This window comes from Camelus ferus, chromosome 19, assembly GCF_009834535.1.
Source record: "Camelus ferus isolate YT-003-E chromosome 19, BCGSAC_Cfer_1.0, whole genome shotgun sequence".
Taxonomy (NCBI): Eukaryota; Metazoa; Chordata; class Mammalia; order Artiodactyla; family Camelidae; genus Camelus; species Camelus ferus.
The window spans coordinates 6,944,502-7,088,680 of NC_045714.1; the positions used below are offsets into that span (position 1 = coordinate 6,944,502).

General features: G+C 43.4%; 2 protein-coding genes and 1 long non-coding RNA gene across 3 annotated transcripts; all 3 read right to left on the reverse strand.

Annotated features, from left to right (window-relative positions):
* Positions 1–20,709: 20,709 nt before the first annotated feature.
* Positions 20,710–50,653, reverse strand: LOC116657844. The gene is made up of 3 exons (XR_004312986.1): positions 50,643–50,653; positions 48,477–48,485; positions 20,710–21,113 (listed from the first exon to the last, which is right to left on the reverse strand). It is a non-coding gene; the product is annotated as an uncharacterized LOC116657844 (long non-coding RNA).
* LOC102521012 (thymosin beta-4-like) lies at positions 20,749–21,306 on the reverse strand. Its single transcript, XM_032461390.1, has one exon. The coding sequence runs from the start codon at positions 21,246–21,248 to the stop codon at positions 21,132–21,134; it is 117 nt and encodes a 38-aa protein (XP_032317281.1). The 5' UTR covers positions 21,249–21,306; the 3' UTR covers positions 20,749–21,131.
* Positions 50,654–50,665: 12 nt separating the features above from the next.
* Positions 50,666–117,916, reverse strand: ZFP64 (ZFP64 zinc finger protein). The gene is given in 12 exon segments (XM_032461389.1): positions 50,666–52,401; positions 55,384–55,405; positions 55,407–55,636; positions 63,121–63,183; positions 63,430–63,579; positions 68,575–68,709; positions 96,017–96,268; positions 99,220–99,282; positions 100,313–100,474; positions 114,136–114,274; positions 114,276–114,376; positions 117,294–117,916. Coding segments are annotated over 12 exon segments (2,073 nt in total). The 5' UTR covers positions 117,340–117,916; the 3' UTR covers positions 50,666–51,691.
* Between the last annotated feature and the right edge of the window lie 26,263 nt (positions 117,917–144,179).

A 144,179-nucleotide genomic window follows, 5' to 3' on the forward strand; every position in this document is an offset into this window, starting at 1 on the left:
CTGATTTATGGGAGCTTATTATATAGAATCGAGGCAACTGCACAGATCTTCTTGGTAGAGAATCACTTCTGTTTCCTTTGCTGGACACAACTCCAAAATGATACTGAATAGCAACATGTAGTGGGACAATGTTGGAAATGATTGTTCTCACCTCCGGCCTCAAATCTTAGATTTCTAAAAGGGTCTGTCAAAGTTGGATGAAAATGAATTTTCCTAAAGTGGAGAGCCCCGTTCACCTCTTGCTTCTCCCATTAACAGCATTTTGCATTCTTTCGCTACTCCCCCTCCTATTTATTAAACATAATGAAGAGAAGATGGAAGTGGAATAAGATGGTTCTCAACCAGTATGTTCTGAGTTTACCAGTGAAAAATAAAAAAAAAAAGTGTCTCATTTAACATATGATTTTTGTCTGGTATGTTCTTTGAAGTTTCTCTAAGCTAATTTATTTTTTTCTGAATATATAGAGAATCTGCTGGTTTTAAGCAATGGATGTCACTCCTGATGCTCTAAATCCCTGACATTAAAACAGGACCAGGGACATAAGACAGTCAAACACAGATACTTTTAATTCCCTCCCAATTTAAAGCATCAAAAATCTGAGTTCCCAAAATAGTAGTAGTATAAATAATGATTATCATTAATATCTTTGAAATGCCGCCTATGTGTCACACATCATTCAAGATACTTTACGTGTAATCATCTCATTTCTTTTCAAAACAACCCTATTGGGTAGGTATTATGGCTATAGAAATGCTAAAGAAAAGGTAATCTAAGCATTGGGCTAACTGGACAGACCAAAACCCTCCCCTTGTAGAAGCTTATAAATACAGATTAACTAATAAGAAAAGTGAATGAACCAAATCCTTTCAAAGAGTGAACAGTGCTGTGAAGACAGTGGGACCCTTTTTCATCTTCAGAGAAACATGTCACATGGTCATAATGCCTAATATCAGACGGTGCTTTTAAAAAAAAATCTGATTTTACTCTTTAATTCTTCCTCCACTCCTGTGAATTATGTATTCTGATCTCTGCTTTCTAAAGTGAGAAAACTAAGGCTCTGTGGGACTGCCCGAGAGTGTCCAGGTGACAAGAGGCAGACCTGAAAACGGTCTCTAGGAGTTTGTGACTATTCCTGCAGTTTATTGTGGAATATTGCAAAGTAATTATTGGAGGCATTCTCTCCCCATCCCTAATGATAGGAAACCAAATAAAGCTACTCCAACCTACCAGGTATAGATAAATTTTGACAAAAAGAAAGAGTCGGTACGTTTCAATCAATCAACAGTATTTGCTGAGTAACTTCTATGTGTTAGTTGCTGGGATTTTACTGTGAACGGGACAGGCACACTTCACAGCCTAGTGGGGAACGTGGATCGCAGAGCTGTGAATAAATACATCCAGAAATAAACGACAGAATGGTACCAACAGCAATGTCTGCGATGAGGTAAAACAGGTACTCGGGTGGGAAACGACTGAGAGGGTGGAGGACAAAGGTGGAGCTTCAGCAATGGTTGCCCAAGAGGGGGCTCTCTGAGGAGGTGGATTCTGAGCCGGAGCCTGAATGGTGAGATGATACAAAAAAACGTGGGGGAAGTGCATTCTGGGAGGGGCTGAGCATGTGCACGGTCCCTGCTGAGGGGACCTGCGTGGCGTGTTCCTGGGTGGCAAGGAGGGAGGTAGGAGCGGGGCAGATGGTGCAGGTCCGTGATCATGGCCACTCTACCGTGTAGAACTCAGAGAGATTCTCAGTCCTTTGGGCAGCTGTGGGAGGGATCGAATCCAAGGAACAAGAATGGTGCTCTCACACATGACTGCAGTGGAAGACCCCAGAGAGGGAGGAATTTGGCGCAAGAGCTGTTTGACTCCCAGGGGTCTCAAAAAGAATCGTTTAGCATTATCTCCCACAGACCCCCTTCTGCAGGACTCCTAGACACATCACCATAGCAGATTCCAGGGGGCTTGAACACTTCATGCAAATTTAAATTTTGGAGGCAGGGCAGAAGTGCTGGTAATGCATTTATCACCTTATTCAGAATTCAGCTTTCAGCTTTTCTTGGCCAAAGGACACCACTTCAGGTGATACAGGTCCTGCTAAAATTGCCATCTCAAATGTTAGAAGAAAGCCAGAAGGGGAAAATCTAAATTTCATGAATCAGAGCCGCTGGGGAGCATTGGAGTATGGTGCTGTGCGGAGGATGGCCTGCTCTTTGATTAAACCCCTGCATGGGGGCTCACCTGCAAATTGGCTCCTTTGGTGACTTCTGAGGAGGGACCCTGGGAAGCTGGGGACCGAGGGAGGACTTTTCCCTGTATCTCCTTTTGTGCCTTTTCAGTCTGGTAATATTAGACTAGACTACCCCATTAAAAAACCCAGAAATGATATAAATACATTTTCTATTCATTTTATCAGTTAAATAGGCTGAACTTTTAACTGGTACATTGTCTCCAAAGTTAATTTAGCTGGTTAATTTTTTTTTTTTAATTTTGAGAATGCTTTTCATTATCATAACACCACTGAATACGTATAGAGCCTTTGCTAAATTCTTTTGTAAAAGCAAAATCTTTCTTAACCAAAAGCAGAATGAATGGCAAATACCACAAAAATCATTTAGTTGATTATATACCAGGTTTAATCTATTAGGTTCTTTAATGGGTGTTTTTGTTGTTATTTAGAGAATTGTATGAAATCTTCATGAAGGCCTCATTGACTTGGAGTGATTTATTTTGGGGGAAACCAGATGTTTGGGATGGCTGATAACGCATGAAAAGCTGCTTTCTTTGCTGTTTGTTTTCTCAGGGTGTTAGGCAATGATGACAAATATTAAGGTACCACCTTACCCCATCCTACTGACAGGCCTGTGACTGATCTTTTTTATCAGCTGGTTGAAAACACACACGGAGAAAGAAAATTAAATAATAAGGCCTAGATGTGTGCATAGTTCAAGAAGTTAATTTAAATTTAGATGGCTAACTTACCCTCTGTGCCTTTACACTTTTTTTAACAAAAACCCCACGTGCCCACACTAAACACACACACACACACACACCCCTGCAGAATGTGTCGGAAGTATTTCTGAAGAACTACCACTGGCTCAGGGAAAAAAAAAAAAAAAAAGCCAGGATGCCTGGGCCGTTTGGTTTGAATAGTACAATTGCTATTTGTATATTTTAAAAATTCCAAATCTTATTGAATTAGAAAAGTGGGCTCCAAAGAAGCTTCAGGAAACAACTGAACCACTTGTGTGGCTAATTTCAGAAATTTAAAGAAAACACAAACCTGAGAATGTCACATGACTTGGTTCTAAGGCACAAAGCAGAAGGGGGATGGCCTCGGTCATTTGCTTGGTTTCTCTCTTCACATAAGATGGTCCTGCCGAATTCCAATTCAATGTGATGACTTCCTGGGAACTGAGCTAGAATCTCCCCAATTCCCAGCGCTGAGGGGTGTCTTAGCCAATGAACAAAGCCCCCAGTCCACCCCTGTGCCTGGAGGTCAGGCTGCCCAGCGCACAACTGAGCCAAGATTCATTTGCCAGTTTCAGGCTTATTTTTGCCCTGGGGCGGGGCGGGGCGGGGCACCCTGGCCCTACGTGAGTTTTCAAACCATGTGTTCCTCACTTTCCAACCCAAGGCGCTGCATCTTTGTCCTCCACCGATAACGAAGTCCTGGGATAACTTCTCTCATTTTACAGCAAACTAAACATGAGTCTATCTTTCAGCATTCAGCGATGGAAGCTTCCAGGTCTTTCTGAACGGCACTTTATTTCTGATTTCTCAGGTCAGAAACAGAAAACTGTTGGCAGATGATCTGACTCGACATAAGGCCAGCTTCGGGCTTTACAGCTCTAGAGGAAAGATTGTAACAAGAAAAAAAGGAAGGGAACCGTGTTCAATGTCTTGTAATAAACGGTAACAGACAAGAACATGTATAACTGAGTCACTTTGCTGTGCACCAGAAACGAACACAACACTGTAAATTAGCTGCACTTCAGTAAGAAAAAAAGATCCTCGTCATCGGAAAAGAAAAAAGGAGTTATTTCGATGCATAATGCAGCACCTCAGGCAGAGGACTGCAGCTGGCAGAGCTCATCGTTTTTTGAACGTGCGCCTCGACACGCGCTGCGGAACATCCCGGGGATAGGTAAGGTTTTCCTCTTTGAGTCTTTTAATGTGAACGGAGGACTTTGACGGCTCCAGCCACGTGGCCGTGGGGTGAGGCTCACTGAGCCCCAGTGCAGGCACTGGGTGGGGGGGGGGGCTGTGTCAACAAGACTAAAAATAGTGGTCAGTTGAAAGATGTAGTTAGTCAGCCCTGAGGGGTTTGCAGAGGGAGGGGGAGGCAATCCCTTGAGCAGGTGACTCCCGCTAATTCATGTATTAATATTATTATTTAAAAATCAACAATAAAGCAAACAGCTTCCTTGCTGTGCCCAGGACGGTTCTAAAGTGCTTTGTAAATATTCGCTGGCTTAGTTCTCATGGTAACTTTTCTTGTCCCCGTTAGAAAAGCGAGGCATGAGACAGATTGTAAACTGGGGGTCCCCAGGCCACCCCCACCCACAGATAGATCTTGTCTGACCTACAAAGAGTTTGACAGGTTGGTAAAATTCACAACAAATTTGAGCTTCTGGCGTTCCTTGAAAACTGGAAAGATTTGGTGACTTTGGGTCTGCATTTCTGCACGGAGAGTGCTGGCGAGAGTCAGACAGACTCAGAGACAGATGGGCCAAGAGACCTGCACACACAGACAGGGCCCTGGATATGGACTGGCTTTCCGGCTACCGGGGCTCCAACCCGGCCTGCTGCCCCCACTCCTGATCTGTGCCTGGGCTCTGAGACAATCAGAGTTGGTGACCCTGGTGTTTCAAGCTATTCAAGTTCATTATGGGGGACAGATCATTCATGGTGGTGGTGGGAAGGGGTTAGGGAAGTTGAGGAAGAAATAAAATATGTGTTGAATGAATGAATGGTGTCTCTGGCCTTGAGCTGATTTTTCTGGGTGGTGAGAGGGATCAAAGGGGAAGGTTTTCATCAGGAGAAGGTACAAGAAACGCCTTAATGTGCTGGTCTGCACTGGGGGCTCTGGAGAGTGGGGCTGCCTGGGTTCAAGTTCCGTCTGAATAAGCATTGTGGTCTCTGGGCTTCAGTGTCCCCATCTGTAAAATGGGACGAAGCAAACCAGTTGCTCCACCAGGGACCTGCATGGACAACATGGTGCAATGCCTGGAACATAATAGGTGTTCAACAAATGTTAGATCTGAAAAGCCCTTTAAAAATGCTCCTTTTATGAAATTCAAATAAAAGTCTGGAGTTTAGCTCATAGTAATGTAATGATGTCAGTTTCTTCACAGTGACAAATGTATCCCCTGTGAGGACAAGCTGGGTGAGGGGTATATGGGAACTCTCTGTACTGTTTCTGCAACTTTTCTTTTAATTAAAATGATTCTGCAATAAAAAGTATATTCATGGGGGGAGGGGATGCTGAAGTGGTAGAGCTCATGCTTAGCAAGCACAGGGTCCTGGCTTCAATCCCTAGTCCTTCCTCTAAAAATAAATAAATAAATAAACCTAACCCCCCACCCCTGAAAGTATATTCAAAAATCACCTTTGTCGGTAAACTGTCTATGTCCCTTTCATCAATGGCAATGCCAGATGTTTACCAAAGTAAAGAAAATCCTCAAACACACCCTCAGCTTTCACACACTGAGGCCATAAAAGCTGCATCTGTGAAATAAATAGTTTCCCAAACGGCTTTTTAAGACAAGTGGCGATTCTGGGAAACAGCCCTTCCCAAAGCACTGGCTGACCCAGCGCCATGATGTGAACAGACAGCGGGGAGCCATGGAGCGGAGAAGTCCCACTTTGAGAAGGCCATCCCGGCCACAACCGAGAGGCGGGATGAAGCCCAGGAGTCAGATGAACAGGTCTGAATCTCAGTCCTGCAGTCACCGCTTGTGTGACCCTGAGCCACATCACTGAAACTCTCTCTGCCTCAGTTTCCTCATCAGTGCGATGGACATGGTGACCGTATTTACTTGGTAGACATCAGACTTAGCAGAGGACCTGACCTATTGAAAACATTCAGTAATACTGCCGAGCATTTCCGCACCCTTTTTTGTCAGTCCAACCATTTATCTTATTGCACCCCAAACCTGAGTCAGAAAGCACGATCTAGGAGAGGTCAGGCTTCAAGTCTCCTTTCATGGCCCAAGTAGGGGCCCTCGCAACGTATTCACATTGCCTGTGTCTAAAATTTGCAAACATAAGATACTTTTACAGTCTTTGTTTTAAAGAGCCCCCCGATTGTAAAGGTTCAGGCCCCACACAGTCTAGATCCGTCCCTGCACGGAGGGCAGGTAGGGCTGTCACAAGCTCCAGAGAAGCAGCATTTTCTCTCTGCACTGGAATTCAGTGGTACCGCCATTCTGGGCTGGACTGGGGGCTCGAACGTCTAACTCCAGATGCCACTCACTTTCTGAGCCCTGTCTCCTCACCTGCAGTCTGGGAATTGGTCAAGATAATATAGAACTGACCCTAGGAGACGCTCCATCGACATTTATTTAAATTTTAAAAGCCATAAATGGCCTTTGTCACAATGGGATTCCACATGGAAAGTATAAACATGGGGTAATTCTTATGCAGCTGTCTTCTTGTTCTTAATCCTGGGCTGAGATACTCATCTTGAGTCCTACCTCCAAGCCTGATTATCTTTAGACTTCGAAAGACAATGCCTCCTAGGACAATAGCTGCTATCTCTTAAGAGGAAGACAAAACAAATGAAAAAAGCCTGGATCCCCAAACAGTGGAATGTGAGCTGGGTAGGGGCAGGGAACCCGACTAGGTGCTCAGTGAGCATCCAAAGGACTGAAACACCGTCGGGTCCAACCCGAGACCACCAGGGTCCTGCTCTTTTTGTCTCTTAGACGCACACCACATGCCTTCCTCACCCAGTGCTGGCTGAAAGTTGAACGTAGGGTCGACCAAAGCTGGTTGTGGAGCTGACACAGGAAACTGATTCAACCCCAGCTCTGCCACTTGCCATCTACATGACTCTGGGCAAGGTCCTTAACATCTCCGGGTCTCAGTTTCTTCATCTGTAAGATGGGGCTACTAGGACCTACCTGATATGAAATTATACATATAAAGCTTTTAGCCAAGTGCTTGGTACACAGTTAGTGCTCAATAAATGTAGCTATCAGTATCAGGCAGCAGTAAACATTTCTTGAATGTTTGGTAGAACTAGCTTGTAAACCTGCTCCTGCCTGGTGCGTGCCTGCGTGTGTGTGCACACGTTAGGAACTGATTCAATTTCTTCAATAGTGTTCAGTCTATTTAAGTCTCTGGATTTTCTTGGTTTGGTTTTATAAGTGATGCTTCTGTAGGAAGTTAACTTTGCCAAGTGCTCACTTTTTTGGGCATGAAATCTTTCACGGTATTCAATTTCAGTTACTATTCTCTTCTGTCTCCATAGTTAAGCCCTTTTTTTTTTTTTATCCCTAGTATTTTTATTTACATGTTCTTTTTTAAAATTACTTGACTCGGTCTAGTTAGCTGTCTTCCTTAGATTATTCATCTTTTCAAAGAACCAGCTTTTGGCTTGGCCAGTTTTTTTTTTTTCTCTCAAAAATCTTTTTTTTTCTGTTTTGTTATTTCAAAAATTATCTTTATTATTACAACCGTCCTGCTTTCTTCAGATTATTCTATTTTTTCCCTTACTTAATAGTTTACACTTGTAAGAAGAATTAAGATGTGGCCGAACCGATAATTCTCACCTCACAGGACTGTTGTGAAAAGTAAAGGACATTATGCATACATAGTGCTTATCAAGATGATGGGTACATAGCAGGTGCTTAATAAATGTCAACTCTCATTACTGGCTTCATGCCTCAGTTTTTACCATCTCTGAAATGGGTCCACAGGAGGATTAAACAAGATAGTGTGTGTAAAGTTCTTGGCTCATGCAGGCCCCCTTGTGATTCATGCCATTCACTGGGTGTACAGTATATCTGTCATTAATTATAACTGTCCTGATTGTGCCTGGAGGGAGCAAGGGCCTTGGCCTCCTCTCCCGGGACTAGCGACAGAATTGGCAGGACCCAGCGCGAAATGAAAGTGTGGTGCCTCTTGTTAAAACTTTATTAAGAATTTCAAGATGACAACAGCAGAGCTTTAAACCAAGCTTGGGGCCCCTTCTGAGCACAGTTGCAGGTCGGACATCCCTGAAGTTGGTCCTGTCCTCTCCCGGGGTCACGTGGGCAGAGAGCTGGTGTTCGGGTCTCGGAGGATGATTTTTCTACAGGACTCTTCCCCTGTCCCTTCTCACGTGTGCCTGCTCCATCCTTCTAACTGATTCCAGGACCTCGGAATTCTTTCTGACCCCTAAGGCTGCTCCTAATGTAATCAGAGGGACACCAGATCCTGAGTCTGCCCCCAAATCAAAGGCCAGGACAAAATCCTGGATAAATTACAGCTGTTCTAAAGAAGTCACCTTTTACCTTGTTCTCCTGTTCCTTATGTTTATCATCATAACTCAGTGAAGCCCACAACATTTGCCATTGATAAACCTGGCCGGGGAAGCCTGCCCGATGGGTTCACAAGGACAATGAGAGCAACTTAAAGTGCCAGGCTCCAGACGAGAGGCCAAAGCTGACTTTTCAATATACAAGGCTGTTTTTTTTTTTTTTTTTTTTTTTTTTTTTTAAAGAATGAGTGGTGATTTACAGAGATGCAGCTCAGAATAACATTTTTTATAAGAAATTTAAGAATTCGTGAGACTCGGTCAGCTTGTTTGCTGTTCGTGAGCAGATGGTTTTGCTCTGAAACGCCAGGATTTCCTCAGCTGCAGACACCGCTCCTGTCTTGCATGAACAGGAACCATGGCCATCCCCACATCAGCCCAAAATACCTTGTACACCAGGTCCCCCACCAGGGGCTTTACAAGGATCATCTCCTTTCGTTCTCCTGACCACCCGGTGGCTACTAAGTTACCCAAGTTCACTTAGGAAGTGGGTGAGTAGGTTTTCAACCTGCCTATTTGACAAACCTATGTTCTTAGTCCCCATCCAATACAGTCACCTGGTCCTATAAGCGTGAATGACAGAAAGAGATAAAGATACAGGAATAACTAACATATGTGTATTCAACGCAAATTGTGCCAAGGCCTTTACACATATCATTACATTTGTACCTCGTTTTGGTTTTGTGAGAGAGATGATGATGATGATTATACCCATTAGACAGATGAGGAAACTAAGGCTTCAGGGAGTTGAGTGCTGAGGGTCACACAGCTGGTGACAGATCTGTAGAAAGGTTGTATCAGCAGTTGTCTAAGCTATCACAAGATACCGCAGGCTGGGTGGCTTAAGTGACAAACGTTTATTTCTCACCGTTCTGGAGGCTGGGCCATCCAAGACCAAGGTGCCAACAGATCCAGTGTCTGGTTTGCAGATGGTGGTGAACAGAGAGAGAGGAAGCAAGTTCCCTAGTGTCTCTTCTTCTTACCAGCGCACTAATTCTATCACAGGGGCCCCACCCTCATGACCTAATGCCTTGTCAAAGGCCCCACCTCCAAAACCCATAATGCTGGGGATTAGGGTTTCTGAACATAACTGTGGGGAGGACACCAACGTGTAGTCCGTAACAGAGGTCGTAATGTCAAAAATCAGAAAAGAGGCATTTGTTTTCTTTGCAGCAGTGGAGAACTGTGCTGCCAACTTTTGAATTTTCATTAACTTTACTTTTTTTTTTTTTTTTTGCTCAGTATGCTTGGCCTTCAGGGCTCCAAACAGTGAGAGGTACAGGAACACGTGAGGCCTCAAGATCCTGAAGACACACACACACACACACACACACACAGGTGGCTTGATGCCAGTGATGAAAGAGTTAACAATCCTCCTGATTGTCAGCCTCAAACATTGCAGAACTAGGCCAGCAACTTTTTCTTTTTTCCAGAAAAGGTTATAAGTAAACACAGTATGCAGTAGATCTGTACTCCTTAATTGTAAGCCGCAGTCAGCATAGAAGGTTGCACAGGCTGCAGGGACAGACATGAGGACTGGTGGCAAGGAAGTTTTCTCTTCTCTGAGGGTAGCTTTTTTTTTTTTTTTTTGGAGAAGATTCAAATCAACTGAAAAGTACAGAAATATAGTATAACAAAAACTTACATTCCCACTGCCCCAAATCACCAAATATAATCATTGTGTTGCAATCTGATATTTTTAAAATAAAAAATAAAACATTACTAATTATATCAAGCCCATTATACCTTTTCACAAGGCCTCCCCAAAAGCTACTGCTGTCATGAAACTGATGCTTCCTTTTAGCCTCTGTTACAATGATTTTAATACTCTTGTATGTATGTGTATATCTATCTGTATCTTTAAATGTTATAAGTTAATTCATACAATGAGTTTCTTGTTCCACTTGCTTTGTGTCTGAGATGTATCATGTTGATACACGTGATTCCTTTCGACCTCAGGGTCCTGTTCTCTCTCATTCTATTTATCCTCGCTCGGATTAGTGCATTCAGGCCGTGTGCAATATTTTGCTCTTCCAGCAGTGCTGTGAGCCTCCTTCTGCCCTTATGACACTGGTTAGTGTGCATTCCTAGGCTGTACGGTGTGGACTTGCACAAGCTCCCAGAGCTGATACGTTGCTCTCCCAAGTATCATGGAGAGATTTACTCCTACTTTTACTGCCTTTGACTTGAGGACTAACAAGTCACTCTTACAATACATCCGAGCATCTCACCCAGCCTGTGGGACCCAGGGGGACCTGGCTGGAGCCCATCTTGGCCTCTGCTCCCCGCTGGGGTCACTCTCTGCCCCTGGAACATGTCAAGCCCTTCCCGGCCCCCAGACCTTGCGCTAACCGGCCCTCCCCGCAGCTGCCCTCCAGAGGCTCGGACGCTCTTCCCGGACCCGAGCTGGCCAAGCCATCGCCACGCGTCGCGGGGGCTGCCCCACACTTGAAATGTGACTGCCATGTCTGAGGAACTGGATCTCTGACTTTACTTCACTTGAATTTAAATTAAAACTTCAAAACTGCTACTTCACTCGGTTATTAGAACACTTTTAAGTACCTTTAGTACAATCTGGGGTATATGACTCTACCTTTTCAACTATAAACTTTGTGAAATCTAGATTTAGATCAAATCTTTCTCATGAAAATTTAGTGTCCAAATTGAGATGTGCTTTTTTTAAAAATAAAATCTGTACCAGACTGCAAAGACTTTGTGTGGAAAAAAAAAAAGTTAAAAAAAATCTCATTTGTTATTTTTTTCACACATTTTTGAAAAGATCATATTTTGAATACACTGGGTTGAGTGAAAATAAAAGATATTATTAAAATTAGTCTCACTTGTTTCTTTTCTACCCTTTTTAATCTGGCTACTAGAAAATTTAACATTACATATGAGGTTAAATATGCCAAAATGTACTATTAAATAAATGTAAAAATAAATAAAATAAGTAATAAAAATAAACTTAAAATAGTTTTAAAAACTAAAACTAAATAAAAATTATAATACAAATGAAATAAAATAGATCAGTAAAATGAAATTTTAAAATGACTATGTAAAGATTAATATAATTAATACATTAAAAGATTTATTAAAATAAAAACAAATTTAAATTAAATAAACCGTAAATAAAATCTTTCCACCCATTTCTTTTTTCCTCTTTCAACTTGGCTACTAGAGAACTCAGCTTGCCTTATATTTTGAGTGGCGAGCTCTGGTCTGTATCTTCCTAAGGCTGGTTTCTTCTAATATTTTTGCTTTAGCATCACCCTCTCAACGAGGCTTTTCCCAACTGTACAAACTTGAGGGTCACCCCTGTACAACACAGTGGCCCCCATCACCCTGCCTTGCCTTGTTCTCATCCCAGCTCTTATGACCACCTGCCATTTTGGGGTGTTTATTTCTTTGTTGCTTTCCTCCACACAGAACATAAATGAGCATCTTCTGAATAGGAGTCTTTGCACTCTTGTTAAGCCATGTGCTCGGTGCTAGAATCGCGCCTGCCTCTTGGGTTATGCTCGTAAGTATTTGTTGGGTCAACTCATCCCCATCATTCCTCAGGAACCTTTCCAATAATTTACAAAACAAACTACACGTTGACACACACCACCCACCCAAGGTCTCGGACTGTGTAACTTGAAATCTAACATCAAGAAGTGACATTTTCTACTTGGGATTCCGAGGGCAATTGGATCTAATGACTTTTTGCCACCCAGCCTTCCTGAGGGGTAGCAACATGGGATGGAGAGAAAGATACAGTTTGGATTTATGCGGGAAGTACATTTGCCTGCAGCTTGATTAAAAATCATGGCTGGAACAACACCCCCATCCCCACCAAAAAAAAAAAAAAAAAAATCAATCAATCATTCCTTTCTTGATGGCTATTTTAAATATTTAGCTGAAATTGTCCTCATCTGGGTGTCAGCTGTTTTCTCTGCAAACACCCGCAGCCCTCCTGCTCACACACAATGCTGGGAGGCTGGAGGCCCAGCTGCAGGACACCTTTTGTGTTTTCAATTTAAAGCTTCTGGGTTGATAGTTCACATTAACATGGAAAGAAATATACAACTTGTGAGTTGGGAAAGCAGTTTTTGCTCATAAAATCCTTTGATAGTTTAGCCATCTGGTCAGAGTGAAGCCCCGCATAAAAGAGGCCCAAATAAGGTTAAAGGGCACACTCTCTCAGGGTCAAGGGGGCCCACCAGAGTTTGCTCTAGCAGAGTCCACTAAAAGGCCGCCTGACAAATTATTGCACATTCCATAGCTTTTTGCGTAAGTATTTGATTACAGTGGACAGGAATGTTGTTGATATTTTCAAACGTGAGGCCCGGAGGAGGGGAGGACGCAGTCCTGTTCATTAACGCTTCTCGGATCGCCCGGTTCCCTGCTCCTGTTAGACGTGCTCTAAGCATTTTATTGAATGGCTCCGCACGGCCTCGGTGCCTTCGGAAGCCTTTTGGATTCGGCAGTGGTGTGAAGTGATAATGTTCCTCCCCCTCGGGGAGAAAAAAGAAACACACTGCCTCCCCCTGCATTGCCAGGACAACCCCTCTGCTAGTTTTTCTTGCTGTTTGGTAATAAAATAGGGAAGGAACCGCAATACGAGGAACTCTGTGCTCTTTCCGGTGTGAATGTCAACAGAACTAAACATATTTATGGCTTTATTTCTCAGAGGGGATCCCAGACAGAAGGGAATTTGAAGTGATTAAGCGTCATTTTCTCTAGAGCTCTGGACAAAAGCAGAGGAAATCACTTGATTTTATGGGGTCTTTGATAACGCAAGTACAGTAAGTAAACACAGGTCTTCGAACGGCCGGAGCACACATCTTGGATTGCTAAAACGTGCCAAGAAGGTATTCCCTTCACTTGAAATTAGGAAGAACAACAGTTTCATCCTGGTAAGAGACACAGCTTTGCAGATCTTTTTCCATAAGACACATTTGGGCGTGCCTGTGTAATTTTTCCAGCTTCCAGAAGCAAAGAGGTGGGCCACGCAGATGGACCAGTCAGTCCAAGAGGAGGTGAGTCTACGAGTTGGGCCCCAAGTCTCCAGCAGAGGGAGGACTGGCTGTGGCGGAAGGTCTGAGTATCAGGAGCCCTACCCCATCTCCAAGTCTCCCTGCAGGTGCCCAGAAAGCCCCTGGGGCCTCTTTACATATATTTTTTGGCGGTAAAATACACATAACGTAAAATTTACCACTTTAGGTGTAAAATGCAGTGGCATTTAGTCCATTCACAAAGCTGTGCAAACAGCAACACAATTTAGTTCCGGAACTTTTTTAGTAACCGAAAAGGAAAGCTCTGTGGCCATGAAGCAGCCCTTCAGGCGTTTGCTTTTTATTTTTTCTTTTATTCTGGGGGGGGGGGTGGTAACTGGGCTTCTATATTTATTTATCTACTTATTTTTAATGGAGGGGCTGGGGATTGAACCCAGGACTGTGTGCCTGCTAGGCATGTGTTCTGCCCCTGAGCTATGCCCTGCCCCCACCAAGGCGTTTTTAAAAATAACAGGTTTGCTCCTGTGGGAACAATACAAGAAGCCCATAAAAGACGGTGGGAAACTGCTCATTGGATCTGTTTATTTACGGTTCTATTTATTTCCTTCATGACAGGATATAAAGTCAGGCATGAAGTAAATAAATACAGAGGCACACACACACACATAGATATTTAGGTAGTTTTATTTGTGTGTGTGTGTGTGTGAGAGACAGAGCGAGGGAATGAGAGAGGGAAAGAATAGATCATGGACCCGAGGACGAGGGAAGAGCCATTTCGCTGTTGCCTGGTCACGTGCAATTTTATGTTCTACTGACAGTGAGGTTCCCGCATGTCATTCCATTCTGGCTATTTGACAACATGTTATATTAAAACATCACCTTAGTAGGCCTCAGCTTCTCAACGTACCAAAAGTTTATGTGAACAACGGGACATAGATACATTAATAAAAGTTAAAAAAAAAAAAAAAGAGAATTAATGGCAACCAACGCATCAGGCTCAGTACGAGTTGCTCACGTGTTTCGTCTCTAACCCAACAGAAGACTCAATTTGCAAAATGAGAGGATGGGTCCATTATCCCATTTTACAGATTAGGATATTGAGGCTCCTGGCAGTGAAGGCACTGCTGAAGGTTATTTAACTAATTAGTGCTGAATCACTGGATCTAAACTCTTAACCATGAAACTCAGTGCCATGAAGAAAGTCAAAGTTTAACAGAAATCATACCCTCCAATGACAAAAAGGAAAATTAGACAGGGGTACTTAACGATACGCACAGGCTGTGTGCCATCTGAGTTCTTGGAAAGTACGGCAGACATCCTTGTTTGCCTCCTGGACAGCCCTTAGCCCCTGATTTAGTGCAGACTAAATGGTACTTACCTTCTGGATTCATCTAAATTAGCAGTTCTCAGTTTTTTTGGATGTCAAGATACCAACTTAGACATGAAAACTAAGAACATTTAAAATATTTGTTTATTACAGTCAGCCCTTGGCATCAGTGAATCCCGCATCAGGGGACACAGAGGGCCGACCAGTACTATGCCATTTTATATAAAGGACTTGAGCATCCACAGGTTTTGGTATCTGTGGGCATCCTAGAACCAATACCCTGTGGATACGGAAGAACTATAATTCCTTTAAAATAATAACCCCATTCCATATTAATAAATATTTTTTTTATGAAATATGAATATTTCCCCAAATTAAAAAAATTTAGTGAGAAGAGTAGCACTCAATCTTTTATATTTTTTGAAAATCTCTTCAGTGTCTGGCTTTAATAGAAGACAGCAGGATTCTCATATCTGCTTTTGCATGATTTGTGCAAATGTCCACACAATGAAAATAGGCAAGGAACTTTTAAGTGTTATCATGAAAACTGTTTTGACTTCACAGCCTCCTGACTCAGAGGATCTCAGAGACCACAGGGATTCCATGGACTATACTCTGAGGACCAGCTGGTTTGTATCAATCAGAGCAATTCTGTCTCCTTTCCACAGTAATACTGTGGAAGAGGTCATGTGACCCAGTTTGGTCAATGAGATGGACCCTCTGGAAAATATTTTCCTCCCTGACAAAAAGAAGGAGCCACAAGAGAAAAAAGCACTGTTGCCCCTACTCCTGTCTCCCTTTGCTGTGTGAGAATATGATACTGGTTGTGATGGCAGCCATTTTGGTACCGTGAGGTAAGAATTTTCTCAGTAAAATGCTGAGAAAGGAGAAAGGAAAATCCTGTGTCCTCGATGGCATCACTGAATCGTTATGTCAAATTGGAGATGCAAGATTTTTGCTTTCTGAGATAATTAAATGTCTTCGTCTAAACCACACTGAGTGACCTTTGGATATAAAAGCATCCTACATGATACAACTCGTTACAGAAATACCAGAGACTAGCAGTAGATTTTAGAAGGTACAGGGTTGGAAACTTAATTTATGATTTTTACCAAATTAAAGTAAGTTACTGCTTGAAAAAAATGCTTTACCAAATGCCAACCTAGGAATGCATGTAAATTCTTCACTCATTCAGTCAAGAAATATTTACTGAGCCCTGAATGAGCTAGCATTAAGTCTTGCTGACAGAAAATCCAAAGTAACAGTGGTTTAAACTAAGAGACAAGTTTGCTGTTCTCAAGTGCACATAGGCAACAGAGCCCCAGCATGGCAGTTCCACAATCATCAGGAACTGAGGCTCTTTCCATCTTGCCATTCTGCTACCTGTTCTCAAACTGTGGTTCCCGCTGTCCACTATGGAAGCATGAGCTCCAGGTACCATGTCAATATTTACCTAGGAGCAAAGAGACCATGCTCCTTCCCTAAGGCCACTACTGGGAAGTTCTATGTGATGCTTTCTCATGTCTCATTGGCTGAGCATAGTCACATGACCACACCTAGCTGCAAGGGAGGCTGGGAAATGTAGTCTTTATTCTGGATATCAATGTGTCCTGCAATTAATCAGGGTTTCTGTTTTTATAGAAGACAAGAGTGGCTAACTGGGGACAAGAGCAGTCTCTGCCACACGTACCTACCACGTGCCATTTGTGAAACACTGTGTACAGTTTATTAAGGCATCAGCTTGTACTAGGAAACAGTACACTATCCTTCACTTAAATATTCATTTACTCAACAACTATTGCTTGAGGGCCTTTGTACAAGCTCTGAGCTATAAGACACTGGTGATAGGAAAACAAAGCAGAAGAAATCATTGCCCAACAAGAAATAGCCTGGTTGGGGAGAGGAATTACGTTCAAGAAGTAAATAAAAAGCCATCATGAATATTTTCTTCATGAGGGAATAATCAAGGGCATGTACAAAATTCTAGCTATACAGAGGCTCACTGTCCTTTTCTATAAACCCATGGAAGATGGAAAGCAACCAAATATCCAGCTATTGTTAAAATCCGTCATGGCTCATAATTAACACCAATGCTGTAAAGCAATAATGACAGTGAGCTTTTGATTACCACTCACTTTACGCCAGATTCTGCACCAGCTCTTTACCCGTGTTAACGAAGGTAAATCCTTAACTAAGGCAACTGAGTTCTATGAGATAGATAATTATTATTCTCCCATTTTACAAATGAGGAAACTGAGGCACAGAAAAATAACTTGTTCCAGGTCACGTAGCACAGTGGGAGTGCTGGGATTTGAACACACAATCCAAGCTCTTCATCACTATTAGTTTGTGCATCGATAAAAAAAATTTTTTTGAGCTCTTATTATGTATAGCAGTGTGTTCTAGGTGCCTGAGATACCTCCTTGTGAAATTTATATCCTAACTGGGGGCAGGGGTTCAGACAATGAATAATAAATATAATAATCAATTAGATCATAAAATGTCGGGGGATTATATATGCTGTGGAAAAAACGAGCAGTATAAGGAGGACCCAGAGGAACTGTCACTGAGGAAGCAACACTTGAGCAAAGATTTGAAGGAGGTCCATAAGGATGGATGCCTGAGCAAGGCTGAGGGTGCGGCCAGTGCGGTCTCCCGGGCACGAGCACATCTGGGATGTTGGAGGAAGCAAGAAGGCCATTGTGTCTGATGCAGAGTGGGTGAGAGGGAGAGTGGGAAAGGCGACCAGATTGTAAGGATGGTTGGGGGTGGGGGACTGGTCATCAGGGCTTCCCAGTTTAACGTGAAAACTTTGATGCCTTGGGGGGTTTGAGTAAAGGAGGGCTGCCACCGAATCCCTCTGGCTGCAGTGTGAAAACTAGACCACAGAGGGCAAGCGTGGCCCCCAGGAGACCAGAGATATTGAACACATAGGAAGACCTTCACATTAGAGTAAGAATTTTCTTAAAGAGCTACACAACCGTATGTACAGACACGGTACTATAGTCACATGAGTGTGACCTCTGGGAAGTGGGTGAAAGGCACACGGGGGCCTCTCTGGGCTCTTTGTCATGTCCTGTGAGTTTACAATTATTTCTTAAAAAAAAAAAGTATGAATAGAAAAAGCGCATTTTATTTAAAAAATGTCTATGCAAAGAAATAACACTGAAATCTTAATCTTAAAAACTAAACACTTCTTTTTTTTCTTGTGTGTACATTTTACAGGTTTTTTGTTTGTTTGTTTTTCAATGTTCACTTACTACTTTTGTAATTTAAAGAAAAAACTTTTATAAAACCATCTAGACTCATCTGAACCTGAGGGATCACAGACAGTAAGGAAAGGAAGTGTGAGGGTGGTTCAGGAAAACAATTCTTTCTACAAAAGCTGACCCGGGGCCAAGAGTAAGTGCTTTGACAGATTTGGAGACTGACCTGACCCAACGATGGCACATTTGAACGTCATCCGATTTATGGCCACGGCTTTAACACGCTGCGTCCAGCCCCCAGTCATCACATGTCATGCTGGCTTTGGAGGAGGCCGTCACCCCCCTGGTGGTTCCATTTGTCACCAGAAACTGACATGTTTGGATAACACACCAGCTCTCACCACGTTGTCCAGCGCTCCTGGGAGCTCTGTCCAGTCCCCCCACCCCGACATCTCTGTAATGACCTGTCCCTGAGTCTGAGGCTCCCTCCAGCATGTGAGCCACTCGAGAGCAGGAAGGAGTACTTGCTGGGCCCATGGTGGGCACTATGATGCCATCTGTCAGAAGAATGTCTTCCACCTTTGCCTGAACAGAAAGTGGCAACTCACTTCTGTTGATTCTGCTTGGTCCCTTAAAGAAGGAATGGCTTTTCAACAATTCCCCTGGAGGGAATAATCAGCATACAAGCTAGCAAATATGAGAGTGAGTGCTGCAGAGTGTCCCGAACAGGTGCCCCTCTGAACCCCAGATGAAGCCTCAACGTGTTATTTAATATTTTTTTCAAAAAACCCCCAAACTCCGGATGTATCATTTTTCCTCTCTCTCTCCCTCCGTCTCTTTTTTATCTAACAAATATATACGGATCATCTTCTGTGTTTGAGAACACATGCCAAGCAGTGTAGTGCAGTGATGAATAAAAAAGACAGGGTCCTTACTCTTAGGAAGCCTGCAGGATAGGGGGCAATCAGACATTGAACAAAGGTGCAGATGAAACAATTTAACTGCCGTGGCAACGAGTGCCAGGACAGAGATGTTCTCAGCACAGCAAGAGGGTACCAGCGTGGCCCTGACTTAGAGGTGAAGAGGATGGAGTGCACAGTGAAGGCTTCCCAGAAGAACTGACTTTTTGTTTTCTTGATAAAAATATTCATACTTATTTCCATATGTAAGTGCCTTGGGATGCTAGGCTAGAAGACATCTGAAAGAAGTCTGACAACTATTCCAACCAATCCAACAGCCAGTAGAGTTGCTTATGGGCAACATACTCTACAAAGTGATGTAATCACGCCCTCATCCTTTAGCCAGCAGGTGTCCATCTGTCAGTGGATGTCCATTTAGGACCCAAGCTATTCCAATCCCCTTTCACAGATCTCCAGGGTTAACAGGAAATGCTGGTATGAGGGGTAGGCTGGGGGAGGGTGTCAGAAAATGGATTTGCAGAGATGAGCTGGGTCCCGATCATTGGACTTTATTCAAGAGACATGGTTAGGGTTTCGTTCTATGTTTTGTTTGTTTGTTTGCTTTTGTTTTTTTAAATTTCTGTTGTGATGAGAATCCTTAGAGGCTTATATTCAGCAAAGGTACATGCTCTGATTTCATTTTAAAAGCTCGCTCTGGCTGTCAGGTGAAGAATAGAGCATGGGAGTCAAGAATGGAAGCAGAGAGCAGTGAGGGGGCTACTGATGTCCCACATGGTACCCTAACACAAGATGGGGAGGACTGAAAGGAACAGATGGGGCTGGGGTGAGGGAGGCCATATGGAAACCAACAGGACCATTTTCTTTCACTTATTTCTTTTATATTTTGTTTGTTCTCATCCAGAACCGTAATCTCTCTGAGCGTCGACTTCCTCAACGGCCAAAGGGAGAGAAGCAAGCCTGTCTCACAGGGATTCTGTGCCCACTGGGATCTTTTCAGCTGCAAGTAACCATGGCTTAAATACTAACAGGACTTTATGATCTCACATAAATTGTCTTGGAGGTAGGTAGTGTCACGTGGGTTTAGTGGCTCAGAAAAGCCACCAGGATTCAAGGTCTCTCCATCCTTTTGCTTTCTCTCCTCTTGCACTGGTTTTCAATCTTCAGACTTGTCACATGGTTGCTAACCGTCATATCCTCACACAGTTCCATGCAAAGATAGGAACATACAAAGTAGTCAGAGTCTCTCTTTCAGTAATGAATCTCCCTGGCCACAGAGATTAGATCCAAGGTGAGCCCATGACCCATCCCAGGCCATTCAGAAAAAGCAAAATGGAATTCTTGTTCAGAACTCCCGACGTAACCCTAAGGAATGACACACTCTCTTAGTGTTGGACTGGAAGCTGGAAGGACTGGAGCTCTTGAGGATCCCGCACATAGAGGCTGCCTAAGAGGAAAGCAAGGCTTGTGGCACAGCATCTGAACACCTGGATGCAGCCACGCCTGAAGCCAGACCAGACACCAGTTGCCTTTTCAGTTATGTAATCCAGTATATTTCCTGTTTTGCTTAAGCCTATGTGAGCTGGGTTTCTGTCACAGTTGAAGGATGCTTTGTAGCTTGCAGTGAGAGTTTTTCCTTAAATTCTAGGGTCTCTAGAGATAAACAAATGTATGAATGTTTCAGTCAACTCAGGCTACAAAAATACTATAGACTGAGTGGCTTAAAAAATAAACAATTGTTTCTTTTTTTTTTTCTTCAGGTTTTGAAACTTTTTATTTGCATATTTAAAAAATTGTGCATTCCAAAAATTAAAATCATTTGAACAACAAAAAAATGGCACTCTGATTAAACTGCATTTTATAGCCTGCAGGACACCTTGGACTACCTTGCATTTCACTCTAGATTTCACTGTCGACCCACCCAGCTTCCTCCTTCACGAACATGCAAGTTCTTTTCCTTCCCTGCCTGCCAGACAGGCAGATGGGAGAGGCAGGTGCGGACTCCGTTGTCAGCAGTTCACCATTTTTGATGTGAAAAGGGGCAGCACAGTCATTTCAACTTGATCCAACCTCTGTGCATCTTACAAAGTTAAACAGCTAAAAGAAGTAAAATAAGAAGGCAATGCTTGTGGAATGTACAGTGCATACTGGCGGCGCACGTCTCATTACGACTTGCCTGATTGCTTCTCCTGTTCAGTTGTTTCTCTGGAAGGCAGTGGATTTTTCTCTTGCGTTTCTGACTTCTTCAATTTCGACTTACCGAATTTCTCAACCTCAGCCATATCGGGTTTGTCAGACGTGGTTGCAGAGGAAGCGGAGCGAGGAGCGAGCGAGCTGAGCCTGGTCTATGCAGTGGCCGCCGCCGAGTCCAAACAATTATTTCTAACAATTATTTCTCAGCCACAGTTCCAGAGGCTGGAAGTTTGAGATCTAGGTACCAGCAGACGTGGGGTCTGGTGAAGACCCGCTTCCTGTTTGCAGATGGCTGTCTGACTTCTGAGAGCATCCTCACATGCTCTCTCTGGACCAGAGCGAGAGGAAGCAAGCTCTCTGGTATCTCTTCTTACTCATCCCATCATGAGGGCTCCACCCTTAGGACCTAATTATCTCCCAAAGGCCCTCGTTCCACACTAGGGGTAGGATTTCAATATATAAATTTTGAGGGAACACAAACATTTGGTCCATGACAATAACTTATCTTAGTAAATCCAAAGACTTCTATAAAAATTAGTTTAAAATAATTTTTAGAAAAATTCTAGAGCAGCTTTTTAATCCAATGTAGAATGCAGAGGAGTCTTTCTTAATTCAGATGGTGTGGGCAGTATTCAGGTAGTCGTTACATTATGCTTTTGAATTTACAAATAGCCATCCTGGCATTGTTGTTACAGAGAAGGAAATGGCAACAAGAAGGTCAATGGTTAAAAACATTCAGTGCAGCCAGACACTGAAATACTATGAAGCTATTTTAAAAAATGTGGTAGGGAGCTTCCTCTAGTATTGATGACATGGGTCATTTTCCAAGATGCAAGAAAAAGCAAATACAGATTCAGGTGTCTAATATCCTGCATTTGTAGCAACAAATAAAAAAAGACAGGATAAAAACATTTGCTTGTGAATGCATAAAAACCTCCAAAAAGAGAAATAAGAGACTAACACGGAGGCTGCCTCGGGGATGGGAAATGGTGGTTGCAGAACAAGAGAAGCAAATGCTTTTTTCCCCCCCTCTCTGGTCTGGGTTAATACAGGGATTTTTATTTTTTTTAACTGAAGTATAGTCAGTTTACAATGTGTCAGTTTCTGGTACACAGCATAATGCGTTAGTTATACATATGCATAATGTGTTTGTTTTCATATTCTTTTTCATTCTAGGTTACTACAAGATATTGAATATAGTTCTCTGTGCTATACAGTAGAAACTTGTTGTGTCTATTTTATATATTGCAGTTAGCAAATCTTGAACTCCCAATTTATCCCTTCCCACTCCCATCCCCCCCATAACTGTAAGATTATTTACTACGTCTGTGAGTTTGTTTCTGTTTTGTAGATAAGTTTATTTGTGTCGGCTTTTTTTTTTTTTTTTTTTTTTTTTAAGATTCCACATATCAGCGATATTGTATGGTATTTCTTTCTCTTTCTGGCTTAGAGAAGCAAATGTCTTTATTGCACATCCCTTTTTACCTTCTGAATATTGAATCCCATGAATGGATTATCTCTTTGAAATAAATAAATCACACGCATGCAAATAACAAAAAAAAAGATAAGCAAAAACTGCAAACATCAAAATAACACAGGATCATCTAAGGTTTGCTGACCCAACAAAATTAAGAAAGAATTGGCGTGGAATCTTGCTAAGACTTCCGAGCAGAATCTACTTAAAGGAACAGAATGTCTTCCACGGATTTCACGTTGACCCTGATGGTCCAGAATCAAATTCTGAGCCCTGCTCTGCGTTTTCCCCCTTGGGTATAAATGACGGACGCATCACATCTCTGCCACTTTCCCTGCGAACCGGTATTCAGTGTTGTTATTCACAATGATTCTTTTTTTAAAAAAAGATTTTTGTGCTGCATATTTGGTAATTACAAGTGGGAAAAGTGAAGGTTATTTAAAATTAATATAATGACAAGTAAGTCCCTATAAGAAAACACACAAGAAAAGTCTTTAAACTCAACGAAGAAAAAAAAAAAAAAGAAAGAAAGAAAAAGAGACTTCTGTCTGGCTCTGTTGAGACTGTAAAAGGCATCTTTTCTTTCTTAGAAATATTAAGCTCCCAACAAGTAGATTAAAAACTTTGCCCTCCATTAAATCCTAAAACAGTGGCAGTGAATGATCCACTTCCCCAGTGTCATATTTCCGGAGGGGACAATGATTATGAATGTCTCTTGGATCTGTATGTTCCATTAAATCCTGTTAGGAAGAATACTTCCAAGCTCCAAGAGACAATTAATATCTTACTGCAATGGCATTCTTGAATAGATGACTGGGATTTTAATTACACTGAAACAGAAAGTAGTACTTTCTAGGGCTGGGTGAAAACACTCTTCGGAAGTTAAGTTGGGGGTCATAAAGATGGGGGATTACTTCAGCTAGTCAGTTGTAACAGGTAAATGGTTGTGCTTTAATTTCCGGGAGTTAGGGCTGGAGAAACAGACGAGGATATTTTAGGAGGAGGGAGAAGAGTCCAGCTGAGGCAAGGGGAGACCTTTATGAATTTTTCCGTGGTTGAGAATTCATAAATAGTAACAGTATTTTTTGTAAGAAGGATACAACTTCAGGAAACATTTCTACAAATTTGTAAGTAACCCACTGGTGTTGTTTACCCAGTGCATTAATCATTGCTATAGGAAATGCAAACACCTCACCAAAAGTTGGAAAGAAAATCTGGAAAACAGTCACCAAATCTTCAAGTGGCTTGCAATATCTTAGTCCAGTGGTTCTTAAGCAGGGACGATCTTGTCCCCCAGGGAACACTTCACACTCTCTTGAAATATTTTTGGTTGTCACAACTTGGGGTACCGCTGGCATCTAACAGGTCAAGAATGCTGCTAAACATCCTGCAACACACAGAACAGCCCCCAACCCCCAACAACAAATTATGCAGCTCAAAAGACCAACAATGCTAGAGCAGAGAAACCAGGTCCAGAGCTTTGTTGAGTTAATGTATTGGAGGGTCTCTTCTCTTGCAACCCAATGTGACATAAATTTAGAATAATTCCCTTTTAGAACGGAGCCTAGCCCTTGACATATCATTTCTTTTGGCGGGTGTGTGTGTGTGTGTGTGTGTGTGTGTGTGTGTGGTGGTGGTGGTGTGGAGGTGGATTATTCGGATCGCAGGAGACTCTACCAATAACTACAAAAACAGTGGCAATCAGTTGGGGAACAAGGAGTATGCCATTTGTTCCCACAATAGAACACCATACACCCCATCACTTAAGAAATAGCTAAAAAGGCATGGAAAATAGAAAGAAGATAGTTTTTTTTTTCCTTTGGCAGAGAGGATGTAGGGAAAATCAGCACACTAGTTGAAAGAGGAAGTTTGGCCTCCTGGTAATCTCTCTAATTGGAGTAGCAGTCTTTAAAAGTCTTGGGTGGAATTCAAGGGGGGTTCTGTGGGCCTCCTTGAAATTAAATGCAGAATAGTTTGTATGTGCAGAGGACTGCAGCTTTCCTCAGATTCTGTGTGGGATCTATCACCCCCAAATGACTAAGAACCATGATTGCAAAGGGTTCCAAATACCACTTGTGGCTAAATGCATTTTCCACCCTATTTTTGAATAAGCCATACTTGTACTTGGTGAAAATAAAGTCAAGCAGATGAAAGGGTGTTGAGCACCAAGACGAGGATGAAGAGGTCCCTCACTCATCTTGGGCACAAAATTGAAAGGGGGGTGTCAAAAAACTTGGTCATCAAGATAAAAACTCTTTTAATGTAATATGCTAAACACAAAATGAATGGAAATGGAAAAATTAATGGAAAGATTCCATGATGAACAAAAATATCAAAACTTTAAATAAAAGCAAGGACAGTATTACTGATTTTTCTTTTTGCCTCGAGCTTCAACACGGCTCAGATGGGCACTGTTACCGACCATGGGTTTTGTAAGCTTCTTGTGTATGCTTCCAAAGAGATCCCACGCAACTGCACGCAAGTATGCAGAGAGTATCCCTGCCAACCTGTACGCTTTTGGTTACACCATGTGCACCGTTGTATATCTTGATTTCTTCATTTACTCTATTTTCAAGACTTTTTCGTATCAGAATGGAGCAGAATATATTACATACATATGTTATAAATATATATTTCATGTGATAATTATGCAAGAAAACCCACTTGCTGTCTTCTCTTTTGAAGTGTCTATCTCACGAACTGCTTTCTGTAATTAAAATTATTTCTCCAAAGCCCCATCTTTTCCTTCAAAATCAATTTCTCTAATACTGGTTGTTTGCCATGTCACAGCATATTAAAAAAAAAAAAATTCCCCAGAGAACTATACTTAATTAGCTCTCTATTTTTAAAAAATGCACGCCTCCTTCCCTCCTTCCCTGAGTCTGGTAACGCATCTAGGGATGGCGGGGTGGACCTGCGAGACTCCCAGGTAAACTGAGCACCCTACGGGGCACGCTGGCCTCCTCAGGTTACTAGTCACTGCTAATTAGTTTAGCGACTATAAACCCTTCAAATTCTCGAATTCCGTTTTCAAAGAAACAAGAGGCTTAAGTCGCCACAGATGTGAATGATGTCACTGCGAGGAACTTCACGAGGTACAGTCGAAAATCATCTGGGGCTGGCAGGGCAACGTAAGCCCGTGGCGTGGCCCTCCGCTAATGCGATTTAGCCAACACAAGAACCATCCAGTGTGTCCCTGCGGGAGCTCGGCGGCTCTCATGCCTCGTGCTGTTTCAGTTTGGGCTTAAGAAAAAAGAAAGTAAAAAATAAAGTTGGAAATACATCTTTTGTTGCAAATGAGACCAGTATGTTACATAGGGTGTTTTCCTCATGCCAGTAAGGGCAGCGATTCAGTAAAACTTATTTTACATAATCCCCTTTATATAATGCTTCTCTGGTCACACATTTGCTATACACAGTAACTCCACAGATATTTATGGAGGGTCCACTTTGTGCCTGGGATGTTTCCAGGACTGATCACGTAGGATGAAGGCAAACAAACAAAAACCAAGCGTTACAAAGTATGTTCTACGGAAAGAAAAGACGATGAGGGCCCATGGGTTTCTCCAACTTTTCTCCTTCCCTGCCTGTGCTCACAAATAATATTTTGCAATGATGGGGCTTTCTTGTGTGGATATGTGCATACGTATATAGATATTCTCAGTAACATCTGTGAGGGGAATAAAAACCTCCCAGATAAGTGATGTTATAAAGATCCCTGTGTATCTTTCATCTCTACAGAGATTAAAATTGCTGACACTTAAACTGTATTCTGCATTTAAAAGAATTCTCTGCCTTTGATGGTGGGTCAGCGTCGTCACATTTATATGAATAAAAATGACAGCGGTGATAATAATCATAGAAACAAAAATGCCCCATTCCTGAGGCCCAGCCGCAAGGCACACACACTATGCGGCATGTTTACAATGTAAAGCACTTAGCCTGGCTCTTGAAACCACACAGCAGCCCCGGGAGGCTGGGTGCGATTCTCCAGGTGGAGACGAGCATGGGATGGGGGTGGGGGGCTGGGGCCTGGAGCAAGGACTTAGCAGCTCCCATCACAGATCTGCTTGGCTCCCAAGCACCGTCCTGCTCTAATACCATCTAAGCGAACAAAGAGCATCCACAGAACCTGTAAATCGACACACAGGAAACGGGGCTGCCATTTGTCAGCGGCTGTATTTTGATGGAGCAAGTGCACTGGAGAAAAGCAAGATTTCCAAGACTGCAGTTCTGTGATCTCACTAGAGGGTGACAGTGGGTGAGTCAGGTCCCCGTGCCTCAGTACGAAATGAGATAAATGTTCAAAACATGGACTCCAAAGGGGTCCTATCCTATGAGGATTAAGCCACACAGTGCAAGTTAAAAAAAAAGAAAAAAAAAAAAAAGGAAACTGTAAAGTGCTTTCAAAATTTTAATTACTATATATTATCTTGGGTTTTTTTGGCAAGATGATCTCACTTTATTTTTTATTGATGTGCATTCATGTAACATGAAATTAACCACTTTAAAGCATATAATTAAGAGGCATTAATTCATTCCTGATGTCATGCAACTACCAAACTATACCATCTTCATGAACATACACATGTTGCACACGACAATGCTGGGCACCTGACAGGCAGCATTGTTCTTTGACCCTTCAGTGATTTAGTGCCCCTCAGGGACCCTAGGCTCTTACAAGAGTCTCCCAACCCCTAGGCGTCTAGCTCACACAGGGTTTCCAGCCTCTTCTCAATCCTGTCATTGAATTTCAAAGCCTTACAATTGCACCTAACAAATTGCTACGGGTGTTTATTCATGGTCTTTGTGATATGTGGCCATTTTCCAAAGCAAGTGAATGTCTGGGTCTCTGACTGGCTACGAAGCCAAAAATAATTCCAGGTAACAAGATAAATTTTTAATTATCACCACACTTGGTTTTAAGGAGTACACAAACTGAAAACAACAGCCCCCACCCCGCCGCCACTTCCTTGTCGGGTCGTTCAGTGGAGGACAGACTCAATGCTTACTGCTGGAAAGTTCTAGAAACATAGAGGGCTCAAAAACATTTAAGACCTTTGCACAGAAATAAGGAAGCCAGTTCAGAGCCCTTTCCATGTCGGATAACTGGAGCTATCATTTCTTTTCCAATGCAAATAAGTTATTTGGGGTCTTATCAGAAAAAATTAAACTAGGTTATCTGCAGCACCGTGCAGGAGGATTACTTTTACAAGTGATGCAGTGATGCATGGGGACCAGCCCTGCTTTGATTTCTAGACAAGTAGTTTTATAGATTCACACATGAAGAGAGGCCCCGGTGATTTTTCTGAAGCCACAAATAAGCCCTGTGTTTGTTTCTTCTGCTGAAATGCTCTGGCTCAGGCTGTGTGTTCGTGATCACACCAAAGCAGCAGCATCCAGTTAAAAGTGGAGGAAAAACAATCTTAACAATGTAAGAATTTCCAAAAGTCTAAACATCCCTGGCCACGCCGCTCCCACAAATGGAAATGGTGTCAGATCTGCATCATAATTGATCCTCCAGATTTCCATCCACAAAAGAAGGATGTGGTCAAACAGAACAAACAACCGAGGAGCCTTTTTGCAAACTTTCCCCTCCCCTCCACCCAGCAAAGTTTAGCAACCAGCATCCATTTCAGCATAATTGCTCAAGATACAATCACAGTGGAGGTTTATGACATGTAACGAAGAGCAGGGGACAAGCAACCTGCACCATTTTTCCTCCTTGAGTTGTGAACTGCTGATAGATATTCACGGTAGAGGTTTTTTTCATAATTCTCTGATTCTTCAAAAGCTAAGCCATTTTGGGAGTCCAGGCTTTTTGCCCCTGCCCCCTACCCTCCAGCCCTAAAATGAGGGGGAAGGGAGAAAGAGTGAAAATGAGGGAGAGTAAGAGAAAAAAGAAAAAAAAATTGATACAGATAAAAGAAATTAAGCGAGCCATAAAGTCTGCTCTTTATTTTAACTGGGTTGTAAGGTCCTGCTGTGCCGCACAAAGTCCAGCTGGGAGAGGGGCCCCTAGCTGGGTGGCTAATTAAAACAATTATAAATACAAAGAAGGTATCAATGGCATTCCAGGACTCAAACCAAGAGATAAAGCATTGAAGATTTAAATTGTCAATAGTCAATCTCTCTTCAGGAGGTTCTGAAGAGGAGTCAGTGTCCCCAGGACCCCCCAGTTCCTCCCTATACTGACTTACTGTTTGGTTACTTGAGACCCTTCCTTCTGTTGGGCTGATAGACATCAAAATATGTCAGCGATGGAATTAAGGGAAATTAATTTATAGGCACAAAGAGACTTCATTTTCCTAGCATGTCAGGATGGCAGATCTGAGTTTAAAAATAAAATCCTGCGTAGGGGAAATCGATATTTTCAACAATCAGAAAACAAAAGAGATCGTGAGACCTTTTGCCCTGATTCAAAGTGACGAAATGAAAGTCAATGTGAAATGTGATTAGAGAGCTTTCAAAAAGTACCGTGGGCAATTTTAGGAATGTTGAAAATGTGGTAAGTGTGCTAGAATACCACTTCGATGCGTGTGTGTGTGTTTTTTTTTTAAATGAGCTGCAGAAATTAAATGTATTAGCCAACAAAAGTGGAAGTCTTTCTTAATTTCTTAGACCGAACTTTTTTTTTCTCCTTTCTGGCTTTTATAGGCTGAACCCTAAAAGGAACACTCAGAAGTAAAATAACCTCGAGTTGCCTAAATTAGTTCTCTGATTGTGGTCAAGATCCTCAAGGTGTGAAACTGAAAGCCACAGGGAGCCTGTTCTCAGGGAAGTGTGGGGCCACTGTGAGTAGTTACAGAGCAGGACAGAGTAAGTGTCAGATGTGGATTGAAGTGCGGGATGAGTGACGTTCCTGATTCCTGCAGATACTGCTCTGCGCACACACCTCGCACCTTCTCAGCCTGTACGTGCTGAGCTAGCTCCCTGCACTTTCAGGAGCCTCGCTGGACTGAGTCCCCCTGAACAGACTGCAAACGTTTCAAGGGGGCGTCCCTCGGGGAGGGTGGTCTGTTGGCTCTCACAAGCTGGGTGTGACCAGTGAGAGCCTGCACTTTGGGGCCGGTCAGCTGGGCTTCGGGAAAAACACCCAAAAGCTCCAATTCTCCAAGGCTCACCCTCAAAAGGAGCAACGCTTCTTTTCATCTTCGAAAGAAAGTGGGGAAGCCAGTTAAGGAGGAAGGCAGTTAAGGTAGAGGAGCGGATAAGGACTCAGTGGGGGTCAGAGCCCTAGAGGCGCCCGCCCCCATCCTCCTCCCCTTCCCTCCCCCTCCTCCTCTTCTTGTGTTGCCTCCAGTTGCAAGAGGATTGAGACTTTCTTTGAGAATACCATTGCCCTCTCACCCTTCGACTTCGTGTTATTTCTTCCATCAAGTAGCTGGAACATAAGTCTCTTTCCTGGTGTCGAAACAGTATCAATAAAAAAGACCGAGAGACTGAATTGGCCCAAAGCATTTGCAACACGTGATGATGATTAGTAAGAAGAAAGATAGGATTTGACCAGAATGACATTTTTTTCCTAAGATAAAAATGTTGCTTTAAAAAAAAAAAAAGTTGCCACCCAAAGCACCTTTGCTGATTTGTGTATTGTTCAGTTATTATGTAACCAGAGTATTAATACAAAGCCCAGAAACTCCTCTAGTTATGAATGTTCAATTCAGAGCTTTTCTTGTGATTTGAACAAAACTCCACGCGAAAGGAAGCAAAGTGTGACAACTCTGCTCAACGCCAACAGAGGGCGGTAGATACTGGGATCTGTCACTTGAGTCTGGCCAAAATTTTTCGGCTAAGGCAAGACAAACTCAGATACACTCAGGCGGTGGGGCAAGTCTTCCAGCAACATTGTGGCCCACGGCCCACATACTGTTTGCCAGGATGCGTACAAGTCATTAAACTAATCTTAAAACATTTCATCTTCCCACTTTGACACACAGACATTCATAATGACAAAAGCAAAACGTACGTGTCAAGCTATTGTCTATGTAGGATTCAAAGTCAGAAAATTATCACAAAGAGAGAATGTCCTTATTTTTGCACACGTCTGGGTGTTCTGTTGACGGCCTGTGATTTTCATGTGAGGAACGAACGTACTTCATAAATCACTATTTATCCCATAGCATTTCTCTTTGTTGCTTCCACTTCAGTAAAATCACAAAATAGGTAGTTACAGTCAAGTTTTTACATAATTTATATTCTACTGACCATAGACTGTAAAATATTTTTGTAAAGAGCCAGATAATAAATGAGGTTTTGTGGTCTACATATGGTCTCTCTCATATATTCTTCTTGGTTTATTTTACAAACCTCTAAAAATATAAAAACCATTCTTAGTTCACAGGATAAACACAGCCCTCAGGCTGTTAGAAATAAAATTCTGTCATTTGTTGATGCCTGGTATTGACAATAATCATCTTAAAGATAAAAAATATCAAGTCCAGCTACATTCAAAATATAAAAAATGTGAAACGTAGTCATTAAAAAATTAAATGTTAAAAATACTTCATGAATGTTTTAAAATATTTTTCTACCAAAACATTCAAAATTATTTAAGATCGAAAGGTAAAATAGATAAGATAATTGAGATCAAGCTTTATATAAAGATTATTTAAATGAAGCTAACATATATGTAGTTAAAAGTATTCATTAAAACCCATTAAATATTTGCTATTAAAAAAAACCTATTTTCAATTCCAGCATTCAGTGTTCATCTAGCTGCCAATGTTGTGACTCTAAGCATGTTACATCAAGACCAATATATAAACAAATTGAAGAATAATATGAATTGTTTAATATCACATGTCCTCTGCTGCCATGTGCAACTGACGCAAATACTGTGCTCTTTGTAGGCACCTCCAGAATAATGAATTGGGACACTGAGAAGCAAGAAAGGGGATGGCTGGTATTGCTGGGGAGACAGGCTATACAAGTATCTGATGAATTTACAGCAGGAGAAGGCTTCGACAGTTAATTCAGTTGTCTTTTCTCTTTCCTAAGTGCTTCCCCTGTTCAAATTCTCCCCGCACTATGGAGCAGTGTCCTCTGATGCTGGCAGCAAGACAACAAACCTTCAAGATGTTCAGAAGCAAGTGCTTCTTGCTTTGCAGAACAGGATCAGAGATGTGAAGTGTTCCCTGTGGCCTGAATGGTGTCAGGCACGAGCGTGGATGTTTAATGCCATGGGTTGCCCGTTGCTCTTCCTACCTGAGTCTAAAGGAAGGACTGCAGGATAGGTTGAACAAACTCAAGTGGGAAGACAAGGGCCACTGACACCAGGTGGCAGAGTCAGAAAGATGCCATGAAGTGGTGGAGATGTAGTGATCTGGGAAGCCCACATTCCTGTCTAAAGAAAACTGTCAAGATTCCGCCCTTACCAGTTATTGACAGGTAGGAAAGTGCACCTGATGGTGCTGGACTGTGTGATTTCTCAAGAGAATGCTAAACTCTGGGGTTTTATATGAAAAAAAAAATGATATTACAAATAATTCAAATTAAAAAAATTAAAAGGTACATTTGGAGGGATCATATCTTTAGGCTAGACTGATTCCCAAAGCCACCATGATCAGCCTTTTGGTCTACCACATGTTCCTGTTTGTGCTCATTTTGAAGCATTTATGATCATTAATTCTTCATTTTGGATAAATATGAAAGCAATGACAGAGTCAAAAGCATGGAAGAGGTATATGGTTAGGTTAGAGAAGAAAGTGAAGGCTATGTTTACACCTGTCTGAACACAAGGGCTACACGTGTTGTTACTTAGACTTAGCAGAACATGGACTCAGCAAGATCCTGTTTACTGTAGTAGAGAAACCTCCATGTGTGGATACGTTAGTCTGTTTCTCTAAGTTTAGATTAATGTTTTAGAGAGCTTTACTGTACTTCAACTAATTTTTAGTAATAGGAGAGTGAGTGGTGAAAAATGTGAGATGAGGGAGTGAAAGGATGAAGTGAGAGATCTATGGGGAGTATTTCCAGAAGGGAGGAAGACTCAGGGTGCGGGGGTCCATCCTGTGGTCCCGGAAGGGCTAGCAGAAGATATTTGGCCTGGGAGTTGGGGAGGGAGAAAGGAAAGGAAATGTATCCAGTTCTGTTTGAGGCATCTTGGGAGCACAGGTGAGAGGCCCATGTCGATGTCAAGAGGTCAGACTCCCAAGTTCAAAACCCAGCTTCAGTTGCTTCTGAAAAGTTGCTTCTCCCTCTGAACTTCTGTTTCATCATATGTAAGAGGGTGATAATTCTTACCTATCTCAGAGGGCTGCTCTGGGCAGTAAAGGAGCTAATCAAAGTTCAGGTCTAGTGCACATTCCTCAGTAAGTGCTCAATAAATGCTGCCTGTTGTTAGCAGGAGAATCCCTGGGATTAGTGAAGGGAACTTGGAAATCATCAGCAGAAGGCAGGCAGCTGAAATCTGAAGACACCACCTTGGAAGGGGGCATATGTATTGGGGAGCATATGGACTTGGGGGAGTAGAGGAAGGAAGTGGAACCCTCAAAGGGGTCAGAGAAGGAACTATTAGGTAGGAGAAAGGCCAAGAAAGGGTTAAGGGTTAAGAATTAAATTGGTTGATTTCCAAGTATTGAACCAACCTTGCATTCCTGAAATAATCCCATTTGGTCATGATGGATAGTGGGAAAGAGACACATTGGTCAGACCTCAATCTCAGGTTCCAGGATCCCTTTCCAGTCTCCAGGGTTCAGGGAGACATGACCTTCTACACCCAAACAACACAACAGCTCCCTGAGACTTGGAAATAAACTAGAGGTCTTCAGGAGCAGTGATCTTCAAACTGTTTTTCTCTTACACTCTATAAATTAATTTTTTAAAAGTTTGTACTCCCTTGGATGTTTTAAAGTTGATATTTAGAAGATTTCCATATGTTTAAATAGCTTAAAAGGATTCTGGGGCTTTATAATTTATTTGTTAGATAATTTCTTTAAATGTATTGAAAGTCATCTAAATATCATACATCCTTGACCTCCACTGCCATCCATTTAAATAACATATGAATAACCTGTTCTTTAACAGTTGAAATTTTACCTCATTATTTAAGGAGTTTTTCTTAAATAATAACTTCAGTTCCACATCCTCATGGAATTTTATATTAATCTTATAAATATTTTTGGCTTAGAAGTCTTTTATTGGTCACCTTGTCAAACTTCTCAGCAAGGAAATTTATATATAAGTAAAAAAAAAGTTTAACTTCCTTTGGTCAAAATGGAGTTACTGTTACAATTATTAATTTTTGTGTAACTGATGAAAACAAGGTGAATGTTCTATAGAATTAGAACATCAGAAGTTGTATCATTGTTGAAGCTGGGTCATGGGTGCAGGGAGGACCACTGTGATTCTCCTTTGTACACGTTTGAAATTTTTCACAATAAAAAGTTTAAAAACATATTGAAGAAATAAGTATGCTATATTCTGGTTAAACATTCCTAAAGAAGAAATATAACATTTTATTGGCAGCAACATTTTAACAAGATGGATGTGACTTTTCATAAGGTCCCTTTCTTTGGTGCAGATCAAGTAGCAACTCCTATTACCAGGTTCTTGTGATCTTTCCAGGCATGTTGGGTGAATATATAAATATTCATTTTTTTGGATATACAAATGGTAGCATAATGTACACATTCTGAGCACTATTTTTTTTTGCCTATGTATCTTCTATGACTATGTCATATAATAATGTATGTATACATACAGACAGATACTTGCTTTCCATTTTTTAGAATGTCTTCAGAGAACTCCATGGAATGAATGAACCATAAGTTATTTAGCCAGCCTCTTTCCTACTTGGGAGCATTTAAGTATTTTCCAACCTTTCGCCTTTATAATCAGTGCTGCAGTGAATGACCTTCACAAATATTGATTTTACAAATTTTACTTCACAAATCTCTGATTTTATCCTAGAAAAACCCCCGCAAGTTTTAACAGAAAAAAATGCCCTCTTTCAATAGCTTAAAAAATGCCTTTCATAGACTTGAAACTGGCCACAAGTGATTCTCTTGGCTCATTTTCAGGTGGGCCCTTGTCCTCTTACTGCTTTTCTAATACAAACTAGCCAACCTCAGTGATATAATACAAATCTCACTTCCTGCTATTTATTTTCCAAATATTTAAGCACAGCCATTTGCTCCTTTTTCTGAAATGACAGAGAAGGGAGAGCTAGCATTTACTGAGAGTTTATGATATGCAGGTCATACTAAGAGATGTTATCTCTTGGAGCCCTCACAACCACCCAATGACATCGACATTGTTTAAAAATAAGCAAACTAAGGCTCTGAGAGGTTAAGTCACTTGCTCAAGGACACACAGCTGATAAGTGGCAGAGATAGAGATTCATTGCAAGGTCTGTCTGATTTCAAGAATTCACTCACTGCATCAGGAGTCCTATAATATAAATCCATGCTATCCAAGCCAACACTGTCTTGTATGCTTTTAAAACTACTTTCAAATTGATGGAAATATTTCAAAGATAGTACAGGGAGTTCTAGGCATGCTTCACCCAACTTTTCCTAATTAATAAGCTAAGAAATTAACATTGGTATAACACATAACACTATTAACTAAACTAGACATTTTATTTGTATTTTACCGGTTTTCCCTCTAAAGTACTTTTTTTATTTTCTAATTTGGGATCCAATCAAGAATATTATATTTCCTGTAGGATTTTCTACTACTTTTGTTCTTTCTTTCCTGTATTTCTTAGCTCCCCCACTACTTCTTGAGAGTAAAAATGTTATAGAACATTTGAGTCCATCCCAGTGCCCAAGAGCCAGTGCTGGACCCACAACAGTGGGGTCAACCGTGATGTGACGTTTCATCAGGCTTGGCTTGATTTACGAAGGATCTGGCTGTAGAAGAAAACAGGTTTCCAGGGCTCTGGACTATCAGGTGTGCTAATGAATGTCCTGTGAAGCGGGGCTGGCGGGGGGCGCCCATCAGCACCTCATCACCTCGTCTGCCAGGCGCTGGAGGAAGAGGGAGATTTGTTCATAACACCAGGTCATTTCCTCCCTTCCTGTCCTGACCTCCCAGCTCTTTTCAGCAGCAGCCAGCGAAGGCCATGGCCAAGTCACTTAGTGACGTCTTAAGGTGAGGCAAAGAACTGACAGGGCGTGCTGGGGCGACACGCAGAGGGGACCTTCTAAATCCAGACTTCCCCTCCTTGGCTGGGTTGCCGCACAGAAATATGAGAAGTCTAGACGCTGAATGGACATCAGAACATACTTAATAAAAAAGAAAATTTTGCTACGTAATTTTACCGAATTCCCTGATTATTTAGTACTTACTACCCATACTAAGGGTTTTAAAATGTGTGAGGCTCATTCTTGATTCATTCAACAAATGTTTACTGAATACTGACTATGTTCCAGGCACTATTTCAGAGGCTGGGTATAAGCAATAAATGCTAGAAAAGAGCTTTTAGGGATACAGAACGCAGACCAACAATCAATGAATCAATCAACATAGTATATAAGGCAAGTGAAATGTTAGCCAATTGTGGTAAGTGTTACATTCATTTAGTAAGTATCTGAGCACCATCATGTGCCAGGCACTGATCTAAATCCTGGAGATGTGACAAGGAACAAAATAGTCCCTTAGCTTTGAGATAAGACAGATTCTAATAAAAGGGGAGGTGATTTTAAATAGAAGGGATCAGGGAAGGCCTCTCCAGGTGAGTACCCTTTAATCTGGGATCTAAAAGATAAAAAAGAGCTAGCCTTGGGAAGAGGGTGGAAAGAGTATGCCAAGCAAATGGGGCAGCATGTGCAAAGGTCCCGGGGTGGAAAAGAGGCCAGTAGTTCTGAAGAACTGAGAGAAAACAACATAGCGGAGAGTGTGGGGTGAGCAAGGGTAGAAAGCAGCCATGGTATGGAGTGAATATCAGTCCATGGGAATATGGAAGCCACTGGGCTAATTTGTTGCCATTTTGCCATTTTCCAGAATCCCCTTCCCTGTGGGTTCCAGGTCCTGCCAGTGGGAGGCACCCTTAAGAAACTTCGCTGGCAGAAGAAGAGAGGCTAGCTGGAGGCAGCTTTCTGGAGAATTTCGTGAGGTTTAACTGTGGGGCTGCCCACTGAGAACTTTCTAAAGGTTCCCAGTGGTTTTGGGCAAGCTTTTGAAAACTACCTAAGAGGGCAAGGGTTGACAATCTACGGCTCTCAGGCCAAATTCAGCCCACTGCCTGTTTTCTGTAAGTGAAGTTTTACTGGAACATGGCCACGTCCATTTGTTTGTATACTGTCTGTGTCTGCTTTTGGCTACGACAGCAGAGCTGAATGGCCTGCAAAACCTGAAACCTTTTCTTTCTGGTCTTCTACAAAAAAAGTTTGCCAACCCTGTGCTAAGATGTGGCAGGACAGCATGTCAGTGGCTGGCCTTGAGCAAGGCTTCAGTTCTCCGTGCTCAAAGACAGGGTGATTTCAGTTATCCTGACCTGACCCTGACACCCAGCAGAAGTTTTATGCAAGGAAATGATGAGGTCCAGTTAATGTTTTAAGATTATATTTTTTTGCTACTGTTTGGAGGACAGATTGGAGGAAGGCAACTGGAAGTAGGGGATCCATAAAGAGGTGGTCATCCAGGTGAGACATGATGATGTACCAGGGGGATGGTGGTGGGATGAAAAGAGAAGATGCAAAATATATTCTAGAGACACCCCGCAGCAACAGATAAACTAGTGCTCAGATTGTGATTTCAAGTCCTATTCTCCAATAAAAAGAACCAAAGCTCCTTTGGGAAATGGTTGATCCCAGACTGAGGCAGGAAATACACAAGATGCACCAGGAACATCTTATGATACCAGAAATTAAGAAGTGCTTTAAAAAGTATGGGGCCATGTTGAAAACAGGAGCCAACTTGAAGGACCTCCCAATGGCCAAACCTGGAGCAAGCCGAACAACAAAGCAATGAGAACAATAAACGATTTAAGTCAATAAATAAATAAACAGGGGGGAAAGACAGTGCTTCTTTAGAGAAATTCCAGTTAACAAGTGTGAAAGGAATGATAGAAATTGAAAATCACCACTTGGCAAACCACAGGAGTAACTGTTACAGCCAAGAATCGTGGATGGATGCTAAAGTTAGTGGGCAGAAGAATGATGAGAAACGGGATATTTGCCATCTTAAAGAATCTCCCCTTCTATCCCCAAGACTCTTATTAAGAACAAAGGGAAGAAGAGTAACTCTAGAGTGAAGAAATCCGACGGACACCGTCTTCGCCAAGTTCCCAATGAAGGAACATTCTGCAGAACACTGGTCAGTGCTCTTTAAAAGTGTCAAGGTCCTGAAGGACAAAGACTGAGGATCTGTGAAAGGACAACTAATGCATGCGGGACGCTGAACAGGATCCTGGACCACAAAAGGGACCCGAGAGGGACAACTGGCAGATTTTGAATAAGGTCTGTGGATGAGGGGGCAGGAACGTAGCGAGGTGGCTCCATGCCCATAGCTGTCCTCTGCTCATATCGGACGGTCGCATTTGGAGAAGCTCAGGGGAGGGTCTTCCTGGGAATGCGACTATTTTTCCAACTCTTTTCTAAGTCTAAAATTATTTCAAAATAAAATGTTGGAAGCTCCAGGGGAAAAAAAGACCTGGTTTGGAGAGAAGAGAAGCAAGACTGCAGATCATTGGGTGTGTAGGAAGAAAAGGGGAAGAAGTTAACACTCTGCTTTGCATTGTTATCAAGTAAGATAAGAAGATACAGATACACGTAAAAATGCCCTAATACTTAAGGAAGACGAGCTTATAACCACCCCTGAACACTCTGTGTGTCCCTGCCCATAACACCCATTTATTTGTACCCAGTGGAATTGATTCTACACGTCAAGGCGGAGTTGTATGATTGGGCACCACCTCAATGCTGAATTTCCAGAGGGGAGCAGAGGAAATTCTGCCAGGATTATGAGTTTATATGAACATATTCATCTTGAATATATACACGATATGCAAATGCATATCTTGATTTCATTATCCGAAATGAGAATCTCTTGTGAATATTTTAGGAAAAACACTAGAACTAGCTAGTATTTATTCTGTGCCTGTCCCAGAGCCTATTGTCACAGACACTGTCGCAATTTACTGGGGACACAACACAAAGATCCCAGTTATAGCCATCACTGAGTGAGCCCCTACCTGGGTCAGGTGCCAAATGCCACCCCTCCACGAACCCTGTGCCCATCATTTAGATGAGGACGCTGAGCTCCTGGGAAATTAACAGTCCTGCTTAAGATCCCCTGGTGCAAGGATGAAGCAAAGGCATCTGAGGGTCACCGCCCCGGGCCTCTCAGCCAGTAAGTGGCAGAGCCGGACTGAGACGTGAAGCTAGGCTTCTAACCACAGTTGCAGGGACTCTGTTTTCTACTCTCTCCACAACCAGCAGAAGGCAGGGCCACTCGGGGAGTGCTTCCAGTTTTGTCCAAGTCAGTGTGTTCGTTTGAGACAGCAACATAACACGTTTGTACATTACAGGGACTGGACCCTCAAGCCCCTTATTTTATATTTTAGCCACTCTTTTTCCATAGAGGTACTGGGGATTGAAACCAGGACCTCATGCATGCTAAGCACACTCTCTCCCACTGACCAATACCACCCCCTCCAGCCCATTTTAGCCACTCTTGTCAACACTTGGTATCACCAACTGTACAAGGTTTGCCCATCTCATGGCTGGAAACTCTCTGTCCCCATTAAGTTAATTTTCTCGAGTCAGCCCCTTGCAAATGGTACTAACCACATCCATCTTCTCCCATCATCTTCCTGTCCACGCCTTTGTCACCTTTTCTCTGTCAGGTTGTCTTTTACTTACTCGAAAGAGTCCGTTATGTACCCTGGATGTTAGTAATTTGAAAAAGTAGGTGGCAAAGTTTTTGCCCAGTATCCTGCTTGTCTTTAAATTTGCTATTTGGTGACTTTTACTGTTATTACTATTACCGGTGTTTGGAATTTGGAGCTGTCAGACCTCTTTCTTTGACGGTATTTGGGTCTTCCTGAATAAAGTCAAATGTATTTTTCCATATTTTCTTCCACGACTGTCAGTTTTGTTAATCAATGGGGATCTATTTTTGTAATGGAAGCAGGGACTCTAACTTTACTTTTTCCCGGCTTGATAGTATATTTTCCTAGCCACATTGATTAAATTGTCCTTCGTCTTTCTTTTTCAGTTATATGTAACATTTAAATCTTTTACAAATTTTCATGTATTATTTTTATAACAGCAATGACTGAAATACAATTACTTCAAAGGAATAAAATCATATATTGATGTCTCCCTCTCTCTCTCTCATGTCTCTCCGTGGCTCGCATAAAGCCAGCATAGTATGTGTTCAGTAAATATTTCTGAACTGAAGGCGTCAACTGTCTGTTCTCTCCAGACAGTTTTATGGGTGATATAATCTTTTTTAGCTGTGGTATCGTTACAGGCAGCTGGGGATAAGCTCACATCATTAAAGATTTTGTGCTCTTACTGCCAGTTTTTCAGTTAGATTTTATAGAAACCCGTTCTACGGATATAAAGACAGAAAGATGGGGAACCAGGATTCTCTCTTTAACTAGCTGAAATCAACACGCTGTCTGTAATCTTCAGATCCTCTTCAGCCCTTAAGCATCGATGGACGACTCATATCACACATTTTTAACTACTCTTAAACGAAGCTACTCTGCAGCAATCCTGAATCTTCTCCCAAATAATTCAATGCGGATACAGAAATGAGAACAAGGAGTAGTCCTTAATAGACACTAGAGAAGCATTTCTCTTTCCTTCCTTTTAAACATGTACATTTTAAGGAATTGCTTCCCTCCATCTCCCCACCACACCCTGCGGCTCTCATTCATTTTCTGACGCGCTTTATCCACTGCAGCATTTCCAATTTTCAGGTTGCCCTTAGTTACTGAAAATTCGGCAAAGCTGTACATTTATTTATTTTTTTTTTTTGTGGAGCCCATCTCGTCCCCTTTCCTTGATCACTGTTGTGTTCAGCTTTCAAGAGGTACATTTAAATATAGGAGTAGAAACCATCTGTGAGGCTGTTTGTAATGAAGGGTAATCAATTAGAAATGGTTCCCTGCCCAGCAATTTTCAAGCAGAGTCATCACCAAAAACAAATTATGCTGGCAGCGTTTGGTCATCACGAACGGCGCTGTCCAATTAGAAGTTACAGCATCTGCTGAGTCCTATGATTTATATACAAGTGGCATTTAATATTGATTAAAAAAAATCAAGGCTCATGGTATAAATTCCCAACATCCTTGGGAAAACAGTCCAGATTTTTAATAATTTCCCTTTTTGCTGGTTACTATAGTAATTATGAGCTAAATAAAGTAAAATTCTTTAGTAAAAAGCTAAATAAAATTTCAAATGATTTTATGTCTTGTGCCTCCTATGGTGCTGGATTAAGGCGTTGGGGGATTTCATTTTTGCAAACTGATATCTGGTCATCAGGACACTCATTTTTTTTTTTTTTTTGCCATTTTAAAATTTAATATACATCACTTAACTACCCAAAAATAGGATCATGTATGGATTTTTTAAAAGTCCTCCACTAATGTCATTAAAAGTTACTAAGGCAATAATGATAATCAGCTTATCCAAATTAGCACAGTACTTAAAATAATACTCAGTTTTGGAGACGAGGAAAGTCGGCGTGGCCTTCTAGCATTGCTGACGAGGGGAAACCGGCCCCACTTTTGAAGAAAGCAATTTGGCAACGCTTACCAAGAGCCTTAAAAACGTTCATGAACTTTCACCCAGTAATTCAATTTCTGGGAATCTATCTGAAGGAAATAATCCTATAGATGGAAATTTATGCATTATGATAAATGTAGCATAACTTTTAATTATAAAAAAATGAAAAGAAACCCAAATGTCCACTAAGGGAGTAATGGTACGTAACGTACGTAGTTTTGACAGAATGAAGAAATGCCATGTTAGGTTACAAAGAGGGGAAAATAAATTTCAAATTGTGTATATATCAACATACATTCCACAATGATGTAAAAACATACTAAGCAGAGCAAAAGACCAAAAAAAAAGAGCAAAATGTTAGCAACTGCTGCCTATGGATTTGGGACTTGATTTTAGGTAATTTTACTTTCCTGTATTATTTTGTATTTTCTATAAGCATGAATTTAATTTATATAATAAAAGTAACTATATTGCAACAGTTTTAAATTAAAAAAAAACTAAGATCAATATTTCCTTTTGGTGTGATGCAGCAATACACTCTTATTACCCCAGCACAACATTTCCTGTTCGGAAGAGTCATGTTCTTCAAGAGATATTTTATTAAAAGAAACCACAAGCATGGAAGGTGAGTTCTAGATGGAATCAGGGAATAGATCTACTCTGTGACTGAATTTTTGGGGCAGAAACAAGGTTAGCTGCTGAAATGACTACTGCTCTAATTGGATAAATTCCTATTTTATCCTGAAGCTAGAATGTCAGAGAATAACAGAGAAACCCAGGAAAGCGATCAGTTCTTCTACGCTCACCTGTGGAAAGAAGAGGTTCCGTGCAATTCACAAAATGCATTTTAAAGGGCACTTTTCAGTTGGTTGTCCAAGTATTTTTCGAGAAAATGAGATTAAAAAGTGCCTAAAGGCAAGTAGGGGGGTGGGAGGGAGAGACAGGTGCGGAGGCAGAGCTTAGAAGAAGTAAAACGCAAGCAGTTAGTGCTCGTGGAACTTCGAAATTCCTAGGATTTTACACACTGAAATTAATACATCATTTATATTTAGAACATGGATACCGACAGAAATAAACCGGCGAAGCAGATGAGAATCTGGTGGATAAACTTAAAAGCTATTTTAAAAAATACTCATTTAATACTTGCTTGTTGTAAAAAGCCTAACAGAACAGAGGGGTATTCAAGTAATAAAAGCTTTCCTCTTTCCCACATCTGCTTCACTTACCAGGGACACCCTCCATCAAAGTTATTTCACATCCTTGAAGACAATATTCACGCATACACCTTTTTTTAAAAACACCACTGGGGATTAAACTGTACAGAGTACTCTGCAGCTTAATTCCCCCCACCCCCCCTTACTAACTGACCTTCAACCACTTGCACATCAACACACATGGGTCAACCACACTTTGGTTCTTTTTAAAGTGACGTGTGGTCACGACCGGACCGCTGTAACATCACCTGCCCAGACCTGTACTCACGGACGCTTGGCTGTATCCCGTTAACTGCTCTTGTGAGCAGTGCCGCTCTGAACATCCTTGCGCATATTCATTTGCACGCCTAATCAGGTTAATTCCATGCGAGGAATTCCTGTAAGTTGAACTGCTGGGTCACAGGGAACTCCGATTTTAGTATTTTGGAAGATACCGCTAAACTGGTCCCCTCCCAAAGTCTCCCCCTAACAGGCCATGTGAACTCTCTTCCCCCCCTTATCTGGCTGTGGAATTAAATTTTATTTATGGTGAAAACGTGCTTTCTATTCTATTGGGTCCACTTATTTCTATTACGTCTGTTTATTTTCAAAGTATAGGCGCTTCTTACTTGACCGAAGAGAAGAGGATAAAGGGGAAGGTGTGTGAAGGTTGGTCCTAATTCAAGTAGGTGCGTCAAAAATTACTATTAAGAAAGTAAATCTAATACATAAAATATGTAATTAATTCCAAAGTCACACATGACTGATTTGAGGATTAAGGAAACTCCTTAATTGAGAATTGTTGGCAGTTATTAACTACTCATAAAAAATTTTAAATTATAATTAGCTAGTCTGATCTGGGGCTTAGCACATGCCAGGCTCTGTTCTAGCCCTTTACGTAGATTAACTTTATTTAACCTTTATGACAACTCTGTGAAGTGGGTGCTATGATTATCTCCATTTTATAGATTTAAAAAATGAGGCATAGAAGGTCTTAAGTAGTATGACCAAGGTCATACAACTCATAAAATGACAGAGCCAGAATGCAAACCAGGTATTCGAACTGCAGCCTCTGGGCTCTCAACTACCATGCTAGCATATATTTAAACCTCATCTTCGGGAAATAAGGATGTATTCCACAGCTCTCCACAAAGCTTTTCATCACTGTGTTGATGATGGAAAATTTCCTTTCTCCCTCTGGGCTGGAGGTGGCCCCCAAAGCAAGATGTTGCAATGACTGAATTATAGATTTTCAATTTTTACTTTGCTTTCCTACATTTCCTCCAGTGATTGCATATTGCTTTTGTAATAAAACAAAGTTGCTTTGCAATATTGACAGTTCTTAAGAGAACACTTTTGATACCAGAAAGTGGCTCATCTTTTAAGTGTCTCAGTCACCATCGTACCGACAGTCACTCAGCATCAGGAGGGTTTCAGCCCATCAAACCACAAAACCACACAGACACCCCGACCTGCTTGTACCTGATGACTCTGCTCCATCTGTAAAGTGGGGCCAGCATCATCTACACTGGAGAGTTGGCGTGTGGAGTAGAGATGTTTGTGAGGTTTGGAGCACCATGTGGCACTGGTAGCTCCTATAATGATTATTTCTGGCAGCTAATCCCAAAAGACAGCCATGATGACAAATTTTAAACCAAAACTTTTATAGGTACAGGCACTGCTAATGGTGACTGCCTCCCAGAGGGGAAAATGGGGGACTAGGGTAGGGGGGAGACTTCACTGCCTTTCCTCTCATATTGCTGGATTAAAAAAAACCCCAAAAAGACATGTGTATGGAGTATTATTTTAAAAGAAATCATTTTAAGACCGCAGAACTTTTTATAAATGACTTTCACATTTAGGAAGAGCTTTTTAATTAAGCGAACATTTTGACATATGTCAATTTACTTGGTATCACTTAGATATGTAAGACACACTAGAATCTTCGATTACAACAGCTACATGGCTGAGGCTTTTGTACCTGAACTGCAATATATAAACCATTATTTGGGAACAGCACGGGTCAGAAAAAATCCTATTCAAACATTCCGTTCACGTCAAAAACAATCTAAGAAATTCTGGAGAGAAGTTTAAAATTAAGTATCATTTAAGTTCTGACTGGCAGGGGATGTAAACGGACAGTTTGGGGGCTAAATCCAGCCAACTACCTGTTAGTTTATTTTTTTTAACTGACATTTTTACCAAGGTAATTGTAGAGACACGTGCGGTCATGGAAGCAACACTGAGATCCCCCGCATCCTTTGCCTGGTGTTCCTCGTGGTCACCCACCACCTGTTCTGTATAATCCACAAGCTAAGAGTGGCTTGTAGATTTTTAAATGGTTGAGACAATTAAAGAAAAATAAATATTTTGTGGTGGAAAATCACATGAAATTCAAATTTCACTGTCCAGAAAGACTTACTGGAACACTGCTACGCTGCCTTCCTTTATGAGTCATCTCCGGCTGCCTTTGTGCTGTGAGGTCAGAGTTGAGCAGGTGCAAGAGGCCAGCAAAACCTAAAATATTTACTACCAGCTTCACAAAAATGTTTGCCGACCTTTGCGCTGGAGACTGGGCTAGGGTCAGGAGAGAAATGAGTATCTAGAATTTTTCTTTTAAAGACAAAAAAAAAAAAAAAAAAATTCTAAATGCTGCCCGCACTGTTGATTCCCTCAGATATGGATGTTAGAAATGTCTTCTAGCAGCAAGGGACAAATGGACAATGGAAGAAGAGATACGTCCAGTTCTTTTCAAAATCCAGAGATGTCTATGTGTTTTGAAAGAACGACACACAAGATGTGAACTTCTCTTAAATATGAAGGGGTCATTGATCAAAAACTAAAAGAAATGAAGATAGATTGTTTCAAATCTACAAGTAACAACCAGTACGACTCAAATAACCATTTCCCTCCTAGGATGCTTAACATGAACACATGCAGATGACACTGGGCTACATACCAGAATAACAGCTCTTTTCCTCATGTGTTACTCCCCCAGCCTTGGACAAAATCCTTACCCTTAGCATCAGGCTGAAGCCAGTCTTTTGTGACCTTTCAAGAAATAGACGGCACAGTGTGAGAGCACGTGAGTTTGTGCGACGCCTTGAGAATTTCAGAATTGTGTGTCAAATGTACAATGTCTGTTTTCTATAAAGTCTCTCAAACTACCATGTGAGAACTGAGCCATCCTAAGAACCGTTTGTCACGAAAGGGCTGTACGTAGGTATTACAGACAGCCCTGTTTGGTGAATCCCTCCCAAGTTTTTTTTTTTTTTAGAGGGGGTAAAAAATTTAAGTGCTGGTGCTGATGGGTCTAGTTATGATGGGAGCAACTGCAAATTCAAATTTTACCGAGAAAGCCAGACCCCAGAAGTTCCACTCACACCGGAGGTCATAACACAAGAGGCAAAGGGACCACGGATGTAATTGAGAGGGTCCAGGGATTCGGATGGGAAAGAAGATGAATCTCATTTCACTGGCCTCTTACTGAAACTGAGCACGTGTCAGTCTGGGATGCAGGTACCAAACCACAGCAGCACTAACAGGGCCGGTGATTCAGTCGACAAAAGAAATCAGTTACTTTTTCATGTAACAGCCTGGTTGCTGTAACTATCTTGCAATACCATTTATTATGCACATTTCTACTTCAAAATTCGAGTACCCTTGAACAACCCTGGTTTGAACTGCACCGGTGTACTTATGTACACATTTTTTTTTTCCCCCAACAGTCAATACTATACCACTACACTGTCGTGGTCAGTTGAATCCGCAGGCATGGAGGAACCTCGCTACGGAAGGCCAGAGGCCGACTATAAATTATCCTCAAATTAGCCCCCACGTTGTTTAAGATCTCTAGTTAGTGGATTTGCTGTTACAGCCTTTACTGTGATGCTAATAAAACTGCACATAATCCAAGAAGCACTTTGATAACCATTTCAATATAACTGTTTTCCTTGGCAAACCAATGCATTTTGCTTTATTCTTTTAACATCACTCAGAGAGGGGACTGATAGAGCCCACTGGGTTCACAAAGGGGTTCAGGACTCAAAAAAAAAAACAACGAAGAAAACTGGCTTTAAGGTGGGTCTACCAGGCAGGCGGCGTTGGGTATTTGAAGGAGCGCAGACACGGGGTCTGATCCCGACCGGCTGCTGGACTGCAGGCCTCTTTACCTTCATTTTCTTCTCTATTAAAGCAGAGGGACCTGAAGGTGGGGCATAAGCAAGGTCCTCGCCACGTGTTCCCTGAGAGCGGCTGAGCGCGGGCCGTTCGCGCTCAGGGGAGTTCAAGTGCGGTTATCAGCAACCATCAGTATCGATGCAAAATAGACTGTAATTGTGTAACCTGCCCGTGCTGGGGGATGTAACCTGGGTCATTCCTGCCATACTTGCTCCCAGCATGCGGGCAGGCGGCCTAGGGGCATTTTCCGATCATCCAACAACACTCACATTCGAAATTTTTTTTCCAATCCAACGACAGGCCTCACCATCTGTGCAAAAGATCTTGTCCTTTTTTTTGCCTCAACACTAAAAACTCAAAAGTTTCCATCCCTGATCCCCCAACCTCTGCCGGTGGAAGATGCCCTAGACTAAGGGGAGAGTCAGGCTGCAGATAACACACAGGCCCTGGAGTCCAGCACACCCGGGATGGACCATCCTGTACCTGTGGCACTGAGCAAATTAACTTTTCTGAAGACCAGTTTCCCTCCTGAGGGTGAACGCAATGCCATTCGTTGTAACGTTTGAATGGAATCGTGCAGGGAAATGCTTGAACTTCATGGTTCATGGTGCGTGTTCCATCCAGAGCCCCGGCCGGACCTCCCCAGCCAGGAGTCTTGGCATCAAAGGCTGAGACCTTTTTTGTACCAGCAATGCAGACAGCTTCCTTCTTAGGCACGTTTTCTTGCCTTCACAGGATTGGCTACATAATTTGCAGGGCCTGATGCAAAATGAAAACACAGGACCCCTTGTTCAAAAAAAATTTAAGAATTCCAAGACGGGGACAGCAGAGCACGCACCAGAGCGTGGAGCCCTCTGTGACGGCACCGCCCACGAAGACGGCCCTGCTCTTTCACCGGAGCAGCCGGACCTGCCAGCTTACACCTTACCATCACCTGCGGAACCTGAGAAAGTACCGATGCCCAGGCCCCTCCGCACAGAGACGGACTCCAAATACCTCCCAGGGGATGGCAGCATGGAGCCAGCTGAGACCCGCGGGACTGGAGGGACAGAAAAGCTCGGAAGAATGCCGTGGCCAGTATCTAAGAGCAGGCAGAGGGAGCCCCGGGAAAGCCCCGATAAAGCAGAAATGTCTGTGTATAGAAATACCCTGGGTGTCCCGGACCTGTGCCAGGCGTTTCACAGAAAACGAGCCTTCAAGAGTCTGCGCCACTGCTCGGGGGCAGAGAACACTCAGAACCCAGCATCCTTCCGGGTTTTAACTCTGCACGGGCTACTCCGGAGCCACGATTTCCCAGCACCCTTAGCACAGCAACGCCTCTGAGTGGCCAGGTGGCCGGGGGAGGGGAGCAGAGGTTTATGTGCAACTTTCCAGCTGTGCTAAGGGGAGGGAGGATGGCCTCCTCCCATCCTGGCTGGAGCTTAAGTTGCCACCTCCTTGGACCACATAAAGCTGTGGAGTGGGGGTGAGAAGGACAGAAACCACAGAGCCCAATGTCGTAAAGTCACAGTACAAGTTCTCAGTTACCCTCACCACCCCCAACAAAATAAACGAGAAAAGACACAGAGGAGCCAGTTTTTGTTTTGTGTTAAACCAGCTGATTTTATCCTTAAGCCAAATGCCCGAAATGGCCCGTTTTACAGACAAGCAAACCAAGAATCTGAGGTAAAATCTTCAGCCTGATAGTAGTGCCCGAGGCAGGGCTACTCTCATCTCCTCCCTCCTCGACCCCATCACCTTTTAACAGGAGAAGGCTCCTTCTGGATTGTTCTCTCTTCACCCCACTGAGATCAGCTTATTACTCTAACGAAAGATTTGTTTTTTTACGGGAGACCCAGTCTAGCACTTTGGTTAAAATCGTGGGCTTTGGATCTACACTGCCTGGGGCCGAAACCCAACTCTGTTCTAGAAGTTGCTTCACCTTTGTGCTTCAGGTTCTGTATCTGAACAAGAGGCAGGGACTAGGGTGAGGTGGCTGAGGCCGTCCTCTCTGGTGCAAGTACAAAGTGACGTCCAAAATCTCACTGATCAAAGTCAATATTTTAATGCAACTTTTCTGAAAACCAAACGAAAGGCAACAAAATCCACTATGAACAAAAACATCAGAATCTTAAAGATAGGACCAAGTCTGCCCCTGTACAGCCCTGCCTTAATTCCCAGGCCAACTTCTAATAAAACTTTATTTACAAAAGCAAAGCAGCTGACCTGTGGGCCATACTTTGCCAATTGAAAAGATTGTGCCTTATGCTTTAGAATATGTGATGACCGAGTTTTTGGTGACTAGGCCTCCTCAGTCTTGCCCCAGTTCCAGCTCTGGTTGGCACCTGGGAGAAGGAGATGAGTTAACACAGGTCAAGTTCTTAGTCCAGTGCGTGGCTCAGCGTAAGGACTCACATCACCATGGCAACAGGAATTGAGGCTCATCCTTTTTCTTTAAGAAATTGAATGTGTGGACAAACACAAAATCTATGTTGTACAGCTTTGGAAGGCAGAAAGAAACCTTGGGCGGAGGAGAGCAAGAGGATGCCACCTTGATTTCTGGACTCTTCGCTGGAGATTTTATAGCTGCACTGAGTATGGATCAAAAGGACTCAGCCCATCCCAGAGCCTAATCTGGAACTCATCTGTCTCTGGCATGAAGCTGTACTTTCCTTGAAGGGACCCTGGGAAAGTCGGCATTCTGAGTATTTCTCCCGTGTTTTTACCCATCATCCATTACCCTGCTGCTTGCACTCGAACAACCCAGCTCAGGAGTCAGCAAGAGAAGGCCCTCCAAATCATGGCCTGTTTTTTGTAAATAAAGCTTTATTGCCACAACGCTGTACCCATTCACTTACCTGTTACCACGGCTGCTTCAGGGACGACGGCGGATTGAGTGATTGTGTTACAGAGGTGAACAGAGCTGAATGGTTTCGAGAGACACTAAGGCCAGTAAAGCCCAAAATATTTACTAAGTGGCCCTTTACTGAAAAAGTTCGCCAACCCCCGGTTCCAGGTGAAGTCAAACTATAAACATACCCATTAATCATTTTTTCCTTTCAGATCCATATCAACTTTACAAAACGGAGGTGGGTATAGAAACTTGGCCCCCCCAGCTCTGCACCCCGTCAGCGGCCTCTGAGCCATTATGGCTGTTTCCCAGTTTTATTTGGAGATTAGCTGTGTATTTTAAGTCTCACCCTAGCAGGGTTAGCCAGGTCGCTCTCCCACTTCCTGAATTACTTTACAAAGTTTTCTTGGAACACAGACACGTGGATTCTTTTTCTCACCATCTGGCTGCTCTGGTGCAGTCACAAAAGAGACCTTCTGGCTCCACGATGCCTCAAATATTTACTATCTAGTCCAGAACTTTTTGCTGACCTCTGCCCTACGGGGTATCCACATTTACTAGCTGATACCAGGGTGGACCCAAGACCCTAGACGCCCACACAGTTGTGAAAAACGCTTTCCAAAAAGGCTATTTTTCCTCTTTGTCGCAAGAGCTACACCACCAGGAAGTACAAGAAATGTTTGTACGATTTCGATCTATGGGTTTCCACTAGAAAGGTCAACAGCCCTTCTGTTCCTAGAACAGAAACATTGATAGCTCATGACAAATGGCACAAAGGTGACAAGAGACTGTAAGATGCACCAGCATTCCCCAGCCAAACCCTTCCGAACAACCGAAAATAACTCCAACGCAAAGAAATGATTCCTTCTATCATGGATCTCCACCCTCAACTCCATCTTTCCCTCTTACAGCAAAGATTCAAAACTGCGTTATCACTCTCCTGATGCCACCCTTCCGTGGAATCCAATTTGTTCAAACACAATTTCTAAAGTAAGCTATGTCCTAAGTGAAACAGCCCCCATATAAACCAGTAACAGAGTTGTTTTCACATCCTTTTTCCCAGTTTACCAAAAACAATGAAATCTATTCAATGTTTTAAAAGCAGGGATGTTTAGGTTGACAAGGGCACACGAGAATTTGTATTAAACAAAGGCTGTATTTGAAGAAAGGAACTTTGCATAAACTGTCATTCCACAGCCTCTTAAGCTTTGGTCAAATAAAATGTCCATTTACAAGAAATTTGGGTTTTCACCTGCTTGTTGGTTCAGCAAACACCAAGGGCTTACGGTGATGAAAGACACTTGTCTCAGGCTTTCCCACACATCACACGTCCCAGAACTAAGTCCAGGACCCAGTGGGCCCCTCATTTCTCTTTTAGAAACACAAGCACAGAAATTCTGAATTTCACAACACACAATTACAGGCTGAGCTGGGGTTAACTTGATCTTTGGTGCCACCTACAGATCAAACTGCGTTTCTCTTCACTGCAGCGCTAAGACAGAAATCCCACGTGCATTTACAACGAAATTACTCAGGGGAAGGGATGGGAGGTGGGCGGGGTGGCACTGGAGAACCCCACACTGTAACCTGTCTACGGGAGAACATAAAAATGGAGTGTCCCTCATTCTACAGATGAGTTTGCATTTTTATTGTAAGACAACAGACGGAAGGAACCACACAAAAATGTATAAGGCGAATTACTCTGATAAACCATCACCCAGGTTAAGAAATCAAAATTTTCTGGCTACCCCAGGCCCTCCACCTACCCTGCCACCACCTTAACCTTCTACAGATCAGTGTAGTTTCAGTTTTCCCATGTGGTCAGGCTAATGAGTTTCATAATTCCATCGGAGATGGATCAGTTTTAGAACTGGAATCCATTGTGAAGACGCTATCCCTATTGGATAGAGCAGTGCTCGATGGACCCACACCTCGGAGCCGAGTCAACCTGCCTGGACGATTCTCGGAGGGAAGACAGCCACGTGGAGAGGAGTCTCCGTGGCACCTGCCCTCATGCCACGGGGACTGCAGCCGTCGCCTCTGTGGGCCTGTGAGGTTGAAGCAGGCGTCTCCGGAGCTAGTGATACAAGTCTGGCTTGATGGCCTGACCGCAGAGGGCTGGGCAGGGGCACCTGGACATCTGGACAGCTGACCACCCTCTTGGGCAGAACTAGAGGCACTGGCTGGGCTCCAGGGACGTCTCGAGCTGCCCGACGGAGACCAGGGTGCCCAGCTGCCCCGAGGCACTGCTTTCGGGCGGGAAGGTGACCAAATCCGAGTTCTTGCTCTCATTGTGGTCACTGTGCTGCTTCTTGTGGCACCGCAGAGAGTCGTCCCTGACGAAGGAGGCGCCGCAGGTCTCGCAGCGGAAGGCCCTCTGGGTCACGATCTTGGCCACGTGCTGCGCGCTGCTCTCCCGGGGCCCTTCCCTGCCCAGCGGGGCCCGGTTCTCCGTTTTGGCCTCGTCCCTGTGCACCTTGTCGATGTGCTTGGCCAGGCTGCTGGGCCGCTTGGTGTCGAAGCTGCAGAAGTCGCACTTGAAGGGGCGGTCCTTGCAGTGGACCCGGCTGTGCACACGCAGGGCGGCCGCGCTGGAGCAGGAGTAGCTGCACTCGGGACACTTCTCGGGGTGGTCGGCCTGGTGCAGCCGGCTGTGCTCCAGGAGGTCGGCCCGGTCCCGGCCCTGGAAGGCGCAGTGCAGGCACTTGAAGGTGTGCTTGATGCGGATGTGCGACTTGAGGTTCGCCTTCATGGTGCAGCGGACGTCACAGAACTCGCACTTGAAAGGCTTCTCCCCCGAGTGCACGATCATGTGCCTTTTCAAGTCCGAGCTGATTTTGAACTTGGCGCTACAGAGCCAGCACTGGAAGGGGGTGTCCCCTAGCAACGGAAGGTGTGTTTCCATTAGAGTGGGCAGGCCAAACAGAACTCCCCCAAATCATGCGTCAGAACGCCTGGCTGCGGAGATGGTTGGGTCTTTGAACTCCCATCACCCGTCGCCTCCTAAGGCCACCACTTACCGTGTACATTGATCCCTTAATCGTCATGATCCTATGAGGGGAACTATTACGTCCATTTCATAGATGGGGAACTGAGGCTCAGAGAGGTCCAGTTGTTTGACCATGGCCAAAGAGGAGAGATTTGAACCCAGGTATCATGGTATCTAAGTCCACACTCTTCATGAGGACACTTTGGTTTCGAATCTAAACTCACTTCACTCGGCATCCCAAAACTGGACGTGGAAGGAAGAGGTGTGACTTACATTACATACAACTCTTCCAAACCAAGCTAAGACTTATCGACACACTTTAGTGTTTAAGCTGTATTAATACCTCGGTGAACTGGCTTGTACTATTTAAGTTTCATAGTTTTACAACGACAGACTTTTATTTATAAAATTAACCCATGAATATGGCAGCAAAGACAAATAATGAAACGCCACAGCCTCTGCACTCCCTGGAGGCACCGTGAAGGGTTTAGCTCCTTTGGAGGCTGTTCCTTTAAACATCGTTGTCAGCTGTCCATGAGCAGAGGTGAGATTCTTACTTACCCTACACGCCCATCCTTTCCCCCAGCCTTCTCCTCCTTTCTGTTGGTTGTGACCTTCATTCTTCTAGCATTACTTTCTAAGTGGAGTAATAAGCTCCACGTTGAGCCCATCAGCTTGAGAGGTTTGAGGACTCCTTCGTCTTGGTCACACTACCTCCCCTGCTTGTCAGAGATAGCTTTACTGCACTGACTTGTGAATTCTCATGTTTAACCAGTTGTTTTTAAACTTTAGGATCAAACCCCAGGTAACTGACATTATGGCTGGGTATGTGAATATCCACCAGAGCCAAATGCTGCCCTGGGATCACATCCTCTTCCTTACAGGGTCACTGTCACATCGGGGCCAGTTGACTGTTGCTAGTATCAAGGTCAGATTGATTTTTTTAAAAAATGGAAGTATAGTCGACTTATAGTATGCAACAGTGATTCAATATTTGTAGAAATTATAAGCCCTTTAAAGTAATTATGAAGTAATGGTTATATTTCCCTAGTCTTGTGCAGTACATCCTTGTTACTTCTCTTATACACAGTAGTTTGTTTCTCTTAATCCCAGATCCCTATCTCGCCCCTTCCCTTGATTCTCATTTCTCGCATGCTCACTTGGGGTCACGTTCTGTCTTGCTTCTTGTGCATTTAGGACAAAGAGAATCTCACCATAATGTCAAAAGCCATCGTGTCATTTAATGATGTAACATTTTACATGAAATTTCTTATGGATTTTGAGTTTGATTTATGGAATTTCCTCTTAACATTCTATGTATGTATTATTCTGTTACTTCCCTTTACTTTGATTATATTCAGCTATATTCAGATATTCACATCATTGAATATCTCATGCCAAATTTTGTTTTTTATTTGGCTAGAGCTGATCTTCTGTAACTTCCATCAGCCAGGTGGCTGGGAGTAACACCGAGTTCTTGCACACCTTTGTCTAGTCTACTTTCGTACTTGAGATAGTTTGGCTGGGTACAGAGGTCTATGTTCCAGATCATTTCTCAACTTTGAGGGTACGGTTCCACTATTTCCTAGTAGCCAATATTACTGAGAAGTTTTTCTAGGTAATGGATCTCTCCAGCCGTTCATTCCCTTTGTCCTGTGCAGCATGTTGTGAGCCCTCTCATCTCTCAAGTCTCTAAGAATTGCAAAACTTTTCTCATTTCCTCACTTCTATTTTTTCTTCCTAGACCTAGTCAGAAACTAGACTTCTATCTTGTTAGTTTTCCAACTTTTTTCCCCCTTGTCCCTTGGAAGTTTCTTTATCTTTAAAGCCAGTAACCCTACCTCTTTGCTCTCACTACCTTTTTTTCACAGAACTCTTCTTGGATACAACATTTCTGCCGGTGGGGAGATAACAATTAGAAAGGATAAATTCTTGTAAGCACCCAGGTACTCTGTTATCTCCAGCATTTGTTACTTGTTAGATCTGGCACTTTTTACACCACTTATTTGCTGCAAGTAACACATCATCCACAGCTGGCACGTTGCCTTTAGGAGGAGTAGATCGGTTTAAGGATTAGACATAAGTGCAACCTGTTGATAGACAGTTTGGGTCATTTTGCCACTAGGTTTCAGCTTCTCCTCTGAACTCTGACCTTTGCAGCCTCCATGCCAGCTCCAAGTCCAGAACTCTCAAGGCGGCCAGACATTGGCTGGGAAGACTGACTCCCAACTCTACCGCTGCCTCCCATTTGTCTCCTGGGACATAGTTTTCTTTATTCACTTTTAGGTGTCAGTGTATTCCTGTCTGTTTGCCATTTTTTATGAATTCATTGAAAATTCTCATTTTATGAACCTCCTTATGAACCCTGTAGTACCCATTTTTCTGTGCCATGATGGGTTGGCTTGTTCTATCTTACTATTGCAACAGGGTCTCACAAAGAAGAAAAGGAAAAGCTTTTTTGCAAAGTCTAATCTCTAGAACTAGAAGTTTGTGCTCTGCATTTATGTTCAGCTGATTTTGCTACATGTTTCTGAATTAAGCCATGCAATTAGAGTTTAAGTTAAATGACAGAAACACCTAGTTTATACATCAGGCTTTTATTGAGATTCATCCTTTGCTTCTTGACTGCTGAATTGGGTAATCATCCCCAGCTGTATTCTGCGCAGTCATGTTAGCAAACCCAGCTGTCAGACTTTCGTGTTTTACTAAAAGCTGTTGTCCCAGGGAAAGAAACCACAATCTTCACAATCACCAGAGAAGTTCCAAATTTCTTTACTGACACCATGAAGTCATTTAAGTTGTGTTTTAACTAAATGAAGGTTGAGACATCAGGGAACGAGTCAGGCACAGAGGTCTCGAGGTGTGGGACTTACCTGTGTGGGATCGGAGGTGGACAGGTGAGCTGGCTGGAGTTGCGGCTGGCGTAGGGGCAGAGCTGGCATTTGTACGGCCGCTCATCCGAGTGTATCCGCAGGTGCTTCTTGAGGCTGCTGCTGTCCACGGCAGCATAGTCACACAGGTGACACTTGTGGGGCTTCACACTGGTGTGGCACCGCATGTGCATGGTCAGGTTGTCCTTCCGACTGAAGCACTTATCACAGAACTCACACTTGTGTGGTTTGTCCCCTTCAAACACATAAGATTCAAGGTGTTAAGGGTTTTCTCTATCAAGATGATGACAAAGAGATTTGACCAAGGTGGTAGTCTGAACACATGGGTGGGTCTCCTTCTTTCTGTCCAAATGCCCAGAGACAGCAGGACACTATGAGGTCTAGATTAGTACACTGGGAAACAAAAAGGTGTGCTATTCATTGATGGCTCAGAACTTTTGAAGAATCTTAAGAAACAGAGACAAAAACTAGACTGAAGGAGAAACTCACAGGCCTAACCTCATTTGGGAAAATGAGAATGGTTACAGAAGTATTCAAGATCAGAGATGGCAGGCATAGGGGTCTTCTGACTCACTAGTTGATGAACCGCATTGAGAATGATCACCAGAATATTTCCACCAAACTCTGTTCCATCCTTCCCCAATAACCACTCCAGACTGATCACATCCAGATAAAATTAATCTACCCAATAACCAAATGCTTGGGGAAAGTCAGAACTAGAAAGACATGCCCAACTCAAGAACCTGAAGTTGGAGAAAATAATTATTTCTGAATACTAAAGACAGACGTGGGTCTTAAGATGGCTTATCTAGAGGCAGGGTGGTATAATTTCAGAAGCCTAAGAGTGCTGAGATCTTAAAGCTTTCAGGAAAAAAAAAAAAAAAAAGCCCTGATCAGCACAACTCCTTAGACAAAAGTGGATAATAGCAAGGAGACAATATCTGCAAAGTTCTGCAGAAATTATTTAAAGAGAATCCTATACTTGAATGAGCACTCAGTGGCAAGAGAAAATAAAGCTATCTGGCAAAGGACAAAATGTATCACATTTGAACTGTGTACATCAGAACAACAGAAAAAAATGGGAAGTGGACAAGATGTGGGGTATAAGTAATAAAATGGAAAGTTTTGCCTCCAAACCACAAGGGAGAATCAATCATCAAAAAAGAGAATACAACAGAACACAAAATAAGGTAAAAATCAAACTAATGTCATTAAGTACAACAAACATAAATGGATTAAATCTCCCTATTAGACGTGTCAATTATATTTAAAAAAAAAGTCAGCTTATTGCTCTTAAGATACCTAAATAAAAATGACAGAGTAGAAAACAGGAAAATATTTGAGGAAAATGCTAAAAGAAATCAGAAATAGCAATATTAGGCAAAACAAATCATGGTGAAAGCCACTAAAAATTTCATATTGAAGAGGCAGCTCACCAAGTAGATGTGAATCTGACTTATGAATCGAACCTGGTTTCACTAAAAGTTTTTCCAAAAGAGTGAGCCTGAAAATTGTCAGATATATTTTAAAACAATTTTGTTCAAAAAAATCAGATTACAAACTCCCAGGAGATGCAGTGAGAGCTCTAGGTATCAAAGCCTATAGCCTAATTACTTTTGAGAAGAATGTTTGTGATCTTCAGTCCATTTTACACAAATGGCTGAAAGCAAGTAAACCATATGCAACTCGTGAAACTAGAAGAAATGAAAATACACAACACTTGATCAATTAAAAAAGATCATCGTTAAGAGGGAGGTTTGCTCAAAGAGAAGATACTAACAGGTCAGGGTTTTCAGTCTCGGCACTAGGACCACTGGGGCCAGGTACTGTAGGATGTTTAGCAGCATCCCTGACTCCTTCCTGCAAGATGCCAGCAGCACCGCCTTCCCCAGTTCTAAGAGTCAAAAATAACTTCCGATATTGCCCAAGGTCCTGGGGGAAAAGGAGGCAAACTTGCACCTGGCTAAGAACCATTTTAAGAGACAACTGGAAAAGAGACGGGACAACAGAGAGCAGCCGTGATTGACTTTGTCTAAGTAGACCTTTACCACAATTTAGAAGACTCAATAAAATGGTGATGGTCTAAGAAGACATCGAATTACAAAGTCTGAATCAAGAAAGAGAAAACAGAACGATAACTTCGAAAAACTGCTATCAGTCATGGTGTGTCCTGAGGTGAACTGTTTATTGTTCAAATATCTGCTGTTCTTCCCAGGAGCATCACACTGCATGGTCCCAGCTGCAGGCCTGGACGTGTGACTGGCTCTGCCCAGTGGGATATGAGCACGACTGACAAGTCCCTGTTAGGCAAATGCTTTTGAGAGCCAGTTTCTGGTTGGCTACACTTGCTTCTCTTGCTCAAGAGGACCTGTAACATTGCAGATGAGGTTTTTTTTTTTTAAATAGTTTTTTTAATTGAGGTATTGTTGATTTACAGTATTATGTAAGTTTCAGGTGTACAACATAGTGATTCACAATTTTTAAAGGTTATATATTCCACTTATAAAATATTGGCTATATTCCCTGTGAAGATCAAGAGTTCTTAACTTGAGCCTCGTGGATAAAATTTAGGGGATCCAAGATCTTGTATGGGAATGGATTACATTTTTACCTCCAATACCTCTAACTGAAATTGAGTATTCCCTGCATCTGTAAATGCAGTCGACAAACCACACTAACGGAACCCAAGACCCTCACCAATCGACAGGAACCGTGTTCAGACCGCATTTTACTTGCTGTAGTTCTCAAAGTATCATTCAAGCTCATCACTCTTCACAATTAAGGTAGTTAGTAGACCAGCCACTAGATCCTAACATTAAATGCATCTGGGGGCGAGATGGCTCATTAAAATGCAGATTCTTTTCCCCCAGCTTTGAGATATAATTGACATATATTGTGTAAGTTTAAAGTATACGATGTGATGGTTTAATACATGTTCGTCTTCAGAAACGATTACCAAAGTCAGGTCTGTTAACACCTCCATCACCTCAGATAATTTCCATAGTGCAGTAAGAACACTTAAGATCTACTCTAAGCAACTCTCAAGTACACAATACAGCACTGTTAACGACAGTCACCATGCTGTACATTACTTCCCTAGAACTCTCATAACCGGAAGTTTGTTCCCTTCGACCAACATCTCCCCATTTCTCAAGCCGAACTCCCCAAAATAGTAAAATGCAGTTTTTGATTCAGTGGGTCTGGGTAGGGGACTGAGATTCTCTATTTCCAACAAGCTCCCAGTGGTGCTGACATGTCTGGTCTTCACCAGATTTCAGGTAAGCAAGGTTTAGTGTATTAAAACGCCACACATTGAACACTTTGATAGCAATTGTACGTAAGTATGGTTTAATGTGAGTTTATTATATTTAAAAACATTGTTCTGGGAAAGGGCCATCAGCTTCACAAAATCACCAGGACTCCACAGCAGAAAAAATGTCAAGAACGCCTTTATCTGATGTGTTCCAGACAAAGACGGCGCCACCCGCTGGGTCCTGGGGAGAAGACCACGGGGAGCAGAGCTGAGCCAGACTCTGCCGGACAGGGACAAGCAGCCTTCAGTGACCACTCAGACTGACACTAATCGCAGCCTAACCTACACCTCCTCCATCCTCTGAAAAAAGTTGTAAGCAGAGGATTGTGGGCATGTTCTACCAAATTTCCCAGGAAAAGTGTTTCCACCTTCAATTAGTTGTTTAATAGCATAGGGGAAGGAAAAAAAAAGCCTCAACTCACTTCATGATAGGTTAACCCTAGTGGAAAAAAAAAGTGGGATAAAAACACACACATTGTAAGTCAATTTTCTTTATGAGACTAAATGCCAAAGAACCATCTTAATCGCAAAACATTTGAAATTCAACCATCATTCTTGATTAAAAACCTCAAACAAAACACACCTCAAAATCAACCTCAGAAGCCTTGAAGAAAAAAAAAGTCTTTCACATGATAAATGATCCCTATGAATCGTAAGGACTTGAACCATAAATGGTGGTAAAAAAAAAAAAAAATCTAAGTATTCCATTAGAGTAAGGAATAAGATATACAGATGGTTACTTTCACTGCTGTTCGTCAACTCCGACCAGAAGCACCAAGACCAGGGCACTCCAGATCCAGAACAAACAGGGATACAATAGTCCATCTGCGTGATCCAGAAGAACAGACTTGAACTCTCGGAGTAAGACAGAAGGGGCCGGGGAGAACACACGAAATTCACTTGAAAACACTGTGCTCCTGTCAGCACTCTGTCCAGTTCCTGTGTGCCCCTCACTCACACATCCTTAACCCCAGTCTTCTCCCTCGAGATAACCACGTTCTCCAGCTTGGCAGGTGGGGAAGAGGGTGTGCCGGTGATTAAAGTAAGTGCCCAGTGATAGACGACGCTCTTCGATTCACTATCTTAATTTAGTACTTTTTAGCTAACCAGATGAGGAAGATACAGTATTTGTGTTTCTGTGCACTTTATTGGCTTGTGGGCTTTTCATTGGAATATCGGCACTTTTATTTCTTAACTGACTGAGTGCTTGTTCAAACCCTTTTCCACTGGGGGTCATTTGATTTGTAGGCATCCTTGTGTGTTCTGAAGATTAACTCTGCCCCATGCTGCAAATTTTTCTTGTGGGACACTTGTCTCAACTTCAGCGGTGTTTTCTAAGCTAACACTTTAGTCATATTTAATGTCTTCTTTCGGGTCTTTGTTAATTGTTTTCACCTGTCTACTTATACTGTACGTTTGTCATCCGGTATTTCCTAATAAGGAATGGACTTTAACATTTAACTTAATATATTTGGATGTAAGGTGAGGGACTGCTGGACTGTTACTTGTCCCGGCACCATGCAGACTTCACCCACTCCTCCTCCAACCAAGGCTGGGTAAGAGCCAATCAGAGTAGAAAACAGACCAAGGGATTTTAATTTAACAGTTTGAAAAACTCACGGATATGACTTGACTGCAAATTCTATACAGCAACTAGTCTTTAAGAAACTATCATTTGCTGTGTTTTGGTATAGTATTAAAGAAATACAATTATCTGAAAAGGCTATCAAAATACTCCTCCATTACATTATGTGAGAGGCCAGATTTTCCTCCAATACTTCAACCAAAGCAACACAGGGCAGTGGACTGAATACGGGGACAGAGGCATGAGAATCCAGCCAACTATTAAAAGAGGTAAGTTTGCAAATGTGCACACAGTGTTACTGGTCACATTTTGTTTTGGAAAATAGTTACTTTCCTTAGATGTGTTTATACAGAATGGGCTTAGTGCTATTTTAAAATCAATAAATGTTTTAAAATCAATTAAATTTTAAAGGTTTGGTTTTTAACTTCGAGTGCAATTAACTGTAGATAAAAAAACTCTGGGGATCTTCAGTTTTGAAGTGTAAAGGATCTCAAAACTGGTTTGAGAACTACTGTACTCATTTGGCAGAGGTGAAGCTTAAGCCTTCAGTGATCACTTACACATACCGCCATCCCTGTCTCTCACTTACAGCGGGCCCCGAGATACCACCAGGCCTATCTATCAGTTCTTTTTCTAATTATGTTTCTCATCTCTCCTCTTCATAGTTGGGCACTTGCCACAGATTCAAGACTTCAAGCTCCTGGCCTTCTTTTCCACATTGAACACTGGCCATATGACTAAGTTCTGGCCAAATGGGCATCGCCTAACTCAAGTGAGATAACATCTAGGCTGTGCCGTTAAAGAGGAAGCCATCTCAGACCATGCCAATGAGAGCTACACCCTTGGGATGTCAAACCAACAAAGTGCGAACCTGAGTCCCTGAAACCATGAGGCTGGCCACGTACTTAACTTGGACATCACGGGACGGAAGTCCTTTGGTTTTATGCAACCATTAGTCACTTTTACTCATTATTCCTTCTTGTCACAAGGGATCCTACTTCTGGGTCATGCCCAGAGGGGGAGATGCTGTGAGGCTCCCAGGACCCACTCCTACTTTCTACCATTCAAGAGATTCAAAGAACTAGAGAGAGCAGTTGCCTTGGAACCTGGAACCAGAGAAGTAGCCTAAGTGTTCCTTGGCCAGAGGGGCAACGGGTCTGCCTACATCACGTTCCTGACTCAGTGAACCCCACCAAGGACAGAGCCTTGCTTTATGCTTTCTGTGTCCCCATCATGCTCTGTATTATCCTCAATAAAACATTATTAATCCAGCCCCTGCCTCGCGAGGTCCACCCGGCACTGCTGACATCAGGGGCCGACAGTTCTTTGTGGGACCTGTCCTGAGCATTGAGGGATGTTGGCAGCACCTTTGGGCCCCACCCACTAGATGGCAGTAGCACCGCCCCAACTGAGAAAGACCACTCAGTTATCACCAGGGCAGTCACCCACTTCGAAGTTGCCTAAAAGTGCCACGTTGGTGGGGGTCTCATCTTTGTTCAAATGGTTCCCGCAGTCTGCACGCTCTTTCCAACGTCATCCTGGCAGCCTTGTCTTTCAACATTCCCTTTGCTAAGAAGCATTTCATAGTCCCAGCCAAAGCTGACCCTTCGTTCTCTATTTCCAGAGCACAATGCCCATTTCCAGCAGAGACAACTAACTGTGCAGAAGCAGTCCTCTTAATGAGGCCCCAGGGTTTTAGCTGGGCATGAGGCTGCCCTTCTTAAAAACCACCTTCCAGCCCCCCCGATGCTTGATGTGGCCACAACTAAGCTCTGCACAAATCCCCCAGTCACAGGGGATGCTGCTTCTGGGGCACGGCCCGAGGGAGGGACGCCGTGAGCCCCTCCTCCTGCTGGTTTTCCACCCGCGGAGACCTGGAGTGCAGCGCAGCTGCCCTGGACCAGGGGATGAGGCCGTATGTGAAGGGGACAGCTCCCCTACCAGCTGTGGACTCTTCACTTCTTAAATCGGACTTAGGACACTGGATTGTGTTTAAGTCACTTAGTTGGGTTTCTGTAAGAGCAAAGAGATCAGTACCCTAACCCATCTAGGTCCACACTAATGACAAAAGGTTGGCAAAGTTTTTATAAAAAAGCCGGACAGTAAATCTTAGGCTCTGTGCACCATGCAGCCTCCAGCAATTACTCCATAATGCCACTGTAGGGCCAGAAAACACTTACTTTTCATAATAATTGTTAATATATAATGGGATTACTGTCATATATTTGTAATAGGCTGGATTTGGCCCCTGGGCCGCAGTGTGCAGACCCTGGTTCTAGATCATGCATCCCTTTGCTCCAGCACATCTTATTTCTTTGTCTTCTCAGTAGCCGGTTGCTCTGAAGAAAGGCACCTTTAAGGAGCAGCCTTATTGGTCTTATGGTATTAAGATTACTACACCAGGCCTGTGTGTGGCAGCCCCCCCACCTCTGCCAACCTCCCCAACTTCATCTCACACCCGTTCTGCTCCTTCAAGCCTTTGCCCTGCTGTTCCCTCTGCCTTGAACCCTTCCTGCCCCTTGTCAGGTGACTCAGCCATCTTCCACACTTTAAGAGCATCTTCCGAACAGCCTCTCATGACCCGCCTGGACCAAATACCCTTCCCACAGTCCCAGCACTTTCCCCCTGGCCTCTCAGTTACCATTTTCGCCTCTGTGACTTTTTAGGTCACAGCCCACCCGACCAGACTAAGTTTCACGAGGCAGAGAGACCGTTTCTGTCCTGCTCACCGCTCTCTGTCCAGCACTTCACTCATACCTATTTCCTGAGGGTGTTGGGTTTTTTAAACATTACAGTTTTGAACAAATGAATGGGTACCTACCCGTGTGGATTCGTAGATGGCGGTCTAAATCTTTCATGCCGTGAACAGTTTTGAAATGGCAACCTAGAAGAGAGAAACAGGTTCTCTTTACATAACCTCAAAAAGGAAGCTACCGTGAATCTGAAATTCTGGAGTCACACACTGAGCTCTGATGCCCAGGAAACGCAGCACCCCGGAGAGGGCTCCTGTGCAGTGACTGTGGCTGGGACAACGCCAGGAGTCAGTGAGCGAATGGATGCAGCGAACTGAGCTCGCGCGGCTGTGCCGGGTGCCCAGATGGGGCTCAGCACGTTCGAGGTTCTTCTTTACCTGGATAGCAACAGTTGAACGTCCTCTCCCCAAGGGTGGCCGTTTGTTCCTTTGACTCTGAAGGAAGAGCAGTTACAGGGGCTTTCTGGGTGTCACTGCTGTCGGTGGAGGGACAAGGTGGCTTTGGAACCTCGTTATCTAGTTCTGCAGCTGAAATTTGAGACACAAAGTGTTACTTCATTTCTCAAATACAAGCACCATGGTACGTCTTATAATACAGCAGGTTTGGGCTCATTTCACCTACCTACCCACCCCCTCCAAAACCATTTAAAATTAAAAGCCATGTGCACTCTGGTCTTGAAGTCTTCTTCTTCTAAATACCAATTTCCAGGGAAGTGCAGGGGACAAAGGAACATGCTAACATGACAGGTACACAAACGGCAAAGATCCAGGCAGCAAAACTCGGCAACAGCGCTTCTCAAAAAACGTAGGGAAGGCTTAGTTCCTTCAATAATTTCCGATCCATCACTGGCCAATATTTGTATAAAATATACACTAATTACGAGAAAAGTGAAATAAGACAATAAAAGCCCAAACGTTATTTAGAGACGACAGAGAGCTGGATGCCGAGCTATTTTTAAGTGCTTATTCTCCATTTCTGAACTCATTTTGTCTCAACTCAGTGACAGGTCAGAGGCCACATGTCAAGAACCACTGCTCTGCAGAACAAAATGCCATTGTTTCAGCTTGACAGATGGAGGGAAAAATCAGACTAAAGGACATGTCTGCAACACGAAGACGTTTTTTGGATCCTGATTTAAACCTATTGGAAAAGCCATTTAAGACTGTGGGACACACGAACACTCACTGAAAGTTTGATAAGGGCTTTTAAGACGTGAAGATGAAATTAAAGTTTTTAACAGCATTCTCGTCATTTAGGGCTGGGCATTTATAAGTTCTATGTGTCTGATGGGCTTCAAAATAATCCAGCGGAATGGCTGTACAGAAGACTGGCCACCTGTACTTAGCTGAAGCTGAGCACCTGGCACGTGAAGTCCATTGTCTCATTCTCTACCGTTAGTAAGGATGAATCATGTGAAACTGCCTTTTTTGGGGCCAGAATGGTCAGGTAACTCACATGGTTCAATCTAATATGTAGTTTTAAAAGTTTCTATAACAAAGACAAAATACTCCTAAAAGATTGTAAAATGATTTCTCTCCAAACAGATTTAAGGCCAGGGTAAAGAGAGGTGCTGTCAATGCCTTACGCCTTAAAAGAAAACTATATTGACCAGCTTATGAATTGTAGGCCAAGGTCAGGGACTCTCGGCTCCAGACATAGAGGTGGATTCTCTTTTCCTTGAGAGGTTTGTCCAGATAAACCTTCTTACCATGAGAAGGTGTACAACACACTGGTGAGGGCTCTTAGGCACAGGGTTTGCTTAGCTATATGCTAGCTGTTAATTACTGGCAACTTAACCTTTCTGAGCCTCAGTTTACTTGTCTGTAAAAAGGGATCACTAACTGCCTCAGAGTTAAGAGATGTACAGTGTAAATTCTCGGTACAGTGCCTGGCCTCTGTCAAGTAAATGCCATCACAGGGCTTCAGTTAAAGGACCACAGCTTTCTCATCCAAGTAGCTGTGATGCCTGAAGCCCCTTAACAGGGTCTGAACAAGTGACCTAGTCCTGTGGCTCTCAACTGGGGGTCATCTTGCAATGCCTGAGGACACCTAATTATCATGATCATGTGCACACATGTTTATGATGGGGGCATCTAGAGGGTAGAGGCCGGGGATGTTGCTAAACATCCAGTGATGCATAGGACAGCCCTGACAGCTATATCAGAATCACTTGAATTGTTGGTTAAATGTACTTTCAGAAGCCTCAACTGGGGATGAGGGTGGTTAAGGGCAGACCCCAGGAACCTGCATTTCTAAAGCACTCCCAAGTGATATCCTCATACCACCCTCTAAGCCTTGGCTATGCAAAGGGTGGTCCCCAGAGCGCTGACATCAGCATAACCTGAGAGTTAGTTAGAAATGCAGAACCTCAGGTCCCAGACCTCCAGAACCAATGTGCACTTTAACGAGATCCCCAGGTGATTCCCATGCACATTAAAACGGGAGGAGTACACCACAACCCCAAGCCAGTGCTTCTCAAACACACGAGCATCAGAATCACCTGGAGGGCTTGTTAAGGTATGGCAGCTCGGGGTCCACCTCTGCAGCTCCTGATTCAGTAGGTCTGGAGTGGAGCTGACAGTTTTTCATTTCTAACAAGTTCCCAGCCGATGCTTTTGGTCTGGGGACCACATTTTTGAGAATTTCTGCCTTGTGAGAAGGGAAACCGGCTCAGAGGAAATGCTGCTCAAGGCTGCAGGGCTAGAAGCTTTCAGCTCATTCGAACTCACGCTTGCCAGACCTACAGTCCAGCTTATGTCCCTCAGAGGAAGACACAAAATCTTGCATTGTTTAGCAATTCACTTGTTAAAAAGAAAGTCATTAAACTTTTGAGAGTTTTCAATCCCACAGAAACCACATAAGACTGAATAGCTGGAATCTCAGTGAAAGGTTGTAAAGCACAAAGGTTTAGGAAACTGACCAGGAAGCTAGTTGGTAAGTTTCAAATTCCAATTCTATCTTTTTATTAGCTGTGTGACCCCAGATAAGTTACTCAACTTCCCTGTTCCTCAGTTTCCACGTTTGTAAAATGGAGATTACAGCCCCTATCTCACAGGTTTAGGTGAAGATTAAATTCTTCTACTTACAGACCTTACACATAAAGTAAGAGGACCTTATACAGTAGTCAGGACTGTATAAATGTTAATGGTTTTATTCACCAACGTGCACACAGATGAGCCACCAGATTCTCAGGGACAGCGAAACACATTGTGCAACGCACATTTGAAGATGGGAGACTGATGGGTTAAAGCTATCAGAAACCTGTGCCCAAGGCTATAAAGGGTCACCCATGCAGAATCCACAGAGGCATGAGGGGCCTCCAGAGGCGACTTCCTTCACCTTTAAGCATCCGGGAAAGCAAGGAAGTTCGGAAGCACAGTCTCCTGAGAAAGGTACAGCTAGGGCAGAGGCCCTTCTGGTCTGAAGGAAGGGGTGGGCCACATTGGACAGTTTAGCACAGTGGCCATTTTAACCCTTTGAGAAACTGCCTTGAGATGGTTCCTCCACAAGCTTGTTTTCCTGCCCCTCTTATTTTCCCACTGGTGGTGACTGTCTATCAACTGACCCGCTCCATTAAATTTCTTCCAAAAGCTACAGAAGTTGCAAAGCCAGTTAAGAGTGAGTTAAGAGTGGCCCAACCTTAAAAAAAAAAAAAAAAAGGCGGGCCTCTCGCTCAGCCTTCTAACAGACCTACCACGACTGGAGGGGGCACATCAGTTGGAAGGCCTTTCTTCTCCTCCGCGGTGGCTGGTGTCGGGGTGCGCCGGCACCCCGAGTGCTGCTCTATACAAAACACCCTCCCCAGCCCTTCCAGACACAAGGGCAAGGCTCCAGGAGGTGCCCTCCAAGTGTTGTTTGCCGGAATAAAAAGTAGCCCATGGCACTCATTTTGAACAGCCTGGGTTTATTCAGGGAGGATTCAACATCCTCAGTAACTCCCCAATTCTTTTACAGGGGATCAGCAAGCGCCCTGCCCCCACCCCAGGAAGACCCTCCCGCTCCACCTACCTGTCCCCGTCCTAGGCCTTGAGCACAAAGGCAGTTATGGCATTTTGGTTATGGTAGCCAAGCTTTAGTTTTAAACACAAACCGTCAGTGTGGGAGTGGCTGCGTTAAGTAAGCTTCGCTCCTCCACTGCCTCCTTGGGAGCGTGTGGTTATCAAAGCCCACCAGACAGGCTGCGCTGCTGGAGGTAGGATCTTTCTGGCGGAAGAGACTAGATGCCTCCCCCCACCCTCTTGCTAAGCAAAAGGCAGCAGCTAACCTGGCCGGGAGGGCAGGTGGAGAGCAGAGAGGCTGTCAAGCAGAAACCTACACAGTCTTATCTGAGTGCAAGATCATCAGAAGGGGAAGCGCCTGAGAAATGCAGATTCCCCGACTCCGCCCCCACCCCTGAGATTCCAACGCATGAGGAGGGGGAGAGGAGCCTGAGGGTAGACCGAGGAATTCAGCGAATTCTCGAAGCTTCCTACCTGAAGGCTCTTCAGAAGCGGAGCTCTGAGGCCCACGGGGTAAGAAATAGTGCTCCGGGGGCTTAGAGCAGTCTAGGGACCCCCCCCTCGCCCCAGCCTTGGGGCAGCAGGGGAGAGCCCGCGAAATCCCATCGCGGCACTGCCCTGCTCACTCCCCGACCCCACCCTGGCTCCTCTTCACTTCAAAGACCTTATTGGATCTCGGGCCCCCATCACTTCTCAGACCTCAGTCAGTCCCGCTCCAGGCTTCAGCCTGGCTGACGCCCTAGGCCTCCGCACTTGCTGTTCCCTCTGCCTGGAACGCTCTCCCCTCCGCCATCTCCAGGGCTCGCTCCCTTACAACCTGCAGATTTTTACTCGAAGGTGCCTTCCTTCGAGGCGGTCCCTGGACAGTCCCCCCCTCCCCATCTAACTCCCTTCCCAACTTTATGTTTACCCCAGCGCTCACCCCTAGCACACTTCACGCTCCACCGCTTTATCTCGTGTGCCATCTAGCTCGTCCCCACTGGGCCATAAGCTCCAAGGACCGGGATTTTTTCCTCCTTGTTCATTGCTGTGTCTCTCCAGCACCCGGCCCCGGGGTCCTGGCAGAAACTCAGACATTTTCCAGATATTCCCTCTCCATCCCGCGGAAAGACGCCGGGGGCCCGGGTCTCAGAACGCCCACCTTCCAGGCGCACAGACCCAGCCCAGAGCCAAGGAGGTCGGGGACCCGGCTGCCGGCGCACCCCGAAGACAGCCTCGGAAGGTCTCAGAGCATCCTTCCAACGCGTTCGGGAAATGAACCTTCATTGAATAGCTTTTAGGGGGAGTGGCAGCAGGAACCCACGCAGGGAGCGACGTAATTTACCCGAGGAGGGTGAATTTACAAGGAGCGGGGTGTGTAATTTACAAAGGCGGGAAGTAGCCAGGTCTGAGCCCCAGAACTCGAGTTGGAAGCTGCACCCACCCTTCCACGCCCGATGGCGGGGACCTCGCACCGGCGCGGGTCTGGGGAACGTCCGAGAAACTGCCTCCAGCCCTGGGTCGGGCGTCCGCAGCGCTACTCACCCGGCTCCCCCACCACCTCCGGGGCAGCCTCGGCGAACTCCTGGCGTTCAGGCTGCGGCTCCTTGGAGCTGCAGTGCTGGGGATTGGCCTGCTTGCGCCGCGACATGGCGTGAGGATCCGGGCTCCGGCGCGTCCCTACGAGTGGCCAGCCTCACACAACCAATTCCCGGAGTTCGGAAATTACACCCCCCAACCACCCCGCCTCGGCCAGAGCGCGCATGTCCCGGCAATTCGGCTCTTCAGCGGAGCAGGGCGATTTATCAGGCGCCCTGACGGCCGATTGGACCAGAGCCAAGGCCTCAGGACTCCAGGGGAAGCGTGGTCCGCACCCGGGCAGCCCGCACCACCTGGGAGCTGGTTAGAAATGCAGACTCTCGGGCTCCACCCTAGACCCGCTGAATCAGAATCTGCATTTTAACAAGCTCCCCAGGTGATTCGCATGCACATTAAAGTTTGAGAAACCGTGTCTGCATTTTAACGAGATCCCCAGGTGATTCGTTTGCCCATTAAAATTTTAGAAGCACTGCTCTCCTCCAACTTTAATGTGCGCACGAATCACTGGGGATCTCGTTAAAATGCAGATTCTGCCTCAGTGGGTCTGGGGTGGGGCCTGAGCGTCTGTATTTCTAACGAGCTCCCAGGTGGTGCCGTCGCGGCGGCTGCTGCGCGGGCTGCGCTTTTAGATACTGATTTAATTGGTCTGGACTGAAACTTCGGCACTGGGATATATATATTTTTAAAAGCTCTCCAGGTTATTCTGATGTGCAGCCAAGGTTGAGAAGCACGACCTCCACTCGTGGCTGCATATTCGAATTTAAAATTTAAATGAGAGTTGAGTGTCTCCAACTGCAGGGTGAACCACTGGTCCTGGAAGAGCTGGTTAAAAATGCAGATTCCGAAAGTTCTGGCTTCAGGCGGCGGGGCCCAGGAATCCGTACTGCTAAGCAGCGTCTCCCTCGCGCTCCCCACCCCCCACCCCCACCTCCACCCCAACCCGCGCCGCGGCTCCGGGATCCTGGCGCCCGGGGTCTGAGACCACACAGATGAAGCCTCGCGGCCAACAGGGGCGAGGGCCCCGCCCAGCAGGTGACTGAGGCGTGGTCCTCCGGGGGTTGAGCTAATTGGCGTTCGTGCTCAGACTGGCTGGGCTCTTGATGAGACCCGAGGGGGACCCCTCCTTGCACCAGGTAAACGACAACCAACAGGGAGCAAGAAAGCCACCTACATGCCCCAGGTGTTTACTTTCTTCAAGTTGGGGAGTTACTTAAGGCGAGGCTGTGCCCCAAGCTTGCCCGAACCTGAGAATCACGTGGGGGCCTTGGTTAAAAAAAACTCAGGTTCAGCTCTGACCCCGTGGGGTGGGGCCTGGGAATCCGTATTTCTGACAGCGCCTCGGGTGAGTTTTTCGCTGTGGCTTGCTCGGGCCCTTTGGGGTTTCGCAGTGTCCTGTAATTCGCCTTCTGTGAGGTTCCCGTTGACAAACTCTAGGGGACTGCCTGCGAGATGAGCATTTTTATATTTCTCAAAAACAGAGCTATTATCCTCAAACTGCCCGTTGATTTTCAAGTTGTGAATTGATGGTAGTGATGTTTGTGTAATGAAGTTACTCGAGGTTAAATTTTTCGAGGCGAATTTTTTTTAAAGCAATTTTTATAGTTTTCTTTGGGGGGGGTGTAGCTACACATATACGTAAAGCCATTTCAACACATACATGTGTGCTTGTGTTTACCTGTGTCCTTTTGGAATGTCTCAGAAGGATACTGGGTCATCAGGGGACAGTAGTTGCCTCTCGGGAAGTTAAAAGAGGAAATGCACCCAGCCAAGAGGTTGGGTGACATCTGATACCCCTTTTTACTACTTGAGGTGTGTATCTGGGTTTGTTTTTGCCGCCTCTGTAGCTAATTTCTTCAGCTTAGGTGTACACAATGGGATTAATCAATGTTTGGTGCAAGACCTCTTTGTCATCACTGATCCACCCCTCGCCTGTATGTGGTTGCTTGTTTGTTCCTTGGTTTGCTACGACATAGTACCAGGAAGCCCACTGCCCCAAGCTAGGACCTTAACTAGAACCTGCATTTCTCATATGTCCTTCTTTATTTCTCCCCAATTTAATAGTGATCAACCTAAACCCTTCATATTTCATTCCTTTGCTGCTTCTTATAAGCAAAGTTGGGTTTTTTTTTTTTTGTGCACTTGCATGTATTCCTAAAAAAATACGCAGTTTTATTTTTTTCAAATGAAGGTACTGGAGAGTGAACCCAGGACCTCATGCATGCTAAGCATGCATTCTACCACTGAGCTATATACCCTTTCTCCTCAACAATTTTAATTTTTAAAGAACTTCATTGAAAAGGTATGTAATCTTCCAGGAATTACTCCCCCAACCCCATTTATCATATTGCTAAGATCATCCAGATTGTCACGGTTCACATATCTTGACTGATGTGTAATATTCCATGGTGTGAAAATACCAGTGTATTCATCTACCCTCCTGTTGATGGGCACTTGGGTGGTTTCCCAGTCTTTGCTATGTGCATAGTGCAGCTATGATCTATGATCTCTGTAGCAAGTGTTAGCTTCTTAAATGAATGTATACACTGGTTGGATTATATGTGACTATGTAAGAAATAATAAAAAAGAAAAGAAGAGGAGAAATAATGCTACAGTGGAGGCACCAATTTTCACTTCCCCCAGCAAGGTCAGAGGTGCCACGGAGCCACGACCTTTCCCACACTGGGTATTATCAGCTGTCTTAACTCTTGCCAGTCAAACTGACAATACAATGATATCTCACCATGCTCTAGATTTGCATTTTCCCTGCATGTATTATTTAAAAAAAAAAATGAAAATGATCAATGTTTTCCACAAATATAATGACAGCAGCTGATTAAAACTTGATTCCTTTTTTGAAGGCATTATGTTAATATTTTACAATACAGCCATTCGAAGTTATGGTCCTAAATTAAGTTTATTACCATGTTTGGTTTTAATGGCTTGATTTTAAGGGTCGTAACTGAAAAATTGAAGGAAGAAACCCTCACAGGGTATGTAGATCTAAATGAAAGCACAGTATCTGTGTAGTCAGTCAGGAGTCTCCCTTTTTAGCCCCACCCACCATTTATACACACTGTTCATTGTCTTTGAAATCCAGCTTGGAAATGTTCATCTTCCCTGCTACTCAACCTGGGGCTTTGGCAAATTAAACTGAAGAGGGTGCATCACTGTATTTTTAACAAGTGGATTTCAAACCCACTGAAGCTCTTTATTTGGAAGATGTTTAAACAGATGAGGAAATTCTGTTTTAAGTTTAAACACGTGGATAGAGATTTTTATAGGTGACAATTTTTCATTATTTTCAGCAAAATCACCTAACAAGGGAATCAACTAGACACACATTTCAAAGTACTCCATAGGCTGTTTCTCTTGGAAACTAGTTACTTTCACCTTCTTTATATACATATCACCTTTATCCTGATTTATTTTTTTAATTTTATTTATTATTATATTATCTTTTTGGGGGGAGAAGGTAATTAGGTTTATTTTATTTCTAGAGGCAGTACTGGGGATTGAACCCAGGACCTCGTGCATGCTAATCATGTGTTCTACCACTTGAGCTACACCCTCCCCCTTTATCCTGACTTATTTTTAATGGTTGTTAGGTTGGCCCTTTCCTTCACAGAGAAAGTTAGTAACTTCTCAACCCTTGTCATTTCGTAAAAGGAAAATGGAGAGTATTTGTAATTTTGATAACATAAGTATTTTGCCAAGAGATAAAGTATTCCTCTGAGTTACACGGAAGATTCTCCTGGCCACTCTACATCTCCTTACAAAGCATTACAAAGATTCCAGAGGCAGTAGGACATAATTACTAAGCACACGGACTGGGGCTGGCCTGGGTGAGAATCCGGGCTCTGTTTCCATGTGACCTGGAGAAAGCTACCCTGTGCCCCAGTTTTCTCATCAATAAAATGGCGATGCTAAGACAGCCAGGGTGGTTGGGAGGATGAATGAATTCGTATATGTAAGTACACGGAGCAATGTCTACCACAGAGGCAATGCTCTGTGAATGTTAACAGTCACTAATAATAACAGGGTAAGAGTTGCAGTTACCTGTAATCGTAGCTAACACTCGTCTAGAATTGGTGGCTCCAATGAACTCGGCACAGATATTGTTTTATGTGGAAATAAATTGGAAGCAAACAAGCCTGGGCTGACCTTACCCAACCCTTCTGAGCTGCAGATTTCCCATGCCAGAAATATCCGTTTCTCTCTCTATATTAAACGAGTATTATAATAAGTTAATATAGTAATATAATAAAGTATTACTCATTTAATATTGGTCAAGTAATTGCTTTCTTAAGAGAAATAGATAACAATTTCATCGGCTCTCTGATTGTCCTGGGCCTCCTGCGGGTGTGTGAGCACCCTGCCTGGGTCGTGTTCTCCTAAGCCACCTCACTTCTGTCATTATCACTAAGTACTTTCCACTGTGGATACAGGGATGAATGAAGAAATATTTATCCAGATAAAAATGATTCCCAAATGGGGTGTAAAGCTGGACAGGAGCAAAACTCATTTCTTCATCTGCCAATAATTCACTTCTTTTTTTCATCTGATGATAATCTGAGCCCAGACTATTGCCTCGCTCTGTTCCAAGCGCTGGGGCTGGAGGAATAGGCAGAGCAAGATCCAGCAGGGCAGTCAGAGAAGGAATGAATGAATGAATGAATGAATGAACGAACACACAGGTCATTTCAGATAGCGATGGGTGCGGCAATCAAGGTGAAATGGAGCAGTGTGATGAAGAATGGTACTGGGGGCAGTACCTGAGTCTGGCTGGAAGTGACCTTTGAGCTAAAACCTGAATGTAACAGGCAGCCCTGGGAAGAAGGGAGGGAGCATTCCAGGGGCAGGAAACAGTAACCGCAAAGGCTCTCGGGAGATCGGCTCTGGTGTGTTTGAAGCAAAGTAAGAAGATTCAGTGACTAGCTGGCTCCCAGAGAAGATGAATGTGGCTGCTAAGAATTTGAAAAAAGATGTCCAGGCTCACTTATGATTAAAGAAATGCAAGTTAAAAATACACTGAAGTCCTGTTTTATATCCTGACTGAATAGAAAAGATTAAACACACACACACGTTGGTAAAGGTGAGCATATGCTGTGATCCAGCCATTCCTCCCTCACTGCACGTCTCAAACTGTGCACGGGCATCACTGGGGACCTTGTTAAAATGCAGGTTTTATTTTCAGTGCTTCTCAAACTTTAATGTGCAGAAGAGTGACCTGGGGATCGTGTTAAATGCAGATTCTGGGCAACAAACCTATAAGAGGCATTTGCAGGCTCACTAATTATAAAGGAATGAGTATTAACCATAAATTCCTCTTTTTTCCTTTCACCTACCAGATCAGTAGAATGTAGGAATGGTGATAACACGGACTGCTCTTAAGAGTGCAGGGAGATTAGGTTTCTAACGCATTGCCAGTGGGAGTATGAATGTTTGCAGCCACTTTGGGGGGCAGTTCGGCCATCAGTCTTTCAATGTGCCCTGCCAATGACCCACCAGGGCTGATTTCCATCCTTTCTTCTCCACATGTGCACAAGGGGGCAGGTCCAAATATGTTGCAACACCATTGTTGTAGCAAAAACATTCGGGATACAACCTAAATGCCCGACAGGTTATCCCTGGGGACGTGATAGCAGCATTTGTGACGCAGTTGTTTGAGTGACTGACATCATGCCGTATACCTTTTTGTAATCTTTTAAGTTTAAAAATTTTAAATACAATCTGGCACACATACAAGAACGTATAAAACAGCGGGGAAGGTAGAGCTCAGTGGTAGAGTGCGTGCTTAGCGTGCACGAGGTCCTTGGTTCAGTTCCTAGCCCCTCCATTTAAAACAAATAAATAAATAAACCTAATTACAGCCCCTCCAAATAAAAATAAAGGTTTAGATTATGTAAAAAAATCAAAACAGAATATATAAAACATAAATGTGCAATTTAAGGAATAAAACACCTGGGTAACCACCACCAACGAACATTCTTAGTACTAAAGAAACCCTTCACCTGTTTCCATCCATCAGCTTCTTCATTCCACCACCTTCTTCCAGTCTCTAATTTTGTGTAATAATTACTTTAAAATAGTTTTGTCACCTAAATAACATGTTGCTTAGTGTTGCCCCTTGTTGACCTGGATGGCTAATTTTCCTTCACTTGCCTCTTAAGGCTGTGAGATTCCACCCGTCGCTGCAGGCAGCTGTAGTTCGGTCATTGTCACCCTGTGACGATACCACACCTCATCTGCACCTTCACTGCCAATGGCTGGTCTCCAATTTGGTAATTAGAGCAACGTAGCTGTAAACATTTTTGCACAGGTTTCCTGACTCGTGTGTGTGAGCTCCTCTGCGCCCAGAATCTGCATTTACCAAGATTCCCCCCTGGTGATTCCCACACATGGTAAGTTTGAGAAGTGCAGTGTGGGAGGAATAGCATACGCTTATGTTCAACTTTCCTAGGAAATGCCAAACTATATTCCAACGCGGCTATGTTAATTTCTTTGTTTGTTTTGAGGAGGAGGTAATCAGATTTATTTATTTATCTGTTTATTTAATGGAGGTACTGGGGATTGAACCCAGGACCTCATGCAGGCAAAGCACGTGCTTGATCACTGAGCTATACCCTCCCCGCCTTATATTCATTTGTATTCCCATCAGCATCTATAACTTCTTAAATTAAAATGAAAAGAAAAAAAAAAAACTAGCTAACAAGTCACTAGGGCACAGTCTTAGTTGAAAGTGGAAATAACCACAATACAAATCCTCAGTTATTCCTCCTCTTTCCTTTCTGCTCCTCCACTCCAGCCCCTCCCCTTCACGGATTAGAATTTGAAATGATGAGATGAAATATAGGAGGAGGGTACTGTATAAGCAACAAGGTGGATCAGGACCTTTGTTTACAGTGAAAACAACCTCCAGTTCACTGCTGGTCCACCCCCACCCCGCCAGGTTTGGAAGTTCCTGAACTGTAAAGGAATGTTATCCAAGAATAGGAATCCTAAGCTTCTAGACCCGGGGCACAGTGTGGCACACCTGGGTTGTTCAGCTGTCTTACCTGCTCTTGAGAAAAATGAGTTTCTCATCTCTTTCTGGTGACATTGAAATCACCCAGATCATCTGTCATTTCAGGATCTTTTAGTGTTTTCATATCTTACAGCACACAGTCTCCCTGACTCTGACATTTTCCAACAGGGCTTGGTCCCACAACCATTTTGTTTGTTTACCAGACATTAGTTGGGTTCCAACTGGTTGTGAGGTGCTATGCTAACCTCTAGGAATGCAACACGAAGCCTTAAGGAAGTCACAGAGTAATCAAGAGGAAAAATAAAGAGACAGGCAGTTGCCATACAGTGTGATGAAGATTCACACAGTGGTCAGACAAAGCTTCCTGCAAGAGGCAGATTCATAACCTCAGATGTATAGGAAGAGTAGGTCTTAGGCAGAAAGAAAAGTGAGGCAAAGAGGGTTCCAGGCAGAGGGAATAGCTTGTGCAAAGTCCAGCTCTGGCCAGGGTGGGCTCAACGTAACCCACTGTAGCTCCCTGACCACTCCTAGGGTATTTACACACCAAAGCAAAGAGACAGAAGGACTGCCCTCTGCGTTTGCTGAATTGGGATGATGTTAAGCTGGAGTTGCCTGTGACTGTATCTTTCCCCCATTTTCAGAAAAACCACCTGCAAGGGGGAAGAATAAAGCCAAGCAAAGGCCAGCAGTGAAGAGCGTGATCATGAAACAAGAGCATCTCCTTGCTTTAGGTCTCAGGGTCCCTGGAGCAGCCTTGACCCTGGGGTTTCTTTCTTAGATTTTGGAAATGACCTAGTGTCTGACCAGGAAGTCTTCTTACTTCTGGTAGTTTTATGTGTTTTCTGTCACATGTAACCAAGACAGCGGTAAAAATACCTGGTCAAGCTGTAGAGAAAGGGCGGAGAGGAACCCCCCTTACCTAAAGTCAGGAGGAAGCAAAAACCCTAAGGAAGGAGCAGCCATGAGGTGTGTAAATCGCAGGGAATAGAGGGTGAGGTGCAGAACAGAGAAAAGAAGCCGAACGACCAAACAAACGTGGAATAGCTCACTTACAGCAGAGAAAATACCAAGAACTCCCAGAGCGAATAGACTTTGGTTCCCATGTCTGATCGCCTGCAAGCCTGGGGGGCGAACTTTTATTATCTTGTACTGCAGATACCTCTGTTGTTATCACCTGAGTCTCAGAGGCACTTAAGCCCGGGTTTAAAAGGCCCTTTAAGAATCAGCTAGCTTCACATGAGTTGATATGGGATGATTTCTGAATCTTCAGCCCTGAGTGGGTGGAGCAGTTTGCTCCACCCGTTCAAGGTGCCTGGTGTACGGAAAAAATGTCTGGTGCATAGTAGGTACTTAATAAACGTTCATGAATGAACCCTGAGTGAGAAAAGGAAGGCAAAGTACAAGACAGTATGTTGAGCAAAGACCTTTAAGAAGAAATAATGAAAAAGAAGAAACTAAAACTATACATACAAGCATATGTAAGCACGTGATTGCCTTTGGGGAAGGGAGCTGGGAATCCGGTGTGGAAAGAGTAATTCTTCATCGTATACCTCTGGGAATGTTTGAAATTTTTTTTCACTCTCTGCATGTATTACTTTTTCAATTAAAAATACTGCAATGACAGATATATATGATAAAGCAAAAAGAGTAATATGTTAATGATAGAATATTTGTGGAAAGAATGTGGGTGTTCACCAAACTTTTTCTTTCCCCCCACTTTGCTGTATGAAATGTTTTATGAAGAAAAATTGCTGGGATGGACGTTTTTACTTTAAAAAGTTCCCTATCTGATGAAATCAAAGGCCAGCCCCAAAGCACTGGTACCCACCCAGCTCTCAGAAGGAAGGAGAGTTCCCATGGTGGTGGTGGTGGGGGGCATCTTTCTGCTTAAGTGTGCTAAGGTTTGCACTGTTAGACTGGAAACATCTGAGCTGGCTTCTCTGCTAAGCGCAAGGGCTGAGTCTAAAGCCATGACTTCTACATTGATATGGCCCCCAGTTCTGCCCAGTTGGGGTCCACAGTATTGGACAGTGACAATAGATCCTCAAAGAGCTTCTCTCTTTGGGATGTAAGTGCAAGACAAGATGGGGCTTTTTTCATCATGCTTGCACTGAAAGTGATTTTAAAGCGGTATTGTAGGGAAAACATTATTTCACTCACTCAAATAAATGCTAAACACAGAATATGGCAATTCAGTAGGTGATCATAAAGTGAGTTTTTTCACTAATAGTCTCCTGCATTAGTTTTTGCTGTGTAACAAACAACCCCAAGATCTCAGTGGCTTTCGATAACAAATATTTATGGTCTTCTTTATGGGCCTGTAAGTCACTGTGGCTCTGCTGGGTTGGGTTGAGGTCAACTCCACGTGTCTGCTCATTTCCCCTTCAGTCTTTAGCTACACAGGACATGTTCTTCTCATGACAGGTCGTATGAGAGCAAGAGGATGAGGCAAATTGTACAGCACATTTAAAACCCCTCTCCCCATTGGCCAACACAAATCACATGGCTTTGCCCAAAGTCAATGGGGCCAGGAAGCCACCCTACCCACCATGACACCAATGGATAAGTATGATTCTGCACCAGGGAGAGAGTGCCGAGTTGGAAACAAAAATCTAATCTATCACAGCAGCTGACGTTGAAAATAGGAATACAATCACACAGCAAAGAATAAACAGATTGATAAACTTGATACACTTACAGTAATAATATATTTATATCTAAACCATTAGGTCAGAACCCAAACTCTGATCAGCTCTGTGGCATGTGACATTATTTTTCTTGAAAAAACTGACCCATAGATATGAAAGTCTGATCCTTGCCTTGCTGCGTTGTGTTGCTGTATTCTACCACTAGGGCAAAGCATTAGGCATTACTTGACAGCTTCTGGGCTGGGCCTCCCATCTGTTACGGTGTATTAGACGCTGACTTACACCTGCTCTCCCAGCGTAATTATCCCTAGTGCCACCTCACTCTCAAAGGTGTCCCAGTTTGATGTCCCAGTCTGGATGATGAACTATATGATCATCTTATGTACACGTATACATGTGATGCTGCTTCTCCAGAAGTAAACAACCCTCCCAGGAGCTAATATTCCACAAGGAGCACCTTTTCCTTTCTAGAAAAACGCTCCAATTATAAGTAACCTCTCTCCTTCAGACCCTCACATGTTCTAGTCCACCTTAGAATGCTCACCCCCCACTTCTCTGTTCTCTGATTTCAATGATCATTTTGACTTTCCAGGAGCAGCCTCCCCTGGGCCACCCAAATCTGGGTTATGTGGGTTCCCCGTTGTCCTGCTGTGTCCCCTGTTAGAGCATTTATGTGCTGTGACAAATGTTTATTTGCTCACCTGCCTTATTAGTGTGTGAGCTCCCAGAGGGCAAGGACCCTGCCTGCCTCATGTCAGCACTGTCATATGCCCCTTTGGCAATTAGTATTTGCTGAATGAATGCAACCGTTGCTATTGTTTTAGTAATTATTATAAATTATGGTGGAATTCAAAAAACATACAGAACAACACTGCCCCCAAGCCCACTTTCTACCTGCCCCGCCTTCCCTTGCTCACTTTCCTCTGGCCACATCAACCTCAAACACCCCAGGCAGGTTTCCGTTTTAGGGTTTTTGCATTGGCTGCTCCCTCTGCTGGGAACTCTCTCCTTCTTGATAGCCACATGGCTCCCTCCTTCCCTCATTCTGGTCTTTGTTCCAATCCTAACTCCTCAGGGAGGCCTTCCCCGACCACCCTAGGTACAACTGCAACCCCTCTCCCCATGTCAAACTCCACCCCCCACTCCCCAGCACGCATCCTGCGGAGACGCTGGACTGTGTAACGTGGATCCCGTTCTACATGTACTGTTTCCCCACACCATAAAGGCAGACTCCACAAGGACAAGGGTCACTCTCGGTTTGCTCTTGATGCCTCCCAAGTTTCCAGAACTGCAGCCAGCACATAGCAGGTGCTCAAGAAACACTGAATGAATGAATGGATGAATGAGTTCAATGACCATTTATTGAGCACTTCTGTCTGGGAGTTGGAGAGGCTAGAATCAGTCTCAGACTTCAAGATCCACAATTTTGGTAGAGGAAATGACAAGACAAGAAACAGTGGCATCAAGACAGTAAGGCAGTGGCTGGATCACAGAATCCCATGTCCTCAGGGCTCCGTGGACTCCGTTACAAGTTCTACACTCGTGCGTGGAATGAATCGACCAGTCAACTAACAAAACCGCAGCAGCTGATGGTGTTCAGAACATTCGCCCTATAGTCTCCCTTTTCCTAATAACTAAGTATCGCCCAATTCCACCTTCAAGACTCAATGAAGTAACTCTCAGGGAAAGATAATACCGGAAAAATACAGCCCAAGCTAAATGACTATCATCGCTGCTTAAGAATCACAAAATCAGCATTAAAAACATAATGACCAACTAATTATTTTAAAATTTTATAGCTAGCATTTTGAAAAAAAAAAAAAACAACAACAGAGGGAGACTGGTTTAATACTCAAAAGCACTATTTTACTGACAATTTGCAAAAAATCTTGACTATCCTAAGAAACCATGTTCTAAAAATACAAATAAATGTATCTTTGTGTGTTAAAAAAAAAGGTAAATGTACTTTGTGTGTGGAGAGATGCATTTCCTGAGGATGAACAAGTCCCAGACCAGAGATGTTGGATTTAAAATACAGATTCTCAGGCCCCCCACCCAGATGCACTGTATCGGAATTTCCAAAGCTGTGCTGTGGCTGTAGGCATTTTAAACAAGTTTTCCAGGTGATACTTACACCAGGCTGAGTTGGGAAATATCTTTTTCTGCACAATGTGGGTCATAATAGTGCCTCCCTCACAGGCTGTTGGGAGGATTCCATGAGATTATTAGGTAGTGCCTTATTGCCCCTGAGTCAATAAATGTTAGCTTTTTAATCACTGAAAATCATCTTTGCCATTCATTTAATACATATGAGTTACGTGCCTACCATGTGCAGGGTCCAGGGCAAGGAGTGGCAAATTCTGGCCCAATGCACCCGTTTTCGTTTGGTCCATGAGCTAAAAATGGTTTTCACATTTGTTTAAATGGTTAGACAAAAGAAAAATCATAGTTTGTGACACTTGAAATGAAGTTCAGATGTCAGTGTCCATCCATGCGGTTTGATCGGAACACAGCTGCGCCCACTCCTTCACTATTGTCTCTGGCTACTTTCACGCTACAACAGCAGAGCGGAAGAGGCGCAGCGAAGACCACGTGGCCCACAGGGCTGACAGTGTCTCCCGCCTGCTCCTTTACAGAAGTTTGCTGAACGCTGCTCTGGGGCGAGGGCCTTCCATTGGGGTTCTTGTGTTTTGAGAATATACAAAGGTTTCTCAAGACGTGTATGGGCGTGATTAAGGAGATCAACTCTCAGGTCCTCAGCTTTAACATGTACTTTTCCCTAAAACTGGTCATCTAAGAATACACCCAGAAGGTGACTCAGGGTGCCCGTGCTGAGAAAGTAAGTGCCCCACGACTGGGAAAGAAACTCCAGATGGTTCAGTTCTTTGCTTTCAACAAAATGGACCCAATTAATTATGATTGATCCTTGTATGATTTTCTGGTATTTAACTCAGAAGGAATCACACTAATTGAGAAGCATTGCTGTAACAATACACTTTCTATTTCCGTATCCTTATTTATGCGAATGAGACTTCTCAGAGATCACATCAATATAAAAGAAAATTGGGACTCTAACTGAAACTGACCTGTATCTCATTCTAGCAGTATGTAAAACACTTTTTTTTAAGTCATAATCATCGCAGATATATAAGCTGATTAAAAACTAGGCCTACTTCATTAAGATATATACATTACCAGCACATTTTTGCTTATTTTAATTATTTATCAAAATGTATCACATATTTATGTTGTTTACAATATAACAACAACAAAAAATTGTTTCTGGTGATAATTTGATGTGAAAGAAATGTTTAAAGCTTGGAGCCCTATGGTTACAGGGAACAAAAAAACGTAAGCCCCAATTTTTATAACCATAATTTTGTTACTGAGTAGTAGGATGAAATGAAGAACAAAAAATGTTCCAGATGAGTAATGTTTCCCATTTTTCAATCCCCTCCCTCTGTTCTGGAAACCTCAGAGACCGGTTCTTTCAACCTGATTGGCTGAGGTGAGCCCTCCCAGTGTTTTTTTTTTTCCCCTGGCAACACTGCCATTTTGTTCCCACGTTGCTGGTCACTGGAGCTAGGGCATCTGAGAACTGGATCAAATCCGTATCAAATTTTCCATCTCCACGAGAACAGGACTTAAAGATTACTGAAGAGAAAACAATCCTCTGTCCAAAGGTATCATTCGTCTGCTAGGATAGAAGAAATACCAATCTATGTGCCCTTTCTGAGAAATATATGTAAGAAATTAATGGAATAAGGATAAAATCAGAGTGAAGACATGAAATAGAGGAAAAAGAGCATAAGGAACTATGGCGAAAAATGAATGTTATAATTTTTGGTTAAATCAAAATGGATGGTGGCAATTTGGGAATCATAATGTAAGAGACACACTGTAGGACACTTAATGAAAGCCTGGAAATAAACTTGCAAGCTACCTCAGCAAAACTCAGCATGCGGAGAGAGGGGGTTGTAGAAAGAGTCCAACGGCCTCCTCTTAGGAGCAGGAGACTCTTTAATGGAAGACTGGGGCCTGGTTAATACTGATATTTGATATAGCGCTAGAGGAATTAATTTAAAGATAATTGCTAAAGTTTAGAAAGAATAGAGACATACATAAGAACTTTCAAGAGCCAAGCGGAAAGTTAGAAAGGAAAAAGGAGAAAATCACAAAGCTTTATAAATAGTAACTATTAAATAAGAAATGAGTCATACGAAGTGTATGTCCCTTGATAAATGCAAACGTTTTGAATTTTCCTACAGAAGATAAAGAGAAGCTGATAAAGAAACATATTAAACAACAGAGTGGGCACAGATAAACCAGGCAAATGTAATAATATAAAAGAAGACTTAGAAGACTTCGAATATTGCTATGAAATAAAGTGGAACTTAAGGCCAAAAGCTATTCAATGAAAAGATCAGGCATAGACTGAAGGACAAAATGTAAAATTGACAAAGAACATGTAATAGTCACATACTTATATGCATCAAACAACATACAGCAAAATATAATAAAATAAAACACCCTAGTAATACAGAGAAAGCTTGATTAAAAAAACACAACCATAGTGAAAAGTTTAAAAATACTTCTTTCAAAGTTTATCAAATAGACAAAAACTAAGAGGGGTTTAGATAATCTGAGTAACAACGTCAACGTGCTTGACTCACAGACCACCAAACACCTGCAAAACTGGTCATGTACGTGACCACAAAGGAAACTAATAAATTACACAGAACACATGTTTCACAGGCCGTATCTTCAGATCAAAACTCATTAATATCAGAAATCAAAACCTAAAATATAGTTTCACAAACCTTTATACGACCCTTGGATGTTATCCCCCTGACTCACCAAACCAACCAACCCTAAAACTGAAATAACAAAGTACCTAGAAATTTATGAAAGAAGGACACTTCATATAAAAATCTACAGAAATATGAATGTCATGAAAATTTCTGAAAGAACTTGAAAGAGGCAAAAAAGATGACTGGAGGTCCTGTCAGATCCCAGCTCTGGGTTATCTAGTTCTGGAGAGGTTAGTGCCTTTCAGTGAGAGACCTGAGGTATTTTACAACTTTGTGTGTTATAGAAACATATAATAATGCAAAAAAACGTAAAAGAATGTAAACAGACTTTGTGGGTGGAATGCAATTGATGGCTGTCCTGCAGACAGTGACCAGTTTTGCATCTGTCTGTAAATTCACTTCAGCATTCTTGATTGCCTGTGTGAGTCCTGATTCACTGAATTCTACTTCGATCCTGTTGTAACATCCTACTGATCCCCTTAGCAACTGATGACTTACGTAAAATTGCTAACACACGTTCCTTTGATAGTTTGTGACAGTCATGAGTTTAACTTTGAAAAAATGATCTTTTAACACAGATGAAGTCATACCAGACAATATACAACTTTAAATGCTTTCATTACTAAAGGCTGGAAATAAGTGAACTTAATACAGGAAATTAGACTGACAAATAAATGGAAAGAAAAGCAGGGGAAAGAATTAATGAAGTTAAAAAATGAGTACTGAAATTAATAAAATGGAGGAGGAGTAGAGAAATAATAAATGAAAGAAAACGCTTTACTTTTACATAAATGACAGAACAGGTAAACTCTTGGCAAACTACCTAAGGAGACAATGGAAAAATCCAAAAAAAAAAAAAAAAAAAAAAAAAAACCACCCCAAAACCCACAAACAATAAAAAAAAAATAAAGAAAATGGTAATAAGAAAGTTGTTAGACCAGAAAAAAAAAAAATGCCAAAGATTCTAAAATAATTTTAGGAGAAAAGTTAAGTGGAATTACACGTCTACAGATTTGAAAATTTACAGCAAAATGAGTGATTTTTTCTTTTGCAAAATATAAAATACCAAAATTCATTGGGTTGAGACATAAAAGCCAAATAGACTGTTAATTACAGAAAAAATGGGAAAAAATGAAAAAGGCTATCAGCCCAGAAAATAGATACCTCTTGAAACAGGGAACTATTGCTGGTCCCTGGAAAAGAAGGAAAGAGCCTCACTTTATTTTCAGAGCAACAACCTACAACAAAAAAGCAAAGTCAGAGCGCAAAGAAGAAAACCAGTGCTCAACTGCACTTAACACACAGAGTTGTAAAAATTTCAAGTGAAATATTAGTAAATGAATGTATTAGAAGAATAATCCAACATGACCAAGAGTTTGCTTCAGGAATATGAGGGGATTCAATACCAGGCTATGTCCTACACTAATTCACGTGTCAACATATTTAAGTACAAGCCCCAAATACCTATGTCAAAAGGTATTGAAGAGATATTTGACAATAAGCAGCAATCTACCTTGATAAATCTACCTTGATAAAAACTCTTGAGTGAAAATTGAAGTGGAGTATATGAAAATGAAAATGAAGTAGAGTACTTAAGTATACAGTACCCAAAAACTGTACCCAAAAGAACAACATATATTATATTAAATTGGGAAATTCTAAAGCCATTCAAGTTAAAGTTAGAGATGCACTAGAAATTCCAGCTCTATCAACATTGCTGGGAGGTTTTGACTATTGTGATAGGACGTGAAAACAAAATAAGTAGAAGAAATGCTGCAAGGGAAGAGATAAGACAACCTAGGAATGAAGTGACTATATCATAACCATCATAAGTCATATTTATCAGAGACCAAGGGTATCTAATAAATACTGTCAATAAGGTTTTTTCCTAAGGTAGTGCAATACAGACAGAATTACCAATCATAGCTATTCTTTGTGTTTGCAACAAACAATTATTTTAACATGAAAAAAAATCCTATTTACAATTATAATAGGATTTAGAATAACAAGAAAATACAGGCTTTATTTAATAAGAATAGACTATATATAAAGGGAACTATGTAATTTTATTGAATGACGTTTATAACAGGCTTTAAATGAAAGTTTTTGGGTGGAAGATTGAACACTTTTTAAAAAGTCATTCTTTTCATAAGTTCATGTAATTATATTGATGCAATTCTAACCAAAATCCAAAAAGATTTTCTTTTTTGGGAGGAGGGGAGAGAGGTACTAGACAAAGTGAGAGTTGATTTGGAAATACGAGTATCTAAGAATTGCTAGGGAAATTTTGGAAAAGAATAGCTACAGAAAGGCTTTGCAAGTCTAAAAGATCTTAAGGCTTACCTTAATGCTAATATGATCAAATATGTGATGTTGGCAAACCAGAGAAGATATAAAGATCAGTGGGACAAAAGAAGGACTCCAGAAGTAGATTTAAGTATACTTGGGAACTTCATCTAGAGGTGAAATTAAGATTTCAGTTCCAAGGGAAATAATATTTTGCTTAACCAGTATATGGTATATGTGGGCAGCCAAACTCCTGTATCACACATATATATAAATATGAATTACGGCTGCAGTAAGGTGATAACTGAAAACAAACACTGAAAATAACAATGAAAATATTAGAGAAAAAACCCTCAAGAGAAGGAAGGACTTTCTTAGAAAACACAGGAGCCACAAATAAAGCACTAGAAGAATCTGACTACATAAAAAGATGGTTATTTTTACATGGAAGCAGCACCATAAGGAAAGTCAAAAGACAAAAGATAAGAGAGGAGAAAACTCAGCACTATGTGACAGACATGGGGTTTGTACCCCAGATGCCCAGGAACCCAAGGAGAAAAATGAGTATGAGTTTAAAGTTCACAGAAAAAAAAATCAACAATTCTAGGCAGAGATGTCACGCAGATGCAAATCCCAACACCAGCTTGGGAAACGCACAAAGCAGATCACCATTTTCACGCATCACACTGACAAAACTTCAAAAGATGGACAGCACCCAGGATTGGTGATGGTTGGACCCCACACCACAGACGAGATAATCCTTCTGAAAAAGTCCTCTGAATCTATGCAAGTACAAATTACGGAAACTCGCTGAAATTGACTTTGGGAATCAAACCTGTGGAAAGGGGGAAAAAAAAAGCGCAACTGAATGGGAGGAATTATGTGGGATGTTTACTGTGGCAGTTTGTGATGGCAAACAAAAACAAACACAATGGAAATATCCATGAATAGAGAGATGGTTGAATAAAACATGGTATAGTCATACTCTGGCTTTCACTTGAAGAAAGTTAGGCAGACACATGGTACTGTTAATAAATGAAATAATAAGAGCAAGGTAGAGAGAAATGTACATAGTATGATACAATTAGTATAATAATAGGAAAAAACCTTTTCCAGGTTATCTTTTGGGTCTATGTATCTTGGTATGAACAAGGAGACCTTACTTAGGGTGGGGTGAGGATAGGCTGGAAATTTCTGGCTTAGTTTTTGTACAATTATATATATATAGTTTATTGCAAGGAACAAGTTTTACTGTTGTAGTTTGTTAAAAAAATCCAAAAATGCATGTATGTGTATGTGTATTGTATGCATACATGGAGGGCAGCATCTGGGTGGAGATAAAAAGATATAAAGAGAAATATAGCATACAAAAATAGTACGCTCAGTTCAACCCCAGTTCTGTAACTGGAGTAGAAAACACACAAGCATAGAAAAAAGCAGCTCAGAAGGAAGTCCATCAAAATGGTCACAGTTTTTACATCTGGGTAGTGAAATGATTAAGGACTCTGAAGTTTTCTTAATAACATACAGATAGGTGGTCTCTGACTTACGGTGGCTCAATTTATGGTTTTTTGACTTTACAGTGGTACAAAAGTGATACACATCCAACGGAACCATACTGTGAATTTTGGTCTCTTCCTGGGCTAGCAATCTGTGGTCTGACCCTCCCTCCTGACGGATCACGAGGGTGAAACACCGGTACAGTTACAAGCATTCTGTACCCCTACAATCCACCCGCTTTTCACTTTCAGTACAGAATTCAGCAAACTGCATGAGATACTGAATGCTGTATTATAAAATAGACTTTCTGTGAGATGATTTTGCCCAACTGTAGGCTAATGTTAAGTGTTCTGAGCATGTGTAAGGTAGGCGAGGCTAAGCTATGATGCTTTGTAGGTTAGGTGTATGAAATGCATTTTTGACTTAACGGTATATTCAATTTACAATGGGTTTATCAGATGTAACCCGCTGGTACATCAAGGAAGATTTGTAACATGGTTTCCATATTTTCTATCTTGAATACACATTACATTTATAATCAGGAAAAAAAATCCTTTAAATGTTGAAACAAGGGGCACTTTGGAAGGGGGGTGAGATGTAGAGCACAAGGTTCCTGACAATAGAAGTTTCCCAGCTAAAATTCAGTAGCTAAATAGTTTCCTAAAGAGTGGCAAGCAATAATTCTAAATTGATGAAATAACTAAAATACTAACAAAAAGAAAAGCTGAAGCTTTTCTGATTTCTTACCAAACCACAGTTAATGATGCATTATGACCATTGCTGATAGGAAAATAAAGAAATCCTGACAAAGAAGACGTGCAAATGATCAGAATTGTGTTCAAACATTAGGGATCAAAGGAAGAAAGGTGACAAAATTCAGCCTGAGCCCTGTTATATATTTCTTAAGGGAAGCTGATTTTCTATTTCCAACAGGCAACCCTCAAGGTTTCCAGCATCACCATTTTGCCTATTTTCTTAGTTTGTTATTACCAAAAGAAAAAAGGAAAACAAACAAACAAAAAACCCCAGTATCTTTATATACAAGTGAGCTTACCTGCATGAGAATTTTAATAAGTTTATGTGTAGGGAAGTAAAAGTGGTGACAACTCTGGCAAAAATGCATCTGAGCATTCTCCCAACATTTTAAATGTGCTTTTGTCACAAAGTAACCTCCCCTCCTCACCAATCCCTGCTGTCGCTCTGTGGGAGAATGTTTCATTCATTCCGTATTTATTAAGAGCCCATCATGAATTGCAGATCACGCTAGAGGCTGGAAATCAGAGATTACGGCCCTAGTTCAGGTCCTTAGATAAGTGTGAATAATTCTAGCTCACTCTCTGGCGCCACCTACTGATCACACGGTATTTCAATTCAAAACAAAAAAATTTTAATTTCCGTCACCGCAACATAGCCTATGCTTTGAAAGAAACTAGGTACTTTTCCAATCCCATTTGTCTGGTCCCTGGGACTGCACATATATTAACATCTAAAACAACAGCATCCAAGAAAACGGTCCTAAAGGTTAATAGGAACTTGCATTCTGTTTGCATCTAAACAGAAATGTCAGGTTTGTCAGCCTGAAGTTTCAAAATCAAAACAGTTGGGTCACTTTAGGTATCATGCATATTTGATTTGACTGTGAAAAAGGTAAGACTGTTTATGAGAGAGGACTAAAAACCTTTGCTTCTTTAAGTTCTCTTTAATTATATAATTCACATCCCAATAACCTAAATCACACCATTACTCTAAAGAATCATTAACATTCAGTATATTTTAACCATGTATCAATTTATTAGGAAACTATTCCTTTTTTTCTCACTTGCACTAACCTTTTTTTTTGGGGGGGGTGTGTCAAATATCCATGTAACATTGTGTAGAAAATGGTCCTTCATGCCAACAGATTTGTATCCATGTGTTAAAAACACTATTACCCCAAACACTGGGGGGTATTTTCAGAGGCTGGAAAGTACCATCTACTACACAAATTTAATGAGATGGAAAAACTCTTTATTAGAGTTGGGAAATCAAGCTGGAAGCAAATAAGTATATTCACTACTCAATTCATTTAATTCCAACCCATAATTGGAATCATCTTGGTAGCGTTTAAGGTTCTACAACAGTTGCAACACGGCGATTCAGAAGTGGTCTAGAAATTACCACAGTGTTAAAAAATTATAGTAAGCAGTATAAAATTACAATTTATTACGGAGGTGGGGTGTTTTCACAACGATCTTTAAAAACGTTGAGGGCAAACCTCTTACAGAATTCTATTTCTGACTTTTTTGGGGTCATCCTCTTCTTCCCCCTTTCTTTTGTTTTATGGGCACTAGTCTGGTATGGAATCTGCTGGACAGAGCAAAGCTGGGTGGGTGCCTCCCTGGATGATGGAGTAAGTCTGCTTGGGTAGCTCTTGCTGGGAGGTGGAGAATATGGGCGGAGCCGTGGTGGGCACGGCGATGCTCTGGCCTCCGTCGCTGACCACGGTCACCTCAGCGGTGCCCTCCTGAATCAGCGCGTTCAGGCCTTCAAAGTCAGTGCACGTGATGCCCGAACTGGTGATGAAAGTCTGGTTGCCGGAGCCTTCCTGGGGGCCGCCCGGGGCCGTGGGGATGAGAGTCTGGTGCACAGTGGCTCCGTCTGTCTGGTCGTGAGTGGTCAGCAGGACAGCCGGCTGGGGCATCGTCGCGGCCGCCTCGCTCGGACACCCCGAGGACGGAGGCGGGGCGATCAGATTGACCTGGCGTAAGATCTGCAGCCGGCTGTTCCCCTGCAGTTCCTCTGGGTTCTGGGCCACCAGCGCCGGTTGCACGATGTTCACGGCGGCGGCCGCAGCCTGGACGATGGTGTTTGCCTGGGGCACTTGGTGCCCGACGATGATTTTGACCCTGCCCTCGCTGAACTGGGGCACTTGGCTGGGCTGGAGGGGCACCTGGAGGTGCCCCACGGTGAGGGGCGCGGCGGGCTGCTTGCCGGGGTCGATCTGGAACTGCAGGACGGTCACGTCCGAGTTCTTATTCTCGCTGTACTCACTGTGCTGCCGCTTGTGGCTGCGGAGCGAGTCCTCGCGCATGAACGAGGCATCGCACCTGTCACAGTGGAAAGTCTTCTTGGCGTCCAGCCTGGCCACCTGCCGGCTGCTCTGCCGGCCCGCGTCCTTCCTCTCCAGGGCCTCGGTCCTGACCACGTCCCCGTGGAACTTCTTCACGTGCTTGCTCAGGTTGCTGGGCTGCTTGGTATCGAAGCTGCAGTAAGTGCACTTGAAGGGGCGGTCTGCGCAGTGGATGCGCTCGTGGATGCGCAGGGCGGCCTTGCTGGAGCAGGAGTAGCTGCACTCGGAGCACTTCTCCGGGTGCTCGGACTGGTGCGCGCGGCTGTGCTTGCGCAGGGCGGCCTTGCTGTCCCCCAGGAAGTCGCAGTGCGGACACTTGAAGCTGTTGCCGCTGTGCTTGATGCGGATGTGCGACTTGAGGTTCCCCTTCATGGTGCAGCGGACGTTGCAGAACTCGCACTTGAAAGGCTTCTCCCCCGAGTGCACGCGCATGTGCCTTTTCAAGTCCGAGCTGATTTTGAACTTGGCGCTACAGAGCCAGCACTGGAAGGGGGCGTCCCCTGTCAACACAAGGTGAGTTTCGATAAGAACAGGCAGGCAACAACCACAGCGGATCCCCCCGAAGCACACACCAGAAAATCGCTTTATACCAAGGCAGGCGGGCGCAGACCTTCTAACTGCAGCTCCTAGCAGCCCCTGGGAGAAAAAAAAAAGAGGGGTGGGGTGGGGGGGCTTCTCTCCTTTTCCCAAACCTAAACCACCACCACAGGCTTGGGTGCACGACCACAATGATGTCTCCCAGGAGAAAGACGGAGACTGAAAATCAAGCTATTTAATAACTGTCCCCCATAAAATAAGATCTGCGAATATACACCTAGCATATTCTGCAAAACAGTCAAGCTATTGTTCCTACAGTTAACGTGCCCACTCTGCTAGTGAACCGTTCAGTTGTATATTTTTTGCATAATCCGTTGATTTTGATTGAGTTACATGTTGTAACAGATTCAAGGGCACATTTTTCAAGTCAGTCAGCTCCCGGCTCACTCGTCAGCGTGTTCTTTTTAACAGTGATTGAAACGCCCAGCTTATACTTCATGCAGATTTTTATTAATAAAGACGTGTTTATTGCGCACAATTTATTTATCCCACATTGCCAGCTGTGTTCTTTACTTGTGAAGTTACAAAATCCAGCTGCTTGATTTCTTTCCTTTTTTTTTTTTTAAATTCATGTTTGGTGAAAGATGAACAGAAAAAGCGAAATTGCAAACATCTGAAAGGACATGATATTCCAAATTTATTTTCCTCAGTGAATGCCAAGTCCAAATCGTCTACGGCACTGATAATTCAAGCAAATTGGTGACCCCGCCTGTGGCAACAGTGTTTAAGCAAGCAAAAACAACAGCCGCTAAGATTCTTCCGTCTCTTCTGGGATGGCAGGCGCCCTGCTGAGCACTCCACAGGAATGGTCTCATCTGATGATCCTGACCGTCCCATGAGGTGGGTACTGTTATCAATATTATTCTCAACACTATTGTACAAAGGAGGAGACTGAGGTCTAGAAGGGCTACATGACTGGTTCACGGCCACCCAGGAGGACACGCCAGAGCTTGGATTCGAACCGAGGCTGATTCCAAAGCTGGTTATTCTCAGATGCTAGGTGAGCACCTGTACCTACGAGCGATGTTTGCTTTCTTAGGCCATACGCTCAAAAGAGTGGGATGGTGTTCCCGGCCTTTTGGTATAAGCCCTATAATATCACAATGAGCTGTTTAATAAATGCAATTAAAGATGGCAGGGAGCAAATTAAACAAGCTTCTAGGAGATGGAGAAGCCCCAAACTAAACGATGCTTTGTATGACTCAATGCCCGAGATCATTCACACAAAACTCTAGAACAAGGAACCGTAAGCTATATAGACTGTCGGCCAAATCCAGCTACAGCCTGTTTTTGTAAATAAAGTTTTATTGTAACACAGCCACGTCCATTTCTGTATTGTTGATGGTTGCGTTCAGGCTACAACAGCAGAGGTGAGCAATCGTGACAGGCACTGAATGGCCTGCCAAGCCTCAAGTGTCTACCATCTGGCTCTTTGTTGACTTCTGCCTTAGAATGTTGTTCTTAACCTTTTTTTATGCCACTGGACCCCTTTTTGGCAGTTTAGTGAAATCCATGGACCCTTTCTCAGGATAATGTTTAAATGCAGAAAGTAAACCAAAATAAAAATCAACAGGCATACAAATGCAACTAATTGTATTGAAAATTACTTTAAAAATTAAAAGAAAAAAATTGTGATATGGCAATGTGTGTGCTTTTTAATGCATTAAGTAACAAGCACCAGCGGCGGGTCGAGTGACTGCGATAATTTCTAAATAGAGGAGAGAGTAAACGATATTCTGATGTATCACTTGCTGTAAAGAGTGCTGCAACTTCTACTGGCGACAAGTTCACATGCCCTGTTATCAGATGGGACGCCTATTTTCATAATTGAAGGACACATCACATTTCAGGAAGGTTAGTGAAAATGAAGATGTAATTTTTTTCCTCGTCCAAGTTTACGAACCTCCTAAATTCTACTCATGGATCCCTGGGTGGAGGTGCCTGTGGACTCAGAGGAAGAGTCTCTGCTCCAGAATGTTCTACTAGGTCTTCCAGTTCCATCACTGCCCAAGTTGGTGATCTGTTTGTCTTTTGTTTTTCTTTTTCAAAGCAACCAGCAGAGGTCAAACGCAGAACAACCAGATGACCAAATCTTGCAGCTGAGTTGCTCTCTGACATGAAAGCAAAGGGCTTACATCTCGTCATCAGCCTCCTCCTCATCTTCTTCTGCTTCTTCCTTTTAACCACGGATTTGTGTCTTCAATGAGGCAGACTGGTCAGCAGCACTCCCACTAGACCGTAAGCTCTCCAAAGCTAATGACCATGCTCGTCCCTGCCCACCGCCTGATCCCCACAGTGTCTGGTACCTGGTGGGGACTTCATGTTGCTCAATGAGCAAGCAACTGGCATATTTAAGCTGACAGATCTTTCTTAAGTTTAAGTTGCTAGTAAGACAATGCAGTTGAACAAAGCGATGGAAGGGTAAAAACAAAATCCTATTAATTTCACAATTTGTGAAATTTTATAAGTGCCACAGATTTATAAGAGGGAAATGAACATTCCATGGAGACACGTCATAAATGGCACACACTTACATTTTTAGAGAAAACAGCCTTTCTAGATCAACTTAAAGGTGCTACTATAAATGGTAAGTTTATCCTCATAAATCAAAATGATTCTGAATCACTTCCCTAATAAATCCTTCAGTGCCTCTAACTTAGGCTGGGGAGATTTCTCAAGAAAGTCAGACGGGTATCAGTTATGCCAATGTCTTAACCTGCTATAGGAGATTAATGTCCCCAAACCTCCCCACCTCTGATCCCTCCCTGTAGCCATGGCCTCTGCCACGTATGTAATTATACATGCTCTCTTGACAGGGGCAGGATGACCTGCCATGACCCCCGAAAACAGACTCGATCGTGTCATTGGATTTCGCCGATGGTATGTTAACTAGACTTGCTACAAGCAATGGCTCGAAATGGGCTTGCGAATTGGGGTTTGCTCGCTGGCCCTGTGTCACGCACCGCCATGAGAAGGTCAAGCCTGTCCTGGCCCTCCGATCCCAGGAGGCAGATGACAGATGTGGAACAGACCTGGATTACTGCCGCCAAGTCCAGTGGCTGGCCAGCCCACAGCCCACAGATTCTCGGGTTTGTAAGTGAGCCCAGTGAAGATCATCAGTTCTGCCCAGGTGTCACCCAGCTGATCCCCAGGTGTGAACAGAGAAGGCATGTTGCTGCATCCACTGAGGATTTTGGGGGTTTTTTGTTACACTGCATTACTGTGACAACAGGTAACTGATACAGATATTCCATCTAGAAACAGAGGGCTGCCATAACAGAAAACTAAAAGATGCAGCGTTGGCTTTGGGATTGGTGGCAGGCAGAGGCTGGAAAAGTGGCAGTGCACATTATTTAATGGCAAACATTTGGTAAAACTGTCACCTGTGGTAACTGAGAAGATAGAAAATATGCCCACTGAATTTTGGACTTGAGCAAAGAAATGAATTCTAGGCAGAAGAGTGAAACTGTCTTCCAAGCCACCTATGATAAGGTACCCTAAGAAGGAGAGAAACTCAAAAAAGAACCAGCCATTTTCAAAATGGAATTTAGAGGGAATATGGGAGATCAAAGATGTGCTGGGTTAGATGAAGTTTCTCATCTCCAACCAGCAAAAGATTTTCAAGTAAGACAAAAGCCTGGGGACAAAGATCACATCCAAGGAACCGATCTCAGAGGGAAGAACAGATGGGCAATGAGGCTCGCAAAAGTGAGGTTCTTTGTTAAAATCGCCAAAAGAATAAAGTTGGTGCCAAGGAAGTTCTTGCAGCTAGACAAGGAGTCCTAAAAGTCTCATAAGATTCAACCTACAAAAGGCTAAATGCCAAAAGTGCCTATAGTGGGGTTTAAAGAAAAGACAAGTCTCCAAAATAATTATGGGTGTGGCTTCTGGCACACAGATACACAGGAAACTCACACAGTTTTAAAGATAGCTCCACCAGTGAAGCTGTCACCAGCTTAGACTAAAATAAAATTAAAGATCCCAACTTTCGGTAGGCAGGTAGCAGACTGAGAAAGTCTCTCAGAGGTACATTTTCCACTCCTTTTCAGAAGTGGTTTAGGAAGGTGATGAAAGGATGCTCCAGGGGACAGTCAAAACCCCGGAGACTCAGCCAAGGCCTAATGAAGAAACAGTCCCGGTCCCCAGAGTCAGGGAGCTAGAAATATTTGCCCAGAGGGGTTTCAGAAATCTGTGCACCAGTGACTACCAGCTGCCTCCTGTTCCTCCCTGTTGGAACAGCAGGATTATTATCCCAGCTCTGTCTCACCACTGCACACTGGGAGTGTGCGGACAGACAACGTGCCTTTTTACTTCAAAGGGCTCTACGTCAGGAGAAGCTATACGCCTACCTGATGGAGAAGACGAGGTCTTGGTCTTTAAGCCTGAGCCTATGCTTGGGTGTGACTTGGAGGGGTCCTGGGAGGGCATGAATGTCTCTGCATGTCAGAGAGATGTGGTTGATGGTGGGGTGAGCTGAGGTTGCTTGCAAAAATGGCCTTTGTCAAGTGACCCTGTGATGACTCTCCATGTGGGCGAGCTCAGCCCCATCCCTTGACACCAGGCCCAACCATATAACTTGCTTTAGCCAATGGGACGCAAGCAGAGGCTTGAAATAAGCTTACACATTGGGGCATGCTTGTTTGTTTGCTGTGCAGAGGTCTGTCACTGTCATGAGAAGAGCCGGAATAGCTCATGGATTCCCAGTGGGAGGTGATGAGACATGTGGAGCAGAGCCAGACTGCCCCAGCCAAGGCAAGGGGACGGCGAGCTAACCCACAGCCAGCAGATCCCTGGCCAAGGTCAGCCAGTGGACACCCAGCCTTTGCCACACATATGATTAAGCCCAGCCAAGATCAATGGAAAGTCAATCCAACCCTCGTTGACCTGAAGTATGTGAGCAATAAATGCTTTTATAATACGACACTGAGGTTTTGCGGTAGTTGTTACACAGCATCATTGTATCAAAAGCTAACTGATACACTTGCTAAAAGGAAAACGTACATAATTTGTTAACTTATATACTCTGCTGAGTTTTTCTGTCAAGCTGTCTCATGCTGAACCGATGAGAATATACTTTAAAAAAACGACTGAACTGCCTAACCATACATTATACAATTTATTAAAAATGCATTGTTTGTATCTCTTTTATTTAGTGCACCTCCTCATTTAAATACTTTACTAGTGAATAAGTTATAAAGCTGCATAAAGATATACATAAAGTTATAACCTTGATGTTTTCCCCTATTTTACTGAGAAAGGCACTTCAGAGCAGACAAAAAGCAAAACTGCAAACCATGGGGTGACCAAACATCCCCGATTCCTTTACCCAGGTTGCGACTAAGTGCTTTATGGTCTTGTGACTGAAGCAATAGGAAACTGGGAGGGTAGCGCGAGGACCACACGAAGGACTAACCTGTGTGGGATCGGAGGTGGACGGTGAGCTGGCTGGAGTTGCGGCTGGCGTAGGGGCAGATCTGGCACTTGAACGGCCGCTCGTCCGAGTGTATCCGCAGGTGCTTGTTGAGGCTGCTGCTGTCGGCGGCAGCATAGTCACACGTCTTGCACTTGTAGGGCTTCACGCCTGTGTGGCACCGCATGTGGGTCTTCAGCTTGTCCTTCCGGCTGAAGCACTTGCCACAGACTTCACACTTGTGGGGTTTGTCTCCTTCACACACGCACAGATGGCATCAGGAAACAAGGTGAAAAAGGAAAAAGGCTTATTTCCCGCTGCCTTATAAAAAGAGTAAAACAGTCACCAAAGAATATTTAGACACCCCCTCCACACTAGATAGATGATTGGCAAAGAGAGAACATCTTGGGAGAGGGGGGATCTCTTCTGTTTTGCTTATTTGTATTTTCTAATTTTTCCTACATTGAATACGAATTCTTTATTATTTAAAAATAGATGGCAACTCAAATGTTTAAAGTACAGCTAAGTAAAATAAGAAACACTGTCTTGTACATCCATTGGTTCTTCTTTCTTTTTCATAAAAGACATACCCTAAAACTCAGAATCTCTAGTTTTAGGAGAACTCATGGCTGACCAGCTAAAGACGACATTTTCCAGCCTCCCTTGCAGCTAGGTGTGACTCTGAGACCAAGTCCTCATTAGTCAAAATGGTAGAGAAGGTAAATGTGTCCTTCATAAAAGGAAATTGCTTGCCTCTTACTTTTTCTCTTTCCATCTGACTTGCCAGCTGTTACCAAGACACAGGGGTCAACAGGCAGGTGAGGGCAGCACACCAGCAGACGGTGGATAACGTAACCAAATATACTCTAATGACACAGAAGGAACTTAAGTCCCTGGATGATCTCCTAGGACAGAACTGCCTACCTGCTCAGACCACTTGCTGACCTCTGGACAGTGCGACAGACATAAACCCCTACCTTGTATGAGCTGGTGTCTGGGCTTTGTAACAGCAGCTTAATGTGTCCTCACTAACACACAAGTCAACTTGCTACCCATGAACTACTGCTTACTTTTCCAATTATTTCTGTACGTGTGTGTGTATATTTTGGGGAACAAAAATATTCTTGGCCAAAGTCACCTGAAATACTTATTTTTTGAAAAGCACTGTGCCTCTGAGTGATTTTACTTAATCCTCTCAACAAGTGGGATTAGTACCCAAACTCTTATTTTCTTAGCCAATTCCAACACTGCCTCCCCACTGACTGCTTTCTGGTACTTACAATAATTTCATTTTCACATCATTAAGTTTCTACAACGTGATTTTCTTTTTTTAAATGAAGTATTTCACTGCATGGATGTACCGTGTATTACTAAACCAATTTCCTACTTGGCCATGGAAAAGAATGACATAGATACATATATGCTGATGTGGAAAGATGTCCAACATTAAATGAGAAACAGCAGATTGCAGTGATAGGTGCATAATTATTAACTTAATAAAAGATGGAAAAAGCAAATTGTGTGTGTCTGTGTGTAGGCCCGGTAGAGGTAAGCCAAAATTTAATGACACACACTGGACTATTAAGACTTGGTGACTTTTGGGCATGTGTCAGATGATGAGGTGGGTGGTAAGTCAGAATTTTCACTTTTTACCTTATATATTAAACATGTATTTTGGCCAAATCCTAAACAGCCAAGAGCTAAAATCAACTGCAGCCAAAGCTGATGACAATCATCATAGAGTAAACACCTGGGATTTAAGAAAGCATCTCTAAGTGTATTAAAGATCATACTCTTATTATTAAAAATGTTCATAGTCAAATTTAAAAGTCCAGGAACAATACTTTCTCATTATTGTCAGTTGCTAAACAGCTTCTGTGGTTGCCAGCCTGTGTCTTTGCGACACTGAGTGGATGCTGGATGGTGGTGGAGCTGGATGGTTTTTGGCCAGTTCTGCTGGTAAAGAGCCCTGTTGCTCCTGGCCACGCCCTCCTCTCTGAAAGTAGCTAAGGTGAGGACACCTTGTCAACCCTCTGACTTGAAGATGCTGACGGAGATGCTGCAGTCATACAGAATCTGTCCGACAAACCCAAGCCTGGCTAACCGTGAGCAGAAGATGCTTCCTGAAGATGTGCCGCCATGGACTTCAGGTTGCTGTCCTACATTTTCATAATGCTTCCCCAGTCATCATGAATAATGATAGCACTTTACTCTGGCAATGATGAATGTGGTATGTGTGACTGATGGAGCTCCAACAGAGGGAGCCCACCAGGAGAGACTCATTGCTTGTTGCACTGAGAATGCTTACCAATACCTGAAACGTAGTAACGTCAGATTCTGATAATTAGAAGGAATCCAAATGACAGATGCTGTGAGGCTGATCAGATATGATGGAGACCCCAGTGCAACAAGGCAATCATTGGCCACGGCCAAGGACTATGGAGACCACTGCCGGATAGATCATCTTCCAAAGGCTGAGGCTAAATAGCAACACCTTGGCAATGGGTGATGCCCACGCCGAATTTCAGTGTGTCCCTCCCTGATCCACACTGGTACTCTTTGAATTTACACATGTCTGTATCATTTGAATTATGAGCATCTAATACTTTGTTTAAAATAGTCTAAAAGCTATTCCTCCTCCATGCAAAAAGTCTAGGAGACGTAAAAATAACATAATGAAGAAAACTAAAATCATCAGAAGTAATCACAGTGTTCTTTTTCCAGGCATCAATCTTTTTTCTCTCTTTAAAAAATAACTCTTTATTAAATTCCCCCTTCTGAATGCAAAAATAACACACACTCATCATATCCAATGATATAGGGTAAAGAAATGAAATATATGAAAACCTACTATTCTCCCCCCATTTTCCTCTTTTTACCAGTTACCACACACCCACACACTCTTATAGGATCAGCTCCTCAAAATGAGAAGATGTGCATTTAATTTCAATTAATTCTGGAAGAATAATTTTCAAAACGGTTGTCACCGCTCTCAGTTCCTCTCCTGTTTGCTTATAACTGTCCTAGTACTGGATTTTCTTGCTCTAAACATTTTCTGCCAAAATCATGTGTGGAAGCAGCATCTCATTTTTATTTAACTTCTATTTGTATCCCCGTGATGACCAGGAAGGTTCTGGGTCGTATCACGTGTCTGACTTGTCGGGACCCACAGCTCCTAGCTCAGAGGACGGATCTGTGAGACTCACCCGTGTGAATTTTTAAATGACGTTCCATGTCCTTCATGCCGTAGGCAGTCTTGAATTGGCAACCTTCAAAAGGCGAGGAAAGATTGTCAACCGAGGGAAACACAGTCACCTTAGAATAGAGAAACCTGGCAGAAACTTCCTTAACCAAGTGATGAGAGCCAACCCCACGGTAACAGGACCAAGAGCATCAGTGTGCCTCCTGAAACCACGCACCAAGAAGCACACAACCTCACTTCTGTGCTTCCCACCTACGTCCAATCATGAGGAAACATCAGACAAACCCAAAGGGACGAACATTTTATCAAATAACTGGCCTGTACTTTGAAAAACTGTCAAGGTCATGGAAGACAAAAGCTTAGGATTAAAGGAAGCTAAAGACATATGAAAACTAAATGCAACTTGTGATCATGAACTGGAGCCTGGATCGGGGGGAAAATGTTTTTCTTTTGATACAGAGGATATCTGTGAAACCATTGGTAAAATCTTAATAAGGTCAGCAGTTTGATAATGTTATGTGTAAATGTTAATTTCCTGATTTTGATGATTGTACTGTGGTTATATAAAAAAATTTCTCTGCTTCTGGAAAGACACATTGAGATACTTAGGGGTAAAGGGACATCATGTCTGCAACTTCGGGGGAAAAATACACGTATATATATAGAAAGAACAACAAAACAAGTGTAATATGCTAACATTTGGGAAATCCAGATGAAAGGTATACAGAAATTTTCTGTACTATTTTTGCAACTTTTCCCTAAGTCTCAAAGTTTTTTATTTAAAAGTAAGGAAAGAACAATTTTTCTGGTTTCTTCCTAAGCTATTGCACAGAAAGAAAAACTCACAGTAATCTGAAATGCTCACTAGTCCCATTCAAAGTCCCACAGCTATAAAAGTCTAAATAAGAGCCCATGTGCATGGTGACCAGAGACAGTGAGAGACGGGTCATGTGTGATGATGGAAGAGCTGTGGGGTTGACGTTTACACCAGGCAGCCTGGAGCTTCCATGTCCCATTGTCAGGAGTTCACGAGTTCGAGCCCTGGACCTGTTAGATGTCACATTCTCTACGTGGGTGGGACATGATGCTGCCTTTACCTGGATAGCAACAGTTAAGCCTCTTCTGAGCAGGTGGGACCGTGGGCTTTTTGGCACGTGACTTGGCAGGGAGAGAGATGACAGTGGCTGTCTGGTTTTCATTGCTTTCTGTGGGCAGATACGTTTGATAGCCATGTTCAAAAACAAATTCTGGAGCTGAAACTAAAAGAGAGGATGATTATTAATTTTCATAGTATGAATACCAATAGCTCTTCCCTTTGCCTACCTTCCTTTGTAGAGAAATAAACATCTTAGATTTCTTTCCCAGCCTCCTTTGCTGCTTAGGAAGTGATCATGTGAACCCATCCTAACCAATGAGACACTAGAGAATATGTTGGGGTGGGGTTCCAGAAAAGATTTTCTCCCTGATTTAAAAAAAAAAAGGTAGGGGCAGAAAGAGAGGCAGCCGAGGAAAGCTCATTCTTGCTGCCCTGATTGCCCTACTTTCTAACTTTGGACGTACTGGAATAAGGATGTGCATCTGGTTCTGTGGCAGCCATTCTGTAACCATAAAGAGAGAGCAAGAAAATCAGATGTTGAGCCACAGCCCTAAAAATAATTCAAAACGAGACTTATTAAACAAATAAGAAATGTTCCTATCATTTACACCAGGGAGGTTTTCTGTTCACTTCAGCCAAAAGCATTAGGCACTTTCATAAGCTTTATCACAAAATCCTAACAGACACTGGAAAGGAGCTGCCTGAAGGAATTTCAGGCAAAACTACAAATACACTCTAAACACAAGTACTCATTTAATAAAAAAATTCTTGTCCTCTCACTGAAAGTTTGAGGAAAAAAGAATGAAAAGGAGATCAAACATGTTTATCACCTTTGTCTTTAACTTTGTCATTATAACAGGTGAAATACGCAGTCTCACATTTCTTTTTTTTCCTACTTATAAAATAGTTTTTTTACTATTTTGTTAATTAAACTTACGGTCTGGGGCTTGGGAATATGTATTTTCTTTCTTCCTTTATTACATGTAATCGTCACATGGAGACTTGGGTTCAAATAGAAGTAAATGTAACCATGGGGACTGTTCATTGGGTGAACTTGTCCGGCCGAGACACCCTAATGATGACTCTGAGAGCCACTGTCACATTCTGTTTCCCAAACGTCAGTCACTGAGGTACCACCTTCACCATTTCTGCCACTGTATTCACATAGCATACTTACCTAAATCACCACGTGCCTGGCGTCCCTCTCTATTCTGGCTTTGCCTGAAGCGGTAAAACTCATTCCACAGGTGCTAGTCATATTTTCTCTTAAAACAAACTTCATCTTTCTTTGAATCTAAGATGTTATAGACTGCTAGATGCAGCATTATTTTACATACAGCAACTTTTAAAAAGCCACCGCTTTGACACATTATAATAAAATGCTTTCATACTCTTTGGGTATTTTATACACATACTGATATTCCTTAGAAATGTTGTATTGATTGAATGAATTCTTTTAGACTCCACTGAACATTGACAGGAAATCCAACTTCCTGACCTGTACCTCTTGGGTACCTTTGGCAATGACATCACTCCAGTGTGTGTCAATGAACACCTGGGTTCTATCAGCATTTGGTATTTGAGCAAACTCATGGTTTCCATTTTTCTCAATTGAAACATGAAGGGGGAAGTTAAGTAGCTTCTGTTTAAAGCTGGCCAAAAGATTCTGACAAGTTCCATCTTCACGCCACATCTCTCCAATGCATTAATCAACCACACCTGCCCCTTGTTGAGATGTTTATTGCTCCTGCTTCCTCTGCTCTGCTTGGCTCTTAAAGAGTGGTCCCCAGCCAGCAGCACTAGAGCTTGCCACGGAGGCAGAGTCTCGGGCCCCACCCCAGCTACTGTATCAGAAACTCTTGCGTGGACCCAGCAATCTGTTCTAACAGGCTGCCCACATGATCCTGACACACACTCAAGTCTGAGAACTAATGGTGTAGATGAGGCTTTTCCACGCATCTCAGCAGCACATCTTAACCCAGCTTTGTCTAGTTGAGGGGCTCTGTCTTTCTCCATTGTTGCTTTACAAGAACTGCAGTTGTTCCTCCAACAACAAACATTTGTTTCATTAATATCAAATTGATCCCCTGCTACTGTTACCAGGTATTTCTGGGCATCCAGTTACTTTTCATCTTCAGCCTGAATCATCCTGCAGTATCTCAAAACGTGTTTCAAACAGCAATTAAACTCAATACACACAGTTCTAAAAAAAATGCACAGCTCTACCGAAGTGACAAAGTGACCAGCGACGATCAAGTCTTCACAAGTGCTCAAAGACAATTTTTTTTATGACTGCCTGTTGGCTGACAGTGTGCTCTCATTGCTTCAAAGGTGCACCACCATTTCAGATATGATACAATATATCTTTGAATTGATGAGTCCAGGTTCATTCGCTGCCTATGTGTGGGACCTCAGGCCAGTTATGCAACTTCTCTGAGCCTCAGTTTCCTTGCCTGTGAGTGGGGATAATCCTGGTGTCCCCTTCATAAGGGTGCTGAAAAGTTTACTGAGAGAATCAGTAGCCACAGCTAAGTCTTAATAAATGTCAGCCGCTACAGAGGACCAGAACTGGGCACCAAACTCTCAACAGGAATGGTCAGGATCTAGCGGGGGCCAACTGCCTCTGCTTGCCTGGGACTGAGGGGTCACTCAGGACACAGGACTTTCCATGCTACAACTAGGATGGCTGGTCACACTATCACGACTTCCCAACTTCCTGCTCTACCACTTTTTGAACAAAAAGAAGGCTGGAAGGCGCTGGGGTGGGGAGAGGTTGTGAGAGTGGCCAGATCCCCCCCCGATGGTTCCACTGTGGAGTCCTCATAACCCTCCTGGCAGGTAGGTGAATGCTCCTGAGCCCAGGACTTCCTGCCCGCCTCCCCGGGAGATGGGTGGGGCTCTGTCTCCTAACTGTCCACCTGCCCCTCCACCTTAAGCCTTAGCATCCTTTTCGTGCGGAGTGACGGTAGAGGGGAAACGTGGAAGTATTCCGGATATGAACCTCTGCTCAGACACACATTTCTGCCCCTCTGTAGGTTGCCTTCACATTCTGTTGGTTGCTTCCTTAGATGCACAGAAGTGTGATGTGGTCCCATTTGTCTATTTTTGCCTGTGCTTCTGGCGACTCCGGGAGGTGGCAGAAGCACAGGGAGTCAGGCACCCAACTGCAGGAATCATCTGGGGGTGGGGCTAATCACACACAGTGTGTCACCCCAAGTAGATGGCTCCTAGACCGGAAGGGGTCTGCTCAAGAGCTTGGGCTATTAAGTCTTATCTCCTGAGCCTCAGTTTCCTCACCTGGAGAATGGGGACAATTTCCATTCCTGTCTCCTAGGGCTGTTGTCAGGATTAAGGATCAGGCACGGGAAACATGCTGTCACTGTCCATCGGTTGATTCGGCACCTACCATGTGCCAGGCACTGTTCTAGGTAATAGAAACATCAGGGAGCCAAAGGGACAAAAGTCCCTGCCTTCATGGAGCTGACCCTCAAGTTGGCAGTGGTGCAGGCAATAAATAATTTAAATCTCTATAGCCAAACGCTATGGAGGGAGATAAAGCAGGGAAAGGGTGCAGGGCTGCTGGGGCATGCAAGTGCAAGCAGGGTGATCTGCAAAGCGGTCAGTGAGAAGATGACATTTCAGTCTGGAACGTGGAAGCACATAACTCTGAACAGGTGTCGGGAATTCCACAGCCAACAAAGGGCACTGGGGCATCTAGTACCCCAGTGGTGGGGCCCTCTGGCTGGCTTTATCCAGGTCACTTCCTCCCATCCCTCCCCCACACTCGGCCCCTTTCCAGGACCCCCTGTAAACAGCAGGACCTGCAGATACCTTCAGGGGCTTTGATCTCAGGGGCCACCTCAGTCCTTTCCAGTGTTAGCGTGATTTGATGTTGAAGTCGCTGTTAATTTCAAGGTGTATGTGTGTGTGTCTGTGTGTGTGTGTCTGTGTGGCCTCAGTCCTTTCCAGTGTTACCGTGTGATTTGATGTTGAAGATGTTAATTTCAAGGGTGTGTGTGTGTGTGTGTGTGTGGTCAGACAGACCCGGGACCCACATCTGTCTATGGGGCCTGGACCAAGTCCCTCGTCTGCGGTTCAGTTCTTTCACCAGGAAAATGGGGATGGACGTTAGCCGAGACCTCAGCACTTAGACCTCATTGTTCCAGTCACACTACGCACAGGCTAAGACACACCAAGCTGGGCACACCACCACGCTGGAAAGTTATCAGAGCACAGAGCTGTCGTATCATACTAGGAGAGATGGAGTCACTTGTCTGCCTTCAGATTTGGCAGAAACGGTGGCAGTGGCCTTGGGGGATCTGCATGCCCAGCAGAAGCGAAGGCAGCACGCACAACCCCACGCACCCAGGTCTGCTGAGGGGGGAGGTGCGCAGAGCAGAGGCGTGACTTGTCCCCAGGGCAGAATGTTCTGAAGCCCCTCTTTTCACTGAGAGTGTAGCAAGGGACACCACTTTCTGGGCACATGGGGTGGGGTGGGGGTCTCATTTCTAACTTTCTGCGTGGGCTCAGGGCCTCATCTCCTCCTTGGGCGTGGCTGTTACAATCTAGTCCAGACTTAGTGAGATCAGCCCCCAGTCCTCTGACTCCCAGCAGCGCACAGCCTCACCCCTGCTTTCCCCTGGGTTTCTGCCCGCAGGGCCCTCCCCGGCTCTCCGTGCGCCCGGGGGGTGCATCTGAGATGCGTTTGTTATGTGCAGTCCCAGCCGCAGTGGGGGCGCTTTGGGCGTTTAGTTATTCATGATGTTGCTTAAAAAGCAAGACTGTCCCATGAATTTCATAGGGAACCAAAATCTTTCTCCCTGAGGTTAGGACCCATTGGTGTCTTAGACCCCTTGAGCTTGCATGGGCAAACTGTAGCTCCTTTCCCAAAACTGCTCTTCAAGTAGCTTTCACATCTCCCAATCCACTTTGTTTCTCCCTTCTCTTCTTCAATTAAAAACCTCGATTTTTTTTTATCCTTTTCACTTCTTCCACGCATTTTTTAAATTAAAAATGTATTATTTTTGCAAAACCAAAGTAAACACCAATTGCAGAAAATCTAGCAAGTATAGAAAAAAAAAACCCCGCCCAATGCTGTCCTCACAGGACAATATACCCCCTTGCATGACATCCTCATTAAATGCTGTACTTTTTCTCCACAGCGCTCAGTCTCTACTGTGATTAAATGGTTCTTTGGGAAAGTAATGACCGTCCTCTCCTCCATTTGGTTGGATGAGCAGGTGAGGACAACACCTGTTTCTCTCCATCACTGTCTCCCAGCATCTCACACACAAAACCTGGCAAAGCGCAGGGGCTCAAAGAAAACTGGTTGAATTAATGATGAGCTAAATGCTAATGCATTCTTTTTATATATATTTTTAAAGTATAAAACTGGGATCATGGCTTAAGTCATTTTGTATTCTTTTCTTTTTTTTCTATTAAAGAATTACAGTTTTACTAAACAATTCTGCCATGTGAAAGCCTTTTTGCCATGTTATTATTCACCCAGAACATAATTTAAGACTATATAATATACCACTATTTTGGCTGTCAGTTAAATCAGCCGTTCTCCTTTTGTGGACACTGAGTTGGTTTCTAGGTGTTTGCCTCTATAAATAACACCTATCCAAAAATGTAACTTAGCTCTGGTTTCTCTGGATACCTTCCTATAAGCTGAAAAACTGGGTCAACATGGATTGGTCACTTTATTGCTTGGTGATTCATACTTATATGATCCTTCCAGAAAATCTAAATCAATGTACATTCTCCCCTTCACCTTGGCTACCACACAGACTATTTGACAGGACAAAATGAGGTCATTTTCGTTTAATTCTTTCATAACTGGTGAAGATGAACCCCTTTTTGCCATATTTTATCTACTTGCATACCTGCTTCGTGAACTGCCTGTTCAAGCTATTAGTTTTTTTTTTTTTTTTTGAGTTTTTACTTTTTTCTCATTCACCTGTAAATGGCCTTTATAAATTAAGGATATTCTTTCATTGTCATATATTCGTATCTACTGCTGGTTTCTTCCTGTTCCTTCCAATATTGTCCACGCCTGTGAGTCACATGTAGGGGTCTTGATTCAAATGCAAACTCAGGATTCGCCTCCTGAGAGAAAAGCCACCTCTCTCTCTAAGGAAAAATCGTCTCAGGCTTTTCCCGCGTGTGGAACACACCTTCCCAGGCACATCAGCCCAACTGTCCGCTGTCCCGCGGGAGGAGCCTGCTGCCCCGTTGGAATTCCTGACCCCGCCCCTTCTCTCTGCTGCAGTTGATTGGTCCAGGGCAGACACCGGCACAGAAGCTGGGCCAGTCAGACCCGCTTACCCTGGAACTAGGAACTGGGGCTAAGCCCTTGTAGTTTTGTGCGGACTTTCTTTCTGAGAAACAAGCACCTATGTGCCAGACATGCTGCCACCGATAGATTTCCATCCTTTCTTGCCTTCCTCCTGGTCCGGTGGTTCTCAAAATCGATCATGTACCAGAGATTCTGATGCAGAGATCTGGGTATAGTCTGGGTATATTTATAGCTGTATTTTTTTTTTAAAAAAACAAGTTTTCCAGGTAATTTTTTTTGCATACCAGCATTGAGAATGCCTGCTCTAGACTATTCTAACAGGGCAGTGGCAAGAGTGTGGCTCTCCAGAGGGGCCTTGGGATTGGATTCCACTGCCAAGACCCTCTTCCTTGTCCCTTGCTGCCTCCAAGACAGGGGAACTGGGCACAGGAACTGGGCATGTTACCCATCTTGGCTGATGGGATCTGGAGATTCTGGGGAAGCATTTCCTCTCTGATAAAGGGAAGCTTCCTCTTTCCCCATCCCTGGGCAGGGCTGAGAAGACTTGAGGCTAAAGCAGTAGCCATGAGGACAATCGCCGAGGACAGCGAGAAGATGAAAAGACCTGGGTCTGCCCTGCCCGTTCTCATCCTGAGAGAAGCAACATCTCACAGTCCAGCCCGCTTGTAGTTTAGTGTTGCTAAGAGCAACTGAAAGCATCTGAACTGACCCAAGCCGTCAATCACTGGCTGGTCCAGATTCCCAGGACCCTGCTCAGACCCACCCAGATGGTATCCTCAGGGGAGGGCACCGGGCCTCTGCGTTTTTCACCAAAGCTCCAGGTGGTTCTTTTGAGAAACACCACAACGAGGACTTTACTAAGGGGTGATGTGGTGTGGCCAAGTTACAGACGCTGCAGCCAGGCAGCCTGGCTCTGAGGCCCACCCAGTCCTGCCACTTCACGGCGCTGTCACCTTGGTCAAGTTATTCAACGCCTTTGTGATTTAGCTCATTCTTAGTAAAATGGGGACAATAATTCTGAATACCTAATTTATGTTTTAAAATTTTAATTTTTAATTAAATATAAAATTTATCATTTTTTTTGAAGTATAGCCGGTTTACACTGTTGTGCTAATTTCTGGTGAACAGCATAGTGATTCAGTTATACATATGTACATATATATATATATATTCCATCTCATATTCTTTTTTTAAATTGTAAACTTAAATTCACAACAATTTAAGTAGTGAAAAACTACTTCACACAGAGGACTTAGAAACGTGCGTGGCACATAATAAACACTTCCTACCAATTAGTTGCTATTCTTCTTATTATTGCCAGATCCTCCTGGCAAATTAGTACATAGTCTGTCTTACTAAATTACTCACACACTCAACAACCTTCAATGGCTCCCCAGCTCCTTCAGAACAAAGGCCAGAGCTAAAGCATGGCTTCCTACATTCTCCCTGTGTCACTGAGCTTCCCTACCTGCAGATCAAGTAGGCAGTGCCCCCTTCCCACCATCTTCCTCCCAAATGCCAGGGAGTTTTTCAAGGCCTCTCATACATTCGTTCTCACTCATAACTTTTCCCTCCAGGCTTTCCCCGTAGGGACCAATCTACTCTATTGACTTTTTGCACAAGGCTGTTCTTGTCACAGATGGCTGGGCTTGTATGTGTTACAGCTAAATTCTCCTCCCCTCCGCGTGCGGGCTTGGGGTTTCCTCTCCGGTCCGTTATCTCAGCTCTAGCATGTGGCACAGAACAGTCCCAGAGCTGCCCTCCCCCGGCCCTTACGGCAGGGCAGATGCCAGGCCAGGAACTTCGGGCACCTTAACAAATGTAATCCTTACAGCCGTCCTTTCCTGGGCTCATTCAGTAACTGACTTGCTGAGGGCCTCGGATGTGCCAGGCCTGGTGCTGGAGGGCAGGAATGTAAGACTGATTAGCTCCTGCATGGGGGAGATTCACAGTCTAGTGAACTAGAAATTAAGCCACTACTTTGGAGATCACAGGCTCAACTTTTTTTTTTTAAAAAGGTTTTCAAGATCATTTAGGTGGGCGAGGTCTTCCCTCTCCTGATGACTCTGGCCAAAGACCACCAGAGACACGCCTGCCGTTGAGGGAAAACTCCCACCACAGGAGCCGTGGAGGGTCTCTGGAAGAAGGTGCTAGAAAGGGCTTCGTGTATTATAGGTTTGGGGTTCATGTTAGATGGTTCTGGAGGGAGGGTTCAAGGCCACAGTGGAGGCTGTCAGGAAGCACGGACAAGCGCAGGATTTGTATCTTAGTGAATGTTACTGGGCAGCAGAGGCTAGAGCCGCACCAGCTAAAGCAGCAGCGTCCCTCGGGTTAGCGGGGGAGGAGGGCATGCCTGGTATTCTGTGGCTCAGAGATGATAACGGAGGGGCTTTGTTTGTGTCCTGCTCCCCATGGTCAGAGCGTGGCCCTGTCTCCCGCTGAAGTTCTGTGAAACCCTGATATTCCACAGGGGAACAGCATGGCCTGCCTGGGAGAGCCAGCCAGCCCCCAGCACCACTGGGGCCCAGCTGACGATGCTTCCTGCCTGTTGGAGGGTGCTTTCCTCTCCCTCTGCCGGTGGTCCACAGGCCCGCCCACTCTCCATCACAGCAGATCTGTTGCTGCCTTCGCTGCCACCTCTTGAATCCCGGGAGCATCTGAATTCACTTCTCTGGCTAACTAAAGACTGCTTGATACCAAATAACAAGTTAACTGCAACTGTGATAAGTGCTCGGTGGGGAAGCAGTGAAAAATCTAACCTTGGTGGGGGTGGGAGACAGGGAGAAATCATGGCCAGCTTCTAGGTGGAGGTGAGATTTAATATGGGACCTAAGAGTAGAAATCAACCAGAAGAGGTGGGAAAGATCATTCTGGGTCCAGGGATAATTCAACTAACATCGGCTGTCGGCCTGCCATGAGCCAAGCCCTTTGCAAAAATTTCTGTGTGCTGTTTAATTTTCACCGTCCCCTGATTCGGTAAGCAATGAGAGCTAACCCTGATGGCTCTAAGTGTCTTCTGTGCAGAAGCCCACTGAAGCCTGGCTAGGACCCTGTGAGGTTGGTACCGCCATCACCCCCACCCATTTCTCAGTTGGGGAAACCGAGATACTGAGACCCTAAGTCACGTGCCCAAGGTTACCTGGTTAGCAAGTGCTGCAGCCGGGATTCGAACCCAGGCAGGCTGGCTCAGGACCCCGGACTTGTCACTACCAAACTAAGCGGCCTTTCTATTTATTTTTGCCCCCACTTTAAAAATGGGACACCAAGAGCTCTTTTAACTTGCACTGGTCACATAGCTCCTAAGGCCCTACGCAGCCAAGACTCACACTCAGGGGCCTGATTCCAAAGCCCGTGATTTTAAGTCATAAACTTAGAAAATGCATGTAGGATGTGCTAATTCTTTTCACCAGTATCAGCAGCTAATCCCACTGCTTCTACAGGAAAGTTTTTAAATGCCAAACAATAGGCAGCTTATGAAGCTAGCAAGCAGAGAATAAATTTTACTTTATATACTGGGTCGAAATTTTACTTTACATACATACGAGCTGAGCAAGGAAAAGGGTTGGTTATATCAAGTGCCGAAGAGGGACCAACACCCCTGGATCATGTCTGGGTGGGATCTGCCAGGGTCGGGGGTCGAACTGTGGCCTTGGGCAGAGAAGTGACTCTCCAACTGAGTTGAGACACGCAATCTCCCAGGAGTTTTTTTAGTTTGTTTGCTTTTTAAAAGCCTCTTATTCATCTTTTATTTTTATTTTGGGGGGAGGGAGGTAGTTAATTTGACTTATGTATTTTTCAGAGGAGGTACCAGGGATTGAACCCAGGACCTTGTGCATGCTAAGCATGTGCTCTACCACTGAGCTACACCCTCTCCTCTCTGGGAGTTTGTTAAAAATGCAGATGCCTCAACCCAAGCCTCAGTGACTCAGATTCAGAGATACAGCCCAGGTACCAGTGTCTTTAACAAGCTCCCTGGGGACTGTGGTCCACAGGCAGGTCTGGGGACTGCTTCTAGTGGGACATGGAAGCCCAAAGTTCGGGGGAGTCAGCCCCAGTAAACCAAAATAAATGGTGTAAAAGAAGGGAAAAAGCAAGAGTCCGCTTGTTTTGTGGCAAAGACACAGGAGAAATCAGGAGCAGCTGAGTCAGGCCGAGACAGGGCATCCCACACATCGCACCATGCACCCACCACCTGCTCATTCATCTCTCCATTAATAAAACAGCTGTTTATTGAGCCCAAGTGACTCTGTCCCAGGTCCTCTATGTGGCTTATTGCAGAGTCCTCACAATAACCCAATCATATCAGGCACCTAATTCTATCACCTAATAGTATTACGTACCATTATAACCCCCTTTCACGGGTGAGGAATATGAAGCAGAGAGAGTAAGCGACTTGCCCGCAGTCTAGGTTGGCAGACTGGGATAAAGGCTTGGAGCTCCTATCAACCCAGTGCAGTGGGTGCCACTGGGAGCTGTGTACAAGAGGACTCCAGGCCTGGCCTGACCGTACAGGGCGGTCGACAGCACTGGGGCATGGCCCACAGTAGACATGCTAAGAGAAGGGTGACCGTCTGAGTAGAGAATTAGGGCAGAAGGAGCAGTTATTTGGTGTGGGGTCAGCTTTACTGATGGACGTGAGATTTGGGCAATTGAGTGTTCATGCCCCTAAAGAATAAGTAAGTGCCTAGAATATGGTGCTGGGATCCATGGTGAACAGGAGGGGGGAAGCCCTGACCTCATGGTGCTTATGGGTCAGTGACGGGACAGACCTTAAGTTTGTTCTGCAAACAACCATTTAATTACGGGACCTGTCCTGGTCTGGGAGAACAGTGTGCACGCGGTGGGTGTTGTCAGAGGGGCCCTTTGAGGAAATGCGTTTAAGCCCAGCTCTGATGCGTGCATAAGAATTGTCAGTCCCAGGCAGAGGGAACAACACATACAAAGGCTCTGAGGCATAAGGAAACGTGGCTCATTTGGAAGACAGAAAGGAGATCGCAGCTATGGTAATTCAGAGGGTAAGGGAGTGTCCTGAGAGGAAGCCAGATTCTCTCTGTGTAGACTGTCCTGAACCTTAAAGTTCTGAGGTTGACTTGGCATCAGCCAGGTAAAGGCAGGAAAGGTATTTCAGGCAGAGGGAACAGCATAAGCGAAGGCTCAGAACCCAGAAAGATGCAAAGGCCATAGACAAAGTGTGGCCCTTGAACCCTCCTCACACAGGGCCCTCGTGTCACAGGCTTCACACCCGGTGTGTGGCGTTACTGGGAGTTTGTTTCCGAGGACAGGGAACCGAACACGAAGTCTTCAGGCAGAAGACCACTAGGGTAAGGGCCAAAGTGCTGAAGTCCCAGGACTGTCTTGAACCTGTGGTGGGACCCTGGCCATGTCTCATGCCCACCTGCAGCTTTACTTTGTCCAGCTGTCAAATGAGAAGGTTATACCAGGACCAACTCTAAGGCAGTATTCAGTTTTAACATTTTCTTGGTGACTTTCTCTAAGATGAGAATTAAGATAATCGCAAGAGAAAGTGGGAAGATGTCAACGTAATCTTACTGCAGTTTCTGAGGTGATCAATTATATTTCAATGCTTAAAAAATTCAGCAGAAACATGTTGGATGCATTAAAGAAACCGCAAAACCTTGCTTATTTTGCCAAAAAATTCGCATACCACATCAATATACGACTGACAAGGTGAAAGCTGGTACCCCCACTTCAGATGTCCTCTGCTCCGCAGCCCCAGATTAACTACTTGGTAAACACTGAGAACAGGCTAGAAGTTGCTGGTGGGCTCAGTCAGGCTCACAGATGTGTTTTGCTTGGTCAACAAAGTTTTAAAACTTGGGGAATTTTACATTTTTCAGTTTCTCAGACAAACCCAAATTTCTAACCAACTGGATCTGAAGAGTAGCTTTCTCCACTTTACCACAGTCCCCACCATTCCCTGATACCTTGTGCACAGCTTACTTCTCTCATTAACATTGCCTGCTTCATTCCCGTTCTAGAAGCTTTCTGTGAATATAATACCATGTGTGTACACGTATGTGTGTTTTTTCACACTCACCTTGAGAATCTATGTCTGTACACAGATCTAGTGCCCCTTTTCAAAGCTAAGTCATATTCCTTTGTCTGAATGTATTCATTTAATAAATTGTTAGATTACCATTCATTATTCATATCTGGTATTTATTCATCTAATTTCCTCCTGACATATACATACAAAGGTTCCATTGTCTTTATAGTATATACTGTAAGCAAATGAACTTGCACACTTGTTTATCAGGTTTTATAGGATAAATACCTAGAAGTGGACTTGCTGGGTATATGTGTTTCTGTACATTTTAAAATTTGAAAAGATTTTAAATGTAAGATTTAAAGTTTGAAAGATACCACAAAATTGCCCAGGTTACATGAATTTACATCTCCAGAAAGGAAAGGAAAGTGGTACGTTGGCCCTAAGCCTTCTTTTGATTTGCATTTCTTTAATTACCAAGGCAATGACATATCCTTTTATGGTTAGCAGCTCTTGAATATCATCTGCTGCCCTTGGCTGACTTTTCCACTTGGTTCTTTTATTGGTTTTTAGGAGTTCTTTATATATGAGGGACAAGTCATGTATGTGCTGCAATTTTTTTCCCCTAGTTATTTGTCTTTAGATTTTTTTATACACTGTTTTAACTTTGGAAAAATAGTAACTTTATTTGCAGCCACATAACATAATTCTTTTTCTTTTGGGGGAAGGATCCCACAACTTGTCTTCCTTGACGGGCACAGTTTTAATAAACGTATTTTTTAAATTAAAAATCAGCTAGGGAATACATTCTCCATTTCCCCACGGGATCCAGCAGTGTCTTTACTATCTCATAAATGGGTTACTTTCTGTTTTTAAAGTTATCTGCCTGGTCCCTTAAGGCAGATCATATAGGTGTAAGTAGGAGGGGAGTGTGTGTACATGTGTGTTTCTGTATGTGTATAATTTTTACTCTAGAACTTTTACAGTTTCATTGTGTAGATTTAAATTTTGGATCCATCTGAACCTTATTTTGGACACAACCGAGAACTAGGATGTACTTTTCTGTTTTCCTGTTGGTAGCACAGGGGAGGGGAGGCATCAATGTGTGTTTATAGATTTAACAATTTTTTAAAAATCACTGTTTTGTCCCTTTACACAAATAACGCAAATTCAGGAATCACATACATATTCCCATCACCCAAAATACTTTTCCCTTTTTATCATTTCTTGCAAGTATTTTTTTCTTAGTATATAGGTTTTTGTTTTAGAAACTTGATTTTTGTCTGTTTTTGTTTATCACATGACAACAATTTATAACTGCTACCACTTAATGCTTTAACCCAGCAGCTCCCAAACCTGGCTGGGCAGCTGGCTTCCCAGCGGAGCTTGTTAAAAATAATGAATTTCAGCAACCCTCAGTGGTGGGCCCTGGGTATCTGTATTTTTAAGAAGCTCTGCAGAGGCGTTTGGGACACAGGTTAACTCTAAGTGACTTCCTCTCACCCCCCAGCCATACCTGTGATCGTCTGGGTCTCCGAGGTGATGGTTCGTGTGGTGGTCTGCGTCTGGGTGGCAGGCACCGTTTCCTCTGATACAAACTGGACGGTGCTAGGCACTGCCCCGGCCGTGCTGGTCAGCTGGCAGCCACTTTGCTTAGTGAGCGACAAAGGTGTCCAGGTTGTTAAACTGCTGCTTGCAGATGCCACAGATGTGGATGTCGGGAGTCAGCTCAACCAGCACTGTTGTGCCACCTGGAACTCCATGGGACAAAGGGAAAGTCACGGATGAATTCCAAATAGCCTGAAATTACTACACAAACCAGATTCATGGTAGGAAAAAGGACATGGTGGCAGGCATGACTAGTTACTGGCCCAATATCCATTCGACTCCCCTCTTCTTCCTTGCAAACAGGATCCCAGTTCTGACCCAGCAGCAATGTACCCAGACCCAAGTGGTGCTCCTGATTATTGCCCACAGGGGCACTAGTGGCATTTTGATGCAAGAGAGTTTTTCAACGTGCAGCGTTCTGCACTGCACTTCAAAGGATCAGCAGGCATCTCCTGTTCTAATTAAATGGTAGTTGTACTTCCCAGTCATTATGAAAGCCAATGCCCCCACTTTCCCAACCCCCTCCACCATCATGAGAACCACTCGTCTAAATAATCTTGGTCCCCTACATACTTGGGAACCCCTCTAGCACAATGCTAGAGGAGCTTCTGGGAAAAGTGTGGCTTTGTGATAAAAAAGGAGCTGATATGGTTGGGACTGTCCCCCTCTTCTTCTGGCCTTGAAAGCAGTTGTGATGCCAGGGGCTTTTGCAGCCATGTTGTAACCATGAGGTAAATGCTAAGATCCCTACAGAAGCTTACTTCACTGATTCCCCGAATCAACCTTGGAATCAAATAAGTCCAGAATTTTCATGAGGCCAGTATAGTTGACTTTTGTTACTTGTAGCCAAAATTCATTCCTAACTGAGAGAGACATTATTTCTTAATAGTAATAATACCAAGAGTTAATACTGTGTTAACATTTGCAAAGCACTTACCACAGTCCTGGCACTATATTAGAAAGTGCTATATAAATGTTTGTTAAATAAAGAAATACAGTTAATAAGTCTCTAATATGACTACCTTAATTTTTATTTTAAAATCTTTGTTTGCCTCATTACAAGTAAAGTCATGTTTATAACAGAAAATTTGGAAGAGAAGAAGCTGGGAGGGAAATCACTTATGTGTACCATGAATATTACAAAATATTTCTTTCCATTCATTTTCAATTAAAAATTATTTTCCATTAAAATTGTTTGAGATCATAATGTGTTGTAATTTAATCTTTCCCCCACATAATACTGCATAAGTATTGTGCTACATCACTAAAATCTCTTTATAAATATAATTATTTAATGACAGCACATTATTCCATGTTTTCCATGCCTCATAATTTCTCAGTAACTATAAGGTCTTCATATTATTTCCAATTTTCCCCAAGTCTAAATAGTATGAGAACTACCTTTGTGCATATATAGTTGGCATCCATGCATCATAATTTTATGAAAATTTCTAGAATCTGAGCATTATATCCAATTTCCCCCTTCCAACCAAGACATCTCTGTGTGGAAATACCATTTGGTTGACTTGCTAAGAAGAGGTGCTCTGGGCTGAGCATGGTAATGTTTTATAAGCCATCTTGCAGACCACCCTGTGCACTTAAGTACTTTGAAATTAATGGATGGAAGGAATGGACCCTTTTCTTCTCCTCTGAAACACCACCTTCCTGTGCCCACGGGATTAACAGGAAGATAAGAAACCAAGAGATGTAGCGTGTTGCATCGCTGAGGACTCTTTAATGGTCAAATAATACTGATGCCCAGGATGAAACGGGGAGAGGGTTCTGCCTCCTAGGATGGTTATGAGGATTAAATGAGTTGGTCCTTGTGAAAGGCCAGCACGGGGATTGCCACCCCCCAGCATGTCACCTGGTGGGCTTATCACTGAAGTGCCCTATTTGAATTTGAAAGTATCCCCTCTGTAAATCTGTAATGAGAATTAACTGAGACCAAATAAAAAAACAAGGGCAGTCTGTGCTCACCTCAACAAAAAGAATTCCTTTATCTCTGCAAAGTTCTCCAAACCGGTCTTGGCATCAGAACAACGGGGGTGGGGGGTGGGGGTGGGGTGTTTAAACAGACATATCTGAGCCCCACTTCGGAGACAGAGTCATAATGGAGGAGGGGTACATGGGGGCTGGGGTTCCGGGAAATCTGTGCTTTTCTCAAGTTATGCGAGGAATACATAGCCAAGTTTGGGAGCCAACGTCTCCAAAATTGTTAACAGTAACAGCTAACAAGCTATGTGCTTACTATGTGCCAGGTGTCTGCAAACCCCTGAGCCAGGGGTTCTCAAACTTTACGTGCATCCGGATCGCCAGGGTAAGGAGGGCAGATCCCCCTCCTTCCCTCAACCCCAGCCCCTCACCTAATGGGTGGGGCCCAGAGAGGTTTTTTGCTTTTTTGCTTTTTGTTTTTAAATAAGCGCTTCAGCTCCCAGGTGGCTGGTTTGCGCTCAGTCCCTGGACCAGACTTTGGGAAACAATGTGCCGGACGAAACCACGGGCTTGAAAAAGGCTGCTGTCCTCAACAAGAAAATAAAAATGAACCCCAAACTCTAAGCAAACGACCACGGCCCCGTTCCCTATTGAGATCTCCACCTTTAATGTGCAAAAGGCTTTGCAGTAAGCCGGCAAGCCCAGCCGGCAAGACCTCGTTAAATCTTAGGAGCTCCAGAAAGATTTGGGGCCACTGAGGCAGAAGTTTTCCCATCAGCGTTGCCGCGGTTACCCCAAATCCACCTTCAAACTCCACCGGGGGGCGGGGAAAACCCCGAGGGGGTGGCGATTGTCTGAACGGCATTCCCTCCCCCACCGTTCCCTTCCAACTGGTCTTTCGAGGCTGCAGAGCGCCCCCCGCCTTGCGCTGGGTTGGGCGCCCCCACCCCAAGCCCACTCCGGCGCCTCCTGTACTGCGCGCCCGCCGCGGTCCCCGAGACGCCGGCTCCGGGCCGTCACCCCGATTTCGGGGCCCCGGGCCTGCTCGCTGCGTCGCAGACGTGCTTGGGCCCGGGCCCCGGAGCGCGCACTGGGCCCCGGAGCGCGCACTGCGCCCGGAAAAGCACTTACTTTGCACCGAGCCCGGAAAGCTCTCGCCCTCGCTGCTCGCGTTCATGGCCGCAGACTGGGAGGTCCCCGGCCGGCCGGGGTGCCAGGGTAGGGGGCGCGGGTCTACATGGTGCAAGGACTTTTCCTTTTATTTTTCCACACCCCCCAGCCTTCCTTCTCCCAACTCTGCGAGGCGGGGAGGACGGATGTAAAGCAAGCTCCACTTCCGCTGCCTAGAGGGCGCTGGCCGGGCCCGGCCGCCCCAACCTGGCTTCGCTTCAGCGGCTCCCAGGGGAAGCAGCGGGCCAATCCCGATGCCCAGGCCGCGCGGCCCCGCACCCGCGGAATCCCCCGGGGTTCGGCTGGTGCACACGCGTCCCAGCGAGTTGGGCGACCGCGGGCGAGAGATGCGCCCCCCGGGCTGCAGCAGCCGGCGTCCTGCCCGCACCGCTGCTATCTGGGCCGGCGCGTCTGGCCTCCGGGTTCTGGCGCCTCTGCACCTGCCCCTTGGGCGTTTGGTCCCCACGGCGGCCGGGCAGCCTCGTCAATCCCGGGTCGCCCGGGAGGTTTGCAAGAGGACCGAGTCGGGGTTCAGTTGGGGGTGTGCGCGGGGCCCGGCGGGCTTGGGAGAAACCTCGGCTGAGCGTCAGCACCCCTCAAATCAGCAGAGCGCTGGGCGGGTCCCCTGCCCAGCTGGTGGAATAAAGAGGACCGTGATCACGTGCATGGGTAACAGCTGGGATGAATCGCTGTAGCGCCCCCCTACCCCCGCCCCGGGTCTGCCAACCTTTTTGTGCATCTCAGTCACCTGGAGAGCTTGTTAGAATATGGACTGCTGGGCCCACCCCAGAGTTTCTGATTCAGTGGGTCTGGGGTGAGGCCCAAGGGTGCGCATTTCTAAATTACAAGGTGAAGCTCCTAATGCTGGCTGACACTGCCCTCCCTGATGTCACCACTTGCCTGGCTCCATCTCCTACTATTTCCTTCTCTCTGGTGTCAGCCCCACACACTCTCCAGCTTCAAGGCTTTTGTGCTTACTGTTCCCTTGGTGTCCACCTGCCACCCTCCCTAACGCCTTCACGTCTAGATTTCAAATTCACATTCTTAGAGAGGCCTTCCTTGGCTAGCCCGTTCTAATACTGCAGCTTCCTCCTCCCCACCCGGTGGCTCCCTGTTTCCTGCTGGTCTGCTTTATCTTCCTTCTTAGAACTTAACAAATCCAACATTGTGTATCTGGAGTGTCTCTATCTGTCCATCCATCCATCTAGCTATGTATCTGTCTATAGACATAGATGGTAATTTACTTGTTTATTTCCTGTTTTCCCTTTCGCTTATATTCAATAATTCCCCATGAAAGTGGGATTTAAAAAAAAACAAATCTCTTTACTTCACTGAAGCATCCATCCCCAGCGACCTGGCCAAGTGCTTGGCACATAGTAGGCCCTTGGTAGATAGGGCTTGTACAACTAATAGAATTATCCTACTGCTTTCATTAAGGGTTTGTTTACCCGTCCTGCAGCTATACTCCTGTTCGCAGTGGGCCAGGCACTGTACTCGCCCCTGGAGGTATAAGGGTGATCCACACTATTTGGTGCCTGCTCTAACACAACTGGGCTAGTGGCTAGCGATGCAGTCAACACTAAATAATCAGATCAGCAGTGTAATTTCTTAGTAGTGATATGATCTCAGAAGACATAACACCAGGATGTGATAGTGGCTTCGGGAATGGTCAAGGAAGCCTGTCTGAGCAGGTAATATTTGAATGAGGTGGCGGGGCGGGGGGCCTGAGGAACTGGCAGGAGCAAGAGCCCCGAGACAGGAATGAGCTAATGGGAACCGGCCATTGCCCACCAGTCCCACTGCAAGTCTTGTCATTGTGTTCCCCACCCCCCCCTCGGCGTTCCTCAGGTCAGCCACACCTGCCTCCTTGCTATTGTTCAAACCCACCCTCCTCTCCCAGCTCCAGGAGCTCTGCATCGGCTCCTCCCTCCGCCTGGATTACTTCCTCCTGGTCTTTGCAGGACTGGCTTCTTTCTATGATCCAGGGCCAAATGGAATGCCACCTTCTCAGGGAGACTTTTCCTGTCTCTTATCTAAAGCACCTGCTACCCTCCTACTTTCCGCTACATCACCTTCATTAACCTGCCTGGAGCCAACATGATCCAGGATGGCACTGCAGCCAAGGGCAACACTTACTTTCTAGTGCTTGCTTCATGTTTACTCATGTGCACACCTGGGTAACCCCTATATGGATGAAGATACAGAAACTTTCCAGCCTCCTGCCCCTTCCCAGTCAACGCTACTTTGGCTCCCCTGGCCCAGAAAGGTACCTGACTTCTGTTGTCACAGGTTCCCGTCATTGAAAGTACTTTTTCTATTTGCTTGGAGGGAAGAAACACCAAGAAGGCTTGCTAAAGAACAGATTCTCAAGTTCCAGTCCAGGCCAACTGCATCTGAGTTTCTTAGGGCAGGACCTGGTAACTTGCATGTATCCCACAGGTGCCTTGGGTAGTCCTTACCATGTACATCAGGGCCTTAACAATAGATGGTTAAGTCTGTAGGTCTTGGATTCAGGCTGCTCCACGGCCAGGTAAATCCTGCAGCTGCGACACTGTAACTAGTTGGGTGACCTTGGGCAGGAGATTCAGCTGCTTCTCAGCTTTCTGTAAACTGGAGAATAAAAACTGTATCTCATTTTGTAAATTGGACATAATAGGTGACACCTACTTCACTAAGCTGTTTTTCAGAGGAAACCAGTTAGTACATATAAAGTGCTTAGAATAGCGCCTGGGCGACGTTAGTGTATCTGGGCCACAAATCCCAGCCATTATCATTTTATACCTTATACTTGGTTATTATCTGTCTCCCTTCCAGACTGTAAGCTCCAGGAGAGCACGGACTTGGCTTCTTTTATTAACCTTGTATCCCTGGAGCCTAGAACAGGGTCTGGCACACAGGCCCACAATACAGTTTTGCTGTTGAATGAGTTCATGTATGTTTCCATCGGCTCCGTTTTAACCATTTGCTGTTATGCCCAGCCAGACTTTCCTGCACACGTAGGTCACTGCAATGTGTTTTTTCTTCTGCTCTTAAAATATCCTTTTTTTTCCCCTTGTTTTTCTTTCTGTACTTGTTTTTCCTAAGAGTTTTACAAGTTCTTGGATTAGAAATTCAGAAAAAATACAGAATAATATAAGGAAAAAAATAAAATCCATTTATAATACACTACCCAGAAATAACATTTTCGTTGATGAATATACCTAAAGTCTTTTTTCCTTTTTATGTGTATATATATATATATATAACACAAGTTATATTTATATATTTCATAAAAATGTGATTATAACTTACATGCTGTTTTTAAAGTCTCTTTTGGGGGGTATATATTATGATCATTATTTATAAAAATTACACAGTACATGGCTACCTGAGATTTTTTTCCTATAGAAATATAATAGAATGAACCATATGAAATTGCAGACATTTATCTACTTTATACTTAAAAATGGCAAAATCACTAGATATTCACCATATTAGTATTACATTTCTGGTAGAGATTTCGTTTGTGTGCCCATCATTAGCTCTCTCAAGCTCTCTTAGTATTAGAATTTCCGATTCGCAGCTGAGCACATGGCCTCCCTGAAAGGACAACACGGGGAATATAGCCAGTATTTTATAATAACTGTAAACGGAGTATAACCTTTAAAAATTGTGAATCACTATATAGTATACCTGTAACATATAATATGGTACGTCAGCTATACTCCAATTAAAGAATATGATACTGTAAAATAAATTTAAAAAAAGAATCTTTGAGCGCAAGAAACAGAAACTGTAGAAGAATAGAAATTTGCATGGTGTTTCAAAGCCAAACTATTAGAATTCTTTCCTTCTCTAACCGACTTCTGGCAGGACCAGATACTTTCTTAAATTATTAAGAGAATACACAATACTTTAAAAATTCTGGCAAGAATTGACTGGGAAGGGGCAGGAGGCTGGAAAGTTTCTGTATCTTCATCCATGTGGGGGTCACCCAAGTGTGCACATGTGTAAATGTGAATAGTGAGAGCATAGTCACTGGTTTAACTGTCGCAGGTTTTGTGAGCAAAGGTATCTCTCTCTTAACAAAACAGTTTATAATTTCAAGGGATTGACATTTTTTTCCCACAGCAAACATTTTAACACAGGGTTCCTATAGTAGCCCTGCACAATTCACTAAGATTTAAGTCCACAGGGCAGAAACTTCTGTTTATTTTCCTCCTTGTTGCACACCAGCGTCTCTAACAGCACCTGGTCTAAAGAGGGCTGGCTGGCTCAATGGTTAGCATCAAGGTTATTTTGGAAGATAACTGTCACCAGTTGGCTGTTATCTCCACTGTGACCCCAGATCCCAGACGGGCCACTGTGGCCTCAGCTTCTGGCAGGTGACTCCGGCTCCTAGTCTCTGAAAACACCACCTCCTCCCTTTGAGCCCAGCCTCCTCCCTAGGGAGCAGAAGCCGTGACTTCCAGCTGCTACTAATCTCTGGGTTGTCTAACTGTTCCCACGTGGCCTTTCAGCTCTTTGATCGCCTGTATGTCAATTCCTTACATTAAGTTGACTCAAATCCTCAGAGTTGCTTTCTTTTACTGGTCGGGACCTGACTGACCCGGCCGGATTAAAGTTTGTGAGGCTTATAATTTTATTCTTGCTTTTCTGGACATGGCAGGTGATTCTTAACTGGAGAGTGCCTTAGAGTCTCCAAGGGAACTTGCTGAGAACACACATGCTCGGGCACCACCCAGATGCCCTGGAAAAGAATCTCGGGGTGTGGAGTCCAGGCACAGAGCATGGAGACACGGCGTGGGTGACACTAGTGAGCCCCTCCTGACTTTATCACTGAAACCTGATCTGAAATCTTGGAAGCAGACCAGGGGGAAATTTTTTTTTTTATTCTAAAATTGATTCACTAACAATGTTTAACAACTGCCTGCAATCCTTACATAAACATGAAAGTCGATGAAGAAACACTTGAAAGTTAAAATCAGTGCTAAAACCTTCTGTAATAGGATATAATCAAGACTGAACTTGTTGGACATTAAGTGGTGATTACACAACCAATTATTTTGATGAGCCCTGGCTGTGAGTCTTGCCTGGCACCTACCTGAGGGCGGCACACGTATGTTTTAATAGGATATTCACTTAGATAATCTCACAGGAGCAGCCATACACATGCCTGACTTTTTCCCCTCTCTTTTGTATACTTAATGTCTGAACATGAAAATGCTCAAAAAGTATAAAAAGGTATACAGTGAAAAGTGGGTGCCTCTTCAGTGTCTCACAGCCCCCCAGTTTCCTTTCCAGGAAGTAAACACTATCACCAGTTTCTGGGATGTTCTTCAGAACTTTCCTACATATGCACAAAGGTATATGTGTATCCATCCAAATGATACCGTAATGTAAACAACACTCTACACCCTGCTTCTTTTTTTTTTTTTTTTTTGGCATACCAATGTATTTTGGAAAATATTGCTTATCAGAGGATCTATGTTTGTCTCATTGCTTTAGGAAGAGTTCAGTTTTCCATTGTGTGTGTATATATATATATACACTAAAATTTACTTAAACAATCCTTGTTAATGAACATTTTGTTTCCGTTTTTTTATAACTACAGACAAAGCTGCAATAAATATCTGTATCTATATCTGTATCTATGCCTGTACATGAGACAGTAGATCTGTAGGATAATTTCTTAAAATAGAATTACTAGGTCAATGGGTTTGTGCATTTAAAGTGTTGAAGCCTTCTCAGAGGGGTTGCAGCACTTAGAACTCCCATCAGTAACTTGTCGGAGTACCACTTTCCTACATCCTCACACAGTGTTATCAAGTTTCTGATTTTTGTCAATATGACGGGTAAAAAAATGCTATGTTGTAGATTTAGTTTGCATTTCTCTAATTATGATACAGTTCTGAATTTAAGCAAACAAAAGCAAACTCTTAACAACCATCTGCAACAAAACAGAACAATGTACTTACAATCTGTGTAATTATTGACGCAGAAGAGGTTCAAATATAACCGCGTGGATGGCAAAGGAGACACTTTGTTCCAAATTTTGCATCTCAAAGAGCTAATCTGACGGTACATGTGAACTTGCTGGGGTCCCCAATGTATTAAAAGTTAGCATGTGATACTCTGGCTTGTGTGTTTTCAAATGGTTTTAATATGTTAAAGATACATTTAAATGAGATATTTGCTCAGTTGTTGAAACCCCTCCAGTGACACTGTGGTTTGAAAATGACTGACCTAATCCTCATTTTACACAATGGGAAACTGAGGCCCTTCCCTTGCTGTGGGATCCAAAGCTACTGATGGAAATTGGAAAATATTTATTTATTTTACCTTTTTGAATACCTTTTTATTTTGAAATAGTTTAAGACTCACAAGAAGTTCCAAATCAGTACAGAGTCCTCACACTACCTTTCCCTCAATGATAATATCATATTCTTTTTTGAACTGCAAATAAATAATCTTGAAATGTTCATTACTTTTAAATGCTTTTTACCCATGTAGGTTTGCAGCCAATTCAGGAGGTAGTGCTCTCACAATTGTATTGATAATCCAGATTTGCATTAAAACATCCTGGGAATTATTTTAGTTAGGGCCACTCTTGCTAACTGAAGTCAAGAGTCCCCCAGATACAAAGGCTCAAAGTCACAGAAACTGACTTCTCATTCTCAGTGGTCTAGGATGGTGTCCCTGTCAGTGGAACGGGCAGTTCTTGGTCTCCTTGAAGGAGACCTAGGCCCTTTAGACTGGGGGGTGGGGCAATGCCTGATGGACAGCTAGTGGGCAGCCGTTCTCTCCCATGATGTTATCACCCAGGAGATCGGGGGACCTAGGTTTTAATTCAGTTTATTATTACTTAGCTAACTCTAGTGGACTTTTTTGTTTGCTTGGTCTTCCTAGGACTCCTTTCTTACTTCTGATAACAGGACTGCTTCTTTCCATGACTTACTTTTGGGAATGGCTCCCCCTCACTCTGCCTAATGTTAATCACACCCCCCCACCCCCAGTCCCAGTGGTCACAAAGGTGAGCATGGGACCCCGACCTGGCCAGTGTCTCCTCCCACACTGAATTCCCTGGAGCGTCTCCAAGCTTCTGTACATCTGCATTCTGTTCTGTTTCCCACTTTGTCTCCCAGGATCATGACCACGCCTTTAGTCTGGGCTCGAGGTCTCTGTGAAGCCTCCTTCAGGATCTCCTGGGTGCCTTTAGGGGCCTTTCCCTAGATCCCTGTGTGGCCGTATCCCAGCACTTACCCCAGTGCTCTGTACTGGTGGACTTGCTGGCCTGTTTCAGTTAGGATGCCTTTGGCTGCCGACATCTTACAGGGAGTTTTTCTCAGTTATGTCCTCAGGGCAGAGATACCCCCAGTCCTCCCAGTAGCTGGACAGGCCTGGGTTTGCTGGTGTTCCTGGACTGCTTACCTTGGTCAGGACCAGCTTTGTCTGGGGCTGTGTCCAGCCTCAGACTAAGCTATTCATGGAAATAGTCATTTCCTTTCACTAGTGATTAATTTATCCAGTGGACAGGTGGGATATTGTGATTTATAGTGAGAAATATGTATTTGGTTTTCAACATTTCTTGGCATGGAGCTCCTGAAACCCCTGGAATTTCCTAAGTGCTGTGAGGAATAAAAATATCTTTTGTTATGTTAATGAGGTGACTTTTGGAAAGCCCCTAAGTAGCCTAAGGATGGGGGCTGGTTGTCAGGGGGAACCAACCCTGAGATGAGAGGGTTGGAACTTTCAGTCTTACCTCCCCTCCTCCCCTCAGAGAGTAATCGCCAATGGCCAGTGATTTAATCAACTCTGCCTCTGTAATGGAACCTCCATAAAAACCCAAAAGGACAGACATCAGAGAGCTTCCGGGTTGGGGAACGTATGGCGATTCAGAGAGAGCATGAGAGCTCTGGGCCCCTTCCCACATCCTTGCCCCGGGTATCTCTTCCATCTGGCTGTTCCTGAGTTGTGTCCTTTTATAATAAACTGGTAACTGGTAAGTAAAATGTTTCTCTGAGTTCTGTGAGCCACCCAGCAAATTAACTGAACTCCAGGGAGGAGGTCTTTGGAACCCCTGATCTACAGCTGTTGTCAGAAGCACAGGTGACAACAGGGACTTGTGATTGGCTTCTGAACTGGAGTGGAGGCAGTCCTGTAGGGCTGAGCCCTTAACCTGTGGGATCTACAGGTAGGGAGTGTCAGAATTGAATAGGACACCCAGCTGGTGTTGGAGAACTGCTTGGTGTCAGAAAAAACCCCAAAACATACCTTGGAACATGTGACCAAATTCTGCTCAGTAAGACATAGAGGCAATCTCCTGGCACCTCCTGAGAAAGACCTTCCATCCTGAAAAGAAAGAGGCTTGTGAGAAGAAAGCCCTTTCCTTCCTCATTCCCAGCTTCATCCTCTTCACTCTGGGCGTTGCCATGAGTGGACCAGGTTTCCCCGCACTGTGGCCACCGTCCTGTGGACTCCAGGGGCAAGCCTGCAGGCAGAAGCTGGGATGCTGAGGTAGGTGGAGAGCAAAAGGGAAAAGAACCTGTGATCTTGCTGACACCACTGAGCCCTGACTCCGCTCTGGGACTGCCTACCTCCTGACTTCTCATTAATTGTACTAATAAATGTCCTTATGATTTCAGCCAGCTCTCTCTAGCTTTTTTCACATCAGGATACACGATTAAAACAATAATTAATTATTGTCACACCAGGGTAAAATGGCAGAAATTTTGAGGCATTGATATGGAGGCTGGTAAAATAAATTAACCATATTTATGTTATTTCCTTAAAATATATAAAGTAGTTTTAGAAATTAAATATTATAATTGTATAAAACTTCTTGTTACAAAATATCAGATCTTTACATGAGAAAATTGAGTTTGCATCCATAAACACAACTTTTATGTGTCAGATTTTATGCTTAAAGTGGCTACATGTAATTCCTTTTTGGGTCTTTCTAATGATGATCTTGTCACATATTTGATAGGTACCATCAATGAAAAGCTTTGTGAGTACAGGGAGACTATATAGAAATATACAACTAGTTTTTTAGAACACCCTTTCAGAAATTTCCAATACTAACATTTTATTTAAAGGCTCTAACAGTAAGGATCTCCTTTGTTGTCACTGGTAAATGTTGGAATTTCTTGTGATGGTGCAAATGGCTTTCAAGTCCAATCAGACTTAGAGGTGAAATATTGTATATTTTACAATACTGATGAACTGCCACCTGCAGAACACAGAGGTGCGGTTTAAGCAACCCCCTGCAGTGAGCCCGGATCCACTAAGCGGGCACGGCTGAGGATGCAATGAAGTAACCAGGTTACATAAAGGCAGAGATCAGGACGACTGCCTGCAAGTGGACCAACCAGGAGTTCTGGCCAGACGCTGGGCCAGCCCTGGGTCGGTCGGCTTGGGCGCCGTGTGCCTTGGGGATCTGGAACCCCGGGTCCTGCAGCAGCTCCGTGGCGCCTTGGCCACTGTGTGCAGTAGCAGCAAGCGAGCCCTGCAGCGGGAGTGGACGCCCAGCTGGCAGGGCATCTTCGTGGTCGCATTCGGCACATCAGGCACCCTCAGGGCTGCTCAGAGGGGGGCCTAAATGAAGACGTGGTGCTTCCTGCTGTGGAGGGTCCATAGCTTTGGTATTTGCCAGTTTTCTGTCAGTTGTTAACGACAGAAATCCAACTTTGAACTGGCTTTAAACAAGGGAGGGGATTAATGACTCCTACGTCAAAGATGGTGTTCTCAGGAATGGATTTTTTTTCTTCCTCTTGCTGGCCTGATTTAGAAAAAAATGTATTTCACCAAATTAAATTTGTTTTTAGTTTAGTTTTCATTTTCATCCACGTTGTAAAGGCACGTGGTTTTAAAGAGTTAAATAATTCCACAAGGCTTGTTATGAACGAGAGTGATCTCTCCACCCCTATTTTCCAGGCCCCCAAAGAATCACAGTGTAATTATATTTAGACAAATATTCAATGTTCGCATTATGTAAATCCTGGTCATAGTTGTGCCATAGGATATTCTGATTATTTTTCCTGTTCTGCACAACTTTTTGTTTTCATTAGAGTTAAAATTTTCCCTCTTCTGTTTATCTGCTTACTTTTCTGTGCACTAATTCATCTGAATCCTACCACTACCACCGCAATGTGTAACTCTCTTCTCACTGTATTCAAATACTTCACCATTTCTATCGCATTCATGTTCTGAAGGTTCTTCCGTGTGGGCTGGAGCAGCTGAGCAGCTGTGTCTTGGGCCGCTGTCTTTATCATCATCCTGGAGATTTCACAGGCTTCCTCCTGATGGCAGATGCCCTGGTTTTACAGATCTCGTGTCTCCACTTGGTTTATTCTCCACCATCCACTTTGTGTGTGTGTGTGTGTAGCAGACTCCTGTGACAAAGTAGAAGGAAAGTACATTTCAAGATCGAACATGTGTATCCTCATACTTTTATTGATTTGAGTTTAAAATGCTAGGCTGGATAGACTATTACTCAGCAGTGAAAAGGAACACATGACAGATACACATAAAAACTTGGATGAATCCCAGAAGCAGTCGGTTGAGTAAGAGAAACCAGTCTCAAAGGTTACCTACTGTAGGATTCCATTTGTAGGACACTCTCTAAAAGCCAAAATGATGGTGATGGAGAACAGAGCAGTGATGGCCAGGGTTGAAGGGTGAGGGGAAGCCTTGGGTACAAATGGGCAACACCATGGAGATTTTGAGGGTGGGGGATTGAACTGTTTGGTGTCCTGACTGTGGGGGTGGTCACCCAAATCTAGACATGTGTTAAAATTCATAGAACTGTATGCTGAACGAAAAAAGTCACTGTCTGTATTACAAAACAAAAGCAAAAGAAACACCCTAGGTTATAATTCTAGTTGATTCTTGTTGTTCGAGGGAGCGTGTCCTGCAGTTACCATAACCACCAAATTAGCCAATACTGAGCTGCTGTCCGGGAGAAATACAGAGTTGGGTTCCTTTGAGCCCCTGGTCATGACATTTTCATCCGCCCATCAGTCCATAATCCTATTTTGTGTGTGTTTCTGTTGAAGGACAACTTATTTCATATGCACTGTTTATTCATGAGCATCGGACTCTGCCAACAGAGCGGCTGCCTGTGCCCGAGCCACACTCCTCCCCTGCACCCATGTTCCCCACGGGGCGCATGGGAGCTCCTTGCACCAAGAGCAGTTCAGCGCAAGCTTGGGGCCGTTTCAAACGGTTTGAAATCACTGACAAGAAGCACACACAAAAACCGTGGCCCTAAATGCACTGTGAAGAGGACACTTGCTTAGACACGAGATCGGGAAGGGAAGGCAGCGCGTTGCCTTGGTTGGCCCCAGCTGGAAACGTGTGCTTCACGGGACTCAGATTTTGTGCTGCTCTGCACGTGTCTCTAAATGACCTGAAAAGCACCTCAAGTATTGATTTTGGTGTTAAAAGTATATTGTAGTGAGTAGATAAATTCCAAATACTGAATCCACTAATAATGAGGATCAGCTATAACCGTCCCTCAGAAATTTGGTGGCCTCGCTCCACTGTCCTTGACTTTTTCATGTCGATGCCATTCTGATAGTTGTACCTTTTGATAAAAACTTCATATTTTTCCCACCAGCTTTTAATTACTTTTCCTTGTCTTTCTGTAGTCTGAATTTTAATGATGATGTTTATTTGTTGGGTCTATATCCACTCATTGCATGGATCCCTGCTGCCTAATAACTCATGTCCTCTGGCTCTGGGACATTTTTTTGGGCTTTTTCCCCTTTCCCTCTGTCTTCTCTGTTCTCTTTCTAGAACTCCCAGTATTTGGGACTGGAACTCCTGCATTGGTCCTCTCCTTTCCAATTTATCATTTCTCTCCAAGTTCCATGTCTTGATTTATTTTGCTCTACTTTCTGGAGTATTTCTTCAACTGTATCATCCAAGCTTTCTATTTAGTTTTTCATTTCTGCAGTCGTATTTTTAATTTCTCAGAACTCTTCTTTGTTATCCGAATTTTTAAAAAATTGACATCTGACTCTTACGTGTGGCTGCGGTATTTTCTCTTTTTGACGATGTTAATGTTTTAGGGGGAGAGATTTTTCTTCCTCCTGCGTAGTTTTGACTCCCTCCGTGTGGCCTGACTTTGGCTGTTTGGTTCTTTTAGCTTGTCTTTCAGGTGTCTTCAAAGGTCTTGTGGACGTTGGGTGTCCAGGCATCTCCTAGAAGGAGGCACCGAAGACCTGATGGGCGGCTCTGAGAGCTCGGGATGAGGGCGGTTGCTTGTCAAGCCTGAGCATCACTGTAGGATGACCTGGCTGGGCTGTGTCACTGCCCACCCCACCCCCTTCACCCACATATCAGTATCTTTAGGTTTTCTTTTTCTACACCAAGCAAAATTTCCAGAGAATCCTCATCCACTTGCCTGCCTGGAGGACATCAGCCTTCCTGCCTGTGGCCTTGGAGGGGGGGGGGGAGGTGAGAGGTGGCGTGGAGAATCTCAGCAATCAGAATGTAACCTTTCACCTGCTCCTCTGTTTTCAGTTCAGTCCCTGAGCCTGAAGCTCCCTGTCCCCTGACCTTCTTTTCTATCCTCTCAAAAGCCCAAAGTCCAGATGTGGAAACTGGTTTGAAGAGAGCTGGATGCCCAGCGTGTGGCATGGGGGAGGGGAGCAAAGGCTTCTAGCTCTTTCTTAGATTTTCACACACTCATCCTTTTTGGGTCACATTTTTACCTCCAACTTGCAGAGGTTTCTCGTGCCACTAATTCCTGAGCGTCTCCAGGGCTTTGCAGGATGCACGGTTCCTTCCTGGCCTTTCCCACGGCCAGCTTAGGAGGCAGCTTTCCTGAGATGGCTGGTTCAGTGGCCACTTGTTCACCTGCTTTCTAGTGTTGCAAGATAATTCTCAGAAAAGGTAGAGTCATGGCTCCCATACAGACAGGAAAGTGAACACACCTTAAAGATTTTAAGATTTTAACGGGTTGGGGAGAGTGTGGCTATAAAGGGGCAGGATGAGGGTCTTTTCTGGTGGGGGTGATGGAACTGTTCTGTATCCTGCTTGTGGGGGTGGTTACACATGTCGATATAGGGGTTAAAATTTATAAAACTGTACATCTAAAGAAACAAAATCAAATGATCTGCATTTTAAATTAGAAAATAAAATAAAAATACATTAATTAATGAAAAATTTAAGACGAGGCTTTACCTTTGGAAGGGTGTGTAGTCTGAATCCCTAGCAGTGGGCTCTGTGGAGGCGAGATCTGAGGCTCAGGGAGAGGCTGTGTGTATTAATAGATTTCTACACACCTCTCCTCCTCTGATGCTGAATTAGAGGCAAGTTGGTCTCCAGTTTCCAATTTCTCCTCCTGTGTTGGCAGAGTAATGCCCCGCCCCCCAAGATGTCCAAGTCCTTATTCCTGGAAACTGTCACCTTAATAGCAACAAGGACCTTGCAGATGTGACCAAATGAAGGATCTCAGATTGCGGAGATGATCCTGGACTTCCTGGGTGGGCCCAATGTCATCACAAGGGTCCTTATAAAACGGAGGCAGGAGGAGATGTGGAGACCAAAGAAGAGGTCAGAGAGAGAGAAAGAGAGAGAGAGAGAGAGAGTGAGTGAGAGAGAGAGAGAGAGGCTTGAAGTTGCTACCCTGATGGATTTGAAGATGGAGGAAGGGGCCATGAGCCAAGGAATGCAGGCACCTCTAGATGCTGGAAACGACCAGGAAATGGATTCTCCCCTTAAACCTCCAGAAGGAATGCAGCTTTGCCGACATGACATCTTGGCTCTGCGACTTCTGCACTGTAGATAATGGCCACTTAGTATTTTGAAGACATTAAATTGTGGTAATTTGCTATGGCAGCTTTACGAAACCAGTACAGCTCTGTTCACACAGTCACTCCATGTCCCTGCTCTGTGAATGTGTTCGTCCTTTGGCTCCTCCTTTGACCTGGTTCTAACACCTCCATCAGGAACCAGACCTGCTCAAAACCTTAAATGCAGCCCAGTGAGACTGTGTTTGGACTTTTGACCTCCACGGCTGTAAGATAATGCATTTGTGTTGTGTCAAGGCACTAAGCTTGTGGTAATCTGGTACAGTAGTGAGAGGAAACTTCCCTCTGCTTTGGGACACAAAGGGAATTTTAGTGCCTGTGCCCGAGATGAACAGGTGGGTGTGGAGAAGTGCTTGAAAAACTCACGAACCTAGTAACTCAAAACGAAGCCTGCAGCCTGCAGCCTGCAGCCTGCAGCCTGGGTTAGAGTATGCTTTTATCGTATCAGGAGCACTTAAAAGGTTTTTGAAATGCATTCAAGGCCCCAAACTCCTATTAACGTAACAGAAATCCAGCTAAAAGTGTGAGACACAGAGATCATGTTGGGTCAGCATTTTTGTCTGACCACAGTGTATGAAAGGGTCCCAAGACCTCCTCTGGTCAAAGGAGATGAAGTTGGTGTTAATGAGACCACGTCCAGGAGGTGTCAGAGGCAGACGAAAGGTACACAGTGACGGTCACTGACTTTCATCTTTTTCACCACGCTGCCAAGATGACTCGATGGCTGAAATATCACAACTGACTTCCTTTTTGATTTTTAGCAGAGATTTCATCGCTTGCTTCATCTTTTTTTGTTGGCAGATATGTGACATATTTTTTTCCAAAAAACTTATTCAGCACTTCAAGGTGTCATTACTCTTCAGCCCTGTGTCCTAGCATATTTGGCTCAAGTTAAAAAAAAAAAGAAAAAAGATGACTTTAGTGTGTACACTTGGCTGACCAGTCCTAGAGTAAGAAGGAGAACGAAAGTGAACAGAATTGACCAAGAAGATTTCAGGAAGGTCTCATAGCAGCTCATTTCTGGCACGAGTTCCACATTACATATATATACTTTTTTTCCCTTAAAGTCTTCTTACCTGGGAAATGCTGAAAGAGACACACAAATAGGTTAGGGCCCAGGTTCTGTTGTGGGTTGAATTGTGGACCCTCCAAAAATTATATTGGTTGAATCCCTAACCCTAACCCTAACCCCTGAATTGAACCCCTGGTTAAATCTGGGGACACTGTAGCTCATACTCAGCTGTTGTCTCAGTCAGCGTGGGCAGCTGTAACAAAAATCCATAGACAGGGTTTGTATGTGGGAGGGGGGGGCTTCAAAAGCATAAATTTGTCTCTCACATTTTTAGACGCTGGGATGTCCAAGGTCAAGGTGCCAGCCAATCTGTTTCTGGGTGGGAGCTCTCCTTCCGGTCTGCAGATAACTGTACATGGCAGAGAGGCAGAGAAAGAACAGGGGTGGTGCAGTGGTGGAGGGGACACAAACATTCAGTCCACAGCAGCTGTGTAGATCTGCTCTGTTCAAGGTGGCAGCCCCTAGCCACACGTGGCCACTGAGCCCTTGAAATGTGGCTAGTCCAAATCGAGATGTCCTGTGAGTGTGACACACATATGAGATTTTGAGCACACAGTACCAAAAAAAAAAAAAAAAAAAACAAACAAACCCAACAGTGAAAGATCTCATTAGTAATTTTTAATATTGACTACATACTCATCTGTTTTGACTCTAATGGGTTAAATGAAATGCACACTCCAAATTATCTCACCTGCTCATTTCTGCCTCTGTAGGAAAGTAGCTGCTAGAACACTTTAACTGATCCGGGTGGATGGCATTGTATTTCTATTGGACTGAGCAGGTCTCTACCCTTGCACCTGTTGGTCATTAGCTGAGGGCTTGGGTAAGGCATTTCTAGCTCCCCTGATCCCAGGCAAAACTGGCTGTGGCAGCTCGAGGTGGACAAAGAGCCCAAGCACGGGGCTGCTGGGAGCAGGAGCGCGCTGGGAGTCCGTGTGCGGGGAAATGGGAGCGATCCTCAGGGGTGCGCTGTCCTGACGTCATCTGTTCTAATCTGTGTAATCCTTACACCATGACTTTGTTATATTTTCATTTATAGGAACTTCTTTTAAAACAAAAGTTGATCATAAGCAATATCATGGTGGCATCTCAGGCTTGGCACACTTGTGATATTTATTTCTGAGATACATTAAAATAAACACGAAACAATTAAAATAGAATCATATTTATCTCCCGTCTCACCAATGGCACAGATTTTGGAACATTCTGGCAAAAACCAAGTCTGTTAATCTTCAGCAAAGGAATTCTGTTGAAAGGGCAGTCAATCATTCTCTGATATGTGTAATTATGACTTTCCTTCTCTTCGATTTTATGAAGCCATTTGAATTCTTCCAATGTGTTACTTTGACACTTAATGCAATGTTTATGCAACAATCATAAAAATTAATTGTCTTCCTTCTAGAAACTATTTAAAATACCCATCCTTGGCCTGCCTTATTGACATGTGCACATTAAAGTGAGACTATGTGACAATAATAATTTTACAACAATGAATAAATGTCAAATTAGTTACGTTAAAACAGTAATTTGTCTGCTTCCTTTCTAGTATGTATAATTATTAATTTGGGGGAAGTGTGCAGGAAATATTAAGTATCTTGTCAGAGCTGAGGTTCAACCTCCTAAGTGATGTTTACTTTTTCTTCTGAAATGTATTATTTGGGAGTTTCCTTCTTGTCCAGATCTGTTACTTGGTGGTCAGTATGTTTTAGGGAAGTTCCAGACTGTGTCTTAGATTTCAAACCAGTGGCTAGAAGGTGTTGATGGCAATATAACCAGGACTTTCTGTTTATGAAAACTTTGTGTTTTTTTTTTTTTTTTTTTTTTTTTTTTTGGTGAGAGAGGGGGCAGGTTTTTCTTCTGTTATGATAAGGATTGTACCTTCTTCATTTGCCAGGATATCTACGCAGCTAAAACTAGAAAGCACATGTGCTTCTTTTCATTCTTTGAATATTTCCTTAAATACATATCCTCAAAAACTCTTCCCAATGTAGGCTTAACTTTTTTGGCAGCGTTCTTTGCCGTCATCTAAGATGATATGAAGAGATGAACTGAATCTCTCTCTCTCCTGTAATTATACCTAGTTTGTAACTTTTACACAAGTAATTTTTCAGGTGTATGCTTCCAGCACTCTTTCATTGGAGATGCACTTGGTGAAAAGCAATGTGGATATAATTGGGGTTTGTGGGTGTAAATGGGGGCTCTGGTAGATTGAGGTTTAGCTCCCGAACTCCTCTTTACTGTAATATGGTCCTATTGCAGAATCTCTTACTAGAAATTACAGGGTGCAATGTTCGGCATGATTTTCCTGAAGGCTTGACTATTAAAGCTGTTAACTGCGGCTGTTGGCAGAGCCCAGAGACCCAGGCTGTTCTGTAGGCCCCTCACTAATCCTTGGCCAGTTCAAAGCCCACCTGCCTTTTGCAGGGGCCAGCCCGCGCCCCACCTGTCTTTTGGGTTTGCTTTGGGCAGGCCCCTCCCCCTCTCTGTCCCCCAGGCTGGGACCTGCCTCTGAGCGCTCAGCTCTTGCTCTTATCCTCTCTCTTTCTCCTCCTCCTCCCCTTCCTCCTCCTCCTCCCCTTCCTCCTCCTCCTCCTCCCCTTCCTCCTCCACTCACATTCCTTCTAGAAGACAGGGCTGGGACTAGGGTGAGGGGGGTCTTGCAAGCAAAGGGGTAGAGCCTGTCCTTTTAAAATTTTTTATATTTGTTCATTGTGGATTTTTTGCATTAATTAAAAAATATTGCATTAAATATTATTTATCATGATTACTTGAGTTTTTCGGTGCTGCCTCTAATTTTTCACCTGAGGTGAGTGCCTCACTCTAAACTTGGCCCTCTTTCCTGATAAACTGGAGTAAATGCAGCACAGTCTTGACAATTCTTGCGTCTGGATAATGAGTATGTGGGGGGTCCTACTATTCTCCATGTTTGAATTTTTCCAGTAAAAATACAACTTTACAAAAGTAAATACAAATGCATGTGTTTATACATAATATACATGTAATAGGGAAAGCTCTGTTGTGTTGTTTTACATATATTATATATAAGTACAAGTATTAATTATAACTTTTTCCTTATGTTAAAAGTTCTATGTTTATATTGTAAAAATTTGGAAAATATTTTTGCAAGTATGATGAAAAAGATTAAACCCCACCTCTCAGAGGCTCAATGATATTTTAACGTACTGCTGTCCCATCTTTTGTGCGCTCGCGTGCGCGCGCGTGTGTGTGTGTGTACACGTACATATAAGATGACATCAACCAGGGGCAGATGAGGACATCAGTTAGAAGGGCCCCCTGGCATGGAGATTTGGGCCTTCAACATTTTCAAATTTCATAATATACGCAACTGGCACCTTCTATTTTTGCTTACTGTATAATGTCATTAAATATTCACAAAATGATTAAAAATAACCTCTTTCATGTCTAATTCTGATTATAAAAGGAATATATGTTAATTTTAGAAAATTCCATGTTTGTATGTGAATGTGCACTACCTACCAAATTATCCTCCTACTGTTCATACTATGTTGAGTTATATATTTTTACGGAACAAGGAATCACGAATATTTTTCCACGTCAGTCATATCCCATGATCTTTAATGGCTACCTTGTATTCCTGCAGGTTTTGGCATCTTGACTGAGCCGATCCTCCCTTCACTCCTTATTAGCCGCAGATCTTGGGCAAGTTATTGGAACAACTCACGTCTGTTTTCTCACCTGTAAAGGTAGAAAGAAACAGTATATAAGCAAGTCAGATAGAAAAAGAAAAATACCATATGATATTGCGTATACGTGGGATCTGAAAAAAAAGGACACAAATGAAATTATCTACAAAACAGAAACAGACTCAGACATAGAGAACAAACGTATGGTTGCCAGAGGATGATGGGGGTGGGAAGGGATAAATTGGGATTTTGAAATTTGCACCTCTTGGGGAGTGACGGAAATGTTAGCTATCTTGATTGTGGTGGTGGTTTCATTGGTGCACACATCTCTCAAAATTCATCAAATTGTACATCTGAAGTATGTGTGGCTTACTATACAGGAATCACACCATAATAACAGTGTTAAAAAAAAAAGAAACAGTATATACCACACAAAGTTGTTACAAAGAGTACATGACACAATGTCCGTTAAGTCCTAGGAACAATGCCTAACATATTATAATCCATAAAGGCAAGCTAATAATAATAATAATTTAATCATCGAATCCTCTGTGACTAGATGGTTTCCTAGTCTTTGCTTTTTAAGGTCGTGCTGTGAGCATCAACCCTTTTCTCAGGCTAAATTCTTAGAAGCAGAAATACTGGATTCAAGAACAGAAATATATGTGAAACTCATGCTATATAACACAGAGGTGCTTTCTGTAAAGGTTGTGCTAGTTTCTATTCCCGCCATCCACTGAAATATTTTAAATACAGGTTCTGCCAAGATAGATGTTACTGTTATTTTCCATTCCTTTCATTAGAGACCTATGTCTTTTTCCTTTTCTAGTCCCTGGTCCTCACACTTATTTTAATATTATCCCCCATACCTCATATAAATGACATCTTTTTTCATTCTTTGCTGAGCCGGTGTATAGACAAAATGAGCATTGTTTAAAGTAACACGGGGTCTTTTGTTTAAAAAGAGTGATGCGGACACAGGTAAAGAGTGAGTGTTCCTTCTCTAATGTCCTGCCCACTACAGTAACTATTAACAGGTTTTGTGGTGTCCTCTGGATTCTGTTAATAATCATTTGAAACTAATACAGTGAATAAATTATATATTCTTGTTATAAAAATGAAAACAGTGTTCAAATGCATTTATGAATACTTATTTAAAAATGACATCTTACTATTCTTAGCGAACGCAGAATGCTTTTTGCCTTGAGCCCTAAGTCGGGGTAAACTTCCGCACTGGTATGTGCAGATCCGCTCGGTTATTACCAATGTCCGCCGAACAGTCTACATCCTGATGACTTACCTCTAACCAGCATTAGTCAGTCATTCTCTATTGATGGACAATTGTCTCCAGTTTGTTGATGTTATAATTTGGTGCATTCAATATCTTCGTATCTATATCCTTGCTTATTTGTTTATGGATAAATATCTCAGTTTGGGGTGATGGGGGTGATTTAAAAAAATGCTAAGGCAGTCAGTAAGCAAAGACAGATAAGCTAAGATTTGAGAAAATACAGTTGCAATCTCTCTTTTCTCCTCAGCGGTTGTCTGAGGTGTTCCAACATAAATAATACATGTGCTTAATTAAAAAAAAAAATGACAACCACAAGCCGTTCCTGCCCAAATTTCAGTTTCAAATTCTTATGTACAAATGTTAATTGTGTCTTGTTTTTTTTTTCCTGCCTTTGGCATGAAGTTTAATTTTTAACCTAAACCACCTTTAAAACAAATAATTTATTCCAAAGGTTTGCTATGTCATAATTGCCTGGTTATTTGGATGATGGATCTGTCATATCTGAAAACAGACTAGTTATCCTGTGAAATTTATTTCAACATGCATTACCTGAACCACACTGCATGGATAAATTTGATAAAAAAAAATATGATGGATTTAGAAGCACAATGCTCAGGTTTAGTATTTAGTCATTTTTATTATATTGTTGAGTCAGAAATGTAGAAGAAGATCAGCAAAGGAACTGTTTCTGCATCTTAGAATTTTTGCCTGTTCTCTTGCCTGGGAAGGAGGTAATTCTAGCCCATAAGCTCTTGAATGCTTTACAAGTAATAGAACCCAAGTGGGAAAAGCACATTCTATATTTTAATGCTGACACCCTCATAGGAAAAAAAAATTAAAGATTCAGAATACTTGGCTGTGATTCAGTACCTAAACACTTCCTGGTGTTTTTCAGAATTCCCTGGAGACCCATAAATGCTTCCGTGCTGGAGGTACCCATTGTCGCTGCACCCTTAGGCCAGTTTATCAAACTAACGAGCTCAAGAGTGATGCTATTTCCAGGCTCAACTCTGTGAGGGAGGGACAGAGAGAAAACAAAACCAAAATTCAGACAGAAGAGTAATCCTAAGGGCCAGCCTGACAAAAAATTTATTAACTCATACACACCAAATCTTACCCAGAGTAATAGTCTTTGTGGAGATTTTACTCTACAAATCTTATGCTAGTTCCTCTAGTCCAAGCATTATAGATAAAGCACTGTGGTTTTTACACTGGGTGATGTTTATTGATGTAGACTTAAAAAACAGTACTGTACAGTTTTTTCCACTAACAGAATATTTGCAAATAAGTGTGAAACGGATAGAATGCATTTTCCTTTTGTTAGGTCCCTAATGTGTCTTTTAAAAATTAACAGAAGGAGAAGGAGGTCATTACCTTAATTGAAAAAAAAAAAAAGGAGAAGGAGGTCCTAAGATTCATTGAGAGGAATTCTTTCTTTACCTTGGAATTTGAATGATGGGTAAAATTGGGGGAAAATAGTGAGTTTCCACTGTAATTTGTGTCATTGAAACAACCATTATGTTAGAACAAATGATACAGTATCAATAGATAATAGAAAATAGAACTTATACAGATGTGTATTTCTTAAAAGCTTTTGTGACCTATTATTTTCTAGCTATGTAGGCAAAAACTTGACACATGTTAGATACACTTATATCGATAGTAACATATCATATAATTTAAAATAGTAAGTCCAACTTACAGTTTTGCCTGAGGCAATGCTGAATCATTTTGAAATTCAACTGATGTTTGTTTAAATAGACTATTCAAATATTGTCAATCAAAGATTAAAACAATTTCTCAGAGGTGACTTATTACAGTTTCAAAAATATTTACAACGTAACCAAATATGAATTTTGGGGGTTGTAAAGTTGTTCTTTTAGCACTACAAATTTGGGTTCTTTTTCATTTTCTTTCTTCTTTTTTTCTTTCCCCCTGCCCTCCTCTTCTTCCTTCTTCAACAAATTCACAGAAGTAGGAGGCCTTCTCTATTAACTTTATTGTTTATTAAAAAATTTTTTTTTCTTTTTCGCATATTTCAACATGTCATTTGGATGAAGCATGAAAAAATTTAATTTGTCCTATGTTTTTTCTTGTTTTACGGTAGAAAAACAAAACCAGTAAATACAAATAATCTGCTAATATTTCTTAACCTTTATACTCGTGTCCTAGAGAAGAATTTTCTTTTCCCGGAATGGCATTTAAAAAAAGAAAGTCAAGTATTATGTATATAACTGTTGCATTCTTGGTTACATTTTTAAAACTTAAAACCATTATTGTTTCTTTTTTTTTTCTTTGGCCACCAAAGAACTCTAACGGACAGAGCATATACCTGTCTCATTAACCGCACTGCAGTGGTGGGCAGGTGTCACCGTCCCCACTTTATAGATTGGGAACTGTGGGTTCAGAGCAGCCAAATGACTGGACCCCAAAGCTCACAGTGAGCCCATGACAGGGCAATGATTTGTTCCTGCTGTTTTGACCTCTACTTCAGAGTTATGACTTCAGAGGTATTTTTGATTTCTGTCAGTGGCAAAGCATGGGCTAAAATACCAGACAGCTTTGTGTTTGCATCTTGGCTGATGGCTGAGATTCCCTGGGCTTTATTCCCTCAACTATAAAAGAGGGTAATAATGTCTACTCCGGAAGACTGTTGGGAAGACCATGTAAGATAATGATCTTGGAAAGCACTTAGCGCAGTGCTTGGCATGCAATACGTGCTCAGTCAGTATCATTCCAAAATGAGGAGTCGACAACATAAAATTTAGGATCTCGGGAGTTTGTGTGGGCAAGTCTAATACAATGAATGTTCCTCAGCAGTAGGAGAGTTGGTGGGATGGAGAAGCACCCCCAGGACCGCAGCCCTAGCTGGGATGTGTGGTCAGGTCTCTGGGCTATTCCTATGCCAGCTGCCTGTCCCCTGACCTCTTCAGGAGACACCGGGTGTGCGCATCTCCCCGCCCTGACTACGGGGACCACGGGAAGACTGGCACAGCCTCTTTCCCTGGAACACCGATCAACCTAGACTTTGTTGGGTCATGTCCTTAAGCAAGGAGATTGGTTGCACTGGAAAGAATATGAGGCTGTGGAACGGAGGGGACAGAGCTGAGAGCTCAGAGTTTGAATCCCGACTCCACTCCTCACTGGCTTTGTGACCTTAGGCAAGTAGCTTAAACCTCTAGCAACAACTTCTCACCTATAACAGTGGGCATAGCCCAGTCGTCCTCTGTGGGCTTCCCTGCCCCACATCTGGAGAAGCGTCCACCTCTGGTTCCAAGGTTTCTTCTGGTGCCCAGCTCTCCCTTCAATACCTTTGCTGCATCCCTGGGAGACTTTGATCCAGACACCATCTGCTGGAAGACAAGGGAAGCCCCAAAAAACAAAGTTTACTCAAAAAGTTAATCATTTAATTAACATCCATCTTACCTTCTTGATTGTAAACTCCCTGAGGGCAGGGGCTGTGTTTGCTTCTCTCCCTGCTGGATAAGGGGCCAGATGGCACAGGGGCGTGTGCTCAGCAGGTGTGCTCTGACTGTCCAGTGACTGGCCCCAGCAGTGACTCAGAGTTAATCTTTCTAGCCGCACACAGTAAGGGTCCCCCCCCCCCCCCCCGCCAAAGGGCAGCTGAAATGTGCTTTTTGATATATGCCACCTGGTGGAGATTGTTGGATTCATTTGTCTGTGATCCTGACAAATAGGAATCCTTACTTTTAATAGGTTAAAAGGAATGGTTACTTATGGACCATTGATTGGGTACCTACTTAATAGATTAAAAGACTGAATTTAATTTACTTAAAAAGTGATAATACATGATTTCCAGTATTGTCTGTAGAGCTCAGTCTCCCCAAACGTCTGCAAGACCTTTTGCCATAGATATGTGAAATGTGTACTATTATTTATTTTTACAAAATGAACTCGTTTAAGAAAATAAACCTAAATGACTATCCGAGCATCCTCTTCCATATGACTGTCTATGAAATCACAGATTTGCTGTGCCAAATTTCTCCTAATACACGGGAAAATAAATATTTACCTGGGGGAGTATAGACTCATCCTTTACATCAATTGAGTGTGTGTAGCACACTTTGGGGAACCCCAGATGCGTCACTACTGAAGCCATGTTTTATGGGTTGTACCTGTTTGTTACATGTAGGAGGTTGGGGTCTCTAAATTCAGAGCTGTCGCCCCCTCTGGAAAGGAAAGGTGGTAGCTGGCTAGGGTGACCAGAGGGTCCCGGTTTGCCCAGGACGTTTCACTGCAAGTCCACCCCCTGGGAACCCCTCAGCCCTGGGTGCCCTCTAGGTGGCACACTCATAATTTACAGCCACCGTCTTTTTAGATTTGGCTCAGTTAGTCCAAAGACCTTGGGACCAGGAAGCAATGGCAAGGAGGAGACAAATAAAAACCATCCTAGATGTGGAGGTAGGAAAACTGGGTTTAAGAAACGGACTCTATTGCTCATACATTTCTTAATTGTCTTAATTTGGGTTTCTCCGGTAGCAGATCCTGAGATACAGATTCAAGTGCAAGGAGATAATTTGGGAGCTGATCCCAGGAAACACCCGTAAAGGAGTAGGGCAGTGAGACTAGGACTGTAAACAGCCAATACAAGATGTGCTACCAAGCAAGTTAGCACTTCGAGTAACTGGAGCCTCATCCCTCATGGGAACTCCAGGAGCTGGAATGGATTGCATGCTGCCCCTACAGGAGGGAGAGGGAGCTGGGGGATTTATACACCAATTTCTGTTCGTCATTGGTTGAGAACTGCTCCTAGGGAGGTTAATTCTCCAGGACTACTGGTCTGCCCTGAGTGCATAAGGGGAGTGGTCCCTCCACAAGAAAGAGCCCCCAGGCAAAGAGATGGGATGCTGGCAGTGAGAAGCTGCTCTAGAAAGCACTGCAATGGAAACACCTGGGCTGTGGGCAGACACTGACCAGGTCTGCTCCAACAGCCTTGGGCTATTCTTGAGTTTTATTTTCTTCCATCATTTGAGAAGCTGTGGATGTGGACCACTGCCAGTAATGTAGATGATTTTGGTGCTACATGGACAGAGCTTCAAATAACACTGAATCCTGATTTGTTCAGTCCTTCTAGAAACATGGACGAGAAAGTCTACCTTGGGTGCTGCTTTGTCCTGAACACCTGTCTTCTCTTGCAACCTCCTCTTTCTCATAAAAGAGACCAAACCCCAATGCAAAACCCAGTTTCTAGAATGTAATCCTACCATTTTCTTTTAATTTTGTTTATTTTTAGGGTTAGTTTCTATTTATGGTATGTGACCTTGGTCTTTAAATAAGGGTCGAGCTGATGAAAGACAAACATGAAGGGAATAACGGTGCAGATGGTCAAAGTCGTGAAGGTGAGATGCTGAGTAACATAAACTCTAAATGCGCTCCTGCTTCTGGAGTTCCGTGTTTCTGTCGCTTTGAGAACGTTGTTGTTTTGGTGAAATTCCTGCTGTTGACCTTTTGGATCCTGTATTAAACCTTTTCAGTGTTTGAGGGTTTAAACTCTTCCCCCTTCACCTGTGTGATGAGCTCTTTAGTATACCAAATAGGGGCAAACTAGGATCGATGGTTGTGTAAGGATGGCCAGTCTCAGGAATTTTCTGAAATACGCTGCGACAGGCTTCCTCAGCACCTTTCAATTCTGCCTAAAGAGGGGTTTTAATTTGGTCATTATCATTGTCTGCGTCAGGCCGCAGACAGCATCTGCAGACTTGTGCTGAAGGCCAGAGAAGTTTTTGTAAATGTACCCTCATCTTATATTCATTTGGAAGTCAGACGTGCCAAATTCAAGGGTTTCTAAACAAGGAAGGGCATTTTAATAAGAAAAAGTGATTGTTTCAAGCCTTGATATGTTTTGAGAAGAAAAAAGATATTTTAAAGACTAACCAATTGCATTTAACTTAATAGTTGAAGAGGGGAAACATTGGAAAATGCAGTGGTTTTAATGAAGAATGCTGTGATTTGAAGCAATATATTCTAAGCATAGTCTGTTTTAACGATAGCAAATCTGAGATGCAACGTTTTCTGGAAATAGGTCAAGTTCCGGTATTTTGTATAAACACTCTATCCCACTAGAGGGCGCTCTTTAGTCGTATATTTAATATTCTCTACCTTTTGGTAAAAATAATGAAAAAAATGATGATAGGGCTATGAATTCTCATACAATTCTTGTTGAGCATGTTATGAAATTTTCTCCTAGACATTGTTTTATTTTCAGCTTATATGTGTGAAATTCCACTTTAAGAAGAATAACATGATCCTGAATCTTTCAATATGTATAAAATCCCCGTGGTATTACGGTACCATAGAAGCCAAGACATAAGTTTAAATTATTGTCATCCCATAGATCTTGTGACTATTGTTTCTCTGTATATGCTGCTGCACAAAGAAAATTTATTGTAAATATTAATACCATCCGCTTAGATCCTTTGTGAGAAGACAAAGAGGGGCAGTGTGATCTAGGTGGGTGCTTCTGCCAGTTTTTCCAGAGTGACTTTTGTTGTCTCAGCCAATGTTCCAGGATGTTCTTTTAATTTGTTTTTCCGGATTTCAGTCTGTTCAGCGTGTATTGTTTTAGCTCCCTGATAACCATGGCCTACTTTTCTTTGATTCTGTTCTTCTAGATTCTCCTCCTTTCCCTTTAGATTTGGGCTCTCAGACTACACTGAATGAACCACACCGAAGCCTGCCACCTTTAAGAATGAATTATGAGTCCCCTTTCCGATTTTCAGAAAAGAAAAGTAAATTAATCAATAGGAGTTTCTCAATTTACGTTGTTTCACTGCATTACGTTTTTCTTAAACTGTTACGGTTTAAGGCTATAGCTTAATACGATACTGACATAATGCAGACATGCAAAATGCAGCTATTTAAAGTTTTATACGTTGGTCTCCGTGGTGTTCTACAGAAGACTTCATCTGCACGTGTTTGGGAATTCTGACTTTGTCCTGAAATTACAGTTCTTTTTTATTTTTATACTTACATATATAATACAGGAACATACGCTTTCAT

Excerpts from the sequence above, each read along its gene's own strand:
- LOC102521012 (XM_032461390.1), bottom strand. The coding sequence starts at position 21,248 with ATGGCTGAGGTTGAGAAATTCGGTAAGTCGAAATTGAAGAAGTCAGAA.